Here is a 144,179-nt window from a genome sequence, read left to right as displayed (position 1 = left end):
AAGTCAGGTTGTTTGTTATTGCCTTACAAACAAACTGAATGACCATCCTAACAATAACAATCCAACACGTTGGATCCGTGGGAGGTATTGGAGTGCACTGTCTGCCCTGGAGTCAATTTCTAATAGTTGGGGAGATTCAAGATTTTCAGATTCTACACAAAGACTACATGTTTAGGCGACTAATGATGTTTTCACACTTTGTCCCGAGTCTGTACCCAGGTTTGTTTCTTGAAGTCCAACTGGAATTGCATTTTTTTTGTCTGCTACAGAATACATATCTGTGTCTGCATTAATGCATCCAAATACAACTAGTTCTCCATACAAGTTTATTTACTTTGCCTTGGTCCCCTGCTGAAGCTGAAGCACCTTCAATTGCTGTCAATAAAACACATCGACTTGCCCCACCAACCAGCCCAAAGGAAATAATAAAAAAATCAATTGTCAATGAAGTTATAAAACACATTGACATTATTCTTGACTGGAAAAATGACTGACTAAATGTGATTTTGGTTGGGCTTTAAGTCATTTGCATGGGGAGTCATTATTGTGGTTTATTTTAAATCACAACTATCCCTCCTAACCATGCAGTGATTGTGAGGCACATTTCCATGACAACACTATATGTCAATGACTTTGGTATGGAAACAAAAAAACCCTCTCCAAATGTGAAAACTCCTGAAAACTACTTACTAGGGAAAGTTTGCAACAGATAGGATACAAACCATGTCTCCAGTTTGATCCACCCAGATGCAATGAGTTGTACATTTGGGGCGAGGGCACACATTTTCGGACAGTCTATCCTCAACGGCATTCATGGGGTTGGTCTCATTTTATGCACAAAAGTTGTGTCAAGTATAAAAAAAGAGAACCGGAGAGAGAAATTTAAATCCTGTCTACTTTCTCACCTCCTCACATGAATCACTGCATAGACTTTCGGTTTTTGGAATGTAAAAAAAACTGCCAGACACAGCCTCCCCAATCACGACATTGAAATGTTGTGGGGGTAGGTGGTTTCCGACACTGTTATATGATTTGACAAGCACTTAGTTTTAAGTAGTGACCCCTGGGCGGCAGCTGCCGACCCAGGCCCGAGTGAGCTACGTTGGTATACACTGGCTGCTGCGTGTAGTCCCACCGCAACTCCTTGGTCGCTTGGCTTGTGGCTGTCAGGAGAACCACTCTGCTGCACTCTCTCTTGCTGGACTGCTTCCTTGAACCGTCTGCTGTGAGCTGCACACTGTTTTTTTTCTCAGCTCCATCTGTATAAAAGCATCCTGGCTAATCGTGTGCAGCACCTCCGCACCTGTATCTCATCATTTGATTAGTGGGTGGTTGGAGATGCGTCTCTCTAAGGGTCATTGCACTGTTCCGTTTATCCATGCAGAGTCCAATGTTTAAAACACACACATCGATAAATACAAACCAAGTGATTAAAAATAAATGGATAGATATGGTAAAACATTGCTACCCAGGTAAACATGTCAACACAAAGACATGCAAAATGGAATAAAAGCATAGCATTCCGATAAAAACATGCATCGTGAATAAAGGTATTTCTGACCCCATCACAGTTATAAGAGACCAGTGCTGTTATTTTTTTTCTGGTGAGGACAGTTTCAGTAGACAGTAATGCAGTGAGACACCATTGTCATAAAGAACAAATAAAGGCAAATGACCTTCTCTCATAAGCAGATGGTCCATTTTTTGTGAATCTGTGTCACTGATAAATGTTACATTACGGGCAGATGGCAGCGGACAAAGTTCTATCAAGCAGAAAATGATACAAGGTATTTCACATAGTTGCTACAAACAGATGTTTTGCTCTGTTGTCACCAGCAATGACCTCTTCAGACACATTATCATTAGATGCCAGCTCCTCTGACTGTGGCTGCCATCTTGAATTAGTGACGGCCTAGCGTGCAGAAGGCCTTCCTGTCTCCCTGTCATCTCTATGGAGACAGAGGAAGTGGATCTCGCCCACAGCTTGTGCCCACATTTCACATCTACTCAGCTTCACACCACACCATTCCTGTAGGCTGCTGCAGAGCACAATTCTACACATGAAGCCAAGCAGACTTAATAAACATGATCAACTCTCCCATCCCTCTCCATTTAGGGCTTTAAAAGTCTTCAGATAGTCTAAGTACAACAGCGGGGGCGGCAGTTTGGCTGGATATGACATTATAAATTGAGGCGTAAGTGCAGGCAAGCATATTTGTAATTCAAATTTGAGTGTATTCCACCAAACATCTCTAAAGCTTCTACCTGGCATGCTGCAAACTCAGATGACTTACAAGAGACTGTAAAGCTGATTTGTTTCAGCTCACACCATGTCCACTGTCCAGCACTGCTAGCAGAAACCAATGTGGTAATGGACCAGGCATAAAACTGTATTGAAGTTCAATGCTTTTTGATGAGAAGGGAAAATACTGTACTACAGTCTGAGATTTAAAGCAAAGACAACTTTGAACAACAAGACTGTTCCCAAGGGTAATAAAAAAATATATATATTGCAATCAGATGCATGGCAATTAGCATGTGACAAAGTGAGAAAATTGCAAATAAAATGGAGACTTAACAAATAAATGTGTATTAATTTAACTATGCTGATGAATGCAAGAAAGCATTCTCTGAGTAATTGGTTTGTCACACATGGAACCCCCTAGGATGAATTCTTTTCATTACATTTATTTAGATTTACTTATTTCTTTTACACCTTCTTGCATAAAACTAGAACAAAAAAAGAACAACCATTATTAGAAGGTAATATGACAGGCTGCATACGGCACTGCCATGATGAGAACAAACACAAAAGAATCATTATTTTGACAAGAGCTGTTTGATGCAAGTCAAAAGAACAGAGGATTGATGGACTGATGAAGGCAGTCAGGCCATATTTATATATTAATCATGACATTTAGCTTCTGTCAGTTTCAGAAAGCTTTCTCTACTGTCACTGTCAAGGAAGTTATTCTCTTTTCCAAAGGAGAGTTTACACTGTTTGACATTTGAAGTCAGCTCGATGCGGAACTCCAGGTGGAAAAGGCTTAATGGGGATGCAAGTGGGTAAAATATGAACTGTACAGAAATAGGGAGTTCACTGCTTGTGACAGAGGTTATAATTATGCTATGTTTTAATGGTTACAATGTATTTAAACTGGTGGATTGTGTGAATGATAATAGGTGAAAAATAAAGTATAGTAAATGGAAGGATGGGCTGAGACAGTGAAAGACAAACAGGGATTGTACTCATGGAATATGCAGCTCACACTACAGGCTAACACTGCCAAATAATTATTTACCTTTTTTGGTTTCATTGTTCTACAGCATTAAGTCTGCACAAAGCCCCACCTCATCTCCTCTGGATGAAATCAATCTTTATCTGAATGAAAGATCCATATGTGCTACTGAAGTGATTTCATTAAAGCAATACGCCAAAGAAAACCCCCAAAAATTGAATGTCAAACACTCAATGCCTGTGGGGTTGCAAGGTGGCTCAGGAAAGTTGTTAAGTAATTGTTGACTTTAATAAATCCAATGTTGTTTACATCCATATTTACTTTCTAACAGTCTTGTATTTCTCTTCCGGGGCAGTTACTGTGCCCCCTCTCCCCAAATTTCATACTTACAACCATTAAAATCCAGTTTTGTTTGTTGAAATCAAAGTAATGGGAAAATGTCTAGCTGCTGAACATAAGCGTTTCCATCTTCCAGGTTTCCTCCATGATTACAAAAATGAATCTAATGATTTGATTGGACTGATGAATTTCAAATTAGAAAGGGGTGCCAAGTAAGATTTTAACTTATTTATTTATTTACTTTCTTTCTTTCTTACGTAACTACTTTATATGTACTTACTTACTTACTGACTGTAATATTATTACTAGTAATGTCATACTGCAAACACTGATTGTCATAGAAATGGACAACAGAGAAGCGGGTTTTCCTGCTGGAGTGGTTGGAAAAAAAATGTATGGACATACTGGATCACTATTGTAACCATGATTGCTGATTACAACTACAGCTACAAACTGCAGAGCTCCTTCAAGCTAGGATACGTGTTTGATATTCAAAACAAAGCTTCTCATTAGGTATACTGCGGGTCGCATTCCATGGTTCCATGTGGAATTTTTACAGTAGCCCAGAAGGGACAAATTAAACACTGACTCTAGATAGGGGCATCCACTTATTGTTGCAAGATTCACAACCACTGTAGTTTCTCCTTCGCACTTGGAAGGATGGGGTGAAACGATGGGAGTTGCAATCTGCAAGCACCACTAGATTCCACTAAATCCTACACACTGGACCTTAAGTGTTTTACAACTGATTTGTTATGTTATAAGTGCTCTTGTGAAAAAAAGATACAGTGACAACTAGAAAGGCACCCAGAGAGTGTAGACACCCACCAAGGTTTTTTCTTTTTTTTACAGTGATGTTTAAAGTGGCTGTCTCGTTTTGTTGTATATTTAGTCATGACACCATTCATTTTAATTATGACCGGTTTGCACATGCATGCTGAATTCAGTTCAGTTTGCCACAGAGAATAATGTTGCAGTGGATCTGTCTTGCAATGCTGTTCTTCAACTAGGTTTCATGAAAGTCATGTAGTTTTTCCGTAATCTTGCTGAAAGATAAACAAACAAATGGCACTGAGAACATAACCTCCTTGGTGGGGGTAATGAAAGCAAAAATGTTCTCCTTTAGGTACAAAATGTCCTCTTGTGGCCATGACAGACATAAAGCAAACCAAACCAGTTTTGTCAAGGCTCTGACATCTCTTTGTATGTAATTATTTATCGTCACACCACATGCTATCTTCATTGTCATCTTTTTCGCCAGCCCGCTTGTCATCTTATCGTCCTCAGTCTCTGTGAACCGCTTCCTGAGCCCAGCATTTCCGTACGCAGCAGGGAGTGGATATCTCAAACTTGCCTTGTTAAACACAAAATAGAAGACAGGCCACGGAAAGGCTGAGTATCAGAGCCACTGTGTTTGTTCAGCAAACACCATCAGTAAAAAAAAAATCCTGTTTGTGCAGAGGAGACACTGACCGTATGTGAGACAGGAGAAAGGAAAAGGTGGGAACAAGACACATAGCTAGATATATAGCTGGATAGCTAGATAGATTGTTGTTTTGAACTGTGCCTATGTGGTATTGTCTGAAGCTCTATAAATTAATATTAGTATTAATTAGCCTTAGTACTATTATTTGCAAAAAACTGATTACGTACTGTAGGTCTAAATGTAATGGGGAACATGCTGTGAAGTAATGCAACATAAATATGGAATACAGTTAAAATGCTTGTCAAAAGAGGGTTAAAACTATGGTGAAGAAAAAATATTTTTAGGTATTTGTTCAAACCATTGTTCCCATTTTCATTCTGTGCGTTTTCTTTTTTCGGGCCTCCTCCTTATCTTTGACCCTTGGCACGCGAGTAATAACACTTTCTGGGAGATGGTTTTCTCTCTGTCTCCCAAAGCTGACTACAGTACTACAGCGCCTTTCATAACACATTCATACATTGCTTCATAATAAGAAAGAAGGGAATCAGTGTGAAGCAGAAAGCCCATGAAATGTGCACTGCCTCATACTGTCTCCTTTTCTGTGTGTCTGGGAATGTACACGTGCATGCATACATACGTGGACCAGACAGGAGCATGGTTGTTATCGGTGGGGAAGCGATGAAGAGACAGCAGTAAAAGCATGATGAGTGGGAGGTGTATCATGCTGGCGTGCCACATCTATTCCCCTGGCTCTGCAGATGACATCGGCCCCGAAGGCAAAATCTTGACACTGGACGTCTCTGAGTCATAGGGCAGGGGGCCACAGTGAGAAGAGATATCTACTTCTCTACTGTCACACACACACACACAGAGAGAGACAGACACACACCTTCCATCTTGAAGCAGGGAAATACTGGGATTTAGTAGTGAATTTGAAAGTTTAAGAATAATGAATAATGTGTAACATACATGTTTAAATATATATTTAATATATATACACTTGTTTTAGAATTGGGCCAAAATTCTTTTCCATCTGCCTGATGGGTTGTTGTTTGATGTGCAGTTTAAGGGGGTTCACAACGCCTGATTAATTGGTTGGCTGTCTTGCAGTTTGAGAAGTTCCCACATGGCTGCTGTCAAAAGATGTTTTAAACTGTCAGCTTGTTTTAATATTAATGGGGTAGTATTTTACATGTTGTGGCTACATCTGCAGTCTGACTGAGACGGTTGTGTGATGTCAAACTGAACTTGCAGACATCTTCATGTACGCATCTTCCAGCCATCTGCCACTCCATATTTTTTCCACTCATAGTAAAATTGCACAAAACATTGCTGCCTTATTTCTCTTTTTTTTGTATTTACGTCAGTGGACATGTTCACCACATCATGGCAGATCAAGACAAAGACTTGTCGAGTTAATAAAACATACTGTAAGAGATTAATAAAAACACTCACAGTATCTGCCTAGCTGTACTAAATTTACTTTTTTGAACTAAGTAAATTAAATGTGTTAAAGGACTAAACCCATAAGTGTGTCTGGTTAGATTTGTTTAATTCCCCACACTTTTAGGTTTTTTTTTGTTATGTTTACACACACACACACACACAGACACACTTTAAATCCTGGAAAACACTTAGAAACCTTCTTATCCAGTTATACTATAGTAGTACCCTAATATTTCTGGGAAATGTCGGTATGTAGTTTTACAGCTCATTGTTTTCAGTTGGAACAGATTCTAAGTAAAATAAAGCAATTTTATATTTTAAAAAAATGTCGTTCATATATTATTCCCATGCGCAATGTAGTGTGTTCCAGCTGAAATGCTTTTTTTTATTAGATTTTTGCCTTTTTTAATATTCAAAATAAACACTAATAACTCCACACTGGTACATCATTTCTACATCAAAACCAAAAATATTTTTTTTTATTCAGAGTGCTGGAGGGAGTACTGGAGAAAGAGCTTTTTCTGACAATGTCACACAGAGAGGGAAGGACACGTGTTTGTTGGTTTGGTTTCTTTGCTCCCTGGAAAGTCTCATTTCAAAAAGTCAATAGAAAGCAACAAAACAAAAATAAAGTAGTTGTGTGTCTGTTGTTGCTTGTATGTTTACCATTATGCTCCACTACCGGGATGTACCTTTTGTGATGTATGATTGTGATTTCCAAAGTGCAAGTTGTATGAAATTCAACCAGTGATTGATTTCCCCTTGCACAAGGGGAATGACAGTAGGAAGATTATTGGTTTGTTTTTCCTCTCCCTCTCTCCTCACAGGTAATTTTCATGTTGTAAATGGAGGTATCGATTCACACTCTGTTCTGTTTGTCCTCAGCTCAGTTTATCATCTGCGGAGAAAACAGGAAGGGAAACTTGCACAAGTTTGACTTCATAGCATGGGGGAATGTGATCAATGGCTCCAACATGACATGCTGTTCTCTGAGGGATGTTTGTTACACATTTGTGATTTGATTTGAATTCCTCTCCACTCCATTGATGGGCTTTTTCTAAATATACCCATTTTTTTCTTTTTTCCAAAAGTATTTTTTTCACCCTTTCATTCATTCAGGTACTAGTGGCAAAGACAGGCAAATCTTTATGATTATTTTTAAATATCTACTTATACATTTAGGGATTGAAGTTTGAAGTAGGATCACAGAAAGTCTAAAATAATAATGAAATTAATAAATAATGATCAAATCTGTATTCCTCTCAGATTTACATAAGCAGACAAGGAGCCATTCAGATACACTGTGTAGGATTTAGTGGCATCTTGCCTTCTAAGGCAAAGATGAAACTGGTGGCTGTGAAACATGCAAAAAACATGAATGGCCCAGACTGGAACCAGTGTTTGGTTTGTCTGTTCTGGGCTTCTGCAGAAACATGGTGGTTCAACATGGTGGCCTCCACGGACGATGACCCGCGGCGTCTGTAGATAAAAAAAACTAATTCTAAGGTAATAAAATCACGATGATTAATACTTTCAGGTGATTATACACAATTGAAAACATACCTATGGATATTATATTCCATTTCTGCCAATAGTTCCTCCTAAATGTTACACACTGGACCTTTAATGTTAAGTTAACAGATCAACAAAGAGGTCCTGAAGATGTACTGACAGACCTGAACAGTGTGTCACAAATGTGCACAGCGCCTTTTATTTAGTGTGAGTGAAGGATGGAGTTGAGTAGCTGAGACAGGGTCAGGTGGATGTGGCAAGGGTGTTGCTATGTTAACACTGAGTTACATTCACAGACTGTAAATGTCTCTTTAAAAGAAAGAAGAATGCAGATTGCAATTCCTTGGTTCACTGAACGTCAAGTTCAGATTCAAGTCTAATGAACACCGCCTACAACCTCACTATTCTTTAGCTGTCAGTAATCAGATATTCTGTTCATTAACAACTGTGAATTGTTCTCAATTGAATCCTTCTTAGAAGTATATACGAATAAATAAGTACAATTGTATTTCTATTGCACCTTTCAAAACCTAGGTTACAAAGTGCTTCACAAAATGGTATAATGTTACAATAAAACAATAATATATAGGTATGTATATATACCCATATATATATGAAAACAACACAAACATTATGACAGGAGAATATAGCACAATAAGCACAAAAACATGATGACATGCTTATATGTACATATTTACATTTACATAACCATAGTCATTAAGTGTATATAAGTGTATTAAGTGTATATACAAATTTTGCAGCCTTAGTAAATTCAGCGGAATACATCCGACTATTATTTGCATAAATGCAGATAAGCAATAAGCACTGTGCAGACGCCTTAGTAAATTTAGCCTTGACTGACTTTATGCAGTGTGCCAACTGTGTCTCCTATGAATTATGTTTATATACAACTAATTGAAATCTGCAAACCATTTTGGTGGAAACAATGCCTGAACTGATTGCTGTTTGGAACCTTTGTCGCATGTCTAGGCCCAAAAAAGGTCAACGTCAACAGCAGACCATCCATATCTCTGTCCTTCGTTCACTGCATGTCAATTAGTTTTGGTAATTTTATTAAAGGTTAGCAGGTTAATCTGGCTTTACATACCTCATCTCTAAACGTCACTCTACTACCTGTTAACAACATTTCCAGTCAATATAGATCAACATTGCACATAATATAATCTGCTTGGTATTACATATCTTTCAAAACTTATTAGCCAGAATAAATTAGTTGAATAATGAATGTAATTTATAGGAGGTTGGGTCTCCTTTGTGCCCAGGGCCCTGTCCCATTTCATTATGTCCTGTCATGTTCCACTATGTCCTATCCTTCACTGACTGTGGCTGCTGCTGCCTTATTCAAGTTTTTTTTCCTCAGCCAGCTCAGTTCACACAGCATGACTTTTGCCCTCTTCTTTGTTCCTCCTACCCAGCATTGTCTGTTTCATCTGTTGTGTGTCCTTTTCATCTGTGTGCCCTGTCCTGATCTACTACAGCCCCGTAGTGACAGTGGAATGCTAGTTTGGACTAACTCTTGACTTCGTACCACACCTACAGATGTTACAGATTTATTGCAAAACAAACAGATCAATGATATTTAGTTTAGTTCCAGTTATTGAACAGCTGGACCAAGTTGAACCAAAAAAAGAGTCTCCTGGATGCCAGCATGTTTATCGGTCCATCCTCACATCTAGCAGTATTTGTTTGTGATATACAGTCCTTGCATACATTTAGAGAATTTGCCTCTAAATGAAACAGCAACTTTTAACTTCAAAGATGAAACCCATACTCATTCCCCATGGAACCTAAACCATACATTTTAATATTTCAGTAAAGCATATATTACATGTTAATGTTGTTTTTCACAGCACTAACAGTCCTTAAACGTTTTCTGCAGGCAGCGGGGTTTTGTGTAAATGTAGCTGGTTTATGTAAGAGCATGTTTTAAATAGTTAGATAACATACCGTAATACAGGTAAATGCACATCAGCTGCCTACTTAAAAAAAACAAAGTATCAAAAAACCAGTAAACAATTGAGCTAGTGTGAGTGGGGGGAGAGCGGTTAGCCAACAGACTGTAATGTCATGCTTCAGTAAAGCTGCTGTGGTCAGAGCAGTCAGCAGAGGACAAGGAGAGAAAATCAGCACTGGTGACATTATTTGTTGAATCAGTGATGTCTGCGAAATTTTGTGAAACGCTCACCTTCACAATGTACTGCTGAGGCATGCCTCCAAACATCCACAGTGGTTTATAATTGCATTTTCATCCAACAAAAACTATGTGCAAAAAGTGGAACTTCATATTCACTCTGGACACTGACGTACCTCCCTGAACCATGCAACATTTTAGGTATATTGATTCCTCCAATGTGTAAAATGGGCATTGACATCCATCTCTTTATTCATTCGATTGCTGTTAAAGACATAGAGGCTCATAATTCTGTGAAGGCACATACACTCGTGTCATGTTTATGCCCAAATATTTAAATCTATTTCAAGTAATCTTGAATTCTAACTGATCTGGGGAGCTGACTTCTATTGGATTTACTCAGTTAATTTGGGAACCTATGGGAGCTTCAAAATACACAATCCAGTGGTGGGTTGAAAAACCCTTTCAAAGAAATGAGATTCAGCTTTGGCACCTTTTTCTTCACTTTTATTGTATATTTCACTAATGCACAGCAGAGTATAATAGGCTTTTCGCCCAGGCTCTTGCATAATCTTTATTACTGCAGCTACAGTCTGATGCAGCGTGGGAAATATCAGCTTTATAACATAAGAAGAAAGGTAAAATAATTTGCTGTATTTCTGGTCATGCGTTACATTTTTCATCCATTTAACATTAATATCGACTCCTCAGACATGAAATCTGTTCAAAAAGGGAAATCCATCTGTTTGAATGAGAGGACAATAATTGTATTTCTTGTTAGTTGCATGGAAATGCTGGTGGCAGAAGAGTTTGAAGTTGCGCAAATATTCATATATTTAAATTATTTGTAGAAGAAAAATCTACACCTAATATTCTCCACAATATTCTTTGATAAAGAAAAAATATTGATCATTAGTCCAGGAGATTAATATTGCTGCAGGGGGTTTGAAGTTAAGGAAAGATTTGGAAATAAGTTAGTTGTGTCATGACTGTATTTGGAATGTGACTTGTAAAAATATTTATTAATTTATTTTTACATACTGTAAATTACTCAAGAACAGACATTATATATGATGTTGGCATAAATTACGTATGCACACATACAGTATATGCAGTAAATATTCTGTAGCTCACTTTTCATACTAAAGTCACACTCACATTCGCAGCTGAACACATGGTCCATCACAGCTGCATTTAACTGATAAGGCACTTAAGGAACAAACCTGATGGCAGCACTGAGACCAAAGAACCAGTAAAATAGATTGACTGTATAAATCCCATGTGGAGCTTTCCATATCTTAATAGACCAGCGAGAGGGCAATGATTTACAACACAACAAGCTATGGTGGTAGGTTTGTGCTATGTGTGTGTCTGTGTGTGTGTGTTTGTTTGGCTCGTGTTTGTGTGTTTGGCAAGCTCAGGATTTTCCTGTGCAGGACGTCACATTACTTTTCCTGAGTTAAGAAATACAACTTCTGCACAGCACATCTGCTCAGAGCCACACAAGGACCCGATGAGAAACCAAATGATGCTGTCTGCTCAGCCGCCGCTCTCCACCTACTCACACATTTCCAACTATCCACAAACTACTCACTGTTTATACCTTAATCCAATCCACACCTGAAACTGACAGCAAATCCAAATCCAAATGACACTGTGTTGGTGGATGGACTATTTGCTGGATTTGATGTTTGAGAGCTACAAAAACACAGAGGGAACTTTTGCCCATTTTGCCAAACATTGCAGTAGCTGATTTCTAATTTGCTCTCTGATGCTGTTATTCCTGGGGTCACAAGATAAGTCTGAGGGGATCACAACCTACATACATAATACAAACTGTGACCATGGGGCAACTTTATTCAGGCTTTCATGGTCCCAAGATGATGAATTCTACTGACTTTGGCGATCCCTATCTTTTCCTCCGGGATCGAGAGCAGGTCAAAGTTTTCCCATGTAGAGTAAACTATTTTAATATTTACTATAGATGGATTGGCACAAAATTGGTACAGGCAGTCCTGTGTGGGTTTGCTTATGTCTTACATGTATTCACTTTCTGATCATGAACTACATTTAGCTGTATGTACTATAACTATATATTGATTTGGCTATACACCCAAAAGCTTCTTAGGAATAAAGAAATATGAATTATAAGCAATTTGCAAGCCTATCAGGAGGTAACCTGCTGGAGCCAGATGGAAAAAAAAAAATACACAGCTTCATATCACTCAAGTGCCTGTTACCCAAGAGAATATGTCCTGATTTTCTGAGACCTTTGATCTGGGATTACACAGGGACTGCTGAGAAGAGGACTAAGTGTTTGGCCTGGGAGAGCTTGTGGTGCAGCCTACAGTGGTCCAGACCTCTGAAGTCAGTGCTGCTGCTGAATCTACTGAAAAGACCAAAAAAAAGGTTGACTTTAAGTGTATAAAATGTTCCGAAAACCTGGTTTAAATCATCAGGAGCGTAACCATTTTTTAAGTATTAGATTGTGTGGAATAGTTGAGCATTTAGAGGAAGAATAATTAAGAAAGCTTAAAATAATTTTGTTCGTTTGTATTTGCAGGAGCATGTCTTTTTTCTGCTTCGCTTTGCTTCTTATTTTTTCAGTTAGAGAATGACTTTTTCTTTGCTGTTGTTACAAGGACGAGAAAAAAAAAAAACGTATCCAGCAGGCAATGATAGTTTAAAGCTTAATACCCTCCCCCTCACAATTGTATTAATACTAATGGATGTTATACCACATAACACTATTTATTTTAATCATTTATTTTAAACCTGTAATGAAAAAATAAAAAAATATAAGCCATGTTCACCTTCATAAACTGTCCCGTGTTTCAGTTCCATTAAAAGGATTCTGGGGGGGAAAGCATTGAAACAGATGTAGCATCCATTCTCACACAGCCTCAGGCTTAACAGCTCACTGTACTTTAGGAAGATGTCACCTCCCCTCAAACCAAAGGCGTTATACGAAAAATTGCACAATATGTGTGTCACACAGCTTGCCTCGGGTCTTTAGAGTGAGAGGTGAGATGCCTGCTGGGATCACCTGACATCACTGCACTCACCCCCCTCAGTGAGCTGAATCCTTTCTGATGTAAATAAAGATGTAGATGTTTTCTATATCCCTCCCATTTGCTTTTCAATTAGCCTGGAATGAACTTACAGTGGATTTTCTTTCTACCTAAATGTTTCTTTCCCCTTGCCTTCCTCTTTTTCCCCATCAAAAAGCTCTGAATCAATTTCATGCCCTACAAATGCTGTTTACCCTCTTGGGTGTGAAACATCTGCTGCTTGCTCCCACTGGCTTCTTGAGTCCTTGCTCTCTCTCTCTCTCTCTCTCTCTCTCTCTCTCTGGGTTTTTTTCAAAGACTTTATAAAGAAGCTTGTCGCAGTTCAAGCCCAGTGTGGAAATGGTCGATTGCTCATAATGTGCCTTCAAGAATGGGCGTGTGCGGCGCATTCATTTCCTGTTTTCATTGACGAGGGACACTGCTACAGTCTATTGTTAATTCAACCTACAGTATATTTTGTGCTGCAATCTGTTCCTTGTATTCACTGATTCCTTAGTGTGTCTATTATGCTCTTCAGAGTTATTGCAGAAAACTTATCTCCGAGGTCCAAAGAGCCTTTACAGTCAATAAAAATTCTTACCATCTGGAAAAGTCTTTTATGAAACACTTTTAAAATATAAGTTGCATTTATGAACATCCAGTAAATGCCATAAGAATTTCTATCTGTGTCTTGCTCTCACACTGTTTCTTTTTCTTCTTGTTAAAGTCACTGTTCTGGGGGCTGTCGGATTTGGAGTGATTTTAAAAAGCCTATAATTACTGATACACCCTAGGGTTTCAATGCAGTGCCACACTAACGACTGAAAAGCAGCTGCTTATACCAGAATGAAATCTTAGCACATGATTTACACATCTACTGTATAATAAATGGTTTTCATGTCCAGTAATGTACACTGACATAGTAAACTCATATTGTTTGTTTCCAAGCTGAAGGATTTGTTGGTACATTATGTATGGCACAAAGGAATGTAACATGCAATCGTGTAATCCATATCTCTCGAGCATGTGTTCACTCAGAAGCATATTATTAAAGAAGTTATTTTTAATCTTGTAACCACAGTTACAGCCTCAATGGGCATTATGGCCACAATATCAAACAAAAAGGAATGAAAATCCTGTTTTGTGCCTTTGTTATCATGTATGCTGTGGTGTTTTATCTGTTTCTCTTCAAAGATGTAGTTTACCTTTTTTACCACTGTCTTAACACATGTTGAGAGCTGGAAATTTTCAACTGTGACCAGGAAATGCTATTCTTTTCCCACTGAGAACTGACCTTTTCTGCTCCCAGCCAGTCTGTCCTCTGAGTTTTCTATTACCTCAGCTGGAGATTACATGGTTTCAAACCCACAATATAAATATTCCCACAGTTATCATAGCTACTCCATACAGAACGCTGGCAACCATGTTTCTTCTGCCAAAGGTCAAAGTTTAGACTCAGGTTGTTTCAACTCACATCAGTCTGAACTGCACTTTGTCTCATCAGATTCCGACTCAGATGAGCCTCCCCTCTTATTTTTCAGCGTCAGCTGTACTTCATCAGCCCCAGCATTTCATTAGTTTCAGCAAGACTTCTTCAGTTGATAGATAAGTCAACAAAACAAGACTTCAGCACAGGAGATCAGTGTGTATTTCTCATTTCCAACTAAAAGGCAACATAGTTTAGTTTTTTCTTTAAGCATAACTTTAACTTTAACCAAGTATTTTGTATTGTAGCCTGTTTTACTAAGCGGAACTAAGTACTTATGTTAATCCAAACCACAAACCTTTCCCAAAGATGTATATATGTTGTGACTCCTTTAATATAGACCAAGTCATTTCTAAACTTAACCAAACCTCAACCATATAACCATAACTATTTAAACAGTCATTTGTAACTGTTTTGGAAGACACAAATGAAGTCCCCCTGCCAAAATGTCCGTCAAAGGGACATCAAGGTAATAATAATTCAGGAAAAAAAGTATTCTAGTATTCTAGAGGATTTAGCCAACTTTACAATATGATGCTGTTAAAAAAAGACAAAAAGACTTCTAACCATCACCGAAGACACACGTTTAATCTTGAAAGATGTATGTGATAAAAAAAATGCTCACATAATGCTCACTGTAATCCCAGTGATCACAGCTGTAGTGTGAAACACAGACTATAATGCTCTTATCCAGTAGATTAAGGTCAGACTACAGGCGTTAACATGTGGTGCCAAAATGCTAAAATGGGTTTTCCAATAGTGACAGATTTATCCAATGCAAATAATGCTACTGGAAATCATGTGTATAAACATAATAACATTTGAGAAGTGGGGCTTAAGTATATAATCCTTTCATTTGTCTGATAAGAAAAATTCTCCTCTGAACATTTAAACCTCAACACATGTCAAGGCCTCCAAAAAAAATATGTGGTCTTAATGTTTTTCCCTTTTTTACTCTTTTCAGAGAAGTGTTTGACCCTTTGGTGATATTGATAAAAACATGGTTCATTACAGAATGCTTACTGTGTTATGTGCTGTGAGTGTTGTGTTGGTACATCTAAGGTGGGCTGTTTCTGTTAACCCTTACCTGTGCCATAAACGGGTCACCACTCTGGGGAGGTGATTATTCTCTAGCCTGGTTAATGGTCCTTACTGACAGCACTTAATGAAAATTAATGACCAGCTTTAGGATGCCGTGCACACAAATAGGGCAGCAACAGTATTTTGCTTTAAGATCCCATATTCAGAAGCCAATCACAGTGAATTTAGATAGATATATACAAAGATAGATACAGATGGATGGGGGGGCACTAGGAGTTTACAAAATCTTATCAGTGTGTTTGTAGCCAGTGCCAATGCGTCCCTATGCAGAATCAACAATCAAAAGTAAATCAAACCACCCCGCGGTAATACCCGAAATTTACTTGATGAAATGAACTCCAGTATGTATTTCTGTCTAATAATAACAAATTTCAGATCTCGGCCAAGCCTCTGATGAACTATCTTGGCAGTATTCTTGCTTCATCATCCACTCAATGGTCGCCCCAGCTGGCTGCAGGGAGAGAAAGCATCACAGGCTAGAAGGGATCAGCCTCAGCCTTAAGCCTGTGAGAATCCCATTAATGAGTATTAATGGATGTCTTGGAATGCCGTGATCCCCGCAACATGGATGGGATCTACAGCCTCTTAACCCGACTCAGTCTCAAAGATTAGGTCTTACTGGATTTACAGGTAGATACATTTTACTTACTGTCTTTGAGACTTTACTTCATTGCCCTCAACATACACAGGCACATAGCTGATTAGAGTAAGTTGGACCGAGTCTGTCAGTTTCTTGGACAGTGGCTAATAAGTGTCAAACAGTGTGCAGTGTTTAATGATTCTGTTGTTTGCCTTATGATGAAGTTGTGCCCTGTCATTGTCATTGAGATTATTTAACATCAACAAATCTTAAACAGTTTACAGCCCACCATTTCATCCAAATTTGCCTTTTTACTCATTGTTTTTGTCTTTAAAAGGTTGACTGTTTTGGATCACTGTCTGTTTTTCATAAAGCCATGCATGAGAATTTATGTTCTTGTGGATTTTGGATGGTTGCCTAGCTACACAATGTCATCCTGTCATTCTGATTGTTGTCCACAGTATTTTCTTTTTCTTTTGGATGAGCCTCTCACTTTTAAGGAGAGTATTAGTGTTTTGTTTAATTCACCAGGTACAGCGGTTGGATCATTGCTGAACTACGCCAAGCTATGTAAATATGTGATTCCATACTTATACACAACCGTATAAGCCTTGTGCGTGTCTTGTTTCAGATTACTCTTCTGGCATTTTTGGCATAATTCCATATTTTTTTGGAATTAGCTTGAACATGTTTTGCCATTGGTGGGGATATAGGATGGGAACATCCTAAAGTCGTGACATAAATATGAGATAACATGGCTTTGGAACAGACTTGTGAATATAACAGTGAAATTTTTCAAAAAAGAGATTACAGTTATTCATGATACTCTGTGCAATGTGGTCTGTTGATGTTTGGTACAAACCAAAATTACAATCATATTGTCTGATGAAAAACAACAACAGTGTAGAGCTTTATGTGGGGATTTTGCCAAAAGTCTAAGATCTCAGTGTGTACAATTATGTTCAGGTTGATTACCATAGAAACAGACAGGTTTACTGTTCTTCCTGATAAAAAAGACTTCATGTATTATAGCTCATTATATGATGCTTTAAGGGCTATTACTTTTTGTCCTTAATGTATGATATGGGAATGGTGCATCTCACCTCTGTGTTCCAGCTATTCCTGTATTATAAATGTCACAATGATTGTCTCAAGAGGCGCACAACATTGCTGGCTGGTTCACATGTTTCACTTTAATACACACCTGGTGGATAATTTGTGGAGGAATGATTCATTTCACCAAGATGCTCCAGCACAATACTCCATGGAGGGAAGTGTATTTACAGGCCAAAACAAACCGGTTACAGCTTAGCTTACGGGCAAACATCATGTTTATCATTACTCGTTTGCCTTTCAGAACATACTCTTCATATATATGAGTCTGTCATGACTTAAAACAAGCTCATTGCTAAACACGCCCTTTGACTTTAGCAGCTGTCATGTTGCTTTTCTAATTATGATTGATTTTCATGTTGTGCATTTAAAACACTGCATAAGTGGTTTAATGAATATACCAAACATCCTTATTATTAAGCATTCCCCAATGTTTTCCTGTTTTGCAGAGTCAGAGGAGCCTTGGTGATTGTGCAGAATTGATTAATATTTTGTAAAAATGCAGAAAGAAAGGTATCAAATTCAGCAAGATGAACACTTTCCTTAATATACAGTGGATGCGGGCATCAAGGTATACAGTACATGTGCATGAATGCACGCTGTACATGGCAAGCATAGATGTATAAGATGTAAACATGAGCATGCTGTGTGCATTAAAATGTATGTATGTATAGTGTGTTTGACTGTGTTCACACAAGTCTGTCTGTAGAATTACAGTGTCTTTCGGGGAAAACACATATTTCTGTGTGTCTGGTTTGTTCTTGTGCTATTCCGTAGAGGCCCAGCCAAGATATTAGCAGTCAATACTTGCATGAGGCATCTGAAACCATCGCAATTTATAGGCCTTGTTTCTGCTGATACAGCCTGGCTGTCAAAATCATCAGTGTGTGCACACAAACGCCAGCCCTTCTGGAGGCACAGAAACGCATACAGAGCAGACACACACACCGAGAATAAGAGGAGGGAAGAATTGAATCTCTCTCTCTCTGTCTAGTTCTCTCGGCCTCTCATTCTCTTTTTCTCTGGCTGTTTATCTTTTCCCTGCCTCTCCCACCCCTCAATACTTCACGCCATTCAGAGATTATCTTGTTTTCCTCCACTTCCACAGTGGCAAACCCCATCAGGCTGGGATTTGTGTGGAAAGCTGTCATTCAAAAGCTTTCAGCCGTGTTTTTACAAATAATCTATAGCATTAAAGGAAAATAGCTGAGATTATCATGTGCATGCTGCATGGCAGGAGTGAAAAAGATATTGTTCAAACAATGGGCAATATGCCAGACAGAGTTTAATATTTTCTTAATAATTTTTTTTTTCCTGCTCTGACACATTTTTGTGACATTATTACCAGCACTTTTGTTTTTTGGCTAACATTCTTTTATTCTCAGCCAACCCTGTACCTGAGTATTATTGTACAAATAATGTTCAAATCTGCTCTTCCACATTTAGAAATCATATCTTTCAATTGGCCACATTGGATATGCCAAAACCCTACAGAGATAGATGAAAGAGGTGCGTGGGGTTTTAAAGCTATCAAGGACTGATAAGTCAAACTGATAAACCTCACAGTGGTTCCTCTGGCGGCCTGATCTAACATACCTGTTTGTATCAAGCTATACTGTCAATAGCGCGCAGTGATTTGATCTCAGCCTCCAGGCCCTGTGATAATTACCCTTGCGAGAGCATCAATGAGGATTTATTGGTCTTCGCCCAACAGTGCACAAAAGAGCCTGCCTTTAATCTTTGTGGGGTGAGAGCCTTTTCGACTTGTTAGCAACGTGTGAGAAGCCCCATCGTTTCTTTATCCTTGAATAATCATTAGTGGAAATTAGCGAGAACAGGGATGGAGTGAGTGTGGAAGCTGTGTGAAGAAAAATGTGAAAAGTGAATGGTACTTCCAAAGTACATGGTCACTACACATAACAAATGAGCCACAAATGACCATGAGGGGCCAAGGACAAGGCAGTCCATTGAGTATGGGGGGAAACATTTTACTAATGCTGAGTAGACAGACTCATTAGCGGAAATTTGAAAATGATTTTCATTATGTGCAGCTAGTGTAAATCTCTCTGTCGTCTGTCTGTGTGTGTGTGTGTGTGTGTGTGTGTGTGTATGTGTGTGTGGGTATGTGTCTTTCTGTCTAGGGCCACATTTGGACGCAAAGTTTTGAAATGTTTCATTGAGAACAGCTTTTTAAAGACTAAAACTGATACAGTATCACCAAATAGATACTGCTACTGTATGTGGAAGATTGATTGCAAGAGACTGGACAGGATTCACATTTAGGCCCTTACTGTTTGTACTGCAATTTGTTGACAGACCATAATATTGTGATACAGAAAACTGGTTTTACATACAGGAAACAGCTGTAGGCAGAACTATACATGCAGCGCTGTATGAGGAATTGCAGTGAAGTCTTTCTATACCTCCTGACATTCCTGTGTGTATTGTAACAGTGTTACAATACACATAGTGTAACTATTTTAAAGAACTTGTTGATCTGAACTGGTTAATGAAAGATTCACCTGATTTGCAATTCATCATTTCAGGACACAACTTAACAGAGTTTGACAACTGGTTCAACCATTTTGCATGTGATGACTTATGCAATCGTGCATCGAGGGTTAGGACCATTCAACAGAGAACCAGTATAGTACATTTCAACATGATATAATCAATTGACAATGTAGGAAACAGCAGGCAATGCCAAAAGCATTTGCAATTTGTAATTTGTTCAAAAGGAAGTGACTAGATGATGTAGAGGTTGAACATGTAGTGTTGAGAATTTGAAATCTGATCTGAGAAGTGTATCAAACTGACTGAGAAACTAAAATACTCAAGAAAATGATGTTAGTTATAAGTAAATAACTTAGAGACTTTCCTTCCACACTCATTTGTTAAGGGAGATATCACAACCTGCAGCAAAAGAAAAAAAAAGCCCTCCTCGTGCTGCAAAATCTCCATCTGCAAAAGTTCTCTCACTTGCTGTGTGTTAGGAAGAGGTGTCAGTCTAACCAAACAAACCTGAAGAATTTTTTTAGGCTTCGAGTCAATTGTTTGTCTGACATATGCACAGCAATATATGAGTGTTTAATGGACTGTGGAGGCTGTCAGAATGGACTTATTAAGTGTTGCTCAGCAGGCAAATATGCCTGAAAGATTTTTCAGGCATATGCATTTACATCTATATTCCAATATAGTATATGCATTACAGGCCTTAACTGGCTGAGGCGGCTGGCCTGGCACATATTAATGGCACGGCAATAATTTACTGATATGGCTTTTTGACACTTTTTGACAAATTTCCCAATATTACAGCCTTTTTTGATCATAAGAGCAAATGAAATGAGAGCAAAGCAGGAAATCACAAACATATCATCTGGTGAGCTATACTTCTAATAATGTTGTTGTCTATTTAATTATTTGACATTCTTAAACAAGCATATATATATATAAACAATGGCTCATGACTGTGTGTAGAGTGAAAAAGGTCACGAACAGGGACACAAGTATAGATAATTACACAGATATGTTTTGTTTTACTGTCAGTAGTGTTACTGTTTCGGTTCACTCTCATCAGTGCTGTTTCCAGACACATCAAGCAGATGTTTTCAGCAAATAAGCACTGATAAAACCACACTGCCCAGCACCAAATCAGAGTTAGTGGCTAAATGGTAAAGATAGTGGAGCAGTTAAAGAGCAAGGTATTTCCCTCGGGAGTTAGTGGACACCAAAAACATCACTAAACGAGAATGAATATATAGTATGCCTTATTCTCCAGATGGACAGAGACATGACTCCAAATGAATGATAATGATGTTGTTCCATGTCTGCGGAATGGGTTAAAAAAGAAACTGTTTGCTACAATTTGTAATTCAAACTTTAAAGGTGATCATATGTGAGTGAAAGTATGGCTTGTTTCCACTGGGCCCAAGAGACTGAAAAATCACTTATTGCAGGTTTAAAGGTAAAGGTTAGGTTTAGGCATGGGCAAAGGTTAAAGTAGCTCCCAGGGAATAATGTAAGTCAATAATGTGTCCTCTAAAGTATGCTAACTGTTGTGTGTGTCTGTGTGCACATCTGTGTTGTGTATTCCCATACCATCAAAATCTAGGTCACAGAAGCCAGTACGTTGTGCCCTTGGCCTAAGCATGTGAACTCTGAGGTCTGAGGAAGGTGACTCCCACAGTGTGTAATTAAACAGCAAACTGCCTCACTAAACATGGATGCTGCCCTACTGAGCGCCGCCTCGCTCTGGCATCTGTGCCCAACACCAGACTGGCTTCCTTCTCCCATTTTTCATGGCACTCCTCACGCTGTCAAAGAAGTCAACAAGCATACCAGGGGAAAAGAGCTGCACCGTGCCATCAACCTGAAGGGTTATAAGTCAGGAACTTTGGGAAAACACAAAGAAAAGTTTGTCTCACCTGAAGAAACATCTCAAAGTGCCTCATTATACTGTATCTTCCACAACACTGAGGTGCCATTTATTGGATAGCAGCAAAGAGCACACTTTGAAGATAAGGTTTATGTATTCTTTTTAGGAAAAATTTTGTGAAATGTCAAAGACAACAGCACTGAAGGAGGAGGTATTCGCTCAGTTCTCTCAGCCCCTTCACCTTATGGTATCCAAGCTAAATGCCAACGCATGGTTGATATTGCGACTTATGCTTCATACTGAGACAACTGGAAAAAAATACCCACATTTCATATTTATTTACACCACCTATTTATGTGTGAATATTAGTAGATATCTTATTTCCTATTTATGCGTTTTAGGAGAGTAGTGGTTTTGTTTGTCTATATTTTTCCTGCTGGAGCAGACCTTAATACTATCAGCTTGCATAAAATAATTTGATAAGCACTTGGGTCCAACTGCTAGTCTTCTTACAGATTTCTATTACCACTTATTACTTTTTTGTTTACTGACATTGGCATAGCATTTTAAACACAGATAGATAGATAAACATTTTGGTAAATACCCTTGAGATGCTTTGTCGCTTGAAGGGAAGACAATATCAAAGCCATTAAGAAATACCTGCATTCACTGACGGTTAATTAACCTCTGCAAGAATCTTCTTTGAAGCTGAGCCAGAAACCGGAGGTGCTTTACATGTCACATGCTACAAGCGCAGAGTGCACATTTGAATACAACAAAAAGGCCATATTGCACGAGTTCAAAATCAAATACTCTCTCGCCGAGGTACAAGTAATGAAACCTTATATTTGTGTGGGTTTGAAAATGATTCTGTGCATTGGTGTTTAACCACGGTCACCCGTATGAAATAGCCTGAGACCATCTGCGATTTATGATTCGCTCCCAGCCTCTGGCAAGCCAGGCTGAATAATTTACATTGTGCTGAGGTCTACGTGCCCAGAATGTCTGATGCCAAAAATAGAGGAATAAGGGGAGCAAACGGGATGAGGGGACAGAGTCAGACGAGCTACCACTACTGTTGGGATGTCGCACAAAGTGGGTGTGTCGAGGAAAAGGGAGCGGGTAGCATGCTGAGTAATTGGCCAAACATGCTGAGTCACATGGAAGTGCTCTTCAGAGCCTTGCTAATCTGTGCGCCTCCGGTGTGTCACCATGACACTATAAACACTATGTGCAGGAATCTCTTTCCCCTCTCTCCAGCACTCGAAAGAAAAGCTGGCACTGAGTCTGTGATCCACAAGTCAACAATAAACTAGGTGGAAAGGATAGAAGCCGGAATTTTTTTTTCTTCAGCTGTCAAATACTATTCATTCAGTGAAGTGAAAGTCAGAAACGGGAAACATCAAACAAACAAATGAAGCTATAGTACATAAGCCTTAGAATGACAAATGTACATGAAAGAGAGGTATGGGGGAAACAATGTGTTTGGGGCTTTTGAGGAAATCTGTGGCGGTGTGTATTTGTGTGTATTGTACATGTTTTAAAAAAGGATTTTCTCCCCCAAAGCCTCCTGGCTATAACCTTGGATGGCTCTCACTCTCTCACATGTGAATGCACTTTAACAAAGGTGCAGCCCCACAGCTAACGGCCCTCCCAAAGGCCCCAAAAACTGCAAGACAGGGAAAAACCAAAAACATAATAACAACCCTGTTTTTCATAGCTATAGCATGTGTTCATTTAGCAAAGGTCACAAGTAAAAAGGTCGTTAACATTGCTAGAATTATAGAAAATAATGAGATACACAATGATAATAGCTAAATGATTGCCTCTGCAGAACACACAGATGACTATTTGTCGCTAACCACATAAAATGTGTCCTTGAGGATGCTTTTCTTGTGTCTTTGAACACAAAAGTAAGCAGGCAAACAGCGATTGCGTTTGGTGATAATCTTCAACTCGTGCCAATCACCCAGCCTAATCACATTGGGGGATTTAATGAAAGTGGCGGACCACAGGCAGCACAAAGTTAAACTGAAGCAGATAAGAAACTCCAGTGGTCTGTAATTGGACCTCATTGATCTGCTGGGTTTATAGATCCTTATCATCTTACATTATGTAAATTATTCTGTCTCACAAGAGCATTAGCAGACATCCCTTGTGTCTTTACTTCTGACCCCATATGGTTGTAAAAGGTTTTCTGTATAAAAGTAATAGTGGCAATGAAATACATATTGTGAAACTGTATTTGTTCCTGTTGAATATCCCCTGAACTAAACTGCAAACTATCTGCCTACCCATGTTCCACCCATGTGAGCTTATGTCCACAGAGACCCCATGGGCAGTTGACAGATGGCAAGGCACTGCCATACACAGATGCCCACCTCTTATCTCACACATCTTTGCCAAGACAAAACACATGAAGCAGGCATGGAATCAAGCAGTTGGAGGAACAAAATCTGGGGAGAAACACTGAAGGGAGAAAGGCACACTCTTACACGATGAAGATAAAATGTGTCCAATCAGCAAAATGCAATATCTTTATTGTTGTCATGTGTGGCACAGACACACAGGGCTAATTATTTTCCTATGCTTAGGAATGTGTTCATGCAGATAGATTTACAACTAGATATGGTTAAAAACGTACAGATCTTTTGCTTGAATTATATTACGATGGGGTACAGAATGTATGTCTGATTAAAGAAAAAACTGTGGTTAAAGGACTACATGTTCTCAAGTTTTAACTCCTTCCTTACAAACCATGTCCCATATCTTTGTATTTTGCCTGGTTTTCAATTCATGTATGCAGTTTCAGAAGTCTTGTGTGGATAGGGAAACAAACGAAATGAATCTGCTACAGAAATAAAAAGTGAGAAGAAAAAAAAGAGAAATCTGAACGGATATTCCCACATGGAGAGCAAAATATTAATAATTAGTACATACCATTGAATAATTAGCAATATTACAGGTTTTACAGCGGGTGAAGGAGACAAAGTGATAAAGTCATTAAAAACATTATATTGATATACAGCTTACACTAAGTAAAACATTAAATATATTACAAGAAGACATGCAAAAAAAATGTGGTAACATCAGTGACATAGGAGGTCACAGGGCAGGAACTGACAGGAGGAAACCATCATTAACTGTCTGATGATCGATACAGGTTCCAAACACTATATTCCGTTCAACATATGGTCGCTTAACTGCTTAAAAAAAAAACTGTTTAGTTGAAAGAATCACTGCACTGTGCCAGTATTGAAAACTACAAATAAATCCAAAGAGGAGGAACACTTTTTGATTTATGAGTTTACATTACTTTCTGTATTGCCTTAAAATCAACAATTCATTCAATTTTGTTACACTGTCATTGTATGATTATGTAGTTTTAGTGCTTATTGCTTTGAAGTCTGGGCTGGATGTCATAGCTTATCATCAGGCCTACTTGAAAAAGTGAATACATTACCACAATGCTATTCTTTAATAATTGTGTGACATCAAAACTAATTAATAACATTTGTTTTTCAGCACAGCTCCATCAAAGGTGCCTTTAAATAATGAAAAAACCTTCACCCCCACTCATCAGATTTTATGTACATAACGCATAGAGATCAGATAGAAAACAGCCAGCCTTTAGTGTGGAAGTTTTTACTGAATATCAACAGCTCACTTAACATAAACCCGGGTGATCACACACAGTGCTCCAATGTCCTATCCTCACAGTGAATCCCCCTCCAACTCTAAACAGAACCATTTGATTCTACCAGCAAACCAGCTAAGAAGACCAAGCGTTGTAAATCTTCCCTTTTGGTGTCAGGGGAAACCTCCAGGAACATGTCCAAGTCAAGTCTCTCCACTCCAGAGAAACCAAACAGAGTTCAACCCTCGATTTAATCCCCCATAAAACGACAAACAAGTCCTCTTCCAAATTTATGAAGTAGCAAAGCGTTACACTACTTGCCACTAAAAAAGTAATCATATGCATTACGGCACTGTTAACAAGTATGACCAAAATGAATAATTATTGACTCCACCATGATGGATTAAACAACCCGAGCGTGTTTCCAGAGTCTGCTAAAATTTTCCATTGGTACAGAAAGTAATGGAAACCAATCAGTTGTGTAGTGGTGCCTGGAGAAGTGAGTATCTTTTCTTTAAGCAACCCGTACAGCAAAGAAGAAACACCTTGTATCATATACAGGGTGTTTCTTCTTTGCTCATCCAAAATTGGGCCATAGTATTTGCACATTGTCAATTAACTCCTGCTGCTTGACTTCAGGGAGTATGGATCACTATTAAATTAGCATTAGTCACAGAAGCAGTGGAGAGTTTGCAATCAATACCGGCCCACAGACTATAGGGTGAGACAATATCTAAAAATGATCCCACAGGCTCTGAGGTGACTGGTTTTTACTGTTCACTGCTCATACCTCTATATTGTATTCTCGAAAAAGAAGCCTATAACCAAACCATCAGTGTGGACAGCCTGTGGCTCTGGATGAACTGTGGCTGTTCGACAAGGGCCAGAAACGCTGCTGCTTTTTTTGCAAAACAAATGTAGAGATGATAAATTGATGAGTTCAGTTCAGGCAGCTGCCACATTGAAACGCAATGGAAATGTTTGGATAAACCTTAACTGTACTTGTTTTGCCTTTTAATTTCAAGATAAGATAAGTTAAAGCTTTTTTGCTGTGAGAAGCAAAAATGGATAAACCTTGAATCATTTCTGCGAGTTTATCGACAGTTAGCAGCAACTTCATTCATAAACACAGAAAAAAACACAGCAGCTAACACTTATAGAGTGACATTAACATTCTTACATGATGAAGCACTGTCAGTCCGTATATGTTAATGTGGTTGATATCAGCTCCCTCATGCCTAAAACTAACCAATCCAGCCCATGAAGCCAAAGAGTACTAGCCAATCATAGGCAGAGTATGGCAGGTCATGCCTTCGCCATCCTAGGAATCTAAATTTGGCTTGCACTGATGTACACTACTGAACGATATGCATCAGAGGGGATTATTTTTTTTATTAAGTGGATACATGCAATTGCCAACTGGAAAATAAACACCATATACCGATGTATACCCTACACTATACCACTGACACCGATGCATAAGGTAGACAAAACACATTCACATTTCTTAAACACAGCACCATGATTGACAAAATGGTTTGCCTTGATTTTAAAGTATGGGATAAAGCACTAAAACATGCAAAACCCACCAGTGCCATTCTTTCACACCACATTGGAATTCTACTCTTCCCCTCTGTGATCAATACAAATTGTGTGCTTTAGCCCGCTTGTTTAACATGCCTAAATTGCTTTACATATGTCTGGTATCATGTACATCCAAACCCAAGCACTTCAGCTCCAACCTGAGCTGCAGTGTGTGGAACACAGCTCTCCAGATTGGAACCCAGCTTGGGGTAAAGGTTAATGGAAGCGACCTGCAAAACAGAGATTTACAGCTACCGCATCTGCTGTGGCAACCTTGGCATCATACCTTCCATATACCAAAAACAACTTTTTAAAGAAGAAAAAAAAAGCAAAACGGAACAAGAAAATGTTTTATTTTCACAAGGCACAGTGTTGGCTGTATAAGCTGTCCCTGGATATTTGCTCGATGATTCACATTCACAGGTGAACTCGAGAAACTCAGTGTCAGGTTGAAAATTGCCTTGAGGCAGGTTAAGATGATTCTGCCAGGCTTAAGATCAGAGGAAATGGAAAAAGAAAAGAACACTAGAGAGAACAAGTCCCAGTCTAATGTGAACACGGGAAGGACAGAACGGAGCTGTCTCTCACCCTGGAGATAGCCTGAAAATATCGTCTGTTGTCAGAGTCACTTAGACAGAGCACATGCACAAGTGAGGGCCATACATTTACCTATACAGAGCACATGCACCAGTGGAGGCCATACATTTATCTATACAGGTTGGTCATCGAACCCTCCACAGCCTGTTTGTCCATCTTTGGCTGTCCCTAACTAAAGACTTTTCTAGTACTTTCTAGTACTTTTTAGTTCAAGTTATTAGTGACTAGTCTTCAAATGTTTATGATATTAATTTAATTATTGAAATATATATGATCACCTGACCATTAAATGATAACAGTTAAAGCGATAATGATGACAGCAAGGAGTTTAAAATAATATAAACTTTCAACTTGAGAAATATCGATACAAAATCAACTTGCTACAAACTTGCTCCTCTCCATGCATCATGCCTCTCCTGTTCTTGCCTGAGCGTGCAGTGTTTTCATAGTGCCTGGAGTCACTGGACGCAGCCGCTGTAATTTACCTTGCCTTTGATGGTGTTGGAGGCTGTGTTCAACCCTGGCCGTGGTCACTGGGAGGCCAACTCTGGCAATGGCGTTCATTCCGGCCGCACTCCTATGCTAGTGGTACAAACAAACCTCCTCCGGTGCTCAGATACAGTCATCTTATAGGACCGCTAAAAAGCTAGTACAGCAGCTCGTACAGTTAGCACATGCAGCAGTGCTGTGTTACAAGAGAAAAGGTCCGTGTTGCAAAAATCCCCTTTTTTAAAACATTCAATATGTGATTTTTATTTGTCAAAATGATGCTTTGTCAGTGACAGGAAGCAGGATAGACAGGCCCATACATATTTTTCTATTTGTTTCCCAGCAGCTTTATTATAAGCTTATTAATTGCTTTCTGGCAATAAAAATTACCTCTATTTTCAGTCACTGAGTGATGCATTCAGACATTTATTAGATTCATAATGCAAGCTATTTCTTGCATTATCTAGTTATCTCTAACAACACTACATCTGCAGTATATATGCACGTTCACATGTGGATACTGCATTGCAATGGTATTATCATTTCTAGCTAATTTGTAACATTTTGTTACTTTTACACGCTCCATATTAAACTGTATGTGTAGACTTAAAGGTATATACACACCTCCACATGTACAGCATGCTTGTTCCATTTGATTCTATCAATAGCTTCAGAGAGAGCTGAAAAAGAAGTGCTATTGAAATCATCGAAGGCCTCAACATTTGCGACCTGAAAGATTATTCAACATGTGAACGTTGCTGGGCAACAAACACAGTTCCAACCAGGGATGAGTGTTTTTGGCAAATATTACCTTTAAAGGTATATTTTTTTCCAGGAAAACACAATTACTCATGGACGTGGCCAGTTGTACAGTTGGCTGTATATTATCAAAGCAAAGAAAAATCCTTTTACATTAGAGAAGAGAGTACAGAGTTTTACTTTTCAAAGCCTCTGACTTCTTTTTTTTTCTCCTGCGGATGTTGAATACTATCTACCTGACAGACACTTAAACCAACAAGCGGAGGCAATTCATTGGTGGAGTAAAAAGGTGAGGGTAAACTATACAGTTATATTTCTTGAGGAGAGAAATCACTGCTGTAGCCTGTGGGCTGGCACTGTCTGTATCTCCATAACTTCACAGGGTATTAATTGTTTCAGCGCCGTCAGCAGAATGGCCTCTGCTTGTTGAACCAAATCCAGAAGTAAAGTCATCAGCCAAATTGCATGGGAGCAGATACTGGAGGCTGAGCCACAGAGCAAGATGCTGAATTTTAAGATGGTTTTGGACAAATGTCCGGCTCCATTTTGAGCGGCGCACTAAAAACAGGTAACCAACGCTGAGCAGATGAATGGGATGAGCACTAAATACTCTGTGGGTTGGTATCATGACAAGCTGCTAATCTATGAGGACAGGATTACTGTAAAAAGACATGATAGAGTTGTCAAAGGTGCAGCCGTCATTGCCATTCATGTGACAGATGCTCTAACCAATGCTGATTTACAACACTACTTAGTATTCGTGAATATGATATACCATTAGATCAAGTCAGGAGTGCCATTTGGTGCCAATCATGTATCGGTGATTGACTGAGAATAAGTGCAAGAGGTGCTGCATGGAAAAAACCCACACACTAGCTTAAAATACTTCTAGGATAGATTTTCATTTAAATTGTTTTATCTTATACAGAATGACATACACCCAACTTAGAATGATGTTCTTTTTAGCTTCAAGAACATTGTGTTGATTAAAAGATAAGTGGTGGATGTGGTATTCACACTGTTTAGTGAAATAAAATATGAAGTAGTACTATGATGAAAAACTGCTCTATCACTAGAAAAAGCCCTGAATTTAGAAGATCCAGACATGTATTATATATACAAATAGTCTGCTTGGAACAATAATGTGTTTCTGTGTCTGTTTTTTTCCTCAAAAAGTATAATTTCCTTATTAAAAATACATAAAAAGACATCTGCTTCTTCTATCTCATTAAAAATTCCAGAATCTAAGCCAATGTTGTTTTCCTGCTGGACACAAGATGTCTCCTACTTCACTGTAAAGTCCATTCTCATTGTATGTGTGCTGGTGGCTTCAGGTTATCACGTATGTGATTAGTTGCATGCTGGACTAGGATTTGACTTCCAAACTATTTATGATGTCACAAACTGTGCTTGTAGGCCCCGCCCCCTTAAAATCTGATTTTTGAAACTTTCCACTTTCAGCAGATGAATGTCAAAACATCATTCTATTGTCAAACTCTGCACATGCATCATTCATTCTGCACAGTGAAGCTCAAACATCCAACTAGGAACAAGAAAAAAAAACATATTTCTGAGTGGATGAGGATTTAATAAAATTATTTAGTATTAAAGTATTAAATAATAATTTAAGTAAACTGCATTTTGATGTTGTCGTTGATCCAGGTTCTAGATTTTGTTTCCCAATTGAAGTACCGAAGTAAATTTGCCATACATTTTTAAAAATGTTTTTTTACCAAATAATTTCTTGTACATAAACGCTATTTATAAATTATGTGGATGTCAGTATAAGGTTAGCTATATTCAAGTTTGAAAGAAAGGGGCAACACAGATTAGTAACCCAGTGCACATGCAACGCACATTAAAAATTCAGCTGCCTATTTCCTCCTTAAATACACCCAAGCTTTAAAAGCCAGCTGCGGTGACTCAGAGGGAGGCCGCTGTCGATTAAGCACCATTGCATTTCCAATACGGGTAAGTGCGGAATGTTAGGTATACAACTGTTTATGACTTCTGGTTCAGTCGTTTCTCATAACCTATTTACAGAGAAACTAGGAATCAGTCCCTGGTCAGTTCCAGGAATCAGTCCGCTTGCATTCAGACACTCAAATGCACCATTTCAGCACCATGGACAGCGTCCTGCGGCCGCTTGTATTGGCTCGCAGTGTGTGGTCACAGCTGCCTTTAGAATGGATCTCATTCTCACACACGTTGGTTTCTGCATATCTGCACAAACTACTTGTGAGGACCCTCACGACGTACTGCATTTCCTATCTTCTAGCCACACATTTGACCACAATAAGCGTAAGCCACGACACGACCCATTGTTACAACATTAGCCCAAACCTCAAGTCTAAAACTGAGTCCAAAATGTCATCACTTTCCAAAAAAAAAAAGAAAAACGTCCTCACTCGGAAGGTCTAACACTCAAAATGGTCCTCACAAAGATAGAAGAGCACACACCCACACTACAGCAAATGCGATTTCTTATTCAGGAAACGATTACTAATGAATTCCTTATTATCTCGAAATGCATTTGTTACATTCATAAATACTTAATACCGAGTTGTAATAATTTCCTCTAGCTCAAACAGACAATGAAGCGGTTAAAATGAAGGAAAGGCTCGCTGGTGATATTTGCTTCTCACTGTGATGAGAGGATTCATTTCGGCTTCATCTGGGGCAACCTTCCTTCAAACCGTGCCACCGTAACATTTAACTCACGGTGCACCCTTGGACAAGCTGAGCTCACGGGTCGCAGTCTCACCAGAAGAGGGCATTCCGATTCTGCCTGACAAAGTTGCCTTGACATGCAGACGTGATTAACAACAGCGTCATGCTGCATTTCAAACCGATCGACAACGAGCATGAAGGGAACATTTGGAGAAAAAGGTGGATATCTGTATATTTGACTATTCCGTGAGGCTCGTTGACAGCGTTTCATAGAGACTTGTGGATAACCGAGCGTTACTTTCCCCTGTGCGCCATGCGCGGATCAGACTGAGCATCCTTGAGAACAGAGACGCCGGGGGTTTACTTTGGAGAGGAATCTGAGGGCTGCTTGACTCCTTTGGAAAATTACGTACTGTTTTTTTTTAATTTTTATTTTGCATCATGCCAGCGTATTTTTTTGAAGTTTTGTGACAGGATTTCCTCCATCTCCATGTAAGACTGACATGAATTACTTGGATGTGGCTTCGTTATTGTCTGCGCCTACTGCAGTACTCTTTTTGGCTGTAACTTGAAAAAAAAAAAAAAAAAGAGAACGATTATTTTCCTGTGTAGACATGGAGAGGGAGTTCTGAAACCGGATTTTTTTTTCGTATGCCGTTTTAATCTGGAGTTGGAAGTAAATGACATTCGCCCCGGTTCAGTTGTACGGTTATAGATGCAGAACTAAACCGGATAGCACATCCAGGTCCGGGAGAGTAAAGGGCAGGTGCGCTTTGGAGTCGGCGGCTGCGCGGACAGACCGGGCTAGTGGATTAGGACGGTACCTGTCTGTGGAGAGCGCGTCATGCGGACTCGGATGTCGCGCACCAGAAGCCATTAAAACCTGTAGGCTGGAGCTGACAGATAAGCGGATATGGGTGAGTTCTGTTTATGTTACCATCTTTTTGATAGCGTGGGTTGTTGTCAAGATATACTCCAGTTGCCCTCAGCCCCCACAAAACACCTCAAAATGCCTTGCCTCTTCCCCCTGGAAGAACCCGGTTCGAATCAGATGCGTGAATCAAAAATCGGTCGTCTTTCCAAATGCACCGTTGTAACATCTATTAAGGCTTTTGGAGTCTTTTGTTAAGTGGTTCGGGAAGGAATGTGGCTGAAGCCTGTGCTGTAGCCTGTTAGTCGCAGAGCTGCAATGTGTTTTTCCCCCATATCCTGGCGGTATGGATGATTGGAGACTAAGGATACTAGTTTTAGTATTTTAAAACGCTGTGCGCTTCAAGATGTGGTTCAAAATCACGAGCAAAGCAAATAAGCCTGTCTGTCTAAGTGAGGACTATCCTTTTTTATTTTTCTTGACCAGTTAGACTGTCTGGCTCATTGGCATGGACTGAAATGCTAATCACGGTAAATGTTGGAAGCCAGTCAACTTTATAAAGCGTGGCTCTGCATAATCATTGATTGTCCTTAATCTGTACGCACGGAGCCTATTGTCCAGTTTCAGCTCGACGCTAGAACGCCTCCTCAAAACTCTTGTGGGTTGAAGGCACCGGGTCGTGCAGATTTTGTTTAGCGGACTGATTCTCATTCAAGAAAGCCGTCGTATTCTGCACCTGCGGTCAAGAGGGACTCTCCAAATCAAGCATAAAACTGTGCGTCCATCCATCAATACTCTGTGTTTGTGAGTGCGTGTGTGTGTTTGTGTGGAGTCAATGCCCCTCTCCCTTCAGTAATGCATGATTAAATGTATGTGTTTGCGCGCGTGCACGTGTTTTCCTCATCTTATTGTCAGTTAAGAATTTACCATTTTTGCCCCGTTCTGTTCCCCTTACGCGTGCGCACAGTTACAACCCCCACATTCATCACCACCACCACCACCACCTCCATGGTCCCCCTTTCACTCTGTCCCTCTCTTGGTATTTAACTGTTAACTGTTTTGTATTATTTTACCCCCTTTCCCCAAAAATGTCTAATAATTTCGTCTCCATCATTTGCATTCTCTGATATCATTGTCTGAGGTAGCCTAATCTCCTCAGCCACTCTTAACTGGTATACAGATGGCCAAGTTCACTAGTGGTGCTGTGCCATTAATTGTGAGGCCGCATGATATATCGACCCACAGGGGGTTACTGCACCACATCAATATAAGCTACAACGGCACACAAAGCCATACAGTACAGGCTGCAGGAGCTCAGACGCAATTTATGTGTGCTGCAAAGCAACCATCTATGGTTAATCAAATAAGTGTGGTTTATGGGCCTGTTTCTTAATTTAATATAAGAGCATGTCAGAAAATTCTACATACCTGTGGTGCCAAGATTTTGACTGAGACCCACACGCACATGCAGGTGCACACGTGCCTGCAAACACGTTTGTGTCCAGGTGCACAAACCAGACCAAAATCTCAACTTTTTTTCAACCATGTAGCTATGTGCCGTTGCCCACAATTATTTGAAGATTACATGGTGGTGTAGTCTCAGTTATCCACCAGTGTAGCTGAGTGTGATGCTCTTCATTAACAGCATGCAATGCACTTATGTTTCATGGACCATATCATTAGAGATCTGCTTTGCAGAAAGAGAACAGTTGGGATAGTAAAAAGCCACAGTCAGAGATTCAGTTGCAGAGCTTTAAGATACAATTAGAGACCCCACTGACATTTCACACACCTTTCCTACATCTAAAACACATTCTTTGCTGTGAAAAAAGTATGACCGCCTGCCAATAGATGCAATGCTACTGTGTTAAAATTAATATTGGTATGACACCAGTCATATTGCCTCAGCTGCAAGTTCACAGTGGCTTAGTATAGACAACAGATGACCTTCTGCCGGCCCTACAGCATCCAACAGACAGCATTGTTGAAATGTCAGATGAAATAGGTGAAGGGGGGAGGGATCAACAGGCCCTTTGAGGGCAATATCTTGGCATTTGTTATTTACATTTGCTTATTTTGAAAGAAAAAAATCAATAGCTTGTGAAGCACTTGGGATCCAGCTTCCATTGTCTACAGTATATGCTTGTCCTTCTCATGTTTGTACTGTCCTGTTGCCCTGTTGCACTGAGCATGTATCCCCTACTGGTTCACCAGTAACACTTGCTATATTTACTAAAATATATGTGTTAAGCAATGTTGGATAATGATAACCTTGCAAGGCAGCTGGGCATGCGAGATGACAAAGTCAGTCGAGAATCCATGTCGCCAGGCTTCAATCTATGTACCTGTAACCAAACTACAGTGGTACCCGACCAATCAGTGTCCTTTGGGCAAGTACTGGCAGCTACAGGGGGTCGGCACTAGGTGTGACGCAGGGAGAAGACACTGTTTCTTAAAGAACAATGGCGGCTCTAATCGAGGTTAGTGTAGATGCTGCTAGCAGTTACATCAGAACTGGAGAGTATTTCCAGATTTAAAGAAGAGCAAAGAATGGCACTGAAGGCTTTTCTTGATGGATAGATGTTTTCTCTCTTCTCCTGACTGGCTCCAATAAGAGCTAGACTATGTTGACAACTTGCCTAGTATTCTTTTGAAAATGCCTGCCCTTTTCCAAACAGTTATGTGTAATAAACCATCTGGTGCACTCAGGTTAAGAAAATGGCCCAAGTAAAAGAAATCCATAAATAAAATAAAAATTGCAAAAGCATGGAATAAATAGAAATGTACAGACCACAGGTGAGCTAAAGAGGTAAGAGGATGGCCCTCAGAACAGCTGTTGTGCAAAGCTTCAACAGAAAATGTGTCATTGAGGGTAAAGCGCCAGTGCAGTACGTTTATACCTGTATACTTGTAAGGACACTCAGTAACATAATGCAATTCCTATCCCTTAACCTAAACTTAGCCATTGCAACTAAATGACCCTAACCCTACCTCTAACTCTGACCTACAGTATGCTTAATTCTAACCCTAAAAAAATGTTCTCACTCAGATTTAAAACCCAAATGTTATCCTCATAAAAAATAAGAAAAAATCCCCAGACACACAATATGATTCCTTCTACTTTCAGAATTATTGATGTTTTTAGTGTTTTGCACCCATTTATCAGGGCTGTGTTTCCCACTGACGGACACAATGAGATCACTGTGGAAACATTGGGTCCAATTTTGCTGGGTATCTTGGGTGACGTGGTAGAAGAAACAACCTTTATAATGATGCATGAGGTTACAGCCCAGTTTGTATTGAATCCCAGGAACTGGAACAGAATTTCCATTAGCAGAGTTTCACTTTGAAATAATGATAAACAGAAGGCATGCTAACACCTGGTCACTGTTTATTTACCTGCACATTTACCCTTTGTTTTTCAAATAGGACTGTATGCACAAATAATTTCAGTTTTACAAATTTGGCAGACTAATCAATACGCTGTGATGTCACAGTGACCATAATGAAAAGTAATGTTGTGAGTTCAGGGCCAGGAACTTACTCCACAGTAAGAGATGAAGGCTGATTGGTTATTTTCCATCACTCCACCTGCATGGAACTGTTGCCACCAAGGGAAATTAGGAATCGGACAAGGGGCAAAAACAAAACAGTATATATATGTGTGTGTGTTTGTGCGAGAGAGAGTGTGTGTGTGCACACGCACACAGGATTCATGACAACACTCCTTGCAGTGCTTTTCTATATTCTACCTAATCAGTACTACAAATACAAGACGGGCACGCCAGGACACAGTGTTTTTTAACCACTGTTGAAATGGGTCTAACTTGGCAGGCCTTGCTATCATCTCAAAGATAATTGGAGACTAATAGGATGGCTTGGGCTGGTCTTGGGACGTCCTTCCCTATGTGTTCGGCTGCTGTCCAGTCTCTGTGTGCAGTCAAGGCTGAGGCTGGTAGCATTTTGTCAATGACAGGCAGCAAATAGCAATGAGCCACTTGTGTGCACTCAAAGTGCACCAGTTAGCGAGTCCATTTGCCAAGTTATTAAGCTACATTTGGTTTTATTTTAGGTCAGCAGTAAAGTGCACTTACTCTCTCTATGTGTTAGGGTTGAGAGGCAGAAATAGCTATCTTCTCGTGCTGAGGACAGCAGGGCTGTCTGCCACATAACTAAGCAATACGCACATGCCTCCAGACAAACTTTAGTTTTGACTTATCCAGCCATGTTAGATTAAGACAGATAACTGCAGAGTGTGACAAAGAAAAATGAGAAGCACATATCTATATATCACACCGAACACTGAAAAGAAAGCGAGAAAAATGTTCATCCTAAAAAGTTGGATCTGAAAGCTAGCAAGAAAGAGAGACAGTTGGAGAGCAAAAATGGAAATCAACAAGGGAAGTGAAAGGGCGGAGGAGATTTTTTTGACCACATGCATAAAAATAGTCTTCACTTTATAAAAACATCCTGATGGCTTCAGGGTTCAAGGACATGCATAACTAGCATATTTTCAATAGGACAGAGAATGAAACGAAGGAGAAATTGCTCATCTAAGTAGATACGGCATAAGAACAGTAATGGTGAGAGGTACATCAGGTAAGAGGTAATAGAGACACAAACCCCATGAGTGACACCTCAGAGGGTGACTTGTGCTCCTTTGTGAATAAGATTAGAGGAGTAGTGGGGAAGGAGATGGCTTACAGAGGCATTAGCGCACAGAGCGCTCATTAAACCACATACAGTGTCAGTAAGGGGAGAGAGGTGTCTTGTGAGGCAGGCTCAATCTGAAAGAGATGGCAGAGTCAGTTCTAATAAAGCAAGCCTATTATGCACATGGGAAATAAAAGCAATAGGGGGCTGTTTTTACATCCTCCTGGGATACGAGTCAAACACAAAATGCAGAAAACATGCATTCATGTTTAGCAGCCCACACAATCTGTTCCCCAATCAAAAGTGTTGTCTATTAAAATTGCTGTAAATGCACATGGGACATTACACGTTGGCATTGTTCTATATCAGTATTCTTCTGCAGTCTCTATGTGTTTTTTTTATTTTAAGCCTTCGAGGCACAGTGTTGTCGGTAAATTTGTTAAAGTTACATTCAGACACCTGAGAAAACAAATTGGTTGCACTCAGAAAAACTGCATCTTGTGATCAGCATCTTTCTCTCTACAATATTTATGTGAAAGTGTCATAATTTTTGGATCCAAGATGTAGAAACATGATTGATGTATCTGCTGGTATAATCAATAGCCAGCACAAATTATCTGTACAGTTCCATGGTTCCCTCCATCTGTAAGGAATGATGAAAGATTCCTCTGAAAACAAACAGTAAGTGTGTCTCTCTCGCAGTCACACTCATAGACAAACACAAACACACACACATACAATACCCATATGGGATCAGCAGATGCTTGGCAAGGAGTGAAATGGCTATGTTAGATAGCATATGCTCTATGATGCCTCTCAGCCACTCTATGTCAGGGAATTATTCCTGACAAATCCTGCAAAGATTAGAAAATTTAAATGCTTATGCTTATTGCCTCAACTGCACCACAAGTATCCTCAAAGCCCAGATATTCCATTATTTTAGCTCAAGTTCATCATCAGTGTAACACATCTACATATAACACATTCCTTTTAATAAGTTGGTGACTTCAGCATGGCGCCTGCCATCACATCATACATTTTGTAAGTTAATTAAAGTATGGACTTCTTCTGTCCTGACATATTAATCTTATCTCACTGTGATAATGGTAATAAAGTCCATATTTGATTATATTGCCTTGAGAAATACACATAAGTAGTGAATCCCACCATATCACCTCCTCAAGGGGAAATCAATGTATCTTAATGACAGATCATTAGTGGCTCTGTAAAGGGGAACGATTTTAATGGAAACAACTCTGTCTCACCTCAGAACAAGGAGTGATAACACAGGAAGCTACTGACCACTTTTCACTTTCTAAGTAGTATTTAAAACAGTATCTACCCCCCAAATATGTAAGAAATATATGTCATACACAGACGGCCAGATCTGGCATTCAGGTAGTTGTTGAGCTATTCCATAGGGTTCATAGTGATTTTTAAAAATGTTATTTAAATCTGTGAAAAGCAGAAGCGCTGATTCATGCTGAACCTATACAGCTTTGGGTTGGTTAGACATTAAATGGCTGGAGTCTAAATTCAAACGCCTCCAGGATTATATACACAACCATCAACTTTGAATGTTAATTTGTTCAATACAGGCTGCCTTTTATCACTGCCTCTGCCATTGGTGCAATGATGGTTTATGAGATGACTGAGTACAAATACAGATAAAGATATGATTGAGTAAATTAAATGTCACTTTGCTTCAACATTGGTTGTCAGTGTGTATTCTTTGTAAACATAGTGCAAATGACACCAATCCAAACAGCTTCCAAGACCATCCAATTTGAGGTAATGAGTCAACACAATGTGAACTTTGCTCTACATCTGAATAAAAAACATTTTTATGATTAAAATAAAACTGTGAACCCTGCCACTTAATGACCACATGCAATCTTAAATTGAGAAAAACAACCAGTATTAATTACTAAACTGCATAACATGGCTTAGTCATTTATTACTTTAAAATTAATCAGTAAAAGCTTGCCGTCAATTCTAAAAGAAATCACAAAATGTTTGACAGTCTCTCAAGAGTCAGTTCCCAAATTGCAGTGATTAGGTAATGTTGGGCCACAAGTCATGAACTTAACCTTCCAGTTCTAAATAAGTAATGCTGATGGTATTATTGTTACTGTCATAGGAAACAAATTGGTGTCAGACAAGATGTTGTCATGTCAGCCTAACTGCTATACACCTGAACAAGATTCACCACAAAAGTACACATTCTTAAATGATTTCTATACATACAACTAAGTTGGAAAACACAAGATTTGATGAATTACTGTTAATGACATTTTCCTCAATTGTTTGATATGATATGACTAGACATATGTGTAAATAGGCGAGTTGTAGGGATTAGTGAACATGTGTCATTGTGAGGGGACGTGTTATTGATATGTGACAAACTTGGAGACAAAAAATGAAAGGGACGAATTGCTAATGAGTGGAGGTTTGCAGTTTTCAAGAGAAAAAAGAGAACTGAAACTGTAAGGGAATAATATTATTACTGGAAATTTGATGGACATATCTGACAGCTTTGGATACAGACAAAGGAAGAGGACCTGGTATGTAAGGTGGAAGAAGATGTAGAAATTGCATGGAGCAATATGAGTCTGTAAGTCTGTATCTGTGTAAGTAGAGCCATTACTACTGCAATGGTAGGAGAGATCATTGACAGGAGGCAAGGAACAGAAAAAAAAAATCTTGAAGAAAGGCCCTGAAGACCCCTCATAACATAAGATCCGGCCTATCCACTTCAGTCGGGATGTGGAAATGTTTTCCTTCCATTATGATATAGCAGCAGTTATTTATAATTTTCTTGACTTTCACAGCTCAATGTTATGTTGTTCTGTGACTTTTTCTGTTTTTGGCAAAGGTGTTAGTGTCCTTCCCATTCAGATGCACACACATTAATCTTTACACCAAATATGAGCTAAAAGAGTTTTTTGCAGCAGTATTTTTACTTGATAATAAAAACAAACCATCCGAATGTAAAAGCCTAGATACTTGATGCTTGCCTCAGGATACCTCTTCAGAAAATGTTAGCAAAACTGCCAACATTGCTGGGTCTCATCTTTTCTTGGGCAGTAAGTCAAGTTTGGGTGTGTATAAATATATCCTCTCATTTTATCTTAAGAAAAACATATTTTGATGGACCATCATTTCCAAGACTGTGAAATGCCATGAAAGTAACATTACTCAGTATCTGCATGCATTTCTTAAGCAAAGGGAAACTATAGATTATCGGTTAGGAGTTTTTGAGTTTGTAATAAAATCATCTTCTTGACTTTTTTCTTTTCTTATTTTCCTCTCCCACACTCCCTCCCTATAGGCTCTGCTCTGCGGCGTCGCTGGCTAGTGGTCCAACTCCTGATGCAGGTGTGGCTGGCGGCAAATCCATCTCTGAGTGAGCGCCCATGCCCCAAGAGCTGTCGCTGTGATGGAAAAATTGTCTATTGTGAGTCAAGCGCCTTTCGCGATGTCCCCAAGAACCTTTCAGGAGGCTGTGAAGGCCTGTCTTTACGGTACAACAGCCTCGCCAGTCTTCGTGCTGGACAGTTTGTAGGCCTCAACCACCTCATCTGGCTCTACCTGGACCACAATTATATTGCCTCTGTAGATGGAATGGCCTTTCAGGGGGTCCGCAGGCTCAAAGAGTTGATCCTGAGTTCCAACAAGATTACATCGCTCCACAACACCACATTCCACCCTGTCCCTAATTTGCGTAATCTGGACCTGTCCTACAACAAACTGCAGGCCTTGCAGCCTGGGCAGTTCCAGGGCCTACGGAAGCTTCTCAGCCTTCACATACGCTCAAACTCTCTAAAAATCATCCCAGTGCGTCTGTTCCAAGATTGCAGAAATCTGGAATTCCTGGATCTGGGTTACAACCGCCTGCGCAGTATCACTCGGAATGCATTTTCAGGCTTGGTCAAGCTCACTGAGCTGCATCTGGAGCATAACCAGTTCTCAAAGATCAATTTCTCTCACTTTCCTCGCCTCTACAATCTGCGGGCACTTTACCTGCAGTGGAATCGCATTCGCTCAATGAACCAGGGCCTGACCTGGACCTGGGCCTCCATCCAGAAACTAGATCTGTCTGGGAATGATCTGACAGACGTGGACGCTGTAGTTTACCAATGCCTACCGAATCTGCAGACCCTAAATCTGGACTCCAACAAGCTGACCAATGTCTCCCAGGAGGTTGTTGATGCCTGGATCTCCTTGACTACGATTAGCTTAGCTGGGAACGTATGGGACTGTGGCCCTGCCATCTGTCCCCTGGTGGCCTGGCTGAGAAACTTCAGAGGGGCAAAGGAGACCACCATGATCTGCGCCTCGCCCAAGAAAGCCCAGGGTGAGAAAGTGATGGATGCTGTTGAAGCTTTTGGTGTTTGCCAGTCAAACCCAGCAACAACTCTTACTGTGAGTATTCCTCCAACCCCGTCCAGTGTCCCTGTGCAGACTGAACATCGCCCAGCCATTCTGGCTTCACCTACTGGTTCTGGAAAGAGAGGAGAGGGATCTATCAGAGGCCCCACGTCATCAGCTGTTACCCCACCTGTGGCACTTCCCCCAGAGCAAGACTTTGAGCCTGTGTCCTTCCACAAGATTGTGGCTGGAAGTGTTGCCCTTTTTCTATCTGTTGCAATGATCCTGTTGGTAATCTACGTGTCTTGGAAGCGCTATCCTAGCAGTGTCAAGCAGCTGCAGGAGCACTCGGCAGCAGCCCGCAAACGCCGCAAGAAAGCTAGAGAGACGGAGCGCACCCTGAGCTCTCCACTGCAGGAGTACTATGTGGACTACAAGCCCACCAATTCTGAGGCCATGGATGTGCTTGTCAATGGGACCGGACCCTGCACCTATACAATCTCAGGCTCCCGAGAATGCGAGGTATGACCCACACCACCGCCACTCCTCCTAAACAAAACTCTGTCCACAGCGAGACGACCAGAGGTAATTATTTACTCTGCTTTGATAGATGATAAGTCTGCTACTTGATTACTTAGCCTTACACAGCAGGTTAGGTAAATACTGTGTACCCATGGATTATTATTGAATGAAGCAGAGGTGGTTTTAGCACCACTTTATATATAACAAGATATCTCGTGTTTTCAGATGGGTGTTTGTATAGTCGCTTAAACCCTAATCTCTGTTGAGATGCAAATGTTTGTTTTGCTGCAGAATTTTACAGAAATACAGATAAATGAGACTGATTACATTTCCTATTCTACATAATCTTGAGCTTATATGCTGTTTGTGATAAGACATTTGTGATTGTTTAGGTACTCGTTTGCTTTTTTGCTTGCATATCACAGGCTTTGTGCTTTGTGCTTTTGATCTATTGCTATTCAGTTTTTGATGAGCAGTACTGTGTGGAGAGAATAGCTGAATGGTAGGAAGATCCACTTCTGGACACTGGATGTGAATGCTAATAGAGACTCTTGTCACTGAATAGAGCTTCCCTAGAGCTGATGACTTCACACTTTTTTTGACATAGGTATGACTCGTTGTTGGAAAATACTTAATGCTCATAGTCCCCCAACAGCACTTCCTTTCTGATTTTTGCATCCCTTTGCACACTGACTTGCTGAAGTTACTCACTTGTTTACTCACTGACTTAATTGATCCGTCACACATGAACCAAAATGCATACTTTCACTGGCCATCCACATTTAACGCACACAGACAGAAAAAATACACGTTTTGTGACAAACACATACACACACACAGAAAAAAAGTAGTGTTTGATAGTCCCGAAAGGAGTGGGAATCCTTTGAAATGTTTCATACACAGGCAAGTGAATTTCTTCAAAACAGTATTTACAGACTACAGCAATGTGGGAATACCACTTTTCTCTTCTTGATTTCAGCTGCTACACTCGTGTGTATCTGACATACTGTACCATTCTTGGTTAAACCTTTTATTCTACTGCTGAGTTTCTGCAAGTTTTCCAATCTACAGCTAAGCAAAGCTTCTGTAGAAATGTATTTCTCATCACTGATTAACTGGCCCTGTTATAACAGGCCTACCTGGATGATCAGGTAGCCTGCCCTCCAAAGCTGTAACCTAAAGGCATAAGACATATTTTGGTTAAGCGCTATGTTCACATTATCAGCCCATTCGTACTCAGTCTAGTTCCTAGACTTTCTGGGCATTTCTATGCTATGAATTTCTGGCAGGCTCTCTCTGGAGGAATGACTGTAAATGCTGAGGTTTAAACAGTGAAGAGGAGGAGGAGAAGGAGGAAGGCTCGAGCTACTACATTCTTTTCCATTTCTGTTCCTGACCGTCTGGCTTTTCTGGAGGCAGGTCACATGATAATATGTATTTACAGGTTGTTTGATTGTAAAGAGGGACCACAAATCACAGCTGTCATTTTGTTGTTGTTTGCCATGCCCTTCCCCATACAGGCTTTTAGTGCCTCCTTTCAGTCCACAGTGCTTATATTTAGTGTGAATTTTTAAATGTATAACTCCATTGGAAGTCATGTTACATGAATAGAGGGGAAAACATAGCAGATGCTGTTAAATATTTTGTACCTCATTCTATACAATGCCAAGCAAACTTCGATTTGAATGATGCGATTTTCACATTACCTCATTTTGACATATCTTTTGTGGCTTCAACCCAACGTATCACACTGTCTTGAAGCCAACAACATATGTGCAATGTCATCTTATTTTCAGATCAAAATATGGATGATCTCAAGCCAGCAATTTTTACATAATGCACAAAGGTTAGGTATGATCACAGGGACACATGAAAATATAGTGTAATCCAGTACAATATTACAAATATACCTCCAATGCTGACTTTTTTAATACAGTTTAATACAGGGATGTTTTGGACTTGTACAGGTGTTCTAGTTCTTGTGGCTGCCCCCTAGAATTAAAATGATTAGTTAATCTAATTAGCTAGTTAATTTGGAAAGTACACAGCAGGAGACAGCTGCCCACAGGAATCATATCAATATAAAAAATAGTGAAAGCAGTAAAGATGAACTTTAAAACGAGGTTGTAATGACAAGAAAAATAAAGAAAAAAGAAAATAGTTAAGTAACTGTGCATTCAGTTTTGATATTCTTTTGTAGATGGAGTGGTTGTAATTATAAACAATCTCATAATAAATTAATCTCTCTTTCTATTCTGTCTAGGCCTTATTGTCTTCTGAAAATAGCAAAGTACTTTGAAAAGAACAGTCATACCTCCAATGTGGACCCCTGGATTATAGATAAAACAGTTTCAGTAGTCATTAGTTGTTGTTTTTTTCTATACAGACAAAGTTGTCTCAGGGGTATTTGATCCGATACTTTAAAAAAATAATAATACTATATCTTAACAATGTTTGTTAGAGAATTGTTAATTTCAACAGTAATATAATATTAGGCAAACAATGGATAGCTATTGCACTTACTGAGGATCAGGAGGAATTAACGCTCCTGATCCTTTCACACCAGGTGAAGGCAAACAAAAAAACGCATTGGTTGGCTTCCAGATTGTCATATTACAAGGGATAAAAAGGCTAATTGTCATTCCCAACACTCATTTTCATACCTGATGCCTCATGCCAGCTGGATCAGACTATTATCAGACTCATATTGCACGGTCCAGGGAGGCCCTATAGGATACATTATCTACCAAAGTTGCCGTCCACTCTAAGGGACCCCACACAAAATACCTTACAGCCCCTCCATCCGTGTAAGCTAGAAGCAGGCCTGCAACTTACCAGAGAAATCACTGCATCTATCGTTAGCCTTTTATCTTGACTTGATTGAACTTGGCAATTTAGCTGACTCTTTCATCGTGTGAGCCAAATAAAGCAGGAATTAACCCATACTAAGAGGGCCAAGGGCCAAATCAACATTACAGAGCCAGCAGAGTGTAACAACTCAGACAAAAAAAGCCACTGGAAATATTTGTGATTTATCAACAACCGCTCATATGAAGGAATTATCAACAACAAAATAAAATCCAGAAGAAAAGCACTGTTCTTTTATAATTAAGCACAAAACAGAAATAGATTAAGTGAAGAAGGTGATAAAGGAGAGTGACGTGAGCCAATAAACAAAAGATAAGACTACACAGTGAAAAACAAATAAAAGATATTGCCAACATTGTGGACTGGGAACACTGGGACTTCCAATAAAAAGTTTCAAATCATACAGTCTTAATAAATAGCAATTTCACCAATTCTGATACTTTCCATCTCTTTATATAAGCTATACCCAAGGGAGGGAAGTTTGCACACACAGGTAATGTAAATCAGGCCATTAGCTGAACACATGTTTTAATCTTAAAGCAATATTATGTAAGACCTGGTATTTGTTGCGATTTGGCGCCCCCAGGTACATAGTGGAGTACCCCTGTCGTAAATATGGACTGGTGTACATGTGCATTTGTTCTGATTACATTACTTATGATCAAAAACTAGCCAGTCAACAACTTTTGCTAACACAGCCAAGCATCAAGCAAGTGCAACAACACAAGACATAGCAAAGAGGCCTGCTGGTCGGTTGTCTTGCAGTTTATTTTACAAAGCTCTCACTAACGGCTAAAAGCCTGTCCGACATGTTTTCTTGAAGTACTCTGGATGTCCACATTCTTACCTTTGTTCTGTTGAGCATACTGTAACTGCCTACTGTGTAGTCCAGTAGCATTGTTGGAAATGCTTAAGAAGTCTTTGATGTTTCAAACTAGCTTTTCTCTACCGTTTATGTAAGTTAAGATCGACATGTCATCAAGTGGAAATTCCTATGCAATGTTTCAGTAGGTGGTTAGCTTCCATGGGATGTTTTTTTTTTATTTAAGGGTCACTCTGTCCCCTCCTTCCCGTGCTTTTTTCAATCTGCTGATTACCTTACTGCACCTATAGGGGATTGTTATTTTCAACAGTATTACATTGCAGCCTTTCTTACATCACAACCTGAATAGCTACATCATACCCATATTATTAAGCCATATTGCATGGATGTAACTGAGTGAAAACTGAGTGGAGGCCCGGCACTGTTAATTCCTGTCCTATTCGCAGTCCTGTTTCCACAAGTTTCCTTTTTATCCCTGCACTCTCCTCCATTTTGTTTCTTGAGATATCCTTGAAAATGCTTTCTCTCCAGCCTTATCTGTCCCTCTGTCTCATCTTAAAACATTGTAGAGGGGAGACAGGAACTATCAGTCAGCAGTCCACAAAGTCCTGAGTTCATCGCAGAATGTGCTCCGATCTTGTTTCTACATTTTGTTGCTCTCGCATGGACATAAATCACTTGGTAGCAGCACCTGCTGCACTCTCCCCACCTCGCAGCCTCACTGCCTCTCCTCAAGCTCGAGGCCGTAGCGGCTCAGGTCTGCTCATCTCTCCTGAGTGGGAATTGCTTATTCCTCCTGTGTCACTCTTACGATTTCTTTCATTCAGATTCTGCACCATGACTATAACTCACCCTGAACCTCTTCACATGATTGTCCTTTATCAGCCCTCAGATCCACCTGACATGAATGTGATTTTGGCAGGCTTTTTAGTGAATTGCCTGAAGATGGTGCAATCCTCATTTTCCAACATCACTTCAACCTTTCCACAAAAAAGCATTATTTCTATCATTTCATTTCTATCTTCCTTTGATCTTGTCCTTCCTAGCTATACTCATGATGTGGACAGTGGACTTGACCTGATCTTGAGTCTGCCATGTTTGGCCTGTGTCAACTTTTCATGTATTAACATCACTTGGCATCTTTTGCTTTTTTTTAACCTGGCCATACCACAAGGTAATATTTGTGGCTTTCTTCCACAATTTATCCCTTCTCTCATCTTTATCTCCTTTCACTTTATACAATTTCCAAATGTCTAGCCACGCTGTCATCATCCCCTGACCTCTACCACCTTCCATCCTGATCTGCTCATTTGTTGTATCCTGCCCCTTGGCGTTCAGAAACAGAGTGAAATAAGCAGACATTGATTTTTGCAGCTGACAGAAAGTGGCTCAAATCTTGTTCTTTGATACGTATTTTGATGATATGCCAGACCTGCTCAGCCAACTACCCAGTATTGATACCCCTAATTCACTCACTACCATCTCATCTTACCAAACACCTCATTTGTTCTTCTGATACTGTGGCTGACATTTTCCAAACTACAATAATTCACTTACTATAATGTCACACTACATATAGCTGTCATTCAATTAATGAATGTTGTTCCTATTTTTAAGAAACCCAGCCTCTAAAAATTAGACATGTTATGGTTATGGCACATTCTTCTCCTGATTGTACTGCCCTTCAACTAGAATAGATTTCAGAACAGGTCTTAGATAATAGAATCCTGAGGTTGTCCTCACTGTTAATAGTAACTCACTACGGTGTAGAGAGAAACTACTCAAAACTGCCTATTTTTCCTATGGTTATGGCATTCAACTATATCAATAGTAGTAAAAAACCTAAGGGTAAATCTCTGGTCACATCCTAGGAACAAAGAGATGTCGAGGTGGAACCAGGACAAGTCAGGACAGCTGGATCAGGCCAGAGTTTTATTCATTTATTCTTCTCTTCTTTTATTCATCTATTTGTCTGTTTGGTTTTGATTTGTTTGTTTGTCCCTTTCTTCCTCCTCCTCCTCACTTCTTTGCTTTCTCCAGCTTTAGGCTGCCCCCAGACCAGTAGGAGGTTGCTCACCAGATTTGGGTCAGATCCCCTCTAGAACAACCCCTACCCAATGCAAGAGGGGGGCTTGTCATTCACGCTTTGTATGCCAAACCGACCACCTCAACCTCCTACCTATGATTTTTTTAGTAGTATAACGTCATTCTACTTTTGTCTCTTGTACATCGAGAGTACACCGATTATTTGGAGGTTGCTCATTGGGAAATGTAAGTTTAAGAAATTGAACACAACCAATTGTAGTGTTTTTCCAGTGAGTGCAGTCTAAAATTGAGGCATGCACCTCTGCTTACAAACTGTATCTGCTTGCTTGATTTAGTGTGATCGTATATTCATCCCGCTTTTTCAAAGATTGTTATTATTATTCTATAAAGCATTTTGTTCTATATTCTATTTGTTCTTGACTCTATTGCAGGCTTTGATGCTGAGATTTTACACTTTCTATGTTTGTCTAAGGCCATGATGCAAGACTCTGAAATGAAAAAAGTACACACATATTTGTAAGATGTCAAACTTTAAAGGTAAACGTATATAGTTACTAATTTGTCCTGCGCTATTGTACATTAGTAGCTCTATCTTAAGAGTCAGTTTTCCTCTCTCCCTGTTTCTCTCTCCCTCTCGCTACAGTCCAAGGTCATGGTGTCAGATTGTTAATTGCTCAGAAAAAAAATCAACACAAACACTGGGAGGCTAGCCAAGGGCAAGTAAGCTATCTGTAATTCAGGGGGGGGGAGCTGAACTTCTCGATGGTAGTGTCTTCAGTCGACAATTAGCCATGTGGGAGACTTCAAAACATGCACTGTGCGCAAGAGAACATCTCTCTCATCCGCTAATCCTGTCTGTTTCACACTCTGGTTCCATGCCGCTGCTTTCTGCACCGCCGTTTGATCCATGCTTAATGAGGGAGTTAGATCACCAATATAGCAATTACATTACCTGGAAAAGAGGAAAGACTCTTTTCTTTTCCTCCCAGTTTTTCACAATGTAACCCAAGTGCATCATTAATGCTAAGCTGCCTGATGCACTACCTCTGTTATCTGTTCTCCTCGTTGGTGATACTCATCTTCAAATCTTTTACAGTTTACATCTGATGTGCTTATTTTGTACCTACTCACTCAGCAGTAATTATTATTTTTCCCCTACCGGTCTGTTCACTTTCAAAACATTTTTTCAAAGCTGTCCATGATTTGTTTCAAACCAGTCTCTTGCCCTTTTATACTACCTTATACTTGCTTCACTACTTACTGATACAAGTACTGCTGCTTTAAACAGCTTGTTCTATCCAGCCTCACACATGGATGAAAAAAAACCACAGTGGCATATTGTAACTGCTTGTGATGGACAAAAAAACAAAAAACAAACCAAACAAGCAAAAGAAACCCAGATTACTGCCAAAATTCTGAAAGGGTAATATCACTTCAGAGACACAACTTACCTGCCCCAGAAGATCCGTGTCTGGCTGGCTTCACATTTCTGACATTGCATTTAGTTACAGCAGAGATGTTCCTAAACTAGCATCTATCCTACAGCTACATTTAACGTAATATAAAATCCAATATAGAACTTTTCCTCTTAGAGAAACTGTGCAGCAGAGGTGCAGAAAACACAAACATTTCCATCCTATCAAGATAGCATTTTCTAAAAGTAAAACAACCTGCCAGTACAGAAAGATTTTTTCCAGCATGAATCAGCCCCGTTGAAGATGTTCCAGATTACGTCTTCTGTATCTTAAAACAAAGAGTAAGGAAGGCTGTTGCTTTTTTTTTTTTTTTTTTAGCAAGTAAGACTTAACTACTCATTAAGATAAAATAGACTTGATAAGAAGGAGATTTTGTGTGTGCACATCGGTTTTTTGATTTTACTGGCTTGTAATAAAACCTGTAAAATGTAAAACTTTTTCCATACTTGGTTTAGGCATCTTGTTTGTTATATTAAATGAATGGCAGTTGCGTGGACTAAAAGGAAGGTTAGAGGATATTATTGTGGATCCAGCCCAATGAAGCACTTATTTTTTCTCATTAACTCTATGATCGTTTCAGTTAGGTTGAACAGACTTACTATCACCTTGCCCATTAGTCACTAAATTCAAATATGTGTAAATCAGTAAGTATGAGGGAAGAGGAGGATGAGTCATTCACGGATCTGCATCTGAATACACCACTAAGTACCTGCAGCAGTACATCTGTTCATGTCTGAAGTGCTATAAAATGAAGAAGTAAAAGGCGACCAAGCCATCCCTATGATAGCCATTTTTTAATCACTTTTTTTTAATGTTAGAACACTCACTGTTGAATGAAGCACTTCTGCTGAAGTTGTGCAGTCTTGTTCACTCTTACCAGAAAATGATGTGCTATTTAATGAATTGACAATGAGTGTAGTATAATTAGCCTGTCATCCTTGCACAACGCCGCTGTCAGATGAAAATATTTTAGCTTTCCAAAGTCAATTTTATATTTCTATTTAATAGGTTTCATGGGGCCTAGTGTCAAGAAACTTACTTAGAATTAAAGACTGCATCTTTCAAGGAACTAAACTCTCAATTCATTACTGCTGGGAGAGTTGGTATCTGATTCTATAGCTGGTCCTAATTAACTAACTACTGTAATTAAGAGGAACTATCTCCAAAAAGAGAGGGTAGAGGCCTTGCCTGTGCAGTTCTCTGTGGGTGGACAGAGTATTACAAGCCAAAAAGACTACAGATCTGTGTCTCCAAAGGGATTTCTGTTATCTGGCCTGTTTTTTTTTAAATCTGTTTCCTAACTAAAAAACAAAGTACATGACTGATACTTTCCACTGACATTTATGTCTCATGCAATAGTGCTTTCATATGAATCTATTAAACTAGTCAGTATTTCACAAGTAAGAAGCAAATATAGAAAAGTTTAGCAGAATTTAGTTTTTTTTACTTCCCAACCCAGAAGTCATGTCTTGACTTCTTGTAGGGGTCACTGCTGCATTGTATCCTTGTTGCACCCCCTCAGGTGTTTTCACCTGACCTCTTCTCAGCACTGCGGGGGGTTGTACACGTTGTGCACGATTGACATATCCCTGAATTTCCGGTTGGATTTCTTGCACCTGTTAGGATGTGAAAGTGTAAATTTGTAACATTTGTTCATGGACTTTAATGTAACCGTACCTATATGCATGAGGTCACCAGCCTTCAATACAAGGAAAATGCCCCAAAAAGGGATGTAATGTCATTGCTGATGAAGGTAATGCAGTATCGAGTAATGTATGATAGCAAAAAGGCAAGTTGTAGTCTTGTAGTGTTATATTAGACAAGAAAATCATTGTTAGAAAGGTTAAGGTCAGAGATTACCATGCACAGAGGATGAGCCCACTGTCTTAATGTAACCGTAAATTAAATTCAGCATGTTCTAACTGATGAAGATGTCAGTTTCTCAAACAAAAATCCATTGTATTAACTTGCATTATTTATGTAATTGTATTAAATCTTAGAAAATGCCCCCTCTTTCCCAGAGCTCAAGAGATGTTTGTGCTTTCATTGGTATTGACAACATCTAAGTCATCGTGCAGATTCTACACGCAAAAAAAAAAAAAAAAAAGATTGGCACTCAGGGGTTATAGTTGAGTAAGACAGGTAGGCAAGTGAACCTGGCAGAGAAGCACGTTCAACAGGATGGAGCAGCCGACAGGCGGACAGGAGAAGCAGTTAGAAAGCCAGAGAAATCAGGCAGTCATCCAGACTCGACAGCTAGATTGGCAGGCGTCCGTCCACAAAGACACACAGGCTTTTGTCCACGGACAGCTGTCCATCCTCTGATCGGTGATGGCTCAAAGCTTTTTTGAAGTAAGATAATAAGTCCGAGGCAAGGCCCAGCAGATTGGCATGTTTTTCTCAGTGGTCAGATCAAAACTGCTATGCACCGAGGATAGTGTGTTTGTGTGTGTCCTCAGAATTAAAACCACTTTTGATCAAAATTGCGTCAAACTTGTTTAGTTAATTATGCATCTTGGATTTAATTATTATAGCTGAGATGAAAAGAGGAGTACAATTGCATTTACTGGTAGACTGTTAATAACACTGAAGAACAGAATCTCGACTATACAGGCCCAGATAGATTGTTCAATTTCAATACTGGGCACATTAGAAATACTGTTATTGTCTCTTTGAGATTGTATTGCTAAAACAATTTGGTAGTTAATTGAGTAGAGTCGAAAGACAGAAAATGAATCAACAACAATAATATCAATGTAGATAGAATATCTTTGGGTTTTGGACTGTTGGTGAGATTATACAAACATTCTAAAGGCATCACCATGGGGTTGTGTGTGAAGTGAACTTCTAACTATTTCTGACATTTTATATATGTTTTTTTTTTTTTTACTGATGACTTGATAATAAAATAATTTCACAATAATTTATTGTCATGCCACATAGATTGTAAACTGATACACTCACTGCAGCAGCACCTTTTACTAGGCATGATTGTCACATCAATGTGAAAGCAGACAAACACTGTCAATATATTGAAAAGTTTCAACTCTTTAACTAAGAAGATGGCAGCTGCAGTTATGTTTTTATAGTTTGGAAATCTAGCTGTACATTTTGTGTTTATGCTTGTTGTAACCTAAATATCTGCTCTCAGCTTTTTGGTTTCTTGAGCTTTATAGAGGATTATCTGTGGTTAAAGAAATTCAAATTAGCACACATGATTTAGCTCAGTTTCACATTCCATTCAAGTAAATTATGTTAACATCTGCTATTTAAATCAAAGGGTGCTATGTCAGGATGCCATTCCTGACATTTCTATGAGTTACACCAGCCCAACTAGAATCGTAACACAGTAGCAAAAGCAATCAGACATCACATTTCCAATAATGCTGTGATGTGCTGCCAGTCTTTTATGCTGTATATATAAAGAACTCACATGAAGGGGTGTGGGTGAGAGAAATATATTGATGTTGAAAATCTAATGAAATTTCCCATGCCTTTCAAGTTTGATCCTTCTCCAGCGTGTAGGTGTCATAGCGGGCATGGCTGCATGTGCTGCATCCACTCATGTCGGCATACAAAGTAACCTTCATCTCCACAGCTAGGATATTCTCTGAGGTTTCATTCCGTTGTGTCTCCCATTCCTTTTAAAGCCCTTTTCTCTGCTGTGTCAAGCACATATTATTTTTAGTTAATTACCTGTCTCTGTCAACCTCCAGCATCCCACTCTGTGGCCTCGCTGCATCAGCCTGGATGCAGGTTGTCTTCCACTGCAGGAAAATGTACACCTCTCATGATTGATGATTTCTGTTCTCCCACTGCTACACTTTTGTATTCCAGCCATGTCCAAGCGGCAAAAAACATAATATAAACACATGCTCTAAGAATAAGCACCCTCTTGGTTTTGTTTTTTTCTTCATGTATGGTGTTCCAACACAAACAGAACAACATCCCAGGTCATTTGTTAAAAGAGAACGAGTTAAGAGGAGAACAAGAAACTACAATAACATACCTCTCCAATACACATACTTAAGCAATATCTGCCCTATATGCAACACGCTCCATGTAACAAATGTCATAGAGGCCATCTTTCACAGTAAAATATAATGGTCCCTCTTATCGATTGAATTAGCAAGGTAATAAAAGCTCTGTATTGACAAAACTGACAATGGATACATTGGGGATTGATTGTGCCATGAAGCTAGTGAGGCTACTTAGGGACCAGGACCCCTCTCTATATTCATCGACTTTCTCTCGAAATGTTAAAAAGATCACAGATAATGAAGATCATAAAAAGATGAAATGAGGAAGATAGCAAAACCAACTGAGCCATGGGTCTGTTATTTTACATTTTAAATCTAAAATTGATTATTAAAAATTAAAACCTTGAACATATTTTAAAAATACAATAATAATATAAATTAGGAATTAGACCTATAATAATTATATATAATATATAGAAATAATGTTGGTGCCAATCCCAGGATTTGTTTCTTTTGGGGTGTCTTAAGGCATGATTATGAGCAAGGCTAACTCAGTAGCAGTGTAATATGTATTACGTATCGGTTTGCTCCCACTGTGGAGAATGAGACAGAGAGTCAAACCAGGCCTCCATCAGCTGTGGGTGTAAACAGGTTTAGGTCAGGCTTCCATCATCATCGAACAGAGTGGGGCCAACTTTACAGAGCTGGTTAAATTTCTAACTCCAGTTTTAACCTAAAAAAAGTGCAAACATCTGTAACATCGATAGACTTTTACAAATTTCTGGTTCAATTCTCATCTCTAACTGAGGCTACATTAGCCGCTACTAACATAACAGGAATTTTTGACTATTGAGAGTCGAGATGCATAGTGGGTGATGTAGGTGCCAGGTTTTTACAAGAACGAGTGGAATAACAAAAGATATATCAGGTTTCCTTTCTTTTTTTCAAAATTGTCGTGAACCTGAGGCAATTAGGGGTCTGGGTCTCCGGGCAGATTCCCTCTTTGCCTGGTTGGCGATAAAGCCTTTGGTAAATTAGATATTTAGTAATGTCGCAGTAGGAAGATCCTCAAGTGCACCATGTATTTTGTGCAGTGTAGTTACCAGTGAATCATTTAGTGTACCTCCAAAAAAGAAAACTGTCACATATAAAGATAGATATCAAACTCTGTGTTGCCTCCTGTTACCCTCATAATGACTCATGCAGGGAAAGACTGGTATGCTCTAAGGGCTGTAAAAGGACAGTTAGAAGTATTTTTATGCAACGAAACTGATGTAGTACTGGTCAGTGTTAATGAATCTGAAAGAGGAAACTAAAAATGATTCAAATCAATTGTTGCTCAACTGTTCCAGCCTCTCCATTGCTGATTAGATTACCAAATGTTCGTATCTTCTGCATTCTATCATTGTGACTGAAATGTTTTTGGTTTTGGACTGGAAAAAAACTAAGATTAATCAATAATGAAAACAATAATTTGCTGCAGCCCTAATGGCGTTCAGTTTCCCATTTCCATGTCCCAACTGTTCTTCAACTTATCTCTCCTTCATCCAACGGTTAAACCATCAAGAGACTGGCTTTTTTTGACCTGCAGTGTGTCAGATATTTCATTCATCTTACCCGATATGAAGCCTTTGAGGTCTCTGCTGCTATTTTGCCACTTATTATAACCATTAACAAGCAGTCTGTCTGTGGATGAATGGGGTCACTACCCTGAGCATTAAAGCATTCATCAGGGAATGTGATTAACTGGGTGCACTCACCAAGTGGATGGATACGCTCTCTGTAACGTGGATATTTAAAATGGGATGTATTCCAAAGTGCTCACAATCAATGCACATAGAAAATTTTAATCACCTTAGCCATTCTCCTTCAACTCTATTCTGGACCTATTCTATTCAATCCGCTGGATTGTTCACCTCTGCAACTAATGCAGATGCACATGATCTGACAATGCAGCCTCTGTGCTGTGACCTAACTGAGCCCTTATGTGTCTAAAGAAAGATTATTTAACCTTCAACACAGTTCTATTTTCAGAGCAGAGAACCAGCGCTGAAGTAGTTGTGTACTTGACCATTGATAATTCAAATTCTGCATTCCTACATTCTCTAAAGAGATGAACTGGCCACAAATTAAACAGTTAAGCAGATTTTTTTTTCTCCACTCTTTTTAATCAAGGCATGCCCCCCCCCCCATAATAGGGGCCATTGCAGGGCAGTAATCAACATCAGGCTAACCAGATTTGGGTTAACAAATTGATGTTTCGGACCTATGACCGCTCTCGCTGATGATGGTAGAATAATCTGCACAGTGTGCATGGGTGCTCAGGTAAGATTAAAGTGGTGGGTGTCAATCTGGTAATCCTTTCAACCGTGACTTAAATCACCTGCAAGAAGGATAAAAATACATACAGCTATGCAGGGAATCATGACAAATACAGGAAAGGTACAATAACACCCACTCCCAGCGTACTGAGGACCTTACTCAATGTCTCAGACTTTATTTGGAGGAACACTTTATGCTGTCACCTGAATTTATCAAGTCAGCTGCAAAGGAAGGTGTGGTACAGAAAGGGCACAGAAAAGCAATGGAAAATTACAAGTTGAGACAGAAGATAGGAGTAGACAAAAGGAGCGAAATAAATGGGTAGGTGGACCTGGAAAGATGTAGGATTTGAGGACGAAAAGAAACTGATAGTTGGAAGGGAGAGCGGGAAATAACACACACACAGTTAGTCCCTCAGCTCTCTCTGACCTGAGAAGCACAGCCTGTTTGATTTAGTGCCAATCAGAGTTTTTAATGTCTGTGCAGCGCATCATAATTTATTAGGATTATCATAAACTTGTGCTGAGAGAAGGAGCAGGGGCACTTGTGCCTCCCTCTCAGAATGAATTACTTGCTGCAAGCTGGAGTGTCAATCAGGCCAGAAATGGCGGCACCAGCTTTTTCCCACTTTGTTTTTTCTCCAACCTTTCTATGCAGCCCATCAAAGCCAAGACCCACAATAAATATTCATTCCATCATATTCCAGCCTAGATGGGGCCAAGGATATGAGGTGAAGGAGAGCTAAAGGCAGGTTTAAATTACATTCTGGACTGGGGGGGGCTGCCTCTCTCATCAACAGTTACGAGAATTATTTGCTGTGGATTCATTAATGTAACGAAAAAATATTCCAAAAACTCAAAAAACTGTTCCTCCTTTATCAAAAATATTTAAAACAATATAATAAAAGCAAAACAAACATACAAGCTGACTAGAGAAATTAAGAGATGAGAAAATTGACAGACCAATTTGGGATAGCAACTTTTTCTACAGTTAAGGTTGATTTGAACACTGGGTAAAGAGGTCACTTGTTTCTTTGGCTGTTTTTGTTGAGACTAAAATGAAGACACTGATCTCTCATCGTCTGCTAAGCCTTTTCATTTCATGTTGATCACAGAGAGGAAGGAGAGCATCGCCTTGAATATGGTGGTGAAGCTTTATTGTATCTGTCGGAGGCTAAGAACCCTCTTCATAGCCTCTTCGTCATGATGGACTGGTGTTGAATTAATTTACTCAGGGCAACAAGTGGGTGGATGGGAAGAAAAACAAATGTGATGATGTAACTTGAGAAGGCTGTAAAGACCACTAGCTTTTTATACTGTTTCAAGATGTCAAATAAATACTAAATATTAGCTAATTTGAAGTTCGCCCACATACACACTGCAAACATTTTTTTGTCTGTATATGACTTTAAAAAAAAAAGACATTTTAAAATGATTTTTTTTGCAGTGAGCAGTACAAGCTTAGCTCATAGCATCATGAACACTGTATTACAAAGTAAAGGCCATGTTCTTTAACTAGAGAATATTTCACCTTATTGCAAATTTAAGCAGATTTAAGCATCATTAACCAAATGTGCCTTCAGTAAATTTCATGTGTAAGCCCAATCTATAGGTGTAAGGTTTTGATGTTTACTGTAATTTGCTGAATTTACAGTGTGGCTTTGTACCCTATGGAGGCCTGTATTGACAGTAAAAACACACATTCCAGTGAATGAATGGAAGAAATGTGGAACAATAGATGGGCTGGCTTATGGGAGTTTGTTTGGGGCCTGTACTGGCATGAAGCTCAGTGGGAGTATGAGAGGCAGGCAGGCTGGAAGCCTAATTAATCCAGCCTTCCTTAATTAGTCTCTCTCCCGTCCATGACGCATTCTCCAATCTTTAGTGGCTCCCTTCCCCTCCTCTGCTCTTCCTATCTTCCTGATGTGCTCTCTCTTCTTTTCCTCCATCTATACTTTTCTGTCTCTTTCTCTCTTTCTTTCCTGCTCTGTCTGGTTTGCCATCTTTGCAGGCTTGACCGAATGGTGACAATATGTTCCGAGGTGATAATCAAGCACATGCTGCTGCACAGGGCAGCTTAGGCAAAGCTATGGTTGTCTGTGCTGCTGCCTGCGTTGCCACTAGAGGACTCAACAAAAGCCCAGCTGTAGGTGGCAGAGATTGCCTGCACCATATTGTCTTTAGAGATATATAGTGTGTCTCACAATGCAGGTGGTCACTCTGTGGCTGGATGGCACGATGCCACTGAGTGCTCCACCTCTTGTGTGCGGATCACAGCAGTAATCTGCAAACACTGGCACAGGAAAACACTGGATGCATCCCTCTAGCATGGCGTGACAACAGGCTATGGCAGCAGCTGTAACCAGGGCCAAGGCTGCTATGCTCAAAGATGCAGACTTTAATGACGTTGCGCAACACAGAGGCCCAGCCCACTCACTCTGTGCCCAGAATAATGAGGCAGTTATTCCACCAGTGGCCATGACCATTCAAAAAGACTGCACTGTGAATACTGATCAAGACTAACTGTTGACATTCTCATGCACCATGCTGGCTTCATAATGAGTCGCATGATTAACTCATCAGGGTTTGCTTGTCTTAGCTAATATACTCCACTTCAAATATGTTTGTACTAGTATTGTAGTAAAGCTAAATTCAAAAATATTTAAAATGCGTGCCTTTAAACACTTTATTTGCTGTGGAAATGTTGGTCATTTTAAGTTACCACATGCTTAAAGCTGAATTAATCAATGCATATTTATTATTACCACTGGATCAAATAACCACAATTAATATAGTCATGAATTTATGGAGGATTACCACGATCTCGATAGCCTTTTAGCCTATTTTAAGTACATTTGTTTTGGTTTGATGACTCTCATTAGGTCTGTTTCAGCAAATAATTAACCCATTATGCTCCATCTGCCCAGCACAAAATGAAAGATAGATAAGGTTAGCAACTAGTTGGTGAGGTGAATAATGTAGTTTCAAAATAGTCAGATATGTTTCTTAGGAGATGATGGAGGCCAAACCAGACCTAATGCTAGTGTTGCTCTATGTCTGCTGGATGTGTGAATAGGCTTGTCAGTATGATACCCAGAACAAATTTATGAGGTGATAATTTGTTGGGTTTTTTTAAATACTAAAAAATCCATTAGTACATTAGTAAGGGTGCTGGTAGGTGCAATGTGTTACTTTAGAGCCAGGCTACTTGTTTTGGTCCCTTTCTAGTCTTTATTGCTAAGCTGAGCTGACTAGCTGCAGCAACATGTTTACAGTACAGGTGCAACAGTTTTATTAATCTTTTCCGCTTAGTTCTTGGGCAAGAAAGTGAATGGCCTTTTTTCACAAAATGTCAAATGATTCCTTTAAGCAATGCAGAGTTAAGTGTGTTAAGTGTGTATTAAACAATGCTTAAGACACACTGGCTAAACACTCATCTCGCTAACCTTTTTAAATTCCAATTATGTTTGTATTGAAAACATCATTAGACTTATTAAAAGTACCAGCTGAATACCAAATACTCTAATCTTGAGGACAGCATACTAGGAAAAAGTTAATGGAGTTAAGTTTGATGGGATTTAATAGTGCACATGCATCTTAAGAGTCAGCTCCTACCCCACATTCACTCAATCTTGTATATAATAAAAGATGATGAAAAATATGATATAATAGAAGGTGATAATTATCTGAAACAGATCTGCCATACTGCCAGTGAACCATCATTTGATAAGTATCTTAAGGGAGAATTTCTCATCTTTTTTTTCTGCCTGTAAAGATGGGCTATTTGCGTATCAAGGTCATCTTGCATCTCTGCTGCATTTCCACAGTTGCCAGTTTTTTTTTTCTTTTTCTCTATCTCTTTCATTGTCACCCTCTAAATATATAGCCTAAAAATATATTTAGAGGACTTTTTTCTTTTATTCCTTTTTATTCCTTTCACTTTTGACCTCTTATTTCCATGGGGGTAGGTCACTGTCTGAAATAGAGACCAGAAGAGGGTCGAGGTGAAGATGTCTTTTACACTCCAGAAACTAAAAATCCCTTTTCCTCCATGCTCCACTGTAACAATGCTTCAAATGTCAAACCTTAGTCATGATTGCCTTTACCATATTAGATGAGGCTTTGGTGGCATTTCACAGGGAACTGGATTTCAGATGAGATAAAAACTCCTTCCGATTATTTCAGATGGTATTTCTTTTCAGGTGGAAACTTAAAGGTTTACGTTTGAGACGTAAAATGTTCAGCAGTGTACTTTAGCTTTGTGTAAGTTATCACACGGCTCAGCTCCGGGAAACCCATGGACAGAGTGATCCCTCTAAGAAAGAATGTGGCCAAAACACAAGCCAGAGTTGTTAGCTTTATGTGGTTGACAGTTGAGTTTGTCTCTAACTCTTTACCCTTGCCTGTAATCCCAGGTTATTCTCCAAGGCTGTGTGGGTCTAAGATCTGGGAGCTTTCAAGGTTCTGCACTCTAACTGGTGTATATAGTGACTCACCACTACACTGCAGTCTGCAGACTTAACCATCACAGTCCCTGAGCACCGAGCATAAATCTGTTTAGTCCGCTCCAGTTTAATGTTTCTTTCTCCCACATTTCTTGTTTCTTTGACGCTGTGATTCACCAGCTTTGCATCCCCTCTTTGAGAATATCTGAATATTTTTTGGTGCAAATTTCTTTTTTTGGGCCGGTTCAGTGTGGCCCATTTTCCTCCGTGTGGGTTTTTCGGTTCTCTTTGTGCCTTTATTTCTATAGCTCTCTCTTTCCCAGAGCCTCCTCGGCATCATTTGCATGGCCTACTTTCTGTACGGGGTTCGGTTAATACCCACAAGTAGACACTTGAGCAGTAAACACTTCCCTTGCCGTGACTACCAGTGGGCTTTTCTGAATAAACTGATCCACTTAAGGCTTGATCTCTATAATGCCTGTTATGCCATCCAAGACCACACTTCCCTTCAATATCTTGACCAAGCAATCACACACCACCCCTGCAGGGTCAAATTAATTCACTTTTTTCTAAAACAGAGACACTTAATACAATAATTATTTCAAGTCAGTTCATCTCAGCAGTAATATATAATCTGTACTCTAAGCTACTTCTATATAACTGCTAACACTACTAATTTTAGTGCTTCACTTTTGAAACTACATAGACAGGAGAGTAAGACGTCAAAAGTCGTCCTGTGTGGAATTTCAGTAACAAACCTGCCTTTTGTAGCAAGTAAGAATTCCAGAGAGATGTGGAGTGATCCATGTAAGCACTACATGACTGACACAGTTTTATCAAAATACTCCTCAGGAGGAAAAGGGGGGAAAAAACCTCCAAGGCATCTGCTGCTAATTAAGGTTATTGATCCTACCCGACAGATTTTCAGCAGAGGAGAACACACAAAATTTTGACGTAGAGCTCACGAACGTCTCGGAACAGTCACTCCCATAAAGTGTGGTGCGATTATTTCCACCTGTCACAGTCCCTTTCAAATTGAGTTTCAGATGTGCAACAGCTGAATCTAGTCAAGAACAGACAGCTGCGCCTCTTTCACATGAGAGGAATCTGTGTTCCTGCTTGCAAATCCATGATTTGTTTTCCTCTGTGCTTATTATGGAGTTAAAATTCCTCAAAACATATTCAGAATATTGGTGGTGCGAGATAATTTGCAATTTTACCCTTTTTCATAGATTTTCTAACTTAATTTTCCTTCCATATTAGTTTTGAACCAGCCATGTCATTTCATAGAATTATGCAGTCACATGCATACACACAAGGTATTCATTATGTATATTAACATGTGCATATATTGTATACCTAAAAAAGCATAGATAAAGTGTAAAAAAACGCTATCATCATCACTAAATATAAAAACCCACACTTTACCTGTCAACCGCTATCCACCATATAGCTCCAGGGTACTCCATTATTTCTCCTTAAAATGTTCCCTGCAGACATGAAAAAGAAAATAGATCCATATGGAAGTGTCAAATGCAAAACTTCATACCAAATGATCAGCTGCATTCACACATTTGCATGCATTTCTTCAGTATTTGGGGGGAAAAAGATGAAATAAAGAGATCTCAGAAAGCTAATCTCCCACTGCATTTGCAAGGCTTTCTGGGACACCAGAACCCCAGGAGGAAGCTGCCTGTGCACTATAAACAACTTCTCAGAGTTTGTGTTGGGGTTTCTTTGAGAGAACAGGAGATAGACATGGAGGTTTGTCTTCCTAAGATGGGAGCAGCAAATAAAAGATGGGAAATGGATGAGAGATAGAGAGGGGAGAGCAGGGTTCATATATAATGGCTGACTGGTAGAGAATGAGAATTGGCTGTTTTTCATTTCACCTGTCGTTGTAAAGGAAGCGCCTGTCACAATGAGGGCAATGTCACCAGGACAGACGATGTTTCCATGACAACTGGGAATTTCTCCCCTGTCTTTCTGATTTGTGTTTAGCTGTTGCATGGAATAAGGTCTTTAAGCAGGGATGTGTTACCTCTATACAGAACATAAAGGAGAGGAACACTTCAGTTCCGTCCATACTGTGAGAGCAATGTTGTATCTTTCTCCCTTTTCATTGTCACGTTGCTCTTTAGATCTTTCTCTCTGTGCTGCTGTTTAATTCTGCTCATATCAAGCTGTGCCTTTTGATCGTCACTCTGCTTGTTCTACATCAAACACTGGCAGTGAGAGTAAAATTGTAGTTGGTTGTGCTGCGGTGCCACTAATGTCTTACATCTGTGTTTAACATCTTGGCTAAAGTCAAAACAATCAAGATGTCATTCTTAGATTCTCAGGCACTTCCATGTTTTGCCGGTAAAAGAGTCCCTGGAGATTCTGCTTTGTCCAACAGAACAAAAAGTGCACAGGTTAAGATCCATAGGCTGCCTGTAAAGATAACAGCAACCCATCTGGTTTCCTGTGCTATCCATGAAATCCCCAGGATGAAATGCATCAGCACTGTGATCCATGATACGGCGGTGCTGCATACTGACACACAGCAGTGTTTCAGTTCATCCCACTGGTTTAATAAGTGTTGCAGGAAAAAAGGGAACATCCTAAACCTCTGCTTACCGTTATCATTACGATAAGTATGTCTGTAAAGGGTTGGTTCACTCAAATCACAAAAAAACACGGTATCTGGTCATGCAGATAGTGTTGCCTTTACTTTCCTAGGTTTATGCCACTACCCAATACAATGAGGTGACAATTGTTTGTGGTGCTCACAAAGATAATTTACATCAGAAACAGTGTCAAAGAATAATCCACAAAACCAACTGGATGGAAATAGAAAGTAGTTCCAGTGAAAACCCTTTACAGCTAGGTTTGTTGATTATCCAGAGCAAATAAAACATTGTTTATGAACAGGCACATATATTTTTCTAATTATTGTTTCAGTTGTGCGAACAAATGAAATCAAAAATATTTGCATGCCTAGATACCAATAAAGGTGAGTAAGAAAATGTTTTCTTTTGTAATTCGGGCGAACCAACACTTTAAGTGGAGTCAGCATTTGTGTGAGGCTTTTCTATTAGGAGGAAGCTGTAAGTGATGGCACAGATTCCGATAAGATCTCCCATAAAACACCAAGTGCTCTGTGGTTTGTATGTGGAGGCATTGTTGGCTTGAACACAATCAGACCTTGAAGAAGAAAGGAGTTCTAGCAGAATCAGAGGCCACTTTTCCATTGTCACACAGTTGGAAAATGATGAGGCCAATCTGTTCCATGCAGGGAGAAACAGTCCCCTGTAGGCTTACTGATTTTAAGGCAGCGCGTTTATGTTATGTTCCACCATCTCTCATTTTGGGAGCTGCAGGTGGGCTTTTTTCTGGAGCACAGATTCTAACTCCCCATCCCCTCCTGGCATTGAGTCTCTTCTCAAGGTACTGACAGACCTACAGTAGCATGCACTGTTTTCAAGATCTATTTACTTTGGGCAATGGTTATAATCAAGGTCCATTTCACCTTCAGTGAAGCAGATTATTATGTGCTACATCCATATATTTTGTTGTGGTTTCAGAAATCATTTCTTGGATATCACATATATATTTATTTTCAAAAGTGAATTATGTTTCTAAATGTCAGTGGGGCAATCAAATAATGGTGGATTTAATGGTATGAATCCAGTGATGAATGACATCTTATAGCTTTACCTCCTCAGAGATGCTCAGAGTGCAACCATTGTAGAAAACAAGATGGTTGGAACAAATGGAGAAGTGAAGCTAGACATTGCACACATTATTAATCATATATGATCCAAATATTGACCACAGAGCTTCATTAACATTCTGACAAAGTCCAATTTTATACTTATGCAAATCCAAGGCTTTTTTAAGTGTGTAAAGATCTAGCCCTACAAATTTTATTTATTCATATTGAGACATCAACACAAAGTGAGGGAGGAGTTTATCTGACATTGCGGTTCTGTCAGTGAAACTGTTTTCTTTTTAATTAAAGGCAGAAATCCCCGGTAGTGTTTGCCAAGAAACTTTAGGTCTTAGAGTTTTTCTACAACAAGTCCAGGCTGAAACAGGGCCAAAGCATTACTCATTCCCATTATTCATTGATCAGTTTCTCTTTTAATCAATGCAAGCATTCTTTTTAAAAAATATCACTTTATTGATTAATCATGGATTCACACGTCCATGCTGATCTGTTTCTTTTGCTACCATTATTACATGATTATTAACTTAAGCTATTATAATATTACATGGTTGCTGTCCATGTCCTTAAAGAATCAGTTTGTAAGATGTAGTGGCATCTAGCAGTGTAGATGTGGATTGCAACCCCCTCCACTCACCCTTCTTTTTCAAGTGTGTAGGAGACATTACAGTGGCTGCCCTATTTAGAGCCAGTGTTCGCTTCGTCGGTTCTGGGCTACTGTAGAAACATAGCGGTTCAACATGGCGGACTCCATGGAAGAGGACCCTGTTGATAAAAACGGCTCATTCTAAGGTAACAAAAACACAATAATTCTTATTTTCAGGTAATCATACATAAATGAAAACATACCTATAAATATTGTATTACATTTCTGCCAATAGATCCTCCTAAATGTTACACACTGGACATTTAAAATACAAGATAGAAAAAATAAAAACACAATCCATATTCCGTATTATGTAAGCAATGACTTCACTGTTAAATTATATGAAAGTTTGTGCCAACTACTGTAATTCTGAGTTCAGTGTATGGTGGTTGAATCACCCTTAACTGGAAGAACAATACGGAATATGTTTTAAGCAGTTTTTACTTTTCCCAACTGTTTTCACAGCAATAATTCCCGTTTTCAATACTAAATGTGATGAGAAACAACAGAGTCACAGTACATGCAGCAGCTTATTTTGCATTGCGACTGTTTAAGCTGCTGGTAAAATATTTAAACTAGTAAATATGTAAATAGTGTAAATATACTTTTAGTACTTCAACTCAATTACATTAATTAACTTCCTTTCTAAACTTTGCACAAGCATTAAAAGAGGCTTGAAGGATTGCCAGCAGGTCAGCTGCAGCCACAGATATCTGGACAGCACTAGTCTGATTCATGTTTCATGTATGCATGTGATCAAAAAGATTAACTATAGTTCTGGTCATGTTCTTTTTCTGATGGTTGGTATAAAAAAATGTCCATCAGCTCAATTTACGCTAAGTGTACTAAATGCAGGCACTTTGCTATCATGAGAAATGCATGAACACTATGGGTAGTCTCCAACTCCCGCAAGACCAGCCATGCCCAATTCATTCATTCTTGAGCCGGGTTGTCAGATCGAGGGGTCAGAGTGGAAACAAAACTCTTAATGACTCCCAGCAGAGACAACATTAGGCTGTGGTCTCTCACTTCAGCATGATGCAAATACACTGGAAGTGTGCATTGATTTTCCCATCATGTCAGGACTATTCAGCAGCGCCAAATCCTTTCCCAGTCTCTCCCAATTAGCTTTCGGCCCGGGGAACACTGTCGATCCCCATCTGCCCATCTGCCTGTCAGTGGCTTCATTCCACTGAAGGACAGAGATAGGAAAGGGGAAGTAGGGGGAGGAAATGAGCGAGAGAGCAAGCAAGCAATGGATAATTCTGTGTTTGGCGGCTATAGGCGAGAAGGCTTGGCAGATCTGTCCAAAGCCAAAGCCAGTAGGGGTGGTTTGGAAGCGGAAGGACTCCCTGAGAGAGATACTGTTGTTTGGATGATAGAGTGAGGCACAATGCCCACTCACTCTCTCCGCAGCCATTTATCAATGAAAACACAGGACTTGTTCTCCATACAGCCTCTGCCAAGGAGGGATGCAGATTTCTCATTTCTGACTGAGTTTTATATGTCTCCGTTTCTGCCTATCTCCTTATCTCCCCATGGGATGGAGCTATCACTGCACTGCCCTGAAGGTTAGGGAATCTGGTCCAGATAATGGCCTGTCTAAGAGGACTTCAGCTGAATCTTTCACTCTCCCAAAAGGCCTTGGCTCTCGAAGTTGGCAGAGCCAGATGGACGTTCTGTATGATTGCTGCCTCATCATTCTCCTCTGGCTTCTTCTGCTCCTTACCCCCGAAACAGAAGATAGTTCCCCTCTGAACCGCAATGAGTGACAGAATATATCCTCACAGTCACCCTGCATGCAACGTCGCTCTGTATCTTCAACTGCCAAAACTTGGCCACATGCCACAATTGTCAATTTGGGAGCAGGAATGAGAAATCTGTGCAGGTAAATGAGTAAAAAAAAATAGTTCTGTCTGTCAGATTTAATTTGACATCCAGTTTTCTCCTTGCAGGGGAGTCTTTTGCCTTGCCCACCTCCTACAGCTGAATAGTGTGTAATAGTATTTGTATGGAATTGCTGTTATATTCTATTGACCATGATTGGTGTTATCCTTTGGCTCCTTGGTCATGACGAGGCTTTGTCCACGCACATATAAATGAGAGTCCATGCTGTTAGGCCAGCTTTGTTTTCCTCACTCTCCTCACTCATTGATATTCCTCTTCACTCTTTATCCTGATGGGTGGTGTAATAACTGAATCCACAGGGAAGCGGCCGTATTTTATAGTTTGTGGAAAATCCCCCTGGGAGCTACCCACTAGTGGGTAGGAAGAGAAATACACGGCAGATTTCCTAAACCTCATCAACCAGTGTGCGACAGCCAATAAAACCCCAAATTTGATGAAAAAAGAATGCATGTACACGTACTGATGTTGAGACATGATTAGACACTATCATCCATGCACACAACACACACTGGAAAACACTCATATAAATGCATGCTCACACAGCAAGGCATGTAGACACACATTGTGGAAATGTAGCTGTCCGCCCCTGCACACAAACAGATAAAGTCGCCATCGGCCCGGTCTGCAGGCCGATAAATTTTTTCCTACATCCCTTTATGGGTTGTGCTTTTTATTTTGCTGCTGGGGTTTTATCTGGGGGCAGCAGTAGCTGAATCCGCATATCCTGGACCTGGCACAGCCAGGACTTCGCCTACAGTGCATTAGTTCTCACGAGGAATGAGTTTTTTGATGAAACGGCCCACCATTCTCAGGCCTGATGGAACACCACTATGGGTTTACCCACAGTGATCTAATCCACAGCTGGGCCCAGACACCGGCTGATATAGTAGTGCAGAGAGACAGAGAGAGATTGAAGGAGCTGAATAGAAGCGATGTGGAGTAAGAGCGGGGGATTGAACCAGAATGAAAAGGATATACTCTGCGAGGAGAAACAGCGTGAGAGGATCCTCCATTAGAGAGTCCATATTTGGCATGTGTACGTGTGTGTGTGTGTATCTCACCCATCTCACTGGCAGATAAACAATGCCTTGCATGACTGCAGGCATACTGGTGGGTCAGTATGGTGTGTTTGAGGGGGTAGAATGAGAGAATAAACATCAATAACAACAGCCACAGTAAGCAACAACAACACCAGCGGCAGTGGCGGCGGCAGTAGTGTTGTAGAGAAACCAACAGCGGTGGCCCTGGAGGAGCCGAGGCTGCATTCAAGAGCGTGGGTATGACTCATTGGTGGGCTATAATGACCACAGATGGCCATTAGCGAGGTGTGAGGTGAGCAGCGTAGGCTCCGGGCCCCTAGCACCACAGAGGTGCACATTGCTTGGTTATGACAGGCTCAAACTTGATGTGTGTCTAACGAGCCCCCTGGTAAATTGGGCTTGTGTACGGAGCGTCTCCCCTCTTCACCTGCCGGAGAACATTCTAACAACACGGCCGCTACAGGCAGATTTCACGTTGCTGGGATCATTTACTAACCTGAAATGTCTAGACTACAATTTTAAACGGATCCTCTGGCTTATACACAATTACAAATTGAGTCAGTCAGTCAAATTTGTGTTCTGAGTAGGATTTGATTCCTAAACTCTCATAGTTCAGGGCAGTAGTTCCTTAAGGGACCCCATTTCTATCATGGAGTAAACTAACATATTTATGGATATTTAATGTCATATTCAATGCATAACAATGACAGTACAGAACAAACGATAAACTGTATAGTTAACCCAAACAGTGAATGCAATAACTGCAGGAAGTTTGTGTAAAACTAGCAGTTGATGAAATTTTGATCACATAATATTTTTTACAAAGCATATTTTGACTAACTCAGTGTTTTCCCTTTGTTAGCACTTTGGTTGTTTGATTGTATTGTAATGCAGGGGGAGGCTATTGGCCTTTACTCACTAAATGTAAAGTGGTAAAAATGTATCAATTTTAATTGATAACAAGAACAAGAGGAAGGTTTAGCAATGCTTGATAGCGTGCTTCACCACTTAGGTAGCAAAGTGGACTATAGCTGTGCACAGACTTAAGGATCATGTGGTTGTTTAAAGGACAGCTGGATTCTGCATTGAAATATATCAAATCTAATATATAAAAATGTCCCTTCCATATTTCCTTCATGGCTTTGTTGGCATTTATTAATGACTCTCCTCCTCAAGCCTCCTTCTCCTTACATCCTCCCTGTGCTCCCTGATATCATCTGCTGTTCAAGGAGTCTCAATGCGCCACTTATGGCCTCAGTGGCGCTCTTATTCTCCAGGTAACTGTAAATGCTTCAAGGAGTTTGGGGGAAGTTTGCTGCTCCCTCTATCGCCCACTGTTTGTCCCGCATCCCTCACTTCTCCTCTTCTCCCTCAGTCTCCCATCTTTCTCTCTGAGCTCGTTTAGATTTCTTGCCACGTTCCATCATGGCTAAGCTGAACAAATCCCTGCATATTTTCCTGAAAATTGCCGGCTGGAAGAAGGACTGGGAAATCTGTTTTAGATGTGTTGGGGGAGGAAAGGGAAAATATTTATAGATGGATCTAAAAGAGTATTGGCATACTATGTGTTCTAATTTATTTACACACCCTAACTTAAAGGAACATTTGTGTTTAAAGTGCCTTCTTCTGCACTTCAGCGCCTTTTTACCTGATGTAAACCAAAAGAGAGGAATTATGACAGACACTTTGTGTGGCCTCACTGAGAACACAAATTTGGATGCAGCCCTTTACTGTGAACACCAATCTTCTGCCTGCCATATTCTGGGTGAAGCCATGTATTATTAATAGGGTACATTGTACTAAGTCTGGGACAGCCGGCAAAGTAAAGTGAAATGCTACAAGTCCAAGCAAAAGCATGCACACTACTGTCCCGCATTCTAGTGTGTTTTTCTTTTTCTGCTTTGTCAGGTAAGGTTTGACACATTTTCCAGTTTTCCTGGCCATTTCTTGGTTTGGAAGCCTGTTACACACCTTATTGTATTATTGTATTAGTACTTATTTTTCTAAAAAGCATCAACCCCAACCTGTGCTTCACCATATTGAACCTGAAAAACTTAATTGTAATGTTTGGGTTTTATTATGTGGGTGGTAAAGAGAAAAGGACAGAGACAAAGGTGCACAAAAACAATAGTAGCAATAATGATTTACATTTATGTGAAGCGGCATGTGTTTGTTCATCTTTCTATTTAAGTCCATTAAAAAAGTTGGTGAATATAACTGTAAAAACATCTATGTAGTCAGCACTGTGTACACTAAACCATTATACTGCAGGAGACTAGCTAGACGCATGAATGCACAGCAAGGAATAGGCTACAGAAGTGTCCATAAGCACAATGTTCAGATTTATGTGAATTTCGTGTGCAATGCACATTAAAGATTTGTTACACATATGGTATATAGCATGGTTCAGATGTCAGGTTTGAGATGATTTGGGGATGTTTTACTCAACACACAGTACAGGTAACCACAACATTTCTGTTTCTGGAGAAATGTAGGTGGCAGAAGTGAATGAATAACAGTTTCACCACCCTATACTACTTGAGAAAGTCACTTACTCAAGAGTGTTGCTGCTTTTAGAGCTATTCAGTTACCAGAAATATAAGACAACGGTTAAGCTGAGCAGTACTTATGTATGGTAGGTTCAACAATGTACTTTATAGCTGTGAAGGAGTTCTGTTGGAAGGGAACAAGCACGTCCATTCACATTTATTTTCCTAATTCATTTTAGCTTATGGCAAAGTGCATCCATAAGCACAGATATTTCTCATTTTCCAGTATGGTTAAAAGACTCTTTTCATGACTTCTTCCATTAGTGTCTAGAATGACTAAACCTAGTTTGCACCTTGTACAGGATCAAACACTTCTCATCTGCCACATCCTTTTTCCTAAAGCTCAAAACTTCTTCAAAGAAATGCATCGCAAAGCAAGACTGTTTCCAACTCTTCACACTTTGAATTTTTCCACCCTGTCCTTTCTTGTTAGTCAAAACAAGAGTCTGATCCCTGAGAGACTGCTAATAGGTTCTGGGCGTCCTTCGTGGTCCTTTATGGTGCATCAGGCCTGTGATGGAACAGCTTTGCTCAACTCAGCAGGTATCCGTCTCCAACTCCTCCTCTTGGAGGGAGCTGGACACCAGGCAGACAGAAGTGCAGGAGCCTGTGGCAGGGCTGGAGAAAATGGATCACATAAGAACAACACAAGCTGACTATAAATGAGCATGGGAGCGAACAGCGGGGAGTGGGGCGGGCACAGAATGGCGGCTGGGTGAGGCAAGGAGCCAACAGGCCTCAGACCAGACGCTCCGATTCAACATATCCAATCATTCACACTGCCTTGAGCCACAGTGGGGGTATTATGGGATTCTCCAAGATTTTTTTTCCTCATTGACTCTCTCTGTGACTGACAGCTATCTACATTGATTGACACTGAGGGAACTAGCAGCCCGCTGAGAAGGGGACGCCAGGCTAATTGACTGTCTTCCAGCTGGTTGATGGCTGGCTTCGGAGGAATCTGCAGGCCCGTAGCCCACCACCATTTTTCTCTACAGATAGACTGGAAGTGATGAATCCTGCTGCAATGTTTTGGCAGAGATGCATGAACCCGGCTAGCTGATTCTCACTTTGTCTTTTCCATAAACATGTGGATGTTGTGAGTCAACACCACTACCACCCTGGGTGCTGGGAGTTTTCTTTGCCGTTATAAATACTGTCTCTACGCTCCAAAGGCAGAAATTAGAATTAGATTGAGCCGAGGGGTCTACTAAATAAAGCATTTCGGTGGTTGAATTATTGAACAAATAGAGATGTATACCTGCAGCAAGACAGCGGGGCCTGATGGTCTTTCTGAACACAGCAGCAGAATCAGTCATGTATTAAATTATGTGTTCCAATTATTTGTTCCAGCCTACAACATTGGGCTAGGAGATTTTTTTTTACAAGACCATGATTGGTAAATAATTGATATTGCACATAGAACATACACATGCACTAGAAGTGAAGCTTAGGTTAACTCAAAAAAATAAAAGACAGTTGTTGCCAAGTCTGGCAGAGTTGGCTACAGTGGCACAAAAAACAACTACTATTGGATGGAAAAATGTGTTTTGTAATGTGTTTGATTTATTACATATTATATAAATTAGATCACCATTTTATCCACCAAATATAAAAGCCCACTTTGGCCTCAATCAAAGCAGTATGAAAATTGAATAACATATTGCTTACGATTTTCTTCTGTCCACAGTTATACAAATTACATTTGTTTTGATAATTAGATAGCAGTTGTGTAGTCCTACAATATAAAAATTTATGTAAGTAATTTATTTTCTTCAGGACTGTCTCCTTTCCATTCTCTTTGCAGAACTCTAAAGCAAACTTCCCAAGCCAGAAGATAACAACAACACCATTTTGATACATTTTAAATATCCTCTTAAATAATGCTGATAAACAATATCTGATCCAAAGCTAATATCCATTTTAATTTGCAGTAGACACACAATGTCTGCACTGAGGTCATCCTATTGATTTAATGTAAGCCTTCAATAGGAAAAATGGCATTCGTTGAACCCATACACAGAGGGTTGAAATTGATTTTGCAAGAAGACACAGTCATTGTAATGTTTCTGTACACTCCCAATATGGAATCTTCAAGACAAATTAATACATTTGATTTGACTATGGTTGTGGGAGATTAATCGGTAAGGTGACAGCTTGATGAACCATAACAATGTCTTAGTCAACTCTTCTGCAAGCCACTTGTCATTGTAACTACGGAGTTGAGAGGCAGTAGGACCTCTGCTGATGCACCAGGAATGCTTCTTTGCAAAAAGTGAAAGTGGCCAGCGTGGAATTTGGATGGGCCATCCAATTTTCTGCTTCAGTAGATGTCTGTGGGTGTTAGCTGTATATATTGAAGGCTATGATGGTAACACGGAAACTTCAGTTTAGAGTCAGCAAAGAAAATACATAACTGACTAACTAAAGGATAGATGGATGGGTGAGTGGGTAGATAGATAGATAGATAGATAGATAGATAGATAGATAGATAGATAGATAGATAGATAGATAGATAGATAGATAGATAGAGGGCCTGACTAATGGTATGGAAGCATTTGGGCTTATAAAAAGAGTGTGCTGTGTGTGGTGTTGCTCCACAGCTCTGGCTCAGGCATTGACAAGCTGTCCACATCTCACTGTAATTTAGAGACCTTACCCCAGAGAGCGGTCTGAGTTATAACATTTCTCTCTACCCACCCTTCCTCCCCTCGTGCTTCTTCTCTCCAGCCATCTTCCACCCTCTCCATCTTTCTGACGATTACCCCTCGTCATACAATTTAGTAAAAGGCAATCCGAGGTTCTTGCAACTTGGATCTGCCATAGTTATAGCTATTATTACTGCTCGTTGTACTCACCAGTTTGCTAAAAGAGTTCCAATTGGCTAAGAAGCACAACTGGTCATACATGCCATACATTAACCTACCATGACCCACCTTTCACCTTTGACTGACCATACTTACCTTAATTGTTCACCCACACAGTTTTCCTGTACAATGATGGATTATTACCGACATTTGAGCTGCATGCACTTTCAGTTTAACCAATCTTCCAATTAAAGGTGTTTGGATTATCTGGCTATCTTTCTGCTTATTTCCAAACTGTTTGCTCATTTAACCTGTCGTTTCTTGCCAGATTGGGTTTGGAGTATTAGCGATGTTGCTGTTCCCAGTGCTCAGCACTTGTGTGGGTAATGCCAGTTGTGATAAGCCAGAGGAGTCCTGTCTTTCACTTCACCAACCCATTTTCTTCAACATTAATTTCACTTTAATGCTATATCTTCCATTTTTTTGAAGTTGTTCCTCTTCTCAGCACCTACTCCTCCTAAACCCAGCCCCACTATCGCATTTGGACTGCTTACAAGTCACACCTGACCTCTATTATTACTTTTGTTGCTTGTGACCCAGGCTCCAACAGCAGCTTGTTGGGCACCACGCTCTCAAAACACCAATCCCATCTCTGCTTCTGGGAAAATAGAATGTTTCTGCTTTTTTGTGAGCTTAAGAAGTATCATTTTATGCAGGTTTAATGAAAATTTAAATTGAATTTTGAATTTTTTGAATCATCTTGACATGATATTAGACAGATGGTACTGGATCGAATTTTGACACGTTGATTGGAATATAAAGTTCTCTGTTCCTTCTGTTGCAAGGGATACTACAGAGGTTAGTAATTGTATAAGCTTTTCCCATTTCCCGTCGCAACTAAATCTATCCTCTGTGGTTTGAACCTTCTTTATAAAAGCATATGTATCCAATCAGCCTGTCCTTGATCAGGTGTCCCACAAGACCAGTTAGAAGTTGGTTTCTTTACACATGACTGAGAAACAATTAAAGTAAATGAAAATGGACATCCCCTTGGACACTCAAAAAGCATTTTATCAAAACTCTAATTTTGTACCAGCAAATTACAATGTAATTTTGTCCCCGCTAACACAGATGCCTGTGATCAGCTTAACAAGAATTCAAACAAATTCTATAGTGTTCAAAGTGGGCAAGGTAGGAAGACAATTCCAGTGTGGCTCCACGTGTCTCATCACTGTTGACATTTCCATCTGACAGCGAGAAATTAAGACCGGCCACTTTAGATGCTAATTTAACGGCTTAGCACATGATTTCCCTTTCTCGGTAAAGCTTTACTCCCACCATAAAGCTGTCTTGCTGCCTTCACATCCCGCTCCCTTACAAGCCGAGGTACAGAGGTACACAGCAGCCCTCTTCCCCCACAGAGAGGAACAACAACCTTCATTATGTTTAGTTTTAATCACTTAATCCGTGCTTTAATACAGAAGTAAACAAATAAAAGCACATCTAAGTAAATGAACAGTTGGGGTTGTTCTGTAATAGCTCGTAAATCTTTCAGAGTTCGTAATGAGCTCCTTTCTCCTCTGGGCTCAGCAGCAAGAAATCAGCACTTCACACACGAGTGAGAGCGTCGTGCAAGCAGGCTACCACTCTAAATGTGTACTATTGAGAGACTTGGGGGAAGATTGGATTGTTTGTTTGGGGAAGTAGTGTTAATCCGTATGAGCAACTAACACTCCATTTTGATGAACAATGAACATCTCAAGAAAGCGGTACAGAAGTATGGCCTCATATAGCACAACTGTTGAGATGTTATGTATTTTGTTTACTCCACTGCATTGATGAAAAATGCAATGCCATACTGTTTTTTTTTTATTTTTTTTTTACTAAAGCTGTTGGGCTGTAAAAAGCATGTGCATTTCAATTTAAGCATTACATACCTAGCAATAAGATGAGATGACCACCCTTTTTCCTGTATCTAGGCAACAAGAGAACCACGTAACATTTCCCTTTCTAGCATTCCAGCTCTGTCTCTAATTCTTTATCTCTTTCGCTCCAGGGAACACCCAGTCTTACTTTTAAATTAAAGACTCATGTAGAATATTTTTGTCCTTAAATTTGTGCCAATCTGTTCAGACTTTCCCTTGAAACACGACAAATCTATGTGCTGGTGGATTCCTGGTGCATCATCCGCTGAGCAGTGACTGTGTTTTACGGCTCTCCTTGAGGAGTGATGAAATGTTTACCAGTGGGTGAGGAGCAAGCAGGGCGAGGGGGGTTGTGATGTGTGGGAGGACTGGCTCACTCCTACCACAGGAGGGATGGCGAGGGAGGAGGAGGATGAGATATAGGTGGAGTTTGATGTCATCCAGGCACAACCCCCTGTGAGATAAATCAAATGTGGGTGCAAAGTTAGTTAGAACAGTGTGTTTTTCTTTACGTGTGTGTGTGTGTGTGTGTGTGTTTCTGCAGTGACCTCTTTGTTTTTCTTCTATGTCACTGGACTGTTTTGCTATTTCTCCTACTTTACAATGTTTCTGTTTTCTACCCACCCGTGTTCAATGTGCAATCATTTCCGGGAATCAGAGTTACATAACCTTCACTTACCCAGTGATGTCTAGCATTCAGCGCTGATGCTTTGAAATCGAGTTGCCACAGAAACAGTGCTGGATTTTTACTGTTAGGGGAAAAAAAGACAGCTTGGAGAAATAATTGTTTTTAAAGGCACGAGGGGCTGTTAATTGTTCTGAGCATTATGATTAATTTCTCTCTTGCTTATTATTAAGTAGTTATAAATTATTTCTTCTGTGGGATATGACATGTCAGCCTTGAATACACATGTGATAAAATAGCGTCTGCTTTCAATTTAGGAATATCTAATAAGAATGTTTATTAGTTTTTTCTAATTAGCCCTTTTCTTAAATATTGCCTCTAATGTCAAGATTTCTTTATTTTTTTATATCTTTCTGACATTTACGATTAACTTGCATAAGAGCTCCTGTTGCATTATGTATTTTGACTCTTTGTTTATTCTACCACAGAAGCTTTTAATAGTTAAATTGATGCATTGGTGGAGTCATGATGCTGAGAGATTAAAGAGTTCATTTGGGTTTTGTTTTTTTTAGCCACTGCAATCCCCTGGTGTGCATAGAATAGTATTAAGTGACAATATACAGTATCTGTTGCAATGAAATGACAGCCTCAGGAATATTATAAAACAGCCTACACACGCAGGGAGCTATTTTGGGTGCCGGTTGTTGTTGTAAATACAGATATCATTGCTAGTTTGTAATGCAATAATATCATATCCACTTCTTTAAGTAGAAACATTGTTAATAGACAGTACAGTGCTGCCATAGTCTCCAAATGTACTTCACAGTTTTGGTAAAATACCACATTCACTTTTTAAGTGACAATGTATGAACAGTGTAAAGAAGCTGTGCAGGTGTAGCTGTGGGCACACATTCCACTCGTGTTTTAATTTATTGCTCTTGCAGCGAAATAAGTGCACCTGCTGAAGTCCCAAAGTGTCCATGCTTTCAGCTATTCCAGAAATTCAACTTTGACATTATGGTGGCTGCAGAGAGCTTAACTGCTGTGGCACTACTTGAAAAATGTATTTAAAAAAAGGCCTTTTGCCATAAGGTACAGGATAAGGTTAACCATTAACTTGGGAGGCAATGATTTGTAGTATGTTAAAACTTTGCTTCTTCTCTTTCACAGTAATATTGTGCAGAGGCATAATACATCCAGCTAAATGTGCTATTATATGTTATTATGCTACAGTAATTGATTTTTGGCCTCTAGGGACAGAATAATGCATGCTTACAGACACAGAATGCTGTTTAGAACAACATATTAGCAACCCAAGCAATATTGTCTCTGAGTGAAGTTTCTCTCACACTGATGAATGTAAGTCCACTGTTCACTCTCCTTTTAGCTCCATTTTTCTGTTACTGTCTGGCTCAGTAGTTACTATGTTCCACTTTCTTCATGAGTTAACTTTGTCTTCTGTTTGAAGCTGGGAAGTTAGCATAGCCTACAGCAGGTTTCAACAAGCTAAAAAAGCTCTGTAGAGCTGCAGACATGGGTGATTATTTCTTGCAAGTCTCACAGCGGGTGGCCCTTTTCACATTATACGTCATTTGATACATTTTTAATATATAACAAAATATGTATAACTTGCATGCTTTAGATGTGTGCTTTTAACCTGGACTTACATTGCCTCTTCATCCTCAGGAAAGCAGTAAGGCAGCACAGGAAGTAGGCTAGAGAGGGAGATGAGACACTGACTCTGGCTGATAGTTCCACATGATGGATGTGGCTCACTGGTGACAATTCATGCTGACACCCCCAATGACAAAGCCATGCTTTATAGCGGCCGACAGACTACTACCTGCAACCCGGCCTCTCCGCGGATGTGGCTTGATATCCTCTGCAGTGTAAAAATCACTTGTGCCACACTGCTAGCGATATAGAGAAGTGCTACCATGTAGAGGTAAAGCGGGGTGGTTTCTAAAAATGTATCATACCCAGCCAGGGTCAGCTGATGGTTTGATTCTCTCTGTGTTGGAGGAGTAGTGTGCCTGGTGGGCAGACTTACAGGGAAGAATTACTAGGCCAGTTGTTAATTATAACTACGCTGCATTGCACAAGCACATATTCGGGCACCTCTGCGCTAGAAGCATGTGTGTGTAAAGGCAAGGGTGAGAAGTGTGTGTTTGTGGATATATTTGTGCATGTTTGCCTGTGTGCCTCAAGTCTGTGTGGGAACAGCATCTTTCTACACATTAAAAAATTACTTTTCCTCAGGTTTCCCAAGAACTAGAGTTAGAATTAATACCAGAATGTGAGATACTGCTTGCAAAAGGACACAGAGAACAGGTACATGAAGAGTAAAAAAACACAGAATTCAAAAGACATAAATTGAAGACATATTTTGTATGGGAAAAATAAGAAGAGGCAAACAGTTTCCTGTCAAATCTTGCCTTTTGTAGATTCATTCCATGACCTTATTTTTCCTCCAAAACATCCTTTCAAGAGGAGAAACCTGCAGGGGAGAAAATGAAACGTCAACACCTTGTTGTCTACTTTTCTATTGTTTTACTCTTTTTCTTTGTTTTGTGTGAACCGTACTCTCTGGCAAACTGAGACTTATTAGAGGGCATGAGAAGAACCGAGTCAGGAAGATAAGCTAAGACTCCCCTTTAAGTACCTCTCCATCCATTAAGATGGAGATTATAGTTTCAAAGCTAATTGTTTTTCTTTCTCTCTTTCTTATTCTTTTCCTGGAGAATGTGAAAGAAATCAAGAAGTGGGGCCCTTTCTTTTCAATTTCCCTCCTAATAAATTCCCCGCTTTTATCCCTTGTCCTAATATAACGGCAAATTAAAATTCATTGAATTTCAACGTGTTCATTAGGCTCTGAAGGTGAGCTCTCTGAGAGAGGATGTGGTGCTTTAGAGGTACTTGTCTTCCTCTGTATAAGTGAATGACAAATAGAGATAGAGTGTCAGAAGTGAATGCAGAACAAGTGCAAAAGAGCTGGTGGAGGCTTCCCATTCGCTGAGGTTCCAGTATGTAACAGGAGGCTCTATTGGCAGTGATGGAATATAATATTCATAGGTATTCATATGTTTTCATTAGTGTGTAATCACTTGAAAATAAGTCATCACTATGTTTTTGTTACCTTTGAAATAGCCTTTTATATCTACTTGACACAAGATACTCTACTGGCACAAGACTCCAGACACTATAACTTATTTTAACAAACAATTCAGTGACAAGTGTAAGTTGTGGACATGACGATTTTAAAAAAATGGTCTTGACAGCTGTTGAGGATTCATGTACAGAACAAACAGTGGGTCAGTACCCATGACTTCCTCAAAGAGACAGCCAGCAAGCAAATAGTCACAGCCATCCACAGGGAAAACAAATTACCAGACTGTGAAAACCTTTTTCCATAGGAAAACATGAATCATGAAACAGTCTGTACTATGTCGATAGCAGTCCTGTCTAGTCACTCATGTAAGTCCTCCATATGTTACATACCATCCCACTACTGTATGGGTGAAAAATCATTATCATCATTCAATTTAGTGTCTATTATAATCTTTAAACACCAAACACACAACTAAATAGGGTTTGATGATCACGGTCATTTCAGTGATTACATAGTAGTCCACTGACTGAAAAGGAGTGGCTGTACGTACAGTAGTGATTAGTATTTGTCCTTTCAGGTTTGTTTTTTAGCCCCATACAAGCAGGAACAACATTGGGGTCGTTTGTTAATATATTGTAATACCTGAATTAGGTTTTATAGACAAGTGATTCCTTTTGGTTTTGAGGTCAGAACAGAACAAACTTAATTGGAACTGACAATTATTTTGGCGCTGACTTCATGCTGGCATCTGTGTTTACTTCTACTACTTAATATCTTCTGATAAGGTATTTTTTAATGAAATGTACAATACTTGTTTGTATAAAAAAAGGGTTACATTTTGAGCATCACACGTCACATCACAAGTCACAAGACACCATCTACCGGAATTAAGAGTAACTAAAGGCTAGAACAGAAGTTTCACTTGTTTCTTTAAGTTTGCAGTGTCAGACCTTAAGCTGCCAAGACAGCAATACTATGACTGGATGATAACAATAATGTGTTTTGAATTATTGCTGCCAGCAATGAGCTCTTATTTAACCATAGTCATTTCTCCAAAATTGGTAGAAAATGTCATCATGCTTAGCTATGACTAAAACTGCAGAGGAAGCATGTGAAAACAAATTAGATTTCCAGTTTCATTTGAACCAATTTAGTTCAGAGCACGCATACATAAATCTAAATGTTGTATATTAATCCAGTTTTCTACTGTCTGTATTTCTATTGTTAGTACATTTCAATGCAAGTAACACTTAAAATACTTAAATGTGAATGTATAAATTGCCCCTCTTTTGATAAGTACTGGAAGTACTCTGAAATAACAACACCGTCATGGATTCATATGAAATGTAATATTTATGACATGAATTAAGTATGTAGAAATCCCAGTAGACTATCACATATATAATGTATCTAAGCAGGGCCATTAATTCTCGGCTGCAAGCTTTCTTGTTTTGTGCTGAAGGAGAGACAATGACAAAGAGAGCAAGAGAGAGATAGAGAGGGAAGGACAGAGAAAACAACCAAGTTCATCAGGTCTTGGCCTACTGTGAAGTGAGCGTAGGGGAAGAAGTGTGCGTGTGTGTGTTGTTGTGTGTGTGTGTGTGTGTGTGTGTGTGTGTGTGTGTGTGTGTGTGTGTGTGTGTTGGGGTTGGAGGGTGATGAGAAAAATCAAGGACAGGCGCCTGTGCCTTCCCTAACTCTGTTAGGCCAGACTGGCATTTTAATAAGGGCTGCTGAATACCACTGCTTCATCCCCCCGGGGAAGCCGAACACACACATTCACACATCTTCGGCCACATGAACACAAAGTATACTGAGGGAGGTAGAGGCACAAATCATGCTTAGGTGTGTATGCACGCCAGTGTACACAAAATGATGCTGGGTATATAAAAAATCTCCGTCTCCACATATTATGAAGATATAAAGGCTCACTGGTCAATGTGTTCTAGATATTAAATTACTTCAAAAGTAAATCTATAAATGGTATATTAAGTGGCTGGCAGAGATAGCCACCAGGGAAACCCTTGCCCACATTGTAAGGCCATTACTGTCCATACAAGAGCGGCAAGGGTGGGCCGTGTGAATACAAGCGAGCTTTTACATTTTCACATGTCAAACACAGAGCCCACTGACAATGAAGAGTGGGAGGGAACGGGGTGATAGCAGCAGCGGTGAACTCGCACAGGGCTTATATCAGCCACCGACTGTATCATGATGTGTCACATCCACATCAGGCAAAGGCGACTCATCTGTGAAGTGTAATGCAGACGGATGAATGCTGCCTCATATTGACCAATGCAAATGAGAGCAGAGTCATACATAATGTTTACACATACTGCGCCGCTCCTGCAATCGATCTTGAGGTGTGGAAGCGGTGGCAATGCCGGCTTGCTGTGATGCACTCATTGGATTGCTGCTGTCGCACTCTTTACTCTCAGCAACATTCTGTGTCAAAACGTATTTAATGCCTCTCTGCATGGATGCCCACTGCTGCTGTAGTACAATTCTCTCCTTGTGTCTTCAGAGTCTGTTTTGCTCAAGAAAGTGAAAACATGAGTTTGTATGACGACTTGACTCGAGCAACTCGCAAATTCAGCTGGGACCAAACTAATATGTTGACCTTTTAAGCTGACAAGTGTGTAATGTGATTGCGTGCACGCAGCTCCGTTTCTATTTTCTTGAGACTCCTTTTCACGCAGCAGTGAGAGCAGCTTGTGAGAGGGATCAGAGTGGTTGTGATACCACTCGCCCTTTTAGGCAAGGAAGAGATGAAACAGAGCAACGTCCTGATTGAAGATAAATCCACCCCGATTAGCTTTGCTGTGCTCCTTATGTTGTTGTTTCTACTCCTACTTTTCTTCTTACTTTTTTTAGCAGCCCTTCCAGCTGAAATGTAAAGTCATAAAATATTGGCATGCATAATTATTCACTCTATAGAGGCTCATTTTCAACTAAAGCTGATTTACAGACGTTCAAAGCTGTGTTTGTCTATTCGTTTTAGAGTATGGAAATAGGTGTGGGAATGGTCATGCATGCATCCACGCGGGGACATGCATGAAACATTGTGAATTACCATATGCATTACTTCAATTCAATTATAGGTATCCCCTTCAGTTATAAGAAAATATTATTGGATTTCCCCCCTTCATCTTGATTTATTCTGGTTCATTTTCCCACCAAGAGCCATGAAGAGCAGTAGTGTCCATGCCCCCCCCTTTTTTATATATATATATATATATATATGCATGCAATTATTGCTTCTGTGTGGTCCTTATACATACACCTATGCATAACCCCAACATGTACAGGCTCTGGCGCGTCCCTTTACATTATCTGAATTGCCCAATGGGCATTGACGGCGGGGGTTTAATGAATTAAAGTGGACATAGCTGACTCAGTTCAATCGATAACTGGTCCCCTGTGGAGCCCTCTGCTCTGTGCACCAGAAACAGCAGAGAAGGGGAGATAGAAAGATGGAGATAGAGTGACAAAGAGAACAACAGAGAAAAAATGAAAGAGAGAGAGCAGAAAAGAGCATACAAAGGAGAAAAAGAGGAGGGACTAACCCTGGAGAGAGAGACGATGTGAAGGGAGAGAACCAAGGATGGAGCTGAATACAGAAAGGCGATGAATGAGGTCTGGCTGATGAAAGGGTTAAGTGTTTTGCAGTTCCTCACCCTAATGGCTCCTGAGGCTTCTGCTCAAGAGGGCTAGTTTGTACGATATCCCCCTGAACATCCTGTGAGATACACACACGATTCTTGAATCTTTTTTTTTTTCCCTCCACCCCAACAACGGCTTGTTTGTTCTTTACAGCACAAACAAACTGGGACTTTATAACACATGTGGCCTCATTCAGTCCAGCACTCATAGAAACAACATTTGTCTTGGTCTTCACCGCAGCGCTGAAATCATAATTGTTCTGGCCTTTTGAGCAATAAACACTTTTCACTGGTGTGCTTTGTTCCAAAATGCAGGAAAGGAAAAGTGAGTTTTGTTGTGTTTTGCATAAGAAAGAGATTAAAGAAAACTGTTGGCCTTGAAAAGAATTACGTAAGATAAAATGCAAAGTATAACCATCTTACAAGGCTGAATGATCTCTCTCTCCAGGGTCCACACTGGCTTATGTCAGGGATTCCATACACCCACCATTTAATAGATTTTGGCGGTTTTATATTTCACTGGTGTACGCAAGAATAAATGCTACATAGTATCCAACGGAGCTTGCTCTTGAAACAAATGACAGTGTCGGCCATTGGCTCACACCACTTAAGAACAAACTCTGTTTTGGATGAATACCTAATAAGGGCAGACATAGTGTGACGCTGTTTATGCGAGACAGAAGACAGATTTAAAAGCAAGTTTTAGATGGAGTGCAATTGCACACAGAAACAAGATGAAAACACACACCTCTGACATATTGTATATCTGACGAATATGGTTACAACCAGCAGACATGAAGCAACATTAACTTTCATTTATGGTCATCTTTCATGGTCATGCTGAATGTGAATCAAGCCAAAACAATATGGTGAAGAGGATAAAAACATCAGAGGGACTGCAGAGTTGATTCATACCAAGATATTAATACACTGATCAGCCATAACATTATGACCACCAGGGTCCCCAGCTGGTTATGCAGCCCAATACACACAAACTGTGTGTTCTGACACCTTTCTATCAGAACCAGCATTAACTTATTCAGCAGTTTGAGCTACAGTCGCTCGTCGGAATCGGACCACATGGGCCAGCCTTCGCTCCCCACGTACATCAATTAGCCTTGGCCGCCCATGACCCTGTCTCCAGTTCACTGCTTTTCCTTCCTTGATCCACTTTTGATAGGTACTGACCACTGCAGACCGGGAACACCCCACAAGAGCTGCAGTTTTGGAGATGCTCTGACCCAGTCGTCTAGCATCACAATTTGGCCCTTGTCAAAGTCGCTCAGATCCTCACGCTGACCATTTTTCCTGCTTCTAACACATCAACTTTGAGGACAGAATGTTTACGGTTATTCACTTTGCCTGTCAGTGCTCATAATGTTATGGCTGATCAGTGTATACAAATGCTTGGAACAATAATGTGTGTCTGATTAGATTTGCATTTGCATACTGGACCAGGATTGACTATATAAAACTATTTATGATGTCACAAATTATGCTTGTAGGCCATGTCCATTCAAATGAGATTTTCAATGAGCACAGAGAGACTTTACACTTTTAGGAGATGAATGTGAAAACATCCTTCTAGTGTCAAACTCTGCACATACATCAGTCTGCACAGTGAAGCTCAAACAATCATGTGTAGGAACAAGAAGAAAAACGTATTTTTGTGTAGAGGGGGACTTTAACCATAAGGATGGCAAATTCGAAAATGTAAAAAAAGTTTAGAATCAAACAAATGATCTTAAAATATGCTATGATCTTGTTAAATATGCAGACTTGTTGGGATACCCAAGTTCGAGGGCTGGATAGTGGTCAGTGAAATTAACCCAAATGATTGTTCACATTTCAAGTTTATGTCCAGTCTGAAATGATTGCCTCTGTCTTGCCTGTTCTTAGCTTCTCCCCCCCTTTCAATCACAACTACTCTTTTCTCATATTATTTTAGTTTTAGCTTGTCCCCGTCCTGTGCTCTCTTTTCGTATTTTTCTGCCTTGACAGGGAACGGTTTCGCCTGTCATGTCACACTTGTGACTGACTGTGTGATGGATGGTATTCTGGTTAGAGCTCTGCTCTGTTTAAGGCACACAGCGGGACAGGAGCACCCCGCCACCTCCCACTCTACCTGTCACGCACCGCACCCTGCTCACGTCACCCTGTATTACTTAGGATTTTCTCTCACCACTTCTCCTTTTCAAAGCAACCTTGCTCTGGCTCCCCATCCATTTGTTGGCTTTTCACTCTCATCTGGCACTATTTGTCTTCCTGCTGTGTATCTGTCTGCTGCAGATAGTCCATCATAGTCTTATATGTTGCACTGTGATTCTCTCTGCATTAGCATTTTGCCATCATTTTAGCATAAGGTAATATTCTATAATAACACTGTCTTCTCCAGGAAATCTGTTAGTAGTCTGGTGTTTAGTCACAAGGTTTTATATTTCTTATAATTTCTCTGCAGTTGAATATCCCCCTCCCTGCACCAGTGTCTTTCAACAAAGACAATATAATTTAATGGCACCCTTTTTACACATTTTTTCCATTAGGCTCTCTGTTCTACCATCTTTTTGCTACCAATTATTTCCTCACAGTAGCCCTAATCATAGTGTGTGCGAATGGACAAAGTGTTAAAATTTAGTTATGCTAACAAGGAGCGGGGCAAGTGCAGCCTTTTCAGACGTTGCTGCGGTAATGGGTCCTTGACTGATTGACAGGCCCATTCTCTGCTCCTCCTGAGTGACAAGGCTGCAGTCGCCGCTGCAACGTAGGAAATGAGAGTGGAATTACAATACCAACCATGTCACCTCCTCAGGGGACAGGAGAAAGGAAAATACAATCACAGTCTCCATCAAACACACACACACACACGCACACAACACACAGATACACAAAGTCACAGTCTCCATTTAGCTTCACTCTGCTGGAGAAAAGCATGCATACGTGCCCGCACACACTCAGACTCCCGCAATGTTTTTACTTGCTATTATTCTGGTTTGTACTTGAGCTTAAAGTGACATCTACCTGAGCTGTTTAGGCAGTGAAAATGAATGAAAAAGCTGCATGTCTGTGTGGACCTGTAGGCATTGGATCATGGTGGTTTAATTCTTATAAGCCATTCCAGAGAAAACTTCAAACAAACTTGACCAAATTCAATCCATCAAGGTTCATACATTTACTAGATATTGTTCTGCTCAGAGACATTTGAGACCTCAGCTTAAATAAGTGACAATGTGAAAACAAGTGGAGACTAATTTATTTAATCCTAGTCCTCCTGTAGGGAAGTTGGAGTAAGTGTGTGTGGGAGTGTGGTTTTCTTAGAAAGGACTGCAAAAAAACACCCTTAATATTTTAAAGTGTCCCAGGGATTTGTTTAAAAAAACTGAAAAAGACAGTTGCTCTCTCTCTCTCTCTCTCTCTCTCTGTGTGTGTGTGTGTGTGTGTGTGTGTGTATGTGTGCATAAGAGAGACAGAGTAAAAAAGATGAGCAGGAGAGCAGCAGAGGTATGTTGTCTATTTACGCCACATGAAAAAATGTAAATTCAAATCCGCAGATTTCTCTTCTGTCAGTCAAGTCTAAGTAATATAATCCTAGTAAGCAGGGGGGGGAAAGATGACCGTAGGATCAACCACTGAGTGAACCCACAGGAGGAGCTTTGGAGCCTTTGTCCAGTTCATGCTGCGATCTCACCATGTGCATGTCTCCCCTCTGAGTCATTACCAGATCTGGTTAATAATAATGCTTGGGTAGATTAAAGTCTAAGTGGGGACATTTCCTATTAAAAGCTTTCTATTATGTCTGCTTTTACATGGAGACAGCCACCGGCCCGGAGTCTGTTTGTGCTGCATTTACTGTCGTTCCCCTGTCGCTTTTCCTTTACTGCCTGTGGTGCGAGCGGGGGTGTTTATGAGTTTGTAAAGGCTCATGCCGCATCATCCTGCTTTTATAAATTCAGACATGGAAACTCAGCCCACACGCCCTTTTCCTCTTGCTCCCCACCATCAACCCCCTTCCCCTTGTTTTCCTAACCATCCCAGCGCACTCATTTAACCTTGTTAAACCCTCTAAACCAGCCCGCTCATGGGCTGTTACATGCCACAGCAATCTCTAACAAGGGATTCATTCCTGTCATTGTTAAATGCGAAAATGGTTCACATCAGCTGCATGTAATTTACAGACACCAAGCTCAAGATCTTTAGAGGCAGAGGAATGGCTATTGTTGTGATGTTACTTGAAGATGGGGCCTTGGGGGCAGAAATAGAGACAAGAGGCAGGGCCAGTTAGTGCTCGGAAACAACGTTGGGGCCTTTTGTGGAGTGACAGGCCAACACGAGGTGAAGGGTTTAGGGCTGCAAGAGCAAAAAAGAGCCAGCGGTAGAGGCAGAAAGACAGATCCATGTCTTTAGCGTAAAGCAGCAGCTGGACGGGTGCACGGCAGCCATAATGAACCCTATTGAAGGTGAGCAGGAGCCAGGTGGCTAGCCTTTCAGGGGTGGACAAAAGGCAATCAGCACTGTGCCCTCTTTGTTTGTGTGTGTGCGTGTAGGTGTAGGTGTGTGTATGATGCACATGCGCCTGTACAAGTGAAAGGGGGATCAGTCAGAGAATGGAATTGTGTATGGCATTGAGAATTGCTTTCAGGGGAGCTGGAGTGTGCTGCTGTAGATGGACTGGTATTATAGCCTCAGCAGACATCTATTGGAAAATCCCCTCAGAATTCGTTGTGGTTAGAATAAAGTCCTGGTGTCAAGCATAAGACCGTTCAATAATTCTCCACTGTAAATTGATAGTTTTGAGTGTATTGCACCTCATAGTGTCATGGGCTTCTGAAATTGTTTTTCGTTGAGCTATAGGTTTCCAATCTTGCAGTTAATGATACTTGTATTTTATTCTTCCAACTGCAGCCATCTGTAATCTTGAGTTTCGAACCGGGCTCATGAGCGCACCTGTTTGAATGAATAATGGCTGGCGCAATATTGTGCTGTTAAGAAGCGTCATATGGGGAAAGAAATGATGATTGTTTCCTTCCTAGAGACGTTCTCGTCAGCCACAGCAAGGGGCCCACTCCATAGATAAACCACCAGATGTTTCAGTGCTGTAGATTTGGCCATGAATCTTCTTAACTGCAGCTCAACTCCCGCATGACAGAACGAGTATATGGTCAAATCACTGTTTGTGACAGCACCCCACAATTTTTGCTCTCCTAACAACCGCCATTGATGGTTTCCCTTTACTCATCCCCACCTCCTCAATTCCATAGCTCTTCTTCACATTTTCTATGGGGTTCCGCTCCCGTGGCATGTGGCTATATTTCAAACTGCACTGTTTGCTGGTGCTAATGCATTTAGTATCAATGGCTAATTAAAACTGCAAGATCGCTTTGGTAAAACATCTGTTCCACTCTTAATAAGCAGGGCTGTCTTGAAGCGATTGCGTTAAGTGTCATTAAGTGCTGATCAAACGATGCTTCCCGGTCAGTAGTGGTAAACGTTGCTGAATGCTGAGTTGTGCATGCCCTGAATTCAAATACATTCCATACCCAACAATCACAGTATATCTTCTTCTTCATTTTTTTTATTTTTGTTTTTTGGTCTATGTTCTGCTATGCCTCATTTGTTCTGTTCTGTCTTTTGCATGCTGTTTGCTTTGCTTCTTTAAATATGTTAACTTCGTAACCATTGTATTTCATTTAATTTATTTTCATGGTGCCAGTTAGCATCTGTTCAGGAACAAATAGGAGGTTTATAGGCTAACTGGGCTCTTTTGCTGTTTTTAATACAAAAATTAAGAAACAAACTAAAATCAATTCTATTGTATTGTGTATGATTCACAATGTTGGTTCTTTGACCCTTATCAATCTGCAATTGGCCAGAAAATGTTGAGGGAGAAATCCTAGTCCTTTAAAAAGCCTTTACAAAAGAACATGTGAGTTTTGTTTTTGTTTTGTTTTTCAGTGGCTGTATGATCTGATTCAGACTGAAACTTACCAACAGTTTAAATCTGCACTGCTCGTAGGTGTTTTGACATCAAAAATTGAGATTTTATAACTGCTTACCAAATTAAACCTTAAACATGAAGCTTCTTGCCTTGTTGCGCTGTGTTGTGTTGACTTACCTGATATCTGTAAACGGAACAACACATGCTTCGCAAACTGGGACATCCATTTACATACAGACAAGAAAGAGACGGGAACAGAGACAGTACAAAGACGGAAACAGAACCAAAAATTATTCACTTGAAAGTTAGAGAGGAGAAATAAAAGAAGCTCAGAAGGGAAGGCAGGCTTCAGGAGATTTCAGAGAGACTTATAATGTGTTTCCCAACTAGGTCAGACGAAGGAACCTTTGACACCTGACTGACCTTAATGGTGGATATAGTGAGAATATGTAGCTGAAGGTCTGACTTCTCAGGCATACACCTTGAATTTAATATATGGAAGTAATTTAGTGTCAGATATCCAATACTAACATTCTAAACATCAGCTTTTCTAACCTTATTTATACAATGTGACACATCACAAAAGACAGAAAGATCTGTTTTATAACATATTTTGGCATATTGGTGTTTCTTGAATGATTATACATTCTTCAGGAGTTGAGCTCTGTTGTTCATATCACATATGTCATTATCTTTCATTTAAATGTTGGAATCTACAGTTTATCTAGTGGGTAGTTGAACATACTTTGTTAAACCATAAAAAACAAAGTGAACAAGGTTTACAGACTCTATGAAGTTTATTGCCTTGCCATGGTCTTTTTATTAAAACTTAATGGATTTGGCTGGCTATCTCCAAGGCTTTTGTGTTTCTTAAGATTCTCTTTTTTAACTCGTCTTCCTATGCTCTTTTCTCTCTTGCACCACCCTGCCCGAATCACTCCACTCTGAATTACTGTATTCCTGTTTTATAGTCTTTCTGTGCATCCCTCTATGCACACGCTCCGTCGCTTGTCCCCATATAATGTCTAAAAGGCAGCATTCCAAGTCCTATTGTGTAAAGCATTGGTGTGCATTGCTGAACTAATGGCTTTTAAGATGTCAAAGGGAAATGTAGCGCACAGAAAAAGAAAACTCCTTGCCCTGTGTGGGTTTTCATCTAAAATTGGTTCCTGTGCACTGTGCACTCGGACGGCTGCCATCCATTCTGCAAGAGACCTTTCTCTCTCTCTCAAAGAATGGTTAACAGCAGCAGGCAGCAATGACAATTCAAGTGGATGCATATTAAATCCACTAATGTTCACACTGCCTTGTGAACTTAAAAGCATGGAATACAAAAACTGTGTTTTTGCAGCATGTGTATCTGTATTTTACTCTTCAATGTGGCATTCTCGAGTGTGTAAAGAGTGAGCTGTGGCAGTGGGATGGATCTCATCCCCTTATTTTCAACCTGGCTTGTAAAAACAGTGTCCGGTCTTGCTCTCAGGGGAGCAAAGAAATCTCACATCCGCTATGGTACCAGCGAAGCCATCAGCTTATACAATGCTTCCTTGCTCTGGCAATCTTTTAGCCGGCAAATAAAGGGCTGTGTGAATTTTATCAGCACTGCAATGCTCCCTCTGAAGGCTTCCTCTCAGGAAATGGAGGAGGAAGTGAGGGGTTGTGCACCGTCAGTTATCAGATATACAGTTGCTGCTCTGGGATATTACTCGTTGATAGATTCTGAATAAGACATCTGCCAAAATGCTTGGAGAGTCACTTCTCGCATAGGTGCTTCACAGGAGAGCAGACCCTATTTGATTTCAAGATTGGAAATGCTACAAGTTGCAGTTGTTCCGGTTCTTATCGGTGCAACAAAAGTGAAATTGCATACAGCCGTACTCATCCTCCCCAATTGACCAAGCCATGTGGGTTAAGAGGATGTGTAACCAACAGAAGAGGACAACTCTACTATATCCACAACACTTGCACCGACACATCTGACAGGTGCTAAAATGAGACATAAGGGCCAGTAAAACCCGGACATGGAGAGCAAGGGAACTGAGAAGCTGCTGATTCTGAGAGAAAACACAGAGACGCTGCTGTCTCAGGCCATAACCCCCACAGCATCACGATGTACAATTTGTCTTCATGGATATGACAGTCCTTAATTATTTCCAGGGGAGTCTGAATGATTTGTATTTCAGTCGATGAGCTACGGGCCTTTTCTTCATCTAGTGTTAATGATTTAACTAAGTGCCTCTCATGTGCTTTATCTGCATATGAATTCTGTTAACCATGTTTTTAAGCCCAGCATATTCACACTGATAGCTATATGATTCTCTGGCTTCTGTTTAATTATCATTATCATTAGAGTATAAGGTAATTGTATTACTGCCGTTGCTATTGCTATAATTGGCTTTATCATGTGGTCCAATGGCTTCACTGTGTGTTTTTTTTTGAAGAGATGTCCTTCAGTCGGCAATATGCTAATGGTATTCTTTTTGAAAATCAACCTGCAAGCTTTGAAGCTATACTTCTCACTCCATTTCGTGTTCTTTGTTTTGTTTGTTTGCCTTGTACATTGGTGAAATCTTTCCTGAAGCCCTTTTTTCCCCTACTCTCTTCCCCTCCTATTTCCCAAGACATTGCCGCTGTAAATAGCTTTACCTTTCCCCATAGCAAAGTCCTTTCTGCATACGTTTTCCTTCCTTGATGAAGCCTTTGATCCCTGACTATCTGACTCTCTTATTCTAAACTTGAGACTAAACCGAGGGGACAGATTGATTCAAGGTGTCACGTTAATAACAGCCCCCCTCTAGCATCTCAATGTTGCCATTAAGTTTGGTTCCATTTATATTTCTACACCATTAAGCGTTGAAGCTTGCCGTATTGTTTTATCTGTGTCTAGTCAATTGTGTATTCCCCTCTATTCCATTAGAATGCAAAATAAACAAACCAAAAATATGTTCAGAAACCAAACTTGTGTATGCATCAAATGAAAATGTGTGAAAATAGCCTGTTTAAAAATGTATTAGCACACTCTGCCATCATTAGTGTCTGACTAAGCTGACAGTGTTACCTTTCTATTCATAACATTTAAATCTCCCTGCCATATGACAGCAAACAATGTAGGAGTGGCCTCCAAAATCCCCAGTAATCCATCTTCTTAGTGATTACCGCAAGAACTGGCTCTTAACTGCTTGTGACAGCCAACATGAAACACTGAGACAGATGTCATAAGTTATTGTCGTTGGCAGTCAAGAGGCATTATGCAACTTTAATGATGACTTTCATCAAGCTTCGCAAAGCCCCGTCGACTCCAGACGAGGATGCTGTGTTGCTCGCTGTGCGGCGTCTCTCCAGCCAAAATTTACCATCCAATAGCGTGAGCTGCAACTAGAAGAGCATCGCTCCCAAAAGACTTACTGGAGCATGGCCTCGAGCCACCTTGAACCAAACCACTGCTCCTCAAATAACTCAAATGGAGGTCATTTTACAGAGTGAAGTTACTGTAAGCACAATGGATGTACTCTAGTCTGCAGCAATGGCCCGAGGAGTCGAAGAGCATAAATGAGGCCTAGTGTATTATATTTCAATTTCTCCACTCTTCCTCCTCTGTCTGTGCACACATGCACAACATGCTATCTCTCTGCATTTTTTCTTCCTCTCTTTCTTACAACAATTCGTAGAGATGGTGGCAGAAGTCCATAAATTACAACTCCCACTCCCATCCCTCAGCTCATTAGCGTTCAGACAGCGAAGTTCCTGTTCCAGCTTCACTCTCCCCCACCGACATGTCCCTGACTCTTTCTCAGCACCTATTTTCAACCCCATTTCCCACACCTAAATCCTTCTCCGTAGGACTAGCATGTCCCACTGTCTCGCATTACCCTCAGTTACCCCAGCCCCATTACGCGCTGCATCACGAAAACCCACTCATCTACGAATGTTTCCCTTTTTTACGCATGGTTACCGGCCGGCCACAGAGGCGTAATCCTCTGCCCAACTCATCAGGCTTCCTATAACAGTAGTCACTCCTGCCAAGCCACCCAGAGAAAAAAGAGAAAACGAGGGCAGTGGTGGGTTTGGGTCAGGGTAGGAGGAGACAATGAAGTGGGGAAGCAAATTGTCTTTGAGGATGATCTGGCTTCTGAACTTAGTGAAAGAATATCATTTGCCAAAGACCACCAAAGTGTAATATGCAGCCCTAATGAATGGGAATAGCAAATGAGGGACTGGCATATACAAACACAGGCTGTCTGAATAATTCCATTAGAAAACAGTCAATGTTCATTTGGGCCGTAATTAGGCCCCCTCTCCCAGAGACATGCTGGCCTGATTGATAGTCAAATTGCAGGAGATTGTGTTTACTTTTTCATCCTATCTAGTTAGGAATTCTTCCTACGTCTCATGTCTCATGTTCTCTCTTTCATCCCTCCCCCAAACCCCAAACCGCCTCATGAATAAACCAACAGAATGGCCGGAGGTTGATTCTTGGAAACAGGAAACACAATTATTGTAAACTCTAGGTACACCTCTCTAAAGGGAGGATGGGGGCAACAGCAGATGCATTTCATCACTATGGGTGTGTGTATGGACGTGTGTCTGTATGCTTGCTGTTGATCTCTTGGTAAAAACGTATGTCAACCATTACTCAGAAAACTGTCTCACTTGCTCCTTTCAAAACATTTACATTTCTTAAATCTTAATCTTATACTGCTGCGAAGAAACAAACCCAGAGACTTATGTCTTTCAATTGTGCTTTAGCGAAAAATGTTTGCCTTTTCCACGGCTCATGGTATAATGTTTTGCGAGAGAAGAGGAATGGCATCATGGTGTCATCATGATCCTTGAAATCTTTAGCCTAAGGGCAGCACATGGTACTTGCTGTGTTACAGTGTTTTTGCGGAGGGGGAGTGTGCCTTCCAGTGCAGTGTTTTGTGCAGTTAACATACAACACATTGCCTGAGAGCACCAAGTGGGTGGTGTTACCTTTACTGCTATGTTGGATGAAAGTGATAAGTAACTTCTGTAAGTGCATTTACTGTACTGTACTAAATGACTATTTTGAGGTTATTTTGAGGTAAATTTTCTGCTACTTGTTACTTCTGCTCCACTACATTTCAGAGGTAACGGTATGTTGTACCTTTTACTCCATTATATTCATTTATTACCTTTAGTTACTTGGCAGATTCAGATTAATAATACAAAATATAATCAACAAATAAATTATGACATTTTATTAATGGATAAAATAAAACTATTAACTAATTCACACAACTTTAGATATTTTTTCATGCTAATACTTTGCACTTTGAGTTTTACTTTCATTTCAACTTACACTTTCTTCATGAAATCTACTTCTTCCATCACTGTTGGATGGCATGCTGTTCTCATAGCTCACCAAATAATGATTCCACTTTTGTGAGCACCCTTTTGCAACTTTAACTTTAACATCCCGTCCAGATTACATCCGGTTGTACAGCGAGTCACTCAGTCGAAATCAAGTGATTGCAATAAACAGCTGTTTGCCCGTTTTTCTAGATACTGCTTGTATGTATTTTCCAAAAATCATACTTATCATCTGCTTCCCATTTCCTGGATCCCTACAGTTTGCCCATTTCTGCAGGAAAAAGGGAATAAAAGAAATAACGGTGATAATATAGTGTCCCATACTTTTCTCTGACTATTCCACTACCAAAGGGCCTGTGTGTTTCATAAGTGCCCACGACAGCAGTTTTGTTTTCTTTATTGTTCGCTCAGGAGGCCGGGCTGATGAAAAACCCAGCCTGCATGATCCAATGGCAGTACACTCACCCTGGCAGCCATGTGCGCAATCGGAGTGTGCTGGCAGCGCCTGCAGCAATGACTTAATATCAGTCCTCCCACGGCGGAGCAGATGAGAGCGCAGGTGTGCAGATTGTCCCCTGTCACATGGCACTGCAGGGCCCACACACACTATTCTCCATTAGTTAACTCACCACCGGGCCATTAATATAAACACTGACATTAACATCTATATGTATATACCATATTTACTTGTTTGCTTATCCACCATTCCTCTACTTTAGTAGCTCTGCCTGGCTGGTTTTTTTATAAGGTATGTGCAGCAAGTTGCCTCTAAGCCGTGGAAACATGTCTCAAAATCCTACCATCGTGAAAAAGCATGCACATCTCTATACCTTTCTTTATCTTTCTCTATTGCTTGCTTTCACTCTTCCTCCTTCTGTCTCTGCCTCTCACACACACCCACACTCTTATATGTGCCCACATAACCACATTGTTTTGAACAAACACAGTAGGGGAGCGGAGAGGGGAATGGTGATGATGATGGGAATGTGCTTTAACTTGAATCTCATCCGAAGCTGCCCCAGCTTCCCCGAACAAGGCAGCCAGACCCTGCTATCAGGGCTGCGCATGCACAGCTCTGTCAACAGGTCTGGGTGCTTCATGGCTGCACTTTGTTCTTCCTCGCTAACTGTAGCAGCTTTTTGTGCTTTAAGACCAAGCCAAATTTAATCTCATTTCAGTTCTGCTCGGGTCTGATCTATATGGAGGCAAAAAATAAATCTAGAACGCACCAATCACAGTATGCTGCTGAATCAAAGATAGAAACACAGGTCAAACGTATTTAATGCAGGTTTAAAAGAAAGATTTGGTTACAATTTACTTATTGAAACTTGGGTCTTCTTTTAGTAGTTTTGGCCATTGTTTCTTTCACACCATGATAGACACCATCTTCCCAGATTTCAGCAGTTACTGTGGTGGGTACAGTGTTATCATAACTGGTAGAACAGAAGGCCAAATCTACAGTATGATAATAAGCCTTAAGTTTTAATAAACTAGAATTATCTTTTCGCATGCTTCATTTGACACAGCTGTGGCACACTGCAGGTGAGACATGTGAAGTTGAAGCGACACAGCACAATTTTTCACCACAATCTCATAAGCATATTTTTTGCATGATACAAAAAAATGTAAAAGTTAAAATAGAGGAAAAAAATCCTCAGCAAGCTGACTAGCTGCCACAGGTTATCAGCCAATTGCACCCTGTAAGATATGACTCAAAAATTACAAATTAACAAATAAGGATGTGTAATTTGGGTAATTATACAGCTAGAGAGTATCATCCTTGGTAGATAAATGTATGCAGTACTGTATCCTCTACATTTATCCCTTTGCACTGCAGCTCCTGGAAGCAGCTACACCGTGTTGGTCTCGGCTGACAGTTCGAAGAAAACACATCAAGGCAGTTTGACTCGCTGCTGGACACCAAAACACTTGCTGTGTTTGGAAACAAAAAATACAACCAAAATAGCTTTTGGCTTCACAGCTGAAAAATATCTGTCTAGTAGAAAAGTGAAATGAGAATTTTGGGCATATGAAAATCACTTATAGATTATGAGTAGATTATAAAACAATACTTTGTGAGTAGAGAAATATAAAGCAAAATGTAATGGTTTTAGTTGTATCTTACAACAATAAAACAGAGAATACAAAGTAATATAGAGCAGATCAAGACATGGCATCACAAATGTCTGCATGACACCAGCATGAGAGAAGCAAAAGGTCTACTATAATGTATTTTCCAGGAACATAAATGCTTCTTTTCTATCTTTGATTTTCTCTTATTATCTTGGTTAAATATGTATGCAGCTATTGAATTTCTAGCATGTGTTGGAAATAATTTGCACTGTCGAGAGAATTTTCTAAGCAGCATATTTAACAAGCAGAATAAAGTAGCAGCTGAATATGTTCAAAGCACTGGATGTACAGTTCCTACAAACATTTATTGTAATGTATTGTAATGGTTGATAGGTGTGTGTAAAGGTTGACAAAATCCAGAACGGAAACATTATTTGTCACCATTACAGACTAAATTACCTCTGATAACTGTTATAAATGCTTACTGTCATGTCACACGAGGCCTGGTAAAACCAATGAAATAAGAAAAAAAGGAAAGAAATAAAAGCCAATGTGACTCAGGTTAAAGCCCCATTATGTAACTTTTGTACCTTAAAATAACAGTTTCAAAATCATTTCAAGTCTGTGCTCCGTATACCAGTTCCACAAACCTTTTGCTCCATGACATGACGGAGTTTGTAACGCAGTAGTCACACACCACCAGCTAACTTACTGATTTTGGTGAAACTAGATAATATTTTATGGATAGGTAGCTAAGAAGAGAAAAGGAGAGAGGAGTTGCCGGTAAATATCTGACCGGTTTTTAGTCGTTGGCGAAAGCTTTTTGAAATAAAAGGCAAACTACTTTAATCTGTTCACCTTGCTTTCTCTCTCTTCCATACATACACACCAGCAACTCTGGTGTGTGCACAAACACTGGCTTGCTCGCCTCTTTCTGTTCTCTCTCTGTGTCTCTTCAGCAGTATGTTTTAGTCATCCCGAAAACACATTTCACAACACAACTCACATTTTAGTCTGTTTTCACCTCTGATTCTATTTTCACAAATGTAAGTGAGCTGCGTGTGGAGGAGACTTGTTGTTAATGAGCGTGCAGAAACGATTGAAAGTGGAACCAAAGTGGTCCTTGCTTGTAAAATATCCAAAGTCTCCATGTAGCAGAGAACACTTTTCTCTGTGTGTGTTTTTCTGCAAAATGCTTAAATGGGTCCCAAATGTTAACATACCTGGGTGAACAGTGTAACGAGAGAGAGACATAGACATAAACATAATATTTTTAATACATGCTTAATAGATCATTTGCAAGGACCTAATTAAAAGGAAAAATAATCTATGTTTAAGTACATTTTATGTATATCATTAAAAATATAACAAGGAATTGGCCTGTCCATGTGGTCATTTTATATATTTATTTATTTTATTTACAGAAAATAATATATTGTGATATATATCGTTATCTGGATATGAAATGACCTATACATGAGATTCTGATCATATTGCACAGCCCTAATCAAAACAAATTCATGTGTACAGCTGTCCATAATAACCTAAGTAACACATCCAATGCATTAGAGGTATGTTTCCCCCACAGTTCATATTTAAGCACAGCAGATGACATTTTGACCAAAGACTGATTTCATCAGGTGGTGAAAACCATATTTGGTTGGGGAAGAAAATCATCTTTGAACAAAACAGTCATTCTCACAGCATGAATCACAAACTAGTTATCTTTTCTCTTTTCCGTTTGTTGTATCAAGCATTTACTTGACACATGATTGTTTTCCATCACTCTGAAACAACAAAGTAAAAGTAAACATGTCATTTTCCTGCAACATAGCTTCAGAGAAGTGCCATTCATGAACAGAGCTGTTCTTAGAACTTGTTTGAGTTAACATTAGGAGCTGACTCATTTAGTTTCTTTTTATTATATTTAATGTGAATATTGCATAGATATTATATGTATGTGTGTGCATCAGTGCATGTTTGAGCTAGAACAGCAACTAAATTAACTGTGCTATCTCTGTGCGAGTAGTAAAGTACAGGAATTTGCATAAACTTAATCTAAAGAAAATCTGATTTCTGAATTAAGTTCAATATGGATGTACTTTAAAAACAGGTGACACAAGAGCAGAATACGTGATTTGGAAGATCAAGTTTCATACTGACAAAAACCTTTCAATCAAACTTTGATTTTTTTAATGAATTTTGTGATGATTATTTGATTGAAAGGTTTATCTTATCCAGTTGTTGTTCCATTTCAGTACATAATAATTTGGAACAATGTCTTGAGCCTGATATCAGCAATAATTTTGGTATTCCTGTTTTGATAATTATCAGTTAAAGATAGAGTACATTTCCAAGTTAAGTAACTGACTGAAAAGATCCCTAATTGCTTTCATAAGAGTAATGATATTCAAACATTAGCTGTTAATTTGGCTAACCTTATGACATGTTCAGTACCTCACAGCTTCATAAATGCATGATTCATATCATTTCGAGCAGAGTTGAGTGGATTGTGGAGGTAGAATTAGAGATAGGCATGAAATATGAAAGACTTTGCATGGAGCTCATTGTTAGGCACATTACACATTCAGAAATAGTACCAGAAGATCGATAAAACCGAGGCACTTTTTTGCTAAAAGCTATAACTGTATATTACCTTGTCTTCAGAATATGTAAAAAAAAAAAAAAGCAATTGAAAACTAACTACATTCCCCTGAAGTGAACTAAAAAATCTTGAAAATGCAGGTTGCATTTCTTGAGATATACTTTCTAGAGGTATGTAGTACATCGAGTAAGAATATGAAAGAGCAGAGTATCTGGTGTGCAAGTATAGTCATAAAATATACATTGAGTAATATCCAACAGAAGTGATGGCAACCTGGTCCTTGGAAATGCTCAGAAAGGGTGCTGTACAGATGTTTGTTATATTCTGTGCTAATATTAGAACTTTAACAAACAAAGAACCAACAGAAGATCTAGGGCAGGCTGATCACTTGGCATTAACACAGATAGGATTAGTTCATTTTGCAAGAATTTTGACACATTTACTACTAAATAGGCCATAGTACTAATACATGAATAAAATAACATTCACACAATAGAGTAAAATAATGCTAAACTTTATACAGTCCTTAATGTTTCTATGGAAGTTATAAGGATTCCATTTCATTCAGTATTTATTACCATTTTCTTTCTGTGGCTGGAGGGTATAAATCATCTTTTCCATTGAGCAAAGATAGTGTCTGTGAAAAATCCCATTGTTGGAGGGGTTCTCTGGAGCCACCATTAAGTGATTTAGTTTTCTTTTTTACCACGTTTTATTATAATTTTATTTTGCAGCCTTAAAGCTCTTTAAAGGACACATATCACTTTTACATGAAAATCCAAAATACTGAAAGAGGAAAGTGACTTTAAACCGGCTCAAACCCAATATCTTTGCAATTAAACATTTTCCCAGACAGGCTTGGATGTATGGACAAGGCCAGTGGATGTATGGTCATGGTCCAGTGCTAATCCACACACCCCTCCAGCAAGGGTAATGGGACCCAGTTAATTTCAGTTTTTGCTTGCAACCAGAGAGTTGGAGGAGGTACACTGGGTCTATACCCGGTCAACCCTGTCTCCTAGACATTACATTTATATTTTATGAATTTGCAACATCAAATGTAATGCTGCCCATATATATATATATATATTTTTTTTTTTTACAACCTATTTAGTTGGCTGAACAATGTTCATACTGAATGTACCTGAAATTCTTCACTGACCATGTATTTCATTTAATTTCTCTACAATATCCACTGTAGCAACTACAACATAATGAACCTTCTTCATGGTTATGTTTAGGCATTCAGCACTTGGTGTTAAGGATGGTGGTCTTGGTTTAATACTAAAAAAATGTAAATAGCTAAGTTGATGGTAGAAGCGCAACACCAAGCAATTACTTTATTAACAACCGCCAAAAACATCTTTCTCGAACCTTAACCAGGCTGCTTTTGTTGCTTAGACCTAAAAACATGTGGAATGTTGTATGACAACCTTAGTCTACAAAATCTTATCTTTTTTTGAAGGGAAATGATTGAGACAGCCTGTTTTCTCAAGGTGTAATAAGATTGACTCAGATGACACACCCGCTTCATCAGACTAATTGCCCTTTCTCGCAACTGTGCTATGGAAGGATTTGTAAGAACCCACGGGACATCAAAGACAAGCATCGTCTGCTCATCCCTATATCCCCTGTCTCTTTAACATCCCGTCTTATAAAAACACTGGTCTGGCTTAATTGACTTGGCCCCATCCAGAGTAGCTCTTCCATATTACTGAAACTTAAGCTGCTTGTGAGTGTCATGAGGCAAGCCAGCAAGGCCCGGGGAGAAAATATTCTGCGACAGCTCTTCTCCCCTGAGCCCTTATTGTTCTTCCAACAGAACCATTGGCTGAGAATGGAACATTTGGATGATTAAAGGGATTTGGTGGTGCGCTGTGTCATGTTCCTGTAATCTCCCAGATGATGGATTAGGGGTCTGCCCTGTCATACTCCCCTAATCTTGCCCCAACGACGTATACGTGCGAGTCCCAGTTGCGTTGACACCCACGCCGTCTTTCCAGAGACCTCTGCTGCCTTGGAGGAGCAACAGTCTCAATTTGACCCAGTCAGCCAGATTCCTGAATACAATAGCATCGGATGAGCGGCTTATAGTCGGTGAATGCCTGGCACTTATCTCTCTGCATTCCTAAACTAAAGCAATAATAGAGGGATTGTAAAATATTATAGTTTTTTCTTCTCATATTTGATCTATATATCACTTTCCTTCTTTTCGGAAAAAAGAGGGGTAGTGATAGATAGAATGAGATAATTACTATTCAGAATATTTTTAAACCCGAGGGAGTGTCACACTTCCCAGCTGTCATAATACACATTCTACCTGACATCAATGATTTGGCTGGATTGTCTCATGGGATTCTGAATATGATAAAGTGGAATGATATTGAAATTAATAAGGTGAAATAGACAGATGTGAGCCTTGGCCTTTGCCTTTTAAGTGGCTGTCATCGCTTTGTCAAAGGCTTCATAAGGAGAATGAAGGAGAGTGAGAAATAGAAAAGGGACAGAGGGGATGAGGCAAGAGAATAGCTTTCCACTACCGCCGCCCCTAACAATAGCCCTGTCATCTCCCTCCAAAGAGCAGATGCCCAGGTTCCCGGTGGCATCTCCAGAGAGAATGTCAGGGGAGAAATAAATCTCCGAGCCAATTTATGTGAGGAAGGTGAACTTTTTACTAGCTTTCCATGGTAAAGGCAAAAAGGGAAAATCACTGACAGCTCTGAGTGGAGATTTTCTTTCTTCTTTCCTAGTTGACATGGCATTTTTATTCATTGGACCTCCAGAATGCACTCTTGTGCAACGTGGGGGTGAAAGAGAGTCAAAAACAGTCCATGTGAAACTCCCCAGACAGCACAGTGGTAAAAAGTGAGAAATGTTTCTTTTTGCAAGAGAGCTCGAAGGCCCGTTGATCACTTGGCTCCTTTTTTTGTGGCGAGATCCCATTAGAGGCAAGCTGTAAATACTCATGCGAGTGGCTGAAAGAGCACATTGCATTACCTATTTGCTGAACAAACATGTGACCTCCACACACCTTTATTTTCCATTACACACATCTGCAGTACATGTAATTTGACATTTACCTCAAGCAAGCAAAGTAACAAGAAAATCCAATGGGAAACATAAAATTAGCTGTAATGGTCTATTTTGGTTGCTCTTAGTTTTTTCCCCTATAATATGGAGCCATCATCTTGATGTGATCCTGAAAAACTGGAAAATATTAACATCAAGGCAATTGATTCCCTGCGGTAAAACACATATTTGGTTGCTGCAGGTCTAACTGCCTTATTCATGTTTGCACTCTAAAAACACAATGTAACAAAAGTGAAATGTGCTTGGGATTCAGTGCACGTGCAACATATTGATGTTCCATTTCATGCCAAACAAAGCAGTTAATACCCTTGAAAAGAAGTAAGGAGAGAACCAAGAACCCTGCACATGTAATTTACACACTAAGAGAGGAGAAGAAAAGGTCACAGGAATGTAGTATGATTTTACATAACAGTGCCACTTCAGAGATGCCATGCAGTAGGGAACACCCACAGTGTTACTCTTTTGAAGCAAAATACATTGGAAAGACTAAAACTCTACAGCTATGCTTGTGGCTGTGTAAGGCCATGAATGATAACATGTCCACAATGACAATGCTGATGTTTAGCAGTTATAATATTCACCATATTAGTTTAGCATTTGCTAACTAGTTCTTAACTAATGACATTCCAATCAGACTTAGCAGTACTCGTGTTTTGCAGGTATTTGGTCATAAAGCAAATTATTGGACACATTGCCCTCATGATATCCCTAAATGAGAAATTATGGGAACCATTCCCTGACAATTCAGTGATTATCCTATTATAGTGATGTCAGAGGAAAAGTCAGGGGAAAATCATCCTCTGGGAACCATGAATGTCTATACAAAATTTCTGATAGCTGTTGAAATCCACAGATGTCAACCGACTGAAAGATTGACATCACCATCATAAAAACATGCCACCAGCATGGTTAAAAAGTTGACAAGAGATGTAGCTGTTGTGAAACTGATAAGGTACTCGCTTCACTCAAAAAAACAATAATGCTGAAGATGCAATGAGAGAAAGGGTTGATTTTAAACACACAGATGGGTGCTCTCCCAAATGTTTATCAATGCTTATACTGGGTGTGATTGCAGCACATGATGTTGGTAAAGTCTCCAAAATTAATTCTAATCCTTTGAAGCATTTTTAAAACATTTATATCATAGAATAACAAACCCAGAAAGCTATCAACTGGGACAGTAAGTGTAATAATTTAATAAGCAACCTGTTTGATGCCAAGTTCAATCAATAAATGTGAAACATGTTGTAAGACGTGGACTTCTGGAGAATTACGAAGAAACTGAGGCTGGTGAAAATGTGAAAAAATACTCAACTTTTGCAAACTTTTCTCTAACGTCCTGCACACTTTTTATGAATGGGACCTGTATGTGTGTGTGCTGGTATTTTAGTGTCTGTCTCTGTGTTTCCTTTGGTATAACCAGGCTGACAGCCTTGTATCGTACCGGAGGGGTTCACACTACAGAGATCAGCGACTACTTTCACTTTTTCAGAGATGACGAGATTTTGCACTTAAGAGCATAACTCTCAGGTCTCACCGGGTAGTGCAGTGAAGATCCTACATGACTATGTAGATGTAGCAAGAAATGTTAATTAGAAAAAATGCTTCCTCTTCTCCCTAGGTGATGAGTGGTAGTCAAAGCTAAAAGAAGTAAATGCAGTGGGGGAAAAAAGATGTTGTTCCTAATGTCTTTACACAAAACAGTGAAAAGTTGTTTTTATCTTCTTCAGGGTTTCAATTAAACCGAATGTGAGCCTTGTTGGCCTTATTGCTCAGGAGAAAAGTCAAGAATAATCCAGAAAAATCATTAATCTTTGTGACACTTGCAGAGTTCAAGTGGAAAGCTGGTGCGGAGGAGGTCTTATTCACATCCATCCTCTTCCATCTGTCCTGCGTGGTGGAGTCTCCTGGCCCCGAGGGGGTCTGCCCGCTAGTGTGGCACACACTTGGTGCAGGGATCTGCAATGCCGGCTGGTTGCCGGGCAGAGTTCAAATCTATTTCTGTCTTTTGCGGCGCATTTTTGGGGTGGCTCCTCCTCAGCAGGATGTCAGCTGTACCTGTAAGGGTGTACAGGAATGTAACAGAAGCTGCCAAGGCACTACCAGAAAAGTCCATTCTCCTTCTGTTTTAATGAGCCCGCCCCATAAACAGACACATCACCTGCACTGTCTCGGCACAGGGAAGCTCATTAGTATGTGCATAAAACATAAGGTAGTGGTATGCTGTCCTTCCATCCAAGGTGGTGTTATTATGTGCATATCATTCGTTCCTTGGCCAATATATTCGATGTATAGAATTTAAATGTATGGGAATCTACTTACTTAGCTCGACTTAAGTCCTGCTCACCTTGTGAGGCTGTCCATGTAAAACAGGTTATAGGTTTCTGCTTTATCTGTTGAACATCATGGTGGCATATTGACAGTGAGGCAGAGGTTGTTTGGATGCCTTAATATGACTTATGCCGTATGCCTAGACAACAGGCTTATTCTCTCTCACGTTGCCCTTTTCTCTTACATATTTCCACACAGCTGCAACCATGGAATTCACTGTCATTATCCATTGAACACTGGAGGAACATTATCGACCAAGAACATTAGGTGTAGTGTAGCACATTTTCTGCCAACTGCATGTCTAGTTCTGCTTTGTTCAACAAGTCCTCACACCTAAATGACAAAGTGGGTTCTTTGTCTTCCAAAACAGCCCACAAATGGGGTTAGAATTTGATTATGTTTAGGTAACTAAAACTTCTCAGTAGATCTGGAGACCGTTAGAAGATGGGGAAAAAAGGTTGCTGGTGTCAAAGTCAAACAAAATGTGCAGGCAATTATCCTCACAGTCTGTGATCCAATTAATTGTAAAGAGTTTCATATGTGCTTGAGATCAATGCCATGCGTAAATTCTTCCATTGTGCATAGGGTAACTGTCATGTTGTGGTCTTCCCCAAACTGTTACTACAAAGTTGGAAGCACAATATACATTATCATCATATGCTGTAGCATTGGGATTCCCCTCCATTACAACTAAGGGGCTTAGCTCAAACCATGAAAAACTGCCTTCAACTGGAAGTACACAAAAGTATATGGATGCGAACGTCCACATGCTTTTGGCAATCTAATGCTTATGTTTTGTCATTTGCGTGAACCAACCCTTTACTATGGGTCCTATTCCCAGGTTTATCTCTGACTTTGCCTTTTCCTCCCCTGTGTTTGCACAATGCTGCAACCATGGAATTCACAGTCAATATCCATTGAGCACTGGAGGAACATTATAGACTAAGCACATTAGACGTAGCAAATTTGCTGTGTGCCGCATGCCCAGTTCTGCTTTCTTCAGCTCACTATTTTAATAACGGTATTACACTCATCACCATGTCACATCCCACATCATGGTGCAATTTGTTCTAATTCAAACTGTATTGTTTGTTTGGCGGTGGCATGCAGACCATGCTAGGTCATTGTTACCGTAGTACTGTTGTGTGTGCGTCCATCTGTGAATGAATGTGTATGTGATTTTCCATTTTTTAGCCTCCGTGCGTGTGTATACATGTGTAAGTGTGCGTGTCCAATGTGCGACCGAGCTCTCCTCTGGACATGCCAGGGGGCGGCTCGGGTGATAGGATACACTGCTGCTGTCGGCTATCCTTCTGAGATAATGTCATAATGGGGGGGGACAGCTGGCAGCTTCTTTTCCTGTCGGCACAAATTTTCTACTACATCAATAATGAGTGCCACAGCCCAGCCATGAGCGCTACAGCCCAGTAGGCGCATGACTGTATTCTCATGTGTCCTCTTGTTCTCTCGCCTTTCTCCTTCTCCCAGTGTTTCCTCCCTCTTTCACTCTTTCTACCTTTCCCAATTTATCTTTATTTATCTTTATTCTATCTCCTTGACTCTTTTTTTTCTCACTATCTCCATTCTCATTTGTATGTGTTACTCTTTTCCTCCCACACAAATGTGTTTGTCGTCATTTTTATTCATATTTCCAGGCGCCTTTACATGCTAAATGAAGCATAAAAGCAAGCGAGGTTTAATGTATCTCCAAACATGGCTAGAGTTCTGATTTTATAGTGGGTTTTAAGGACTGCTTGGGTACATTTTTAGTAAATATTGTGATATTTCAGGACATATACAGTGAAGCTCCCATTAATTCACAGATGATATGACCTATGTTTATATGTAGCTAAAAAGAGCCTATTTAGCTGTCACTTAAGTGGAAAACTCAACCAAAACGGAGATCACTAAGAACTAATTACTAAGGATACTTGAAATCCATTAACAAAATGATCCACTTTTGTTGGAATTTAAATTTTGTCGCTTTGGCACACTTGTCTAACCTGCAGTTTTCTTGGTTTTCTAATATTTTTTTTGCTTGATTTTCTACAGTCTTGTAAAACATGTGCTGCATAATAAAATAGCCAGTAAAAACCCTGCATCATTTTAAGGTGCTGTTTAACAGTAGACTAAAGCTCTGCTCTCAAAGCTTTGTATAAATACAGGCTATGGAAATGACATGGAACTAAAATCCGGGGGGGCGGGTGAATGTGACTGCTGACATATTAGAGCATCAGAGACCAATGGGTGGCATGACAGTGTGACACTTAAATGTAGTTCAGGATTTCATAAAGACACATCAAAGCTCAGTGATATGTCATGGTAGCTGTCTTTCAAAGAGCATGAACAAAATTCTGCTGAAAAGTGGAGTGCAGGATTTTTAATAGGGAACTCCCTGTTTCTCAGTATAACCACCTTGAAATAGTTAAACTGAGAAGTTCTGTGATATATATGTTGATTTTTTTTTTACATATTTTATAAAGAAGCATCACACATTTAGTCATTTATAAGTTTGTCTGCCAAAAAGAAAGTCTCATATGAGCAACATATGACCATTATGCTGTGACAATTTCATCCTTAATCTTCCTCGGAAAAAATGATCTCTATGTAACCTTTCAGCTTAAACCCCTGTGATTAAAAATGAACATTGACACACAGAGACATGGACAGGATAACAGTCAAATCCATTATGCACCAATCAACAGAGGGAAGCCTCCCCCCACTTCAGACCTGAATTTTAATGCAGGTTATTGCATGGCTGGAAATGCGGCACTCCAATTTAATGTTAGAGCCAAGGGTGTAGTGCTACACGTTGTGGTCGAAGTTGCGGCTTGCTTTGAAATATGTAACCACTTTTCCTACCGTGGTGAGTTTACATACATTAGTCAACTATAACTGACCACACAATGAAATGTTACACTGGCTTTATGAATAGTTTCCATCATGTTGAGAATATTACACGTCAGTCAGCCAAACATTTAGCGTAGTAGTATACCGTGGACGTAGTGAGTTGTTATTAGTGTGGCGTTAAGCAATATAGGCAGATGAACAGAAGGCGTTTGTGTTTTGAATGATTTCATTTACTAACTTTAACCAACCAAATGCAGCCGCATTCGAAACATCCATTCTGAGGAGAAGTTGCAGTACAGGCAGAGGTCAAACTCATCTCAAAGGCTGGGCTATGAAAATGTAGCGAAGCAAGCTTTCATTTCCTGCAGGCATTGTGGATGCATCACAAGCTGGCCAAGTTTAACATTCTGGCTTTGTGATGTTTCTTTGAAAATGAATCACAAATAAAGAACCCATCAGAAGAGTGAATGATGAATGAATAGATGTTTTGCTGCCTTTTCATCTTTAGTGGATAATATCTTAAGCTCCCAAACGGTAAGGCATTTTGTTGTCATAGTTACAGATTAGTTCTATAGTGGGATGTATGCACGTGCTTCTTGCTTCCTTCTAATTCAATCTGTTTTGTATTTGCTGTATGGCAATGTCTGTCAGTCAGCTTCCACCACTTTGGTCCAGACTGAAATATCTTTACAATTAGTAATTGTCCTAAACTATTGTACACAAAAAAATCCATCCTAATGACTTTGTTGATCCCCTGACTTTGCCTTTAGCGCCACCAGCAGTTTGCCATTTGTGATTTTGAGTCAAATGCCTCAACAATGAATGAAATATGGCTTTTGTTGCTCCTGTTCAATAGCAATTCATCAACTCTGTTTTAATAAGATTTAGAATAGGTTATACTCTTTGTTGAAATTGTGATTCATTCCTATTTCATGAGTTTTGGCTGTTTTGCATTCTCTCCTAGTCTTTTAATGTTTTAATCTTAATATGTCTCTGTAAAACACTTTGTAACTTGGTTTTTAAAAGCCCTTTTTTTAAATGAATCTCATTATAATTACAGTTAGCCAGTCTATTATCACCACTTTGGTTTAGTTATACCAGGACTGAGTAATACCTGGCAGAGCCTAGAATAATGGCAAACTGCCCATCTAATGTAATTAAGCTAACAATTGTTTGAACACAGTGTTCGTTGACGAAGACTATGATGAAAAATATTCGTCAACAAACCTTTTTCACGGACGAAAACTAAATAAAAATAAAAAGCGATGAGAGCTAAATTTTCATGTTAGGAAGGGATGAATGGAGAAGAAATCCAATCAGAGCGAATCTTTGAGGGTAGGTTGATCTATGCAGAAGCAGCAGAGGCATTTTAAAAAGCCGCGGCAAATGCAGGCGCAACACCTAAACGAGTTTGCAGAACTTTGCACAGTTTCGAGGACGTTTTCACAACAGTTCCGTTGTTTACATTATATTTAGTTGTGTTTAGTTGCACAGTCTTAGTTACACAGCTTTGGCTGATTTCAGTTGACTTCGCTCGTTGGCAACATGCTAACGTTTTGCAGTGCACTCGGTCCAAGGGCAATGGCATGTCTCATGAACAACGGAAATGTCAGAGCTAGGTCTAGGACGAAAACGAAGAATTGACATCTGGTCACACTTCACATATGACATATAGGATATATAGGTATATATATAGGATAACAAGACCGTCTGTAAACCGTGTGGAGCAAAAATCGCTGGGAAAAACACCACCAACTTGAAGTGACATTTAGAGACGACTCATCCAGAAATACATGCGAAAGGTTAGCATACACACTAAAGTTATTTTATCAGATAAACCACCGTGATTTAGTCGACTAAAATCTGCTAATATTTAGTCAACTAAAACTAGACTAAGACTAAAAGACTTAAGACTAGACTAAGACTAAAACTCTTATGATATTTAGTCGACTAAAACTAGACAAAGACTAAAAGATTTCAGATGACTAAAATATGACTAAAACTAAATGGTGTGTTATTCAAAAGACTAAGACTAAATCGGAATTTGCTGTCAAAATTAACACTGTTTGAACATACACGTTGTGAGTGCTAGATCAAACTGTTGGTTGCAGTTTTCCTAAACTTGCTAATATTCTGCTTCGAGCTGTGCTGCTCACTTTGTTGCCGTTACAGATTGTAGGGGGACTTTGAAAATGTTAACACACAGTGCAAAGCAGAAGAAGGAGCCAGCCAAAACCTGCTGGAACCAATGGTGGAATTATCTAGAGTCAAACATCTGGTGAGTTAGACTATAGTTAGGCTGCCAATATATTTGACTGATGTTTTTCTTTCATTGAATACTGGATACTGGGTGGTCATGTGGTCCATTGCTGATAAGATGGAGATACTTGCCAGACCATGGCTGGAACACTCTGTACACCTTGATGGTTTTACTCATTTAATCTACTTATTTTACTTTTGTAAACGATTTTGTTGACAATCAATTCTTGTTGAAGTCTACCCATGCTTCTATAATCGTTGAATATATGAAATTGGTCATCCTTCCTTGAGTGTAGCCTGGTGAATGCTGTTTCATAGGCATGTATGTTTTGGTGCAAACACAGAATTATTGCATTTCTTTGCACGGCTATGTTGAACTATCAGTGTTGTGCATTTGTTATCTTTCTTTGGAGCTTCAAAACATTTAAATCAACAGATAGCTTTGTAATTTAGATGACTTTACTGCAGTGCTCAATGCGTATGATGGCTATCCCTGTCCTTCATATTTAGTAACAAGTCCCAAGGAACACTGTTCTATCATAATCAGACAACAAAAAATGTTGTTTTAAGGCCCTTTGATTTAACAATCTACTGCTATAGTGTTTCTCGTCTGAACTGCCTCTCTGAGCAAAACACATAGCCAAATCATTCTGCTAATATGAAGACCTGATGTCTCATATTAAATTCAGCAAACCCAGGCTGTAGAAGCATGCCGCAGAGAAATTTGAACATTTACACGACTTGCTATGCATAAACAGTGTAATAATGACAGCTACTCCAGGGTGCCACATTCTGTGATTTCAAACAGCATTTCACAGCCACAAATGAGGCAAATCATCGCAGTAAGATGGCGGTGAAAACCCTCTTAACAATTTTGCATATTTTTCTAAGACACTCAACATGAACATATTGTTTTTGTCATTTATTTTGCAAGAATATGCTGTTTCCAGTCTCACTGTCATTAAAGTGATTTTATTTTTTTTTAAAAAAGGTAATAAGTGGTAGTTGATATTTCATGCTCGGCAGAAGTGTGTGGCACTGGGGCGATTCCTACAAGTTCTAAAATAACCCATTGTTACCATGATGGCAGGAAACCAAAATACAAATCATTATTGAGTTGACTTGCATCCGACACTTGCAAGAACTTTTTAATATGTGTCTGGAGAAATCACCATGGAAACGGTTGTCTTAATGCCCGGGACATGACCACGCAATCAGACCACTTAGCAAGCAAGTCAGAGGAAGGTGATTCTTGGCTCCTTCTCCTCCCTGTAATTCAGTTACGACTAGGCTGTCATTTAGTTCAGGCAGACTGACAGGGCTTTAAAAGTAAAGAAGAAACTGCAATTACCCTGGGAGAATCACAGTAAAAAGGAGTCATTAGGCCACTTTCATGCCTATACTAACACACAGGAAGTGGAAGAATGGCTCCATGTAACACATCAGTGAGGCTGGAAAAAAGTGTCCTCAATCTTTTGATTCATTTTTTTCTTTTTTTGTTGTTGTTGTTCTCCATATAGCACAGTGTGCTGTATTTTAGGGTTTTAGATGTGATAAGACTCCTGTAGCATCATCAGTAGAACGCATGTCATGTACATCGGTGTGCTACACATCAAATACAGTCAGAATCTGGCATTTGATAAGGAGCTGATTCAAATACAGAAATATGTCTACCCGAAGGCTTAACTCTGACACATTCTGTCAAGTTGATGATATTTTTGTAGCAGATTTGTCTTTGGAGCTTTCACATCACAAACTGGACCTTTAGTACTTCTCACTGTATATCTGTGTTTCACTTCAATCTGCATTTTATTTATATCAGTGTTTAATTAATAGTGGCAAGCTTTGACTGCAAGATACGTTGTGGTGTTGACACCTAGCACCAGGTTTTTATTTGTGTGTGTATGTAAAAACAAAACACGTTTGTGTCAGTACTCAGTAAAATTGGAACATATACTCATCATACATATGCTGCTCAGATCAGCATAAATCACTCTTTACAGTGCCAGATGTCTGATGAGGACAAAATGCCAGTAAATTAGAAGTCGTATAAAAAATGACATGCCTTATCATTTCTGATCTCACTTTATAATAGCCAAATTTTCTGCAGTATCAAAAGTAATCAGGGTAATTTTGTTGTCTGTACACTCATGGTTACTGTGCCAGTGACTCAAAAGAGATTCATCTCAAATACATAAGAAAAAATAATGATGAAAGGAGTGACACAATCCATATTGTTTTATCTTTAGTATCAGTAGCTTTTGTGAGGGTGTTCAGAATTTCCCATTAACAGGACCTTATATTTCTGAAATATGGAACCCCAAAGTGTGTAATATTAGATCAATCAAGACGCATTATGAAAGAAATGATCATATAAATAAATTGTGTGAAATACATACATAATTTTATTGCATGATGGTGTTGTCACCATCCTTTCAACTTACAGCCAATCACATGCCCCCTACCTTTAGTCAGTAACCTCAACAATTGCTTCCAGATTTAGATAGCACCTGTTGGCTAGAGCACATACATTTCACAGTTATTATGAATCAACAAATATTTTCTTTTTGTTTGTTTATTTTTTCATGTAAACAGTCCACCAATTATGCATATCACCACTTATATATGAGTTTCTGTGTAGCCTAACTTATCCTGAGAAAGCATTATGGCCTGCTTAGCTGAGAATTATAGTGACAATGAGCCTGTACATAAATAACAACAACTTGAAAAAAATAAATAATAGCACTAACAATGATGTTAAGAATCCAACATTTTAGTCATATTTCATACCCATACAGACACAATCTGTTGTGTAATTACCCAGACAAAGAGTGTTATTGTGTTAACTTGTTCTAGAATTGAAACTAGGACAGCAACAAGAACGGGCATGAAGCTAAAACCAAATTACCCTCAAATCATCTCATACTGCTGCAACAACACAAGAAGGAAAAACACTGGAAGATGTTTTCTTTTTTCACTGTGAGAGATAACAAACTGTTCTGAAAAGGACATCCAAATACACCCTATTAAAAGTCTCAATAGAGTAAGCTAGGTATTAGTATTCCAGTACAGTGTGATCACGCCCTAAGACAGTTCTGGCTGTATTAATGAATTTCTGTATTTCTCTAACATCCATAAACATACAAATTTGTCTGTGATGCCATTGCAGAAAGATAACTGACTCCACCAAGGACAAGAGGGATCCCTTGGGTCTTTATTACTTAGTTCCAAATTTCTGTCACCTATCACCATCCATGGTCCATTATGAGTGCTGTTCCCACAGATCTGCACTGCACGAGATTGTGGGGGATGTTTGATTTAGTAGTCAGGGCAGAGCAGGCCAGTTATTTTACATCTGTCAGCTTTAAATTATGTTAAAGTACACACCAGGATTCAAATCAAGCTTACCTGTGTATGCTTGGTTTGTTTGTGTGTTTAGTTGAGGGTTCTGCCAATAATTGAAATGTAATTTTGAAAACTAAAGGAAAATGTTACAGGTCTAAGTCAGAAGAGGAAATGTAAAGCCTGAAAATGTCCCAGAGAAGATGTGACTCAATGTATGAATACATGGTATATGAATCTATTTCAGGAATGTAAAAGACAAAAGGCTGAATTTCTGTTCTATTGGGCTGAATGAGCAATTGATTGTCAAATTTGCAAAGACAGCAAAAATCAGTCAGTTGTGCACTGGCACGCTGACTGCCACTATCGGCCAGATGGACCCTGGAGTGCTCGTTTAGGCTGACACTTGACTTGGCTTGGAGCATTGTGGTAAAATGCCTACAAGCTACAGCTCAACTATTTATTGTTTTACAGCACAAAAGATATTTTTTAAAGACGTGACAATCTAGCAAAGTGTGTTTACTTGAGTCACTATTATAGCTGACGTTTCTTAACAACATGTCTGTTGTCTGCGGTCTGCCAGCTCATTAGTCAGCTACTCACTGGAGGACAGGCTTGTCAGGTTTGTCCCGACATTTCTTTGAGACGACAAAATTAAATCATGACAACGATTTAGCGAAACTTCTACAATATTGTCAACTTGAAACTTTGTGTAACTTATAAGTGTGAGAAAATGTATTTGTCCTTGGGGGGGGGGTTCACCTCCAATAAGCTGCTATAACTCTTTATGTAACACTTTTACCTGAAACTTGTACATGAAAAATGATTGTGAGAACAAAATAACCATCTAAAATGTAATTAGCAGCTCTTTGTACATTATGTTTAATAAGATAATTAATAAATTAATGTATTACAGTAAAAAGGTGGCACGTGGAAATGACATGTGAAGCCTTTTGATTTCTATAATGAGGTAAGGATAAAGTTTTCCATTTCATAAAAGAAAATCAAAGCATACAGAGGCAACAAAAACAACTCATTTTGATTGGTTTTCATGCAAATGAGGATCTACTGACCACATACATAGCCTGCAAAGCTTTGCATATATTCATAGATACTACTGCGTGTCATTTGTAAAACCTGAACTAACCAGAAAGGACAAGATGACAGAGGCAGGTATAGATCAGGGAAAGAGAAAAATAAGATGGGGAAAGAGAACAACTCTGAAGCATAGGAGGGAATCGAGAGACAGTGACAGGGAGCCTGGCGGTGCATGGAAACATATCGCTGTAGGCTTGGACAGACTGCTGGTCAGAGTGCACCAGACTGGGGTATTTTGCTGTTAAAAAATTCTGTCAGGTTTGGATCCTCCCTGGACCACCCCATTCTGGTTGTGTAACCTCATCTGTTAACAGAAGTGCTCTGGAATTCTGCAGTGCCCCTGCCCAAAGCTCCTCAGGTGGTACAAGAGTCATTTTATGGTTTTGGAACAGAGAGTGTAACCGTAATATTAAAAAGTGATGCAGGTCTAAGAGGACAATCACTCAAATTGAGTTAGATAGTACATCTTTCATTCACTGACAACAGAAGAACAGAGTTGTTTGATGTCCATTGACACTTTGTTCATCTTGTAAATCGGTGTGACAGCCATTAATCCATTCATTTTACATTATTCCATGAATATTATGTAGTCATGGAGAAGTAAGGGCTTGTCCCATCATGGACTGGGTAAGATGCAAGGAATTAATTATGTATGGATTTTTTAAGGTTTTAAAAGTGAATCACTTTCAACCTTAGTCCTTCAAAATTGTATGTGTATGCAGGTTTCTGTTTGTGTACAGTGACATCTGTGTGTTGTGTTTCGGTGTGTTTGTGTGAGAGGGAGAGTGGGTAGGCGGATCTTGGGGGGGATAGGGGTGCTGCAATAATTTCACTAAAGGCAATTTGAATATTGTTGCTCCATTACAATAGCAATCACCAAGAGCCACCTGATGAAATATTTATCAGGGATTTGAGGATTCAGGCGGTTTTAATTACCATTTGCTAAACAGGCATCTCACAAGGTTTACTATGGTGCCATCAGTCCTGTCATTCAGTGTTTGCTTGTCTCTGTTTACAGCAACATGTTTTGCTGTGTTTTTGGCGTGCATTATGAGCAGACGATATGGTAAACTAACATAACACAATATTTAACCATCAGCATGACTTCTTAGCCAAAAGCTTGGATTTCCTGAATTAATAGTAGCCTATAAGATTTCATAATACAACAGGCCTATAAGTCCAGACATCAACTTTTACTATGAATATTAAGACTTTAGACAGACGTCTAAATTCATCCCTTGAATTCTTTTATCGATCTAAAAAAAAATGTCATACTGCTCTCCTCTGTTCACTCGAGCAGAAAATGTTTGCCTTCTGGAAGAACTGAACAATTATGAGGACATTTTGCTGTGAAAATTCAGTGAAGAGAGTAACAATGCAATAAAATCTCCATTAGCATGTACAGACTTGTAGCAGAACTGAAGTGATGTGGCTTCTTAATATGGCAAGGCTCTGTACTTCTGCTAACTCATCAGTCAGCCTCAGGATACTTTCTTTGGGTGAAAATAAAAATGACTGACAGTGTTCTCATTGCTGTATACTTTCAACAGGAAATCAAAAAGTCACTCCTTATTTTTGTGAAACTGTCTAACTTGCAGACTAATATGGCAGCAAAATTAAAGCTGGCCTAACGGTAAAGAACCTGTATAAAATCTCTTTATGATGCATGATATGTAAGTGAATGTCTCCAAGGGGCATCTGACAACATTTATCCTTAGACCTCAATTCAGATAAGGAAAGTATTTGCATAAAGGAAACCTGTTCCAGGACTGAAAAATATGCAGCAGGTCTCACATGTAGAGAGTGGGCAGAAGTAGCAGTGGTAGAATTATAGTGTAGAGACATGTACTTACAATATGGAACCTAGAGCTAGAAACGTTGCAAGGCACTAGACTTAGAAAATTACAATACAGGCACAAACTATAAAATAACGGCACTACAAAGTAAGACAGTGGGTCAAGTTGGAGATCAAAACTGAAGAGTATGACAAGATGTAAAGTGTGCTGGTAAATGATTGATGGGATACAATAAAGACTATGTGATTCTATTCTAATAACATTACTTAGGTGATGCTGTGATGCAGTAAATTGAAAGAAAAAACAACAGATAAATCCTATAGAGATAAAAAAAAATCACATGGAGAGACACAGATTAATTTATATTCTTAGGTAGGGAATTACATTTCTTGTATCAAAGTAGATGAAGATGATTGAAACAGACTCCAGATTACTCTTCTTGTCAAACAATGGTAAGGTGATCAAAGAGGTTATTTGCCATGAATTCTGAATTCCAGATGACTAAATTTCTTAGCGTCGTGGAGTTTAGTTCCATTGGCTGCTTGTTGAAATTCAGACTAGAGGTGTTCTAGCCAAAAAGGAACTGTCTGGTCAAGGTTTCTGAGTGAATAGGTTCTCTCTTGAGGGATTTTCTCTGCCAGTGTATGCAAAACTGTCCCCTCAGGGACTGCCTGTAACAACCTGGATTTTCCCGCGATTACTTAAGCCCTATGGCTAATTACCTTTTCAGATGAAAACATACGCCTCCTCATTAATTCAACACTCCACAATCTATCATAATTACTGCCAAATAAGTTGTTGTTATCGCTTTAATTTAAATTAGTGGCTGTGATTCTGCCTCAAAAGATTGCACATGCATGTGCACATGGTCAAGTAGAAGAAATTGGTAAAAACACACCAAATGTAAACGTTTATTAGTTGTGTTGCATTTTAAGTGTGTGTGTGTGTGTATATGTGTGTGTGTGTGTGTGTGTGTGTGTGTGTGTGTGTATGTATGTGTGTGTGTTTAGAGTGCCAGCTCTAAATATTATACTCAAAAAGGTGAAAATACATTGTCGTACCAGCCAGGAATTATTAATACTACCCCGTAGACTGTCAGTGTAAGATAAGCTTCCCTTTTTCATTTTTTATTTTTTTTCCTGCAGGCATAAACTCTCTCCATAACGTCTGTAGCAGCCACATGTAAGTTATCATTACAAATAAATGACTATTATAAGCTAAAGCATCTGATCTGGTCTAATCAGAAGTCTGTCAATCATCTTACAAGTACTGTATAATTACGCATTAACCCACTGAATAGCCATGCTTTTTCTTTAATACCCTTTCTCTTTAGTATAACTATTATATGACAGAACAGTCAGAAGTATACGTGCAGTGTCTGTCCTTCTCAGTAAAGCAATCAAACAGAGACCCAGGGGCGAGTGAGAAGTAGCATTTTGCCAAGCAATAATTAAAACAAACTGGCTTTTCACACATTTCATTAGGAAACAGAATGTGTTGATTTGAAGAACTAAAACTGTGGTGAACTATTTCAAAAAAGTTAGGGGTTGGACATGTTCCTGACCTTATCTCAACATTTAAAACAGTCAGACAAGGGTAAAAAATCTGAGGAGAGCCAAGAGAATGAGGGAGAGAATGATTAACTATGATGGCCACATGCTGCTTTGAGATGCTTTGCGTTGTTTGTTTGCATCAGTGAATATCTAGCTTTGTTAAAAGGCCATCTGTGTCCGAATGCTGTTTAGGCAGTGCATGGTGAGTCAGGATGGGAAGCAGATAGGGAGAAGGTCTGCATATCAGTTCTGGCTGCTGCCCAACTCCCTTTGACATGTCTTATTAGTCAGGTCTTTAAAAGCCTCGGCCTGCCTTCCCAGGCACACTCCTCCCCAATATCCCTGATTAAAGTGCGACTGACGCTCCCAGTGTAGAGCCAAGTTGGCCACACAGCGTTTGTGTTGGGTCATGCTCATTACTCAGACACACTGCCAGTGCCGCCGCGACTGGAAGCAGCACATAATGCAAAACATCGGCAGCCAAGAGATTTGGGAACTTTGAATTCAATATGGGACAGCAGAAATTAAACTACAAATTGTTCTCCTTTGACACCACCCGTCATTCTGTTTTCTTAATATGCATTTGGGCACTCAGCAATGGGTGCAGGTGATTTACTGTATAAGTGGAGCTGGAGGCAATTTAAATTTGTTTGTTAAGCCATGAAATAACATCAGCGTGCCCTGACTTTGATCATTTGCAAGTATATAGATAACATAAAGATAAAAGGACATATAGGGTTTTAGCTGCACAAGGTCCCTGCTATAGGGTTCAGTATTACACCACCCAGATGGAATGTTAGTGATGGTTTTTAGATTGAATTAAAGACTTACTGTAAATTTAAAAAAAAATGAATACTCTTATAGTCATTATAATGTTTAATCTCTTCTGATTATCAAGCTCAAGCTGTGCTTTTGCTAAAACCAAGGGCGTAGGTTCGGTTCCATCTCTAATACAAAGAGCATTGTTCTTTACTGCCATTCATCTGATCTTTTTAAGAGAATATTAACTAAATAAAAATAGATTTGATTATTTTTGTTCACTCATGCAGAAAAGAGCAGGAGGTTTTATCCCTAAGTGGTGTCTGCAGGTATTAACACCCAGGGCAGTCCATATGTAGCCTGAGAGGGAAAACCCGGGGCTGTAAAAGTCTCCCACCCTACACAGAAATTTTGCCCTTGGTTAAAACGATTAGACGAATACTCATTTAGTTGATTAGTTGGTCGACAGAGAGTTAATCTACAGTTATGATAATCAATTAGTCACCATCACTATTATTATGAAATCAATATATGTGGCTTGGTCTGAAAAGAACATTTGAAAGCGTCACCTTAGGCTGTCAGAAATAGTGATGGCCATTTTGTAAAGTAAAGAAATTATTGAAAAAATAATTAACAGTAAAGATAATCATTATTCCCAGTCCTAATCTGCACTGACAGGAGTGAGGCACTGAAACAAACCATAACAACAGTGAGCACATACTGTACACTGTAAGCTTTTTGTCTCATTTCCATTGTTCCACAGATTCTCAGCCCCCGCCTTCATTAGTTGTGGTAATTGCGTGTTGTGCTCGATGTGTGTGTGAAAGCAAACCGGTCTGAGGAACGTGTTGAGCATTGAGTAACATTTCACGGCCCATTTGCTGTGGTCTGCAGAAGCTCCTTTACTGTACGTACCATAGAGTGGGAGGAGGCCGTGATGAGCCGACGGTGGGCACTCATTGGTGCGTGAAGGGGGCCTCGATCCTGTTCTCTCCTTCACTGTCTTTCCCCAGTTTTTTCTCTCACTTTTCTCCCCTTTAAACCAACTCTCTGAGCGGAATTCTGTATGCATTTGTTAGCCTGTATCTATCTCTGTGCATGTGAGTGTGTTGTGCCAGAGACCTGTAATCAAGAGTCACTGCACATAAAGGGACCTCCAGTCATTAAGGAATTAGTAGGAGGCTAACGGCTTGTTTAGAGAATCAATTAGTTTAAAATGTGGACATGTGGGCTCATTTTCACACACAGCACTACGAGGGAATGTCAAGGTTGTACATTCTGCCTCTGAAGTTAACTGACCCTTTATGACTCTACGACTAGTACAGTCCTGGGAGGCCTCTTTAATCCCAGTCAATGGAAGTTGGTCTTAAAGACACAGTAAAACAGCAGTTAGAGCGTCTTAAGTTTCCGTAATGTGACATATTTCCAGGCAAAATGGAATATGATGGCAGGGTATAGTTTCAGGAAGGATTTGATCATGTCGTAAGGGCGTTTTGATTTGATGACTTGAAACTGTGCGTTATTTAGTGAGCAGGGAGTGTTCCGCAGAACCATGGAGATACTTTAAAGTATTTTTCGCTTTGACTGAAAAGAGGGTGTGGTTGTGAGGAAATGCTGATTTCCCAGCACCGACATCCTTTCATGCAGCCTTCGATTATGTTAATTACCACAGATGTTAACACATAGGCAGATGTGTACTACTACTATACACACATAAGTCTATTACACACACTTACCCATGCAGCTGGGAAGTCTTCCTCTCGGGACGTGCTGTCTGAAAACAAACTGATGGTGTTTAGCTTCACACCCTCTCAGACACGTCCATGCACACTGCTCTGCTGAAAACCTGACTGGTGGGCTCCGTGTCATTGATGCCCGCCTAGCAACATCTGTGCTGACTACCTCCGCATGCTAGAGCAGCATACATTTGAAAGACAACACTTGCCCACATGGGGATGCACAGTAACACACACAGTTTGCAGAGTGCATGATTATGGTATAGCTGTTTCAATTAATGGAGGGTTTTAGAGTTAATTTGTAGGTTTATTATTTCACACGTTTACATGGTTCAAAACATAACAAATGTGATGTCTGTACATACATGCCCCCCTAATAATGTGTCAATACATGTACTTTATGTACATATTTACACACCTTGCATATGTGCTATTAGCAACATGGTGTTTTGTAAGCAGTAGTTCTCATTCTAATGTTTTAATTTAATATGTGTAAATGTTCTCAGTTGAGTTTGTGTGTTCTATGGACACATTTGCTATATTCTTAATTGTGTCCTGTTTGCAAACTGATTCACTTTCTTTACTACTACTACCTCCTTATCCATCCCTACTACTACCACTACCACCACAACTACTGTTACTGCTATTACCACCACCAACATTACATACTAGTACTACTTCTATCTCTACTACTGTTACTACTCCTATAACAAGTTGTGTCAACTAGACTATATTAGATGACTTTAGGATAGTAAAACATGATAGCTGTGACCATTCATTAGTCAAATTGCCATCAACAACCTGTACTTTCTGATCACACATTCAATTTACAGTTATTTCCTTGGAAATGTACCAGCAATTGTGGTTACTAACTTGCTCTTTCATTGAGCAATATGCAAGTACAACTGAAGACAGGGTAATAATAGCAAAGGAGACTATGCTGTCGTGGGTGGCAAAAGTATGAAAAACACAAAAGACAGAGCTCTCTAGAAGCAGAGATTTATTCACAGTGGCAGTAAGTACTTTGTACAACATCACAGAACTGTGGGACATGGTTATACTGAAAGAGTTTCAACAGTATAAACACTGGACCTTTACATCAAATATGCATCACAGCCTGCTTTAAATATAGATGGACCAAAATGAATTATAGTAATATATCTCTAGACTTCTACAAAGAGGACTAGAGGGATAAGAACTAGACAAAGAAAAGGGTAATTAAACTGTTATTTCCAGAAGCTCGATCATGGTTCATTTCAATATATTCCAAAATATGAATAGAGAGCAAACAAATATTTTTTTTAGTTAATAACGCAATATAGACAAACACGTACATGCCGAAAACATTATTTAATAATGTATGAAAAAAGAAAGTATCTGTTATATTTCTGGGAATACTGTGTGATATCCACCGAGGGAGCCAAAAAAGAACGTCCCACTCAAAATGATACAATAACCAACAATTCCCAACATAATTCACAGGTTTACAGACATAAAAAGGGAACATTAATGAAAAGGAACAGCTTAAACAACAATTTAGTGGAGGTCCTTTGCACCTCCTCTTCACTTGGTTATGCTTCCATGTGCCACAATACAGTGACTTGAGAGGATCAAAATGTTTGGCTGGGAGAGCGGCATACTTTTGAACCATAATGCTCCTAAAGCCTAGGGAGGCATTAGCATTGTCTGCCTGTGGCACAGTTACTGCCTCCTCAGCTGCTCATAAAAGCGTGAATGCAAAAAGAAACACAACTTCTGAGGGGCACTGGAATATTGTAAAAATTAATTTATGGGATTTGGGGCTTTTTAAGGGACTCCTCTAACAAATTAGAACTGTTCTGAGGAAGTAGCATAGAAACTAAGTGTCCACAGATGGAGGAAGGAAATGTTTTGTTTTTCTCTGATCCGGTTTTTACAATCTGTAGTTATTAGGCAGACTAAGTGTTTGTGCACGACGGTACACACAGAGGTGTCACTAAACAGAAAAATATGTTCACAATATATTCTGTGACAATAACAACTTTATTTGAACAGCACCTTTTAAACTTTCCCTTACAACAAAATGAAACACAAATGATATTCAAACATGCAAAAATGACAACTAAATAAAAGGTCCCTCAGATAAAAGCCAGTTTAAGAATGTATTTAAAAGCTGACACTGGCCCGATTGGCTTAATGTCCTTGGTCACCCTAGTGTTCATGCATACAGAGATAAAGATCCAGGAAGAGGCAGGGTGCCAGTCATTGTCAGTTGAAGCACATGCAGGTACCTGTGGCAGAGATCCAAAGAAACAAAAACCCATCCAGCGTTGCAGCATGGAGAGTTAAGAGAGTTGTTTCCTTCATGCAAATGTATTCTGACAGGTAGAAGCTGCAGTAGCCCATACAATTATAATAAAAATAATATACAATATAGTATGTGCCTGCACCAACACATGATCAGCAACAGAATCATTTTGTGTACAAGCCATTGTTCCAATGTCAAACCTCGGGGTAGCGCTACGTTGAGCATTGCACCAAGCTCAGATTGTGAGTTCAATCAATTTCATCTCTGACCTTGTTTGTTGGTGACCTTTCAATGCACCCTTGTGATGAAAGCTTCCCATGGCATGACCAGTAACCAGCGATGGACGAAAAGAATGAAAAAGGTTTCATGCACCCAAACTCTTCTTCATCGTCAGGATCTTACATGTCTTCCTCTCAGAAGGAGGATGATTGGCAGTGCCTTCTTCTGTTTTAAATTGACATACATAATTCATAAAGGCTGAGATCCTTGTTTTGCCTTTCAAATGTCCCGGGGCTTTCTTGCTACTTGGCGTATAGTGACATGACTATGCTACCCATTTCCCATTTTTTATGCTCTACCTTGTGGTAAGCGCAGCTCTTCCCGTGTCCAACACAAATAGGGGACCGTTAGTAGTGTTGTATACTGCAAAGTAATAACACTGTTTAAAGCAAGTATTCCCTAAAATCATGACAACCAGGGGGAAATAAATCAATTTGTCAAGCACCAGTAAATGCTATGTTAGACCTACTTATTCCACATAGTGGCAACGTCATTGGGTGCCCATTCAGAGCTGAATATGTAAATGATGTGCTCAATGCTAAAGAAGCCCGAAAGCTACAGATTTGAGATGAGTGAGACAGCCTGCCTCTTTGTATCTTTATGTCTGAATAGAGGGAACGTCTTCAGACTAGACCTTGAAGCTGCCAGGAAGTTCACGCTTGAAAATCTTAGGTTGCACTCATAGGGGCTGAGAACAAAAATAGAAAAATAGAAAGAAAAGAATATGTGTCCAAACAAATGCCCGCCTGAATGCTGATCACCGAAATATTCAAATCAGTTCAAATGTATAGTCATGTAGTGTAAAGATGGTGAAATCAGAATGATATGATGCATGAGACACTACCTCTCAAAATGTATGCAGAAACCACTACAGCCAGCATGTCTTTTTTCCAGTTTAAATGTTGAAATACCAGAACTGAAATGCTGATTGATTGATAAAAATGTGAAATATTACAATTTAGATGTGCATTTATATTATTATTATTATGATTATATGTTAGACTCTAAACTAGCAGGCAGAAGGAGGATTTCATTGGTGGGTAGACGGGTCAAAAGAGTCTGGGGGAGAGATTTTAAGCGATTAGTGATGGAGAGATCACAGACTGAAATAAGAATTGGCCATGTGATGTTTTCACAGTGTATAAGCCTCAACTTAACATCATTCATTCCCACCCAAACCACGTATTTTTTTAGAACATTTGGAAAATAAATTGAAGTGTCTATTTTGTATTTTTGTTAGACTGACCAGATGTTATCCATATACATGTTTGGCTGTCTCCACTGTCAGCAGACTATTCAGTGTGAGGAATTAATAACGCCCTAATGCTGAGAGGCACAAAGAGAGGCTGATGGCATTCCTAATGAGCTAGCTGTACCTTGCAACTACATGGATGGCCGGTGAATATCAATAGCACCTTTTGTTCACGGAAACTGACGTAAAGAGCACTTTTGGCTCAATGATTTTGTCCAACAAGCCATGTCAGACTGTCTGATGTGTACGTGTCTTTCAACATTGCATGGTATTTTTGGAGCTGTACTGAATTTTTAAAATCATAGGCAAAATGTCAAACTCGTATAAAAATATCTCGCTGTATCTGTAGCGTTTTCTCTTCTTTTTACCAAATGCACTCACAGACAGGCAACCATGCACAAATAAGAGACACACACTCACGCACATGCACAAGGCTAGATTTATGCCCTGACAATTTGACAGAATCCACTGAAACGTTTAGGACTTAATATCGGTTAATTAATTTCACTGGACCTGGACAGGGAGCTGTGAGCAGAGCTGAGGTGGACTGGGGTGTGTGACGGGAGATGAGGTGGCAGTGGCAGAGATGGTGTGTGTGTGTGTGTGTGTGTGTGTGTGTGTGTGTGTGTGTGTGTGTGTGTGTGTGTGTGTGTGTGTGTCTGGGGGCTGGGGGGCAGCAGCATCAGGGTTGGTGAAGGGTTTAAACTGAAAGGGGAATGAGGGGAGTAATCCACTGAGTGCCTATAATGTAATGAGTCAGCCTCGCTTAATGGAGTCCATTTGAAGAGGACGGAGGTATGGAAAGAAGGGAGGTGTTGGTTCTGAAGGTGCATAAATGTAGCTGAAGGAAAGGCTGGTTTGGAGGACTGATTTTTTTGAAAATTCAAGTCCTGCTACCTATATTAACACTAGTCCAGATAAACATGATCTCAGCAGCTACTTTATATGAATACATGACTACAGCTATACAATTGCTTAATGTTGCACTGCATCATGAAAGCATGTTACGGTATAGCCAAAAGCTACAAATAACACTATTTTTTTTAATCTAAAACAGACCAGGTGTTAATGCTTTCAGAGTGCTTTAACTTAGCCCCGTGGTTCAGGATAATTCCTGAACTGCCAAGCTGCATTAGCCCAGACTGTATCCATTTGACTTTGAAATCTGTGCTTACCCACACACACACACACACACACACACACAAACACACACTATTCTGCCTACCCAACCAGCATATATCTGCATTTCATTGACACAGTTGGTCCTTTTAAAAAAAAAATCCTGTCCTAAATTCTCTTATTTTCCTTCAAAAATGATTTCTCCAATCAGCATAACTTAAATTATGCGTTTAATAAATGTAAAAAGGATACTGGGGACACGTTCTTTTGGGTTGCTTGTACCCAAGACTGTCTTATTTCTAAATCCACTTTGTTGTCTTGTCCTGCTTTGCTACTCTGGGACATAATTTGGAGTTTATTTGGAAGCACTATTAGAGTATAATCTGCTTCCTGTTTGCACCTGCTTCACTTCCCTTTCACTTACATTTGAAGGGTCAGTTCATCAAATTAAGAAAATTTCTCACCTGTGGTATCAAATCATGCAGCTATTTTTGTTTTATGTGGTTTCAAGGTTTTGAGATTACTGCATCAAAAAAAATTCTCAGGGACTATTTGTCCTATGGAAAATTGGATGAACAGATTTTTTTAAAGAAGTGGATCTCTATTGTATTTTGTCAAGTGCTTAATTTAACATATCTTAATTTAACCATCACTGGTTAAGATTAAAAATAAAATGTCAAGGAAGTGCTTGAAAGTGCAGTCATGACACTTGCTCTGCTTCCAACATCTCCTTAAGAGTCATGGGTTGTATTATTCATGTCTTCCGTGTTAGTGTCATATCTGCAGCTCCTGCTGTTGTTGTGTGTTTCTTGTCGCCTGTGTGTACTGATCTGATGATCTGACACTGCCAGGCTGCGGTGTTTAATCCAGGTCAGCTGCCATCTTACCCTGCTGTTTTCAAGGCCTGTTAGAAATCTCTTAATTGGCCTCCTTTCTAAGGCGAATAAGTGTGTGATTTAAAGTTAGGGAGACAGAGTGTCACTAGAGCCTCATCTGTTTATTTGGCATCATTTTAAGGTTTGGGGGAGGGAGCACCAGACCCCACACATAGCCAGATGTGACGAGTGCTCCTGGCCGTGATGCAAGTGACATGGCACTGGAGAGAGGCCTATTTGCTCCAGCTGTGGTACCAAAGGTTGATCACAAAAGCATCTGTGGTTTTGTAATATTCAGCGTGGTTTGTGTGTCATTCATACTTGCACGCCTTTCTAAACATGGAAATGGACTCTTTTTATTTTTCTGACAGTCACAGCGAGCTTTACAGTACAAGTTGTGGGCAGGAAGCGTACTCTTGACTACATTAAATGCTTCACACATCTGTAAAAAGCAGTTGTCGCAGATGCTTCACAGCACACATTTTGGAGGGTCTTTGCAGCAAATGGGTTGGGGTAGCTGGAGGCTCAGGTGGTCACCATGTGAGGATGATTACAGAGGGCTAGCAGTGGGCTGCCAAACTAACTGTGCTGTAGGCTTGGAGGCACACTTTTATTATTATTATTATTATTATTTTAATCCAGTAATAAATTATTGTTTTGAAAGGTCGGTCCAGTAACCGGAACTACACTCATACCAAAGACACAATCCAAATAGAAACTACTTTCTTTTGTATTTCTATATCATCATAGTACATTGTTTCTGGTAAGACATTTTGCAGCTTAGCTTTTCAAGAACAAATTGCCAATGCTTTGAGAACCACAAATAATATTTCTTTCAGATTCACTGAATTGGAGTGAAAATCAGAAAACCATTTTTTGTGACTAGTGTGATAGTATCCTTTAAATGTCAAAAATTAGGTGAATATCAAGTCAAAAATACAAAAAAAACCAGCCAGAAAATGCCCTTTACAACACAAGCAATAACCATTCTGTAGTTTGACTTAATTTTAGTGGTCAATCATTTCGGTCATCAACCCCCAATTTTCTGAGCTGTGCTCACTGCAAGACGACATTGTTTACTGTATATTATTGATCAGCATCCTCTTATGGAAGGAAACAGCAACTTTTTACAGTGTGCGAGGACATAAGTATATCTTTTTAAACAATCTCAAACAATAATCTGTTCTTGGTATATCTGAAGGTCACAGTGCTGAGAGTTTGTATAGCTAATGTTTTTTCTCTGTCTCCTTTTCTTCCCTCTTCTCTTTTCTGTATTTTATTTACTCTTCTACAACCCTCCCCTTGTGTCATCTACCCCAAATGTATCCTCTACATCACATTCTCCTTCTGTCTTTACCTCTATTCTCTCTGTCCGTCTAAACAGGTCCCCCACCAGTTGGGTGCGCTGACCTTCTACCGCTATGAACAGCCTATCGTAGACTACTGCCAGGCCCATCAGCCCCTGCGGCTCAACATGGGCTATGAGGGACCCCCACAGGGCCTGGAGGGCCTGGAGGACCTGGGGCCGTGTGATAGGGGCACTATACAGACAGTGGCGCTGCCTGCCGTGCCCTCAGCTGCCAGCATAGGTGCCCCTGTGCCAGGGCCTCGCTCTCCTCCACCATCTCTCAGACCACCAACCGAAGGCCCCAGCAGCGGTCCTTTTCCTCCTGCCGAGCGCACCGGCACACTCAAATTTGGACGCTAGGGAGCCGAGCCTGGTGATTAGACGTGGGGCTAGGGCCTCTGATTCACCGTAACTTTAAAATTAAGGGGCAGGCGAGCTGGTTATTCAGTGGGGCCTTGTTTTCAGAACATGAGTGTGTGAACTAGAGGACAACATTTTCTAATTCTGCCTGGAGGGATTTGGCATCAGAACCTCACAGTTTCACCAATATACAGTAGAGAGGGAGACTCTGATTGCATTTTGATTTCTTTTTCAAACCACCTCATAGAAAACTCCTTGCTACTGAATCATGGGCAGTAATTGAGTATATGACAAAAAGTACTATCTTGTTTCCAAATCTGGTCTTTGCCATATCCCATAACAACGTCATGGGTTACCTGTTCACCACGTAACAGCAGTCCACTTGCATTAAGTCAGGAGTGAAAGGGAAAGTGCAATAAACACGGGTTCTTGATCACAAAAGGTCAGAGCTATAACATAAAAGAGATCAAGCTGGACATCATGTGAAGAGCAAGCGGCTTCTTACTGTGATTATTATTAAAATATCTGGTCTGTAGTTAACAAAAGCAAATCCATATCATTATTTCATAAAGATGAGTAATTTCAAGACAGGTAATTAAATAGAATTTATCTTTCTTTTGTTTTACTTTCTTTTGTCTCTTTAGATGTGGGTTCTCATGCTGAATTCTATTAATGTGCATGTCAAACCAAAGAGTTATAGTTTTGTTCTTTTAATGCACATAAGCTGCTTTAGCTGAGGGTATTCTTAAAATGCCAGTTGGTCAACTAAACTAGCCTCTCTGCCGACTTTACATTCACAATTACAACCAAATCCCCTGGTGGTTTCAGATGTACTGGGTTTTTCTTTACAGATTAGTGATCATGCGATACATAGGGCCTACGAGAAGTGAGGTAATGAAACTGAAAGTTTGAAGATATTTATCATAAAGTATTTTACCTTGTCCTCCCAACATCACTTCAGGTGTTATCCATGATCTTGGTTATGCTATGAACTACGACAACCACAGAATCACTTTAGAGGAGATATTATGGTATGTTCCATAAATTTCTTTATCATACAGGGGCCCTTTTCACAGCAGAAAGGCAGGTGTTTGTATATGATTATATCCCAGCTGAATGATTCACTATGCTTTAAAGAGGTAATCATGGGGAATTTATGTGGTAAAATTAGTACATTTTAATGCAAAGTCTTGTACATATTCTTAAAAAAGGTCCACTTTACTGAAGGTTGAACCACTCTCACTGCCCCGAACAGTCATTTAAAACATTGATGAGTCAATGTTTGACTTTCATCACACTGGACAATTTCGAGAGCGCGATCTTGCTGGATTGGCAAACCTCTGGCCATGTGCTCCCCTCTCCCCTCCAGCACACGAACAACAGTGCCTAGTGGGGCATGTTGAAGCAGCACGTTGACTTCTCTTTGACCTGCATATGAACCCATGGGCTGTACTGGGAATATTGCCTGACATCTTTTTTTTTTTCCAGAAAGCGTGTCTGCACTCGGTAACCCTTTGGCCACTGCTACTCAATGACTTATGGAGCTGATGAGGACTTCAGATACGGCTGAGATAGCCTTTCAATATCATCTCCGGCTTAATCCAAGCAGTGCACCGGGGTTGTTTTCTACATGTCAGTGGTCATACTCTTGGGAATTGTGGAATTGTGCTTGGTCCTCCCACAACCCAACTGACTGATTTACAGATGAAACTGCAAGGGGCCAAAATATCCCACGAAAGTGGGTGTATCATCAAGATAAGAGAATAAATAAGGAATTATTTTTTTGTTTTGTTTTGTCATTTTTTTGTTTTGGCTTGGAGCATAAGAGACAGTTTTTGAGGTGTTCAAAGATGATGTCAAGAAAATTCTATAAGACTAATCAAAGGACAAAATCGAATAGAACTTATTTATCGTGTAAATAGTGAATCTTCAAAGATGAAAAAAAAGTATGAACTATGAACTTCTTCTGAAACACAAACTGCTTGTGAACAGAAGAGGAGCCTTACTCACTTTCCAGTGGGAATCTGTTACCAAGATGACTCGGTGAAGAGGTTCCTACTGTAACGCTCCTGTTGTTTCAATGATAAATATTTTTCTATCTGCTCCCGTCACTATTCCACCATTAAACACAAATTATGTTACTGAAGTTATTTCTCAAATCCAATCATTTTACTGAATCACACAAAGAAGGGAAGACTGGGAGCCCTGTTATTGTGATGTACTTCAAGTGTCAAACCATGAGATCCATGTTTTCTGTTCTGACCAGACATGTTTCATCTTGCAGGAGATGGCAGCATGACATGTTGTTAGTTACTTCCCAATCCACTCCTCTTGTTTAAGAATGTCAACACTATCTGCCATTTGAAGGTCTACTCGGGGAGAAGAAGTGTGCTATTCTTTATACCAAGAGTTTAACTTGTGAAGGATATTGTTTTTGATGTGCCATTATTTTGTTAAAAGTTTTACCAAAAACCAGCCCCAAAACAACAAGTGACCCAAAAGTCTTCATGGTTTCATGACTAAGAAGGGTTAAGTCCCCTTCGTGTACAGGACAATGCATAAAAAGCAGTTGATTCGCTCAGTACGGTTGCTTAATAGTGCTGGTGGAGTTTACTTTGTAATAGCAGCTGTGCCAATGTCTTTATAATGGGAGCTCTCTCAATTCTATCCATGTATTGTCTTGCCTTGCTCTATATCACCCCTGCTAACTCCTTGGCCTGAATTTCATGTCTGCCTCTTGGTGACTCGGGTGAACCTGTTTAATGATGTTCTATTTCTGTCCGCATGCTGATATTTTGGGAAAGTATGCCCAGTTAGGGAGGAGCGCTGAACAAGAGACAAACAGTATGGGAGAAATTTCCTGTCTGGAGTGCCCTAGAACCAGCAGCACTTGTCATGGACAACTTCACTGTTTTTAAAGCAACTTGTTTGCTGACCCATTCCTGCCCCTGTCTCGCCTAAGGTAGAATTCCCTGGCATTATAGAGGCTGGAAGAGCCTTGTGTTGGGCACACCCCAGGGACAGACTTTCCCTTTAATAGTCTCTTGCTCAAGCCCAGTACCCCATATGTGGTAATTACTTCAGTTTTCAGAACAGTGATAATGGTTCAATTCAGTCTAAACACAATGATCAAAGCTACTTTGCCCTTCATGTGTAATTAGAAAATGCTAATAAAATCTTTGTATGTTCACAATTAAATCAACTACTAATAAGCGATTGATTAATCATGACTACCTCCCTGATAAAATCGGATATGTTCAGCGGAATGTTCGAATCCTGCTGCCAGTAATTATTTAGTCTTTTGTCCATTTTATTTTGCCATCAGAGAGCTGGAAGCACAGGCGCTGCATGCTAATGATGCATGTTTGAGCTGAACTCCAGGACCGTCTGCGCTAGCCCCGCAATGCCAACAGGCTTTATTTTCTCTTCTGCTTTGTTTGTTTATGGTTTTGTACACCCCGAGCTCCCCACCCCCCTTCACTCTTTGAGGTTGGGCTCAAGACAGTCCCCACTGGGAACATTTCTCTTTCTTTCTTTTTTTTTTCTCTTTTTTATTTTGCTCCAGGTGGGGTGAATAAAGGTCTGAAGAATTGCAGTGAAAACTTTCATATTTCAGTGTTAATGTACAGAGGAAAAGCTGAACGCAAATCTCAGAAGGGAGTGGGGGGGAGCAGGGGAGACAGGAGGGGGAGCAAGAGATGCTGTACAATAGGGAGGATATAGAGGGACAAATGGGTAAGTGCAAGGAAATTTTATTCTGTTGCAATGAAAGCTTTGTGATGTTTCTGAATGTCCCAGTCAGCTTTATTGCCACTGTAACACATGCAAGTCACACACCAGTATTCTGTAGTAGTATTACATACACACAAAACTCATACTCAAATCAACTTGCATCTTCTAAGCTGTAGGTATGTATTATGCATGCTCACATGCAAAGATAAACACCTCACATGTTTTAAACACTTTATTTTCAAGTTAAAACATAATTTCCACTTAGAATCCTTTTTTTAAAAAGAATCATTGTTTAACTGCAGCAACAATCATGCATAAATGCATATATGCATAAATGCATATACACAAACGAAAAGAAAATCTACAAACCCAGGCAACGCACATGCCTTGATAAATGATAATAAAGTACTCCAGCTTTTGACGCTGCCATCCATTCCAGTTCACCCAAGGCCATCTGCGACGGTTCAGTAGGTTCTAATCCATTACCTGATAAATAGATTTGAAAAATGAATCCTAAGCCAGACGTGGAGTTGCAGCTTTTCTTCCTCTGTCATACATCTGTGTCTTACCCGCAGGCAGCGCAGGGGCATACCCACACAGCACACAGTCATGACTCCAGAGAGTCAGCACGTATACACACGGATAGGGGGCCTAAGCAGAAAAAAAACAAGCTAATGCCCCCCCATCTGCCACTTCCAGATACCCAATTTGAGTTTCTATTTTTGTTAGTGTGTCATTACTGTGTGTGCAGACAGCAAAGTGGTTAGAATTAATAACTTTGTCATGTTAAAAGGCATAAAGACAAACTGGAAGCGAGTGAGTTAGCTACCCTGCATGTACCCAGATGGCCTGTGTGTGTGTATCTATAGCAGCACCTACTCCTCTACCTCCTCTGAACCAACGTCACCATTACTGATGTTCAGGCCAGCCCGGTCCCCATTGATTGTTATTGTTCCATGCTGTTTCACATTAGCATGAAGTCTTTAACCTCTGACCGGCATTGTCCTGACTCTGTTTTTCTGCCATTGCTCATGTCAGAGGGGACACCGAAAGGGAAGGCATGATCATTAACCTCTGTCAGGGAAACACACTTTTTCGTTTGTCTGACAAAGCCCGTTTACGCCCCTAATTGGACTTAATGTGAGCACTGAAGAAAGGAAGGTTTTTATTTAAATGGCCTGCATTCTGCAGTTGACTTGAGTATGCAGTGAGAGAGAAAGCAAAGAGAAACTGATAGAAAGCAATATCAGAATTAGTCTTTTGTTTTCTTGCAGGCTCAAATCAAATTGCTGCCTCTTAAACGCTTACCATATCAACCAGGGGATCCCCGCTGTTTCCTTCTCATCCATTACCTGCAGAGAGCATTGATTTCTGTAGGGTGTAAATATGCGCTGCATTGTTTTATTTGGTAGTTGGTTTGTTGTTGATTTTTCTTTTCTTTTTTTTATTTGGATTTTTGTTCTTTTTACTGTATTCAGACCTAAAGCATTTTTGTGGAGACCTGGTCCAAGCGCAAAAATATGGCTCTTCTTTGAGTATATTATTGTCAGAAAATGTTTTGTAAAAATTTTGATGATGATATCAGAAATAAACATCTAAAGATGGGAGTTGTGATGTCTTGTTTACCTTAATATACTATATTGTAACTTGCATTGAACAGGAATTGTATAGATTTTTACCACATTTTTTTACAACGTTAGCTAGCTACTTAACTCAGCCTGTGAACACAGCTGTATTGTAGACAGTATAATGTTCTCTTTCTCTTTATGAAGGATCTTTCTAATTTTTTTCTTTTCTGCACTCTAAGGAAATAACCACTGATGATGTCAACAGGGTCATCTCTTTTAATGGCAATCCTGAATTATACACGCAAATGTTTTGAAAGACACCTTATCAGGCTGCTCTGTCAGAACAATAATGCATTATGGGTAGTGTTTTTGGAGCTTCTCTGGCCTAAAAGTTGTCATCCTTGTTAAAATGAAAAGATTTCGTGAAAATTGTTTCGTTTTAATGATCCAATCTGTAACATTTAGGATCTATTGGCAGAAATCAAATATAAAATATATGTATAATAAAAATATGTTTTTATTAGTGTATAATCACCTGAAAATAACAATTATGGGCCTTTTATGCCTTCATGTTATGGTAACAGTTGAAGATGGACAGGAAAAAGGGGCAAGGGACAGGGGACAACATGCAGCAAAGGGCCCCTGGCTGGAATTGAATCCTGGCTGCTGTAATAAGGACTGAGCCTTAGTACATGGGGTTTGTGCTCTAACAAGTGAGCTATTGGGGCACACTGACTGCCATGTTTCTGCCATAGCATAGAACAGACAAACCAAACACTGACTTTAGATAGGGCCTTTGTCGTTTTTTGTGAGTTTAACGGCCACTGTAGTTTCTCCTACATGCTTGAAAGGCAAGTGGTATTCAGTTGGTTGCAATCTGCAATTTCACCACTAGATGCCACTAAATCCAACACACTGGACCTTGAAGAATTATTGCCATTCGTTGTACTCAAACTCAAATGTAACGTGCAAGGGTGATCACAGTGCTGAACGAGTGGGTACTGTCACAGGTAGTACTGCCAAAATGTTTCACTGTTAGGTCTAGGGTATGCACTTAGCATGTGGTAATTGAATCAATAATTGAACATACGCTAAAGGCCTTCCGTTGACAGCAGGAAAAAAAAAAAGCAGGCCTTACCTGAACCACTGTGAGGTCGTCTAGCTCCCCCCTGTCCTTCCACTCATTATGACAGGATGGATTTGGGCTTGGTGTCCCCTTCTTGTGATGCTTGGTGTTTCCTTGTCCGTCAAGGTATGAACAAAAAAGTAGATATTTGCTATCATTAAACACCCATGCATCTCTACTCTCCTCTCAATGGCATTTCCCCTCAGATGGGCTCCTGTCAGGCAAGAATTCTTGAAGCTTGGCAACCAGTAAATGATTTTCAAATTTCAACTTTTAGACACGAAAGTATCAACACCAAATTGGAGAATGGGAACAAGATTCTCATTCATCAATCCCAGAATCCCAGTGTTCCCACATTTCAGCTAGGACATGCAGTGGCTTACAGTGACTGATGCAACCATCCACAACTGCATCTCTGCTGTTGTTGAAAATTAGCAGATCCTCCACATGTAATCATGCTGTAAATTTGACTTTGTGTGGTTCTTCACCACAAGTATTACATGGACAATGACTGATCATTCAATAGCATTTGATATTTCACGAATATGACCTTTCATAATGAATGTTGGGTTCATAGCATGAGGTAATTCACTGAGAAGACAGAATAGTTTCCAATTAAGGACTGGGTCAATGATGGGAATTTTTACAATTACAGTAGATCACTGAGCAGAAGATTGCAAGAAGAAATAAAAGAATTCCAAAGAAATAAGCAATATTCACTGGAACAAGTTGATTATGCTTAATTAAATGTCTTACCCTCTGCACTGTCTACAGATACAATACTAACTTTCTTTTTTTGTTGATGATGATTTAACCTGAAAACACTGATGGTAAAATAAACTGGCCTCATTGGTTTATCCTGCAGTTGTTCCTACGCTCTTTTTAGGAATTTACAAACTGTTTTTTTTTTTTTACATAAAGACTCTTTAAATGTCTTATTGTTGAGGCAGATCTTGTTTATTTTGTCTGTGAGCTTCCCTGCTGTCTTCTCAATTTCTCACTCTAAGGATTTCCTTGGCAAATTGTGCCACAATTGTGTTGGGAAAGACTCTTTTCAGCCATAGTAAGATAAGATGTCAAACATTTTTGAAATGCAAATTCTGCTGTGCTGGACTGTAACAGACAAGTTAAAGACATTTCAACACTCATCCAAACATCTAAACAAATTCAAAGTAATGAGTGTAATCTGGACCTTTCACTATCTGCAGGACTGCAATCAGAGTCCAAAGAGAGGGAACAAGTCCCACTCAGCAAGCTTTGACAGCCTGTGGTTAGCCTGACTTGGGTTTCCTCAAAATAGCAACACGATCCACAAAGAACACTATAGGAACAAGAAACACAGACCACACTGGGAGACGCATTGTGATCTGTGATCACACTGTGACAGTCCCTTCACAATGTGGTAGGATATTGTCCTCCCTTGTAGCTGGGGTTTCTGAGAAGTTCCACACAACATTCTGGTGTTTTTCAAACCTGCCAGCATGCTGAACTCTCCAGGCTCATCAATGGTCTTCATACCAAAACCTTTTCTGAGCTGTAGTGTCTATGCTGTTCTGTGCAGTGAGAACCACACATAAGAACAAGAAACAAAATATTTAGTTAGAGAAGACCTTTGTAGAGCTGGAGCAAAACCCCCTCAGCAGATGTCCTGATTTTGTTTTATATTTTTGAAAATAAAATAGATAAAAAAGATGTAATAATTTTTGCGTTGATTGTACCCACAGGTAAGTAAATTATACCTGGGTCATCCACACTCACAGTTTGGTATAGCTCTAAAAACTACAGTACTCGTGAGCTTGTTAGAGGGCCAGTGTGTAGGATTTAGTGGCATCTAGTGGTGAAGTAGCAAATTGCAAAGTAACTGAACATGCTTGTGACTGAATTTCTGACAACCTGGGAATGAGAATGGGCTCTGAAGGAAACTATGGTGGCTGTTAAACTAACGAAAAACAGAAAAGGCCCCATCTACTGCCACTGTTTTGTTTGTCCGTTCTGGGCTACTGTAGACATGGCGGACTCTATGAAAGGTGACCCGCAGATTCTGTAGATAAAAACAGCTCATTCTAAGGTAATGATAACGATTCCTATATTCAGGTGATCATACACTAATGAAAACACACCAATGAATATGATATCATTTCTGCCAATAGATCCTCTTAAATGTTACACACTGGACCTATAAGGCCATGCTACGGACATAAAACCAGACACAAAAATCATAGCTGTAGCAAATTCAGAATGCTGTGTTGCTGCAATCAGACACAAAATGAATTATTGTGGTCTCAGAAATGTATCCATAATTGACCCAGAAACTACAGAGGTGCCAACTCCTCTTAATAAGACATGAACTCCCCTGAAAACATGTTTTGTGAAATTTTGGGGGGTCTCTTTATGTATGAATTTTGTAAAATGCATGCATTCTATTAGGCTGTCTAATCATGAATCATGCATAAAAAATTGTATTGATGTATGTATCTCATTAAGTGATTATTATATATCAGATGTGCTGACATACAGCAAGTCTACATGATTGCAGCTATGAATGTTAGCTGCCCCCCCCCACAAGTAAAAAAAGTGAGCTCCCCTGAAAGCCACGGTATAGTTTGCACACTGCTCAGAAACAAAACATGACAGATGAAAATATGAATGAAAGAAGTTCCCATAAGCATCAAAAAATGCCACTTCATACTTACTGAAAATCACCTTGCTGCAATGATGTAGAAGTGTGATCATCAAAATACTGAACAAGCACAGGCTAGGAGAAAAAAAAGTTAAGAAAATTCAAAGAATGTGGCCACATAACCTACATTTCAGAGTTTGTGTTTATTCTATAAACTTTCAGGGGACTGCGCTGTCACACAAACACTTGGAGTAAACTTGACGAATGCAGCTGACTTGTTCTGAGTGAACCAAATACCCTCAGCGAAGGAGTACCGTCAGTGTCACAGAGATGGGAGATCTGTTTGCTTCAGCCTGCTGTCACTTCACATGCACACATCATGTCATCACCGTTGTAGAGGAACATGACAGGGCCGCTCACAGTCCGGCTCACAGCGGTTTTCAGGACATGAGGTCTTGCTATCTTTTACTTTTCTCCTCCACTGATCACACACCCTCTGGAATGTCGTCAACACAAACGTCAAGAATCCAGTACTTACTCCTTCAAATGGTTAAACCTGTAGGTAGGTACCTATCAGTTAGGTGACACATTTCATGGTTACCTTGAATGCTAATGACATTGGTAATAGCTCTAGAACATACTGCCATTAATGAAAAGGAAAAGTTAGATAAGAATACACATTTCACTTACAATTCAGTACTAATTATTATAAGCTGAAATGTCAACATTTATCCATTTTTGCACAATAAAAACATAACCAAAGTGTGCATATATATCAAAGGCATTACGAGACACTGTAAAAGATATGCTGAAATGCTCTGAGCAGCATCATATCAAAATACACCAAATTGCTATGCTTTGGAAGGGTACCAGCTTTTCCTCTGCAAACACACACCTTATCTGAAAGGTTAAAAAAAAGGTCTGACATGGCCGAGGGGTCAGCCTCTTTCAGCTGATTGCACACAGCCCACCTCATCTCAGTCTGTGTGAAAAAGCCCGTGGCTGGTGGTTGATTGGCCAGGTCAGGTGGCTTGGTAAGTACGCAGCGCCTGATTCTCAGTGACCTTTAAAGCAGTGTGATGGTGGTGTGGGGCTGAAATTCTCGACTGGAAGGGAGTGGAAAATTCATGGGTTTAAGACACTCTGAGGTTGTTTCTCAGTCTTTTGCAACTGTAACTCTATCTCCCTTTCTTTTTTTAACCAGGCAAAGATGTCTATGGCACTGCTATCCCTACATCTACTGTAAGTAATGGAGTGCCTTGGGGATATAAAATGTCTTGTCCTTATACAACCTACACTTGCTTTCAGCTGTATCCTTTCCCAGTCTAGAGCCACCTAAAGTAAATTTCATAGACAATTGGTGCCCTCTATGGAAACCCTAAGAGAGCCATTTTCCCTTTCCCTTTGGCACTTGACTTTTGCACAGTGTATGTCTTCCCCTTGACCTGAAATGAGCAGTCAGCATTTAAAAAAATAGTTTACATTTTGCTCTATATGCTCTCTTTTAGTTCTGCGCTTTCACACAGTCCTTTCTCCGTGTTTCCAAATATAGATGTATTTTAATTTAGATGTTTCAAGAAATCCATTGCTATGTAAATAATTGAAAAATATATTTATTTTTTTTCTGACTCCTCTGTACACAACAGATTAACTAGAAAACATCAACAACCAGGAAGGGAGAATTGAAGATTACTGAGAGTGCAAAAAACCAAAAATGGCCCAGCACAAAAAACAATATTTAAAATGTTATGAACAGCTCCAAAACTATTATTTTGAATTTTGTTAACAAACTTTATTCTCAGATTCTGAGCAATAGGAACCTATTTTGAAATGACAAAGCTCTGAGTAAAATTAAGCAATAGGAACCTATTTTGAAATGACAAAGCTCTGAGTAAAATTACATAGTAACAAATTATAAATTAATATGCAATCTTCTTTTCAACATGAAACAGTAAAACCTAATCGTAGTTTTCACAAATGGGTAATTTACAGTCACTTCAGTAAGTAAAGTGTGTTAAGACAACATCTTTTAGATTTTGTTGTTGAAACTCTAGTTTTTCTTTTCACACAGAGTAGAGGGAAACAGTGGAATGTTAGTTGCCAGCAGGGAAGTTTTAAGTGGGGGTTTTCCACCCAACAACCCACTGTTACAGGATTCAGTAGAGGGAGAGTCTATCCCCTCTGTGACAGAGCAGAGCAAAGCCTGGCTGCTGGACCTCAGACACAGACAGATTCAAAGGTGCACATTCAAGGTCACCAGGGTTTCCTGGACAAAATCTTAAAGCTTTTACCAGACAGATGTTTATTTCCAACAGAAAGCTGGAGCAGCAGAGTGTAATAGAGGGGAAAGCAGGAACGCCATGCAGCCCCCTAAAGAGAGGGCAATGAGCTTAAACTTAATCAGCAGCCTCCCCCCTATGCTGCAGTGTCACATAATGAAAGAGAAGACAGTTGAGAATGCAAAAACTTGAAAGGCTCTGTCAAAGATGGTGTTGGTACTGTACACATTTTGCACATGAATAAGCTTGCAGAGGATGTGCAAGCTAGAGTTCATGATCTCAAGGTCAGCAGTGAGCTTGATAGCCTGGCTTCAAGAAAGGCAATGAAATGAGGTTCACTGATGTGGAAAACAGTGCTCTGTGCTTGAGAAATGAGAAAACAGCCTTACCCCCTAAAGATTATATAAATGATGGAGTCACAACTGGTGGATGTCCATTTGGCTCAATATTTTGGGCATGCTGTGAAATGAGGAACTGTAATCAAATGGTCAATGTTGCCTAGTGTCTCTGTATGACATGATGGGAAAGGGTTTATTTTCCTGAACATGCGTTGGTAGTGTACTGTAAAAGGTTTTTTTTAGGTTTTTCTAAAGAATTTTTTACATTTACTCACTCCAACATAAAGTTTTATCATTCATGCCAATGTTTTGCTTCACTGATAACAGTCAAAATAGCTAACAAAGTTCTTATATATGACCCCTCTGACTCCTGTGCATTAAAAGGGTAAAGGAAGTCATCATTTCATATCAGAAAAAAATCAGGAGAATTTTAACATTAATGCAATGTATGCTTGGAGTTTTAATGTATTCCAGCATTGCAGTGACATTTTTTTTATCAGAAATGTCCACTACTCAAACAAACTTCTGCAGAGCAAAATGTAAGGCCCTTTTAACTTTGGTAGCTAAATTGATTCTTCCTGCCACTGATTTACTTTAAAAGTTCAGTGTGTAGGATTTAGTATAATCTGGGATTGCAGATTGCAACCAACTGAATGCCCTTCGCCCAATTTTCCCCTTGCAAGCGTGTAATAGGAACGACAGTGGCTGTGAAACTCGCAAAAAGCACAAAAGGCCCTATCTAGAGCCAGTGTTTTGTTTGTCTATACATGGCAGTTCAACGTGTTGGACCCATAGAAGAGGACCCACTCCCACTGTGGACATAAAAGGCTCATTCTAAGGTAAAGAATACCCAATGATTCTTATTTTCAGGTGATATACACAAATGAAAACATATATGAGTCTTATATTCCATATAATTTCTGCCATATGCATAATAAACATTAGACCTTTAGGGAAGTCAAAGTCACTTTATTAATTCTATAATTTAACCCCCAGAATCCTTGCTACGTAAATCATTTTCATTCACTTTTGGCATGTAAGACGTAGGCCAACCAAAAGGCTGCATTGGATCTAGTAAGGTCTAAGCACAACTGCTTCATTTCATATTTTCCTGAGGTTTCAATGTCTCTCATGGGTTTAAACCTGCGTTTTTTTGCTACAAACCATTTTTAACTCCCTTGTTTGGAGTTTTTAGTCTCTCTCATGGGGTGCAATCACTCTGCAGAACTCAACCTCTCTTACCTGACTCAAAGCACTTTTGTCTAAATTGGTGTTTCTTTCCTGATGCAGAGCCTCCCAAGGCAGAACACACACACACACAACTTGTTCATTATTTGAAAATTTACTGAGGGAGGGCTGCACTGAAACCCACCACTGGGCAGGTCCTTTAGTACTGAAAGGGAGGAATGGGCTTCATTTACAGCGTAGCAAGCAAAGTGGAGCGGTTCAGTGAGAGTGAGGCTCCATGGTAGAAAGTGATTTAACTAAAGCTCCAAAACAGCGGGGAATTTTACATTTGTAACAAAAACACAGATATGAACAGCACATCTTCTAAGTAAAAAACATTATCTCATCAAACTCTTCTGATGTGAGGCAATTGGTTATTAGCGGTTGGACTGATGGATGGGTACATTAGGCTTTAATTGTAATGTAAGTGTAACACAAAGCTACTTTAAGGGATATCAGATTTTTAACTCATTTTCAAGAAACAACCAACAAAACATTTTACCAGCCTGGATCAAAGTCAGTCATCGCTTACATAAGGTGATTTAATAATTAGTTTTTATGTCCAACCAGGTAAATAATCATTTTACATGTCCATTTAGTACCATTTTCTTGAAAACCTTAATCCATTTATTATTTTGTCCTTAACACATAATCTGTGGGTCAGAGTTAGTACTTAACAATTTGATGCCACAAATTAATTACATGAATTAAGTGAGGGATCGGCATAAGACTAGACTTTTTAGATTTAAAGGAGAACATCTCTGATTATAAGTCTATTTATAAGTCTTGGGGAATACTATATACAGCGGTGCAGTGCAGGGTATATGCGGATAAAGAGAGTATGCCCTCTTATTTTTCAGTCAGCATTGTTTGTACCCCCTTATAAATCCCCACTGACGAGCATCATTCAATAGTGTTATGTGAGCTTATGGTGGATGGTGAAGGAGGTGAGTAGATGAAAATTGGAATAAGGAATAATTCACTCTAAATACATAATTTTATGTAGTTGTCTCACTCATTTGTGAGCCAGTACTGATCCTTAGGATCCATATTCCCTAAAGTCAAGCAGAAGTTAAGTAAAAATGTGCAAATGCTATCGGCCCAATTATGGATGAACAAAATATGTGAGAGAATGGTGTGTATCATTAACTGCCCGGGCCACTTCAAAAACAAATGTGGCATAAATTAAGACTATACCCACTTCTTCATGCACCACTACACAACTTCTAATATAATAATATCAATAATATAAACTTGTATTAAACATTTTGTGGCTCCAGAGAAAGGTCCTCTAAATCTGAACTGCATTAAGTGATGTCACTTGAGTCAGCATCCGTTTTCAGTTCATTGTGTCATGATATCAGATAAAAAAATACAATTAAGAATTTATCTCTAAATGAGGGTAGATTGAAGCCACCTGGGCCAAAATTGCACTAATCACAGACACTCTCCCTCATTGGCCACAGAGAGCAGGTAACAGGTTATAAAAGGCTTTGGAACGTTGGTCTGTTTTTACAGCACACCAGGAAAATGGAGGAGGGCAGTGTTTTGTGTTCTGTGTTTTTTCTCACTGGCTACCTGCAGAGGACCCTAACTGGTAAATCTAATGACATTTTTGTTTCATTTCTTTGTGGCTGGTCTGAATACATTTTCTGAGAAATCAACACCTGTTCTCCCCACTACCAATCACCCTCTCTTACAACAGTATTATAAATTATATATTTATATGTAATTTATAATACATAATACCTAAGGATGGTCACATTAGAGACATGATATTAACGTCTGAACTCTAACTGGCATAAAACTGCCCATACAGTCCAGAACATTAAAGTATGGAACACACAGAAGAATTGACTATTCATTTTTCCCTTTTGGAACCCTGCTGTTCACCGTATTAATTCATCTAGCTTCAGTTTTCAGCAAAACATTTTCAACTTGCATTGAGTAAACTGTCTGAGGTGATGGGAATGATGTGTCCAATTGGTACTACTGGCATATAATTCAATTTTTATATGCCAGTTTTTTTGCTCAAATGTGTCTGCATCACATATCTGTCTAATATTTCATAGTTCAGTGTGTTCAGCCTGTGCTGGTTAGAGGTCAGGGAAGAGGACAGGCAGCATAGCTGAGAAGAAGAACGAAGTGATGAGAAATGAGGGTACAAGTGGAAAGAGTGGTTAGTCAATTGAATTGGTAGTGGTGTGTTGTTGTTTATCTTTTGTCCCCTATAAAGCACTCTGAAATCAATCTATTTGTTAAAAGTTGTCTTAAGGGTACTTGACTTGCATTGCGGATAATAGAACGATAAAGGTTAAAGGCACAGGAGAAGAGAGTAAAGCGTAAAGGAGAGGAGCAGACATAATCCCAACTTGATAGACTTGTGTGATGTAGCTTTTTGATAAATGTGTGACCTTGGTATTAAACTAAATTCTCTGAAGCCCCAAGAGAGGGGTGAATATTTTAAAGCTACAATTCAGAGTTCAGTTGGGTCCTCAGGGTAAGAATTTAATGAGACCTGTCTAGTGTTTGTTTTCAGATTTCAGTTGTATCCTTGGCATTAAAGGGGAAATGTGCTGCTTTTCAACCAGCATTGTATCATTACAATATACTATGTGTAAACTTCCCTCTATGTGCCTTTTGTGCAACATGTGTGTCGGCTTTTCCCTTAACAATAATGTCCAGAGATACACCCAAATCAGTGTTTTTACGTTTTGCAATTGTGGGTTTTTCCTACAAGGAATTTTGTGTTAATGAGTTGAATTATTCCGTTAAATTTATATGATTAAGCACACATGATGCCATTTTATCAGCAAATGCTGAAAGCAAAACTGTCAGAAAAGGTGGCGCCCAATCATCTAATCAGTGAAAAACAATGGCAAATTTAAATGTAGGGCTGGCAATTACTATGCTACAAAGTTGGCAACACATTAGGTTGCTTTGCATTTCCAATCTTCCTGTTTTTCCTCGGAGGAAACAACTTCTTAAATAAACACTTAAAGTTAACATTTAGACATTGATGTATGATGTGCTGATCTGAGTACTTTTTATTTTTTTATTGAGTCATTTAACTAGCCCAATGTACTCAAGCCCAAAATTGACTGACATCAAATAATATCAGCCTGAACCCAGCCAAAAGGGTAAGGAGACAAGGACAAAACGATCCACATGCAATATAATCATTTTATCTCCATATTTTTGTATATTGAAAGTAATATTTATTTATATTGATACTGATATTTTGACTTTGGAAATGGATGCCTCTGTACTATAAAGTATATAGTAGTTACGTTGCCTCCTTGCACATTTCTCCAAACTACACGATAAGAGACTTTGTCACTCTATAGCAATGTCACTTGATTTCCTCCTTTGCTCCAGTCATAAGTCTTATGGCAGCCAGAGGGCTTTGTCAACTTAAGCATATGTCATTTTGGGGCACTAACTGTTTCTTTCATTCTTCTTCGAAGGACAGCTTTGCTACCATTAGAGTTACTTCGAAGGACAGCTTTGCTACCATTAGAGTTACACATTATCCTCAACCAGGTGTTAGGGTTTGGGTACCAAAACTCCACTGACCTACACAAACACAACCTGAGATGTACCACTCCAGCCTCACATGCATAAGCAGATCCATTTGTAGCCACCATATTAACAGTTATGCATGAGTGCCAAACAATGGTGTTGTGACTGACAAAAATGCATCTACAGGAACCAAGTGTGTTTATGTGCTGATAGTTTATTTCCTGAAGGAATAATATCCGTTGAAATAATATGTACTGTAGCCCTGTGTGAGCAATTCAGAAGCATAATGTGATAAATGCTGAATATTAAATAGCAGCAAAACACCCCACTAAAAACAGGAAATCCTTGTTTATGCTCTATTTACTGTATGTTTCATTTCTATCGGAGACACTATCACACAATCTTATTTTTCTCAAAGGGCCAATAAAGATAGACGTGCTTGGTAAAAGCCAAGTATGAAGATGAATGAATGAATCTTACAAACGGCACAGCAGTCGTGAATAGTAATCAAGCTCCAACACTATGAACAAGTCTGATAATGAACACGTACACCATGCATATGTTTTCATAGTCATTTTCCTCCGAACATGTAGTCAGATCCAAAGTCTTGTTTTGCTGCATGCAGTCCTGAGGGTCAATCTAATTTACTTGGAGCTCTTTCATTTCCATCCTCACTTGTTTTGTTTTTTTCTGTGTTAAGAGAAGATAGGCCTATAAAATGGCATTAAGGTAGGGTAATGACAGATATTTTGCTCTTAGCCACCAGCCAAATAGTGCAGTCTAGAGCTGTAACAGGCCACTAATTTACCTGCATAATAGGCAAGATTTATCAAGGAACATTGGTCTCTGCAGGGCAAGGACTGTGCTGGTGGGGGTCTAATGGCTGGATGAGGGGAAATTGTCAAAAAAGACCATGAGGACGCTGCATAGCTCCTGACCTTTTGACTCCTTAGACAGAGTTGCCATATTCACTATTACCATAGAAACTGAGCTTTATGCAAGAAACATGTCTCTAGAAAGGAAGGAAGTGGTGCATTTAGACACATCCTTAATATATGTTTCATCTTTCCATCTTTGATAGATGATTGAAAGTATGTCACTGGGGCTTTTGAAGCTGTTGGCTACTGCCTTCACTCTCTAGTATTCAGGCCTTAGCAGCAAGTGAAATAGATAAGATTTCACTGACCCTGTGGAGAAACATTTTCATCGACATGTTGTTAAAAATTAAGTAAAAACATTAATGTTAAAGCAATAGAGTGCATCTGATCTCTCAGACTCCAGACAGCAGTCTCTAACTCATTTGTGGTCATCTTCAAGGGCACAAAAGAATACAAATCCCATATCGTCCTAAATCTGTCTTTGCCAACAAAGCTCCAGAGTGCTCTTCTCTCCTCTTTCTAGCCATCAAAAAACTCAGTTCTCTAAAAATGTATGAGCTCAATGCAGGAAATAGATCTCAACTTCAATTGAAAAATACACAGAAAAAACTTTGTCTTTGAAAGTTTGTGGCATGTTATTTTTGGATAAAGCTCTTGTTTGCATCAAGGCCTCTAACTTCTAAAGAACTGAATCACGCCTCCTG

The 144,179-nt window shown here is 39.6% G+C and overlaps 1 protein-coding gene across 3 annotated transcripts; it reads left to right on the top strand.

Moving 5' to 3' along the window:
* Window positions 1-31,523: 31,523 nt before the first annotated feature.
* Window positions 31,524-131,524, top strand: LOC127370757 (leucine-rich repeat transmembrane neuronal protein 4). Of its 3 annotated transcripts, XM_051413113.1 has the most exons (4): window positions 31,525-32,472; window positions 40,411-41,972; window positions 125,862-126,198; window positions 127,674-131,524. In XM_051413113.1, exons 1-3 carry the CDS (start codon window positions 32,469-32,471, stop codon window positions 126,183-126,185), a joined length of 1,890 nt encoding a protein of 629 aa, XP_051269073.1. In that variant the 5' UTR covers window positions 31,525-32,468; the 3' UTR covers window positions 126,186-126,198; window positions 127,674-131,524. The 3 variants fall into 3 exon arrangements, 2 of the variants coding, with proteins under 2 accessions (XP_051269073.1, XP_051269072.1); XR_007886274.1 differs by lacking the exon at window positions 127,674-131,524 and having other exon boundaries at window positions 31,524-32,472; window positions 40,411-42,035; window positions 125,862-125,951; XM_051413112.1 differs by having other exon boundaries at window positions 31,526-32,472; window positions 125,862-131,524.
* The last annotated feature ends 12,655 nt before the right edge of the window (window positions 131,525-144,179 follow it).

The sequence above is a fragment of the Dicentrarchus labrax genome, unplaced genomic scaffold (genome assembly GCF_905237075.1).
Source record: "Dicentrarchus labrax unplaced genomic scaffold, dlabrax2021, whole genome shotgun sequence".
Taxonomy (NCBI): Eukaryota; Metazoa; Chordata; class Actinopteri; family Moronidae; genus Dicentrarchus; species Dicentrarchus labrax.
Note: the sequence above shows the minus strand (reverse complement) of the source record. Positions and strands in the feature narration are given on the sequence as shown.

Excerpts from the sequence above, each read along its gene's own strand:
- LOC127370757 (XM_051413113.1), top strand. Across the intron at positions 41,973-125,861 it reads CAGGCTCCCGAGAATGCGAG|GTCCCCCACCAGTTGGGTGC; the intron begins GTATGACCCACA and ends CCGTCTAAACAG.